The sequence below is a fragment of the Anser anser genome (genome assembly GCF_964211835.1).
Source record: "Anser anser genome assembly, chromosome: 4".
NCBI classification, from domain to species: Eukaryota; Metazoa; Chordata; class Aves; order Anseriformes; family Anatidae; genus Anser; species Anser anser.
Genome location: NC_139724.1, coordinates 25205850 through 25350028, shown reverse-complemented (window position 1 = coordinate 25350028; position 144179 = coordinate 25205850). Strand labels below are relative to the sequence as shown.

At 36.2% G+C, this 144179-nt stretch overlaps 2 long non-coding RNA genes across 6 annotated transcripts; both read left to right on the top strand.

Moving 5' to 3' along the window:
- Positions 1-81257: 81257 nt before the first annotated feature.
- On the top strand, positions 81258-94231 carry LOC310899226. 2 transcript variants are annotated; one of them, XR_014584095.1, is made up of 5 exons: positions 81258-81540; positions 85311-85359; positions 85698-85780; positions 92447-92580; positions 92904-94231. It is a non-coding gene; the product is annotated as an uncharacterized lncRNA (long non-coding RNA). The 2 variants fall into 2 exon arrangements; XR_014584096.1 differs by having other exon boundaries at positions 81258-85359.
- Positions 94232-123326: 29095 nt separating this feature from the next.
- LOC310899221 lies at positions 123327-143215 on the top strand. Of its 4 annotated transcripts, none has more exons than XR_014584088.1 (8): positions 123327-123359; positions 134316-134390; positions 135672-135878; positions 136623-136769; positions 137561-137659; positions 138867-138942; positions 139074-139133; positions 141067-143215. It is a non-coding gene; the product is annotated as an uncharacterized lncRNA (long non-coding RNA). The 4 variants fall into 4 exon arrangements; XR_014584090.1 differs by lacking the exon at positions 141067-143215 and adding an exon at positions 140058-140284; XR_014584087.1 differs by lacking the exon at positions 138867-138942.
- Positions 143216-144179: the final 964 nt, after the last annotated feature.

Genomic DNA, 144179 nt, shown 5'->3' with positions numbered 1-144179 from the left:
GGAACAGGAAGGGAAATGTGCAGATTTCAAGAGAGATTTATTCTTTTTCGTGCAATAAGATATGCAAGAAATAGTAAGTGGGAAATGCACAATTGTTTTTCCAAGTTATCCATACAATCTTTCAAGGGAGACACTCCACACTTGCAGTAAACAATAGTTATAATGAATCAAGTTTATCGTGGATCAAATGTGCAGTTATTAAAGCTGAAAAGTTGAATAAAAATGGATTGCAGTGATGTTGCAATGATAGCTTAAAAGGAGAGGCTGAATGAGCATTTTAAGTTAAAGATGCTCTGAAGTGCTGGAGCTATGGGAGGTGAAGAACTCTATCGTTCACCCACAGTATAAACCAGGATTACAGGAACATTATTATTTTAACCCCTTGGCTGCTCCATAAACATCTGTGTAGAATTCATCCACTGCCTTCTGAACACATCACGCACACTCATGTCTCCACAGATCTGAGTGCAATGCTAACAACATTGATTCATTGTTGTGGTGATTATACTCAATGCAGAAAAAAATTAACCTTGAAAAACAGCAAATTTACTTTCCTTCGAAATTGTACCACATGCAGATGTTAATTATTTCCTATACTATTTCTGTCGGTTAGGTGAAGGATCCATGTGTGCCTTCCATGACCCCAGCTAGGTAGTTAGTTGCAACAGAGAAACAGGACTTCAGAGGGAGTTGCTAACCTTCACTGAATAGCCTGTCAGCCAGAGAATGATACAGAGCACCTTCAAAAGGTCCCCTAAGTAATGAGCACTAAGGAGGGTTATAATGGGCCCATCATTAGCTTCAGCTAATATTTTGACCTAATGCCCACATATACTACAGGTGTCATGCAGGGCCACCATAGGATTAATCTGTAGGATGTTTTGTGGCTATATGATGACAACACATTTCTTCAGCATATTTGCCAACTTGTAAGCCTTTATATGCATTTTATATAATGCACGTACATTACAACTTCTTGCTTATATTTATTTTTTTTTCCTCCTCAGTCACCTATGGTGACCAATGACTCAAGTACATACCCATGCAAAAGAGAAAAATAAGTGGGAAGGCACTAAAAGCTAACAATGATGTAACAAAATACAAATACACCAGGGAAACTGGTCTTTCCTCTCCTTGCTGTGTGTTTTGTCCTTCCACTGATTAAATCTTGGTACTGCTTACAATTGTGAAATGGATCAAGACTTGTGCCCTTCACTTCTGTGTAGGCTTTTATGGATATTCTGTAAGCTCATCCCCTGCCTTCTCTGGCGGTCTTTCTTTTATGATAAATACTTTATTTTGGTCTTTCCATCAGTGTGTCTGTTTTCAACTTTATCAAACTTATTCAGTTATTCACTCAAGATGTTGGGCATTCTTGACTTTGCTCTTGATGGTTAAGGATTCTAACCATTACAGTTGTTAAAGACTCACCTTCTCAGATTTTATATCTTTCCTTGCTTTCTTGCTGGTGTTTCTTTATATCACTTCCTAAAGAACAGCAGTCACTTTGTAAGCTGAACTGAGTGAATGCTAATATTATTCATATTTCTCAACCATATTTAGTAAAAAAAATCATCTGATTCCATTTGTCTGCACTCCTCTCCACATGGTGTAGACAGTTATATTTTATTAACCTATGCAGTCAAGCTGCTGAGCGAATTTCATGTGACTATAATCTGGCAGTCATATTGTAGAATGCATCAATTATAAAAAGACAATTCAAACACCTTTTGCCCAGTAATACCAAATACACATCAGAATTTTATGATCAGCTCATTTAATAACAGGATATTTAATATAAGAAGGAGGCAATATTTAACTGATAAGTATCTGCTTTTAATTCTTTTACACACATACATAACACACCCAAGTAAGATTTTGTATTCTCATATCACTTATATTAAAAACATGCACACCCAAAATGCTGGGTATTTAAACTACTTACCCCCCCCCAACAACAAAAAAAACCACACACACAAAAAACACCAAAGAATATGAGCTCACGTTCCAACATCAGTTTATTGAAGCAAAAACTTATAATAAAACTGTAAAAACATTTTTTTTTTTAACAAATGACACAAACTGGGCTACAATTTCAATTTATCTTTTAAAAGGAAAGCTTACTCTCAAATTATCTACATTCTCATGTAGAATATTTTTCTTTAAATTAAATAACTATAGGTGAACACAAGGTACATTTTGTTTTTCTGCAGGAATTTATCAAGAGACAAGAATGTAATTCATGAGGAAACACTAGATGTCAGTTTAAAGTTAGGATTACCAAAGGTTACTGAATTTTTGAATACCTTTACAATTAACGTTTAAGTTAGCTCCATCTTTGATGCTGGAATACTTGCCAAAAGTGGATTCTGCATAGCTCTGCCAATTTAGATTATTAACTTATTAAAGGCCCTATTATACTGAGGAGTTGGATAATGTTAAACTCTAAAAGACCATTGCAAATAATTTCATTCATTGAGAGATGGCACTTACCAGAGAAGAGAAAAGAAAGTATTTTGGATGACATTTAACTTGACTTCATTTGGGCACAAGACCTTGAAATTCTCATAGCTTACTGAGTACAAATTAATGTTTTGTTAATGTTTTCTTTTTTTTCCTTCTTTTCTTTTCCCCCTTTCTCAATTGAGTTATTTTCAGAGACATTCAAGCACTCTCAGTGCAGTCTTTTTTCTTTAAAAAAAATCAGAAGAATGAAAACTTTTCTTGAGACCAAGCTATTCAGTGCTTAAAATGATAAAATCTGGCCAATCCATGTTTGTTGTTTCTTTCTCTATAGCCACTAAAAATAAATCCTTCAGGAGAACATTTCTTTAGCTCACTTTTTCATTATTTCCAGAGGCAAAAGCTGGCAAGGCAATTTATAATTCAATTTTTGCTAAATCCACAACACCTAATATATATGTCAGGCATTTCAACGGCAAGGTACTTTGGGGATAGGTGATAAATTGTACTGATTATAAGTGCAAGCTGTTCTTCCAAAACATCATATCAAAAAGAAGGCAAGTATTATTAGGAGAATGTAATGTATCTTTAGAATGTCCAGAAACATAAGAGATAATCACTTCATGTAAATATATTCTCCCTTGAGTTTTACAGCTAAATATTAAGGTCTTACCATGTTTTTGATAGCACTCATCTGGAGGGAGGGACCATCATGGGTTGGTAGTCTTTCAGCAGCCACATAGTTCTTAGGCCTGCAATAATTCATTTCTCCCAAAAAGGGCTTACTATGAAACCTGAAACATGGTCATAATAATTTTCTGACTATGTTGGGGTATGTGAAAAGTATAAATATTATTTTATCATATAATCTCCCCTGATCTGTTAAACATCCTTTCAATGTTTCCATGTATTTTCCTGTGAGATACACATGACTAACTGTTTATCGATACCACTGAGCAATAACAAAAAGCTCTTCAAATTCAGCTTGAATGTCAAGCTAATGTGAAACCAGGGAAAAAGACAATGTGTCTTGGGATCTTTCCTCTTTGTTTCTGCTTTTTTAAAAGTAAAACTTCATGGGAAAAGTATGTTAATCTTACAAAGATGAGATTGATATATCAAGTACAAACAGTGAGAACCAAAAAGTAGTTAAATGAAATTGGATAGTTGAGGTTAGCCAGCACAATGCAAACCTTTTCACCTCTATGTTGTTGGTCTGAATTTAGCTTGGCTAGTTTTGACTTGGCTGCTCAGCAGATGCTCCTTGTTTGTCTTGCCAACCATAATCTGTATCCTGCTCAGACTCTCTGAGGAACTGACTGTTTTTGTGTCCATGGTATTGATTTAGGACCTATCCTATTCTATCATCCTGTTTTAGGCATATTTCCTTCTCTTCAGCATCTCAGGAAATTATTTCCTTGTTTTAAGAGTGGGCAACCTTTATTCATTTTTCTAAAAAAGCTAAAATTAATATTAAAGGCAAGAAAAGCAAATAAAAACAAATTATATATCTAATATTAGGTAAAGTCTCAGTAATAAAAGCAATAAGGCTTAAAGTAGGAAAAGATGGTTCAAACAACCCCTGTTTTATCCAACTTCTGTTGGTTACTTTTATTTCTCAGTTTCTTCCAAACTGTGTCCTAAGCCTTCTTAGAAGTTCTCCTGGTAATATCTGAAATACATTCAAGTCAGTGTTCCGGGTGGTAAAAATGCTTCCTGTCAAATGCTTTTCAGTCATATTTTTCTACTAGAATCTTGATTTTGCTTTGCATCCAAAATTTAATCCATTCTTTGTAGAGGAAGGAGAATTTCCACTGTAAAATAAAGTTCCCTCTCAGTTGCTACCAGCTCAGAAAAAAATAATAAAATAAAATAAAATAAAATAAAATAAAATAAAATAAAATAAAATAAAATAAAATAAAATAAAAAGGTTGTTAAATTTCTCAACAGCATGTTTCAGAATTTTGAAAATATCAATCTTCTTTCACATTTTTAATGAAAACTTAGAATACCATTTTGTACACTTTAGTATTACCTGACTCCATCAGCTTGATTTTAAACTGAGCCTTGCATAAAACAATACTGCAGTAAAAATGAGGACTGAAAGTGAATGAAGGAAAAAAACACTACTCTCCTTCCGAAAGAGACTTTCAGACCAGCAGCTTAAGGGAGCTGAGTGCAGAGAAGATATTTTTCCCCCTTTTGCAGCAATAACTGCTCCCCCTCCACCTGCCAACTCTTAGTTTTGTCTCTTTTGTAGCACCTAAACTCATTTAATGAAGAAGATGAACAAAAGTGGAAAACAAATGATTACTCATGAGCCAGACCAGCTTAGTGTGCACACTTGTCTGAAAGACTGATGAGATAATACCTGCAAAAGAATGGTCTGCTCTGACAGGAAAAGGAGAACCAATGTATCCAGAACACCCAATAGCTCATCTGGCAGTAAACGAGGGGTCAAAATGTCAATCTTCCAGTCCTGCCCCTTGTGGTGTTAGAAATCTATTAAAGTCCTAACATCTATTCAATAGCATTATAGGCATTTAAAATTAAAAAAAAAATAAAAATTAAAAATTAAAAAATAGAAAATTAAAAATAGATGGAGGTATGGAAAGCAAACAGGTATTCTTAAAGGAAAAATTAAACAAAGTTGGAGAAAGTTGGAAAAATGCACTAGAAAAAAAGTCAGTGAGAAATATAGAAACTGTAGCATAAGGCAGGGAGAGGTGCTTGAAGATATATGAAGAAATAGCAAAAAAATAAAACGAGGAAGAATCATGAAGGTGTTTACTGTATTATTTTAGTCTTTCCCTTGGAGACTGAAAAACAATTCTTTAAAAAATGTGGTAAGTGTGGCTGAGAATTGCCTGCTTGCGATTGATGATACCAGGCAGGCATGGTTTCTGTTTGGCTACATTTCTTGGGCACAGAAGAACACTGTATTATAATACCCTGCTAGATAAAGACATGCTGAAATTCGTAAGGCTGTTAGTTGAACCTAATCTCACACTGGCAAAAGCTGTTACTACAGCAAGCCAGATTGAATCAGCTATTAATAATGCAAAGATGTCATTGCTTCTCAAAAGAGATTCTTAGCACAGCTTGTAGAAGAGATTAATAATATTCATGTTATTAGAAGCAGACCTAAACAGAGACATTGTCTACTGTGTGAGTAGAAAGGCTTTTCTATTACCTAAATGGCTTTTGAAAGACTAAAGAAAGGATCCAGGCTGCAGGAGTTAAATCACCTCATATTTTCCTCTCAATTTTCCATTAAAATTTAAAATTTGGGTTTTCATTTAGATAAAATTCTTATGGATACATCTTGGCCTTGAACGACATAGTGGAGAAGCAGGTAATTTTTTTTAGAGTGAATGTTTACTTTAGGACATATTTGCTTATGCCCTGATGACACATTAATGGGCTTGTTAGAGACCCTATGACTTTAATGGGACAGGATTGAGGCTGGTGTGTAAATATCCTCAAGCCAGGGTAAAAAGCATAGTTTTCAACCTTCTGAAATAAGAGAAGACTTTTGGTGCAGATATAAAAGTTATGACTTTACATTGTTCCTTCTTATCTTTCTAGATTTTCTTTATTTATTTTTAGGGCTTATTAGTTAACCTGAGGATTTTGGAGACAGTATCTTACACTTTCTAATCTTGTGAGTGAATTTCTGCATGAAAAATTTGAACCACTGTCATAGTGTTTCTAAGTGGAAAGGGTTGAGGAAGATAGGAAGACTGCAGGTTTTTATGAGTGTGAGGGACCTTGAGGCCAGGAAAAGGCCTCAATACCTTGAACTTGGTATTGAGATATAATCAACTATTTTCAAAATAAATGTAAATATAGCTCCTTCTTAATGTGATAATTATTAAGCAGAGTCTTAAAACTGTTGGTAGCCCTTTATGAATGAGATTAAGAAAGGCAATTTCAGTCCTCACACAAGGGCCTTTCACACAGGGCCCAGCCTTGAGGCAGTCTCCTACTTACAAGTGTCCATCTCTGTACATAAGAGTAATTTAAAAAAAGACCCAGTCGTTTTCCCTCCTCTTCATAAAGATGAATAGAACATAGCTGTGACTTTGAAAAGACTTTACAGAAACATCCTGTTGGGCGCATTGTTTCTTGAAGAGGTGCTAATATAACATAAGAAACTGTGGGTGAATAACACGAGAACAGAGCCCTTAGCAGCATCTGAGCCGTATGATGTAAAAGCTGAGGTGCAGCTAAAGCATCCCTTTGGGCTCTAAATGCTTTTCTAATAGAAAAAAATGACTATAGAATCTGGGTCAGACTTATGACTGAATCTGGGCACATCACAACAAGTTTGATTAACAAAATCATATTTTTAATAAATGAAAATTCCTTGAGCAATGTCATAGGCCTGAAAATATACAGTAGGATCAAAAAAGTACAATGAAACATTTTCTTAAATTACTTCACAGTAAACATGATTTGTTTTTTAGTTAGTTCAAAGGCTTCTGTGATAGGTATTCCTCCTGGTTTTCCTCTTGCTATTGGATGTTAAGGAAAAAATAGGCACATGTCCATTTGAATACAGAACAGCAGGTAGTTCCCTATAAGATGCTTCCACTGCTTTGTTACAAAAAGTGTTTATTTAGAGCTGAGTGTTTTGTAAGAAACATTTCAGAGGTGGCTGCCACTGAAGGGGTGCAATCACAAAAAGATAACAGGACTGCAATTAATTTTATGATGCTGAGGGAATTTTAGTGAAGTTAAATAAATAGAGCTCTTGGGCAAATGGAAGTCAAACTTTCAATTATTCTAAAATAGATTCTGGCTCATTCGATCTAGCTGACACTTTGATGTGTTTAAATCTTTGCAGATGCTATGTAAGAACTGAAACAAGGCCAACTACACCCCCTCTGCTCTTGCAAATGTAGAAGCAGAGATATCTAAACAGTAAGAGGACCAGCTCTTTCAAGAAGGAAATTTGTAAAGATAACATGAACAGTGGCTGTCATTAAAAGTCAAATGACTACTTCTAGATGTTGTTGGTGAGGGTTATCAGAAGGCAAATATGGCACATTAGATTATGCAACCTCATTCCAGGGTTTTGCTGTGTTTTCCTGTCTTAAGAAGAGCACCTTGTGCTTCTTGATAAAACAAAGACCTGATTCAGCACAAAAAAATAACGAAGAGAAAAAGGCAACACCCATAGTAATAAAGTAACCTGTATTTGTTTTACTGTATTTCAACAGCAATTCCATAATCAGAGGTAACTTTTAAAGCATAAACATTTCTCATTCCTACAGCTAATATCTTAAAACTGAACATCCATAGCAGTACTTTTACATACAAATCATTTATGCATCATGGTATTTACAAGATACAAAAACAAAAATTGTGCTTTTTCTTTCCTGAACTGGACACAGAAAACCCAGGAAACATGCGGAAACCCAAAGATAGTGTAATTCTAACACTTGGTTTTAATTAAAAACTTTTCTAGACCTTATGCCACATGATACTTTAATATATTATCAGGATAGAGGAACTGAATAGGAATTTCACTACAGCTGGGTAATCCAATATTCAAGGCAGTACAGTGGAGACCAAACAAACAATAAATAGGTGGGCTTTGAAGTTCAAGTGAGATTCCTTCAGTGAAATCAGAATGATGGCAATTCATAGCATAGGATTCCAGAAACTGACATAATGTTCCATAAGGACAATTAACCCTTTATTTTGTTTCATAACAGTATTATTCTGAGTGTATAAAACATCAGGAAGAGCTGCTTGCTACATTTAAAAAGGCATCAACTAATGAAAAATTAAGTCTTTCCTGAAGAAAATGAAATGTTAGCTGTTTGCCAAATGAAGGTACTATATGTATCTTGCATTTTTTTTTCACTTTGCATTTCTGCACAGCCAGTAATGTTCTATGTTATTATCCTAAGCAGAATTTCCTGATTGCAAATAAAGCAATTAAAATAATAATAATAATAATAATAATAAACAATAACAACAACAACAACAACAACAACAATAATAATAATAATAATAATAAAACCGTGATTCACCAAGGGCTGGTGAATAGCATGAAATTCTAACTCATTCTATAAATATACCATTAAATGATAAAGGATTCTAGCCAAATAAAGTGCTGTCTGATGGATTTCTAAGTAGATAGAAAGGTGGATCAGCTAAAGAAGTTGTTATCTGAAAAAGGATTGACTTCCAAGGCTGCCTGTGAAATAGCTTTAGCCATGAAATATGTGCTAGAACAAGAAAGGAAAACCACCAGATGACAAAATGGGATGGATAAAATGCATGAGACAACAAAACAAAAAGCTTTCTTTAAAACTCCATTGTCATAACATATTCCTCCACTGGGTCCGTGAACAAAACACTTCACAGGAAGTGCAATGCAAGAGCAGGAGGTCGGTGAAAGTTATAGATGGGGAAGCAAATGCAGCTGCTGTAGATCGAAAATGAGAGGTTCAGAATGGGGTATACAGCAAAGAGCTGTGCATAGGAGCAGCACTGGACAGTGTGCTGAGCATAGGAGAGGAAAGAGGATGGGAATGAGCAATTTCTGGACTAAGCTGAGCTGGGTATAATTGAATTCTAGGAGACAAACTACTTTAAGAAAAAAATGATGTCACTCTTTTTACATTGCAAAAATGTAGTCTAGCATACCCTGGTGATGGGGAGTACAGATATAACGATAGGGCCAGGAGAGCTATGCTTGAGGTTAACTGAATGCCTAACATGTGTGTCCAAGTGGGAGGAAGCTGTGGTGAGACAAGAAATGAGAGAAATAATTCATTTAGTGTCGGGCATGATGACTGTGAATTTCTTTAAAGATGATTTCTGTATATTGTGTAGGTTTGTGTGCTTTCGTGTCTTCCTTTATTGCTGCTACAAAGAAGTACATCTCTTTGCTAGGACTAAATTATGATCACTTCAGTTTTGTGACTATTAATCAAGGGAAGGCATTTGCAAGCCTTTCCCAGCCACATATCCTTTGAGGGTTTTGAAAGCTATAGAATGCAGTTTGTTATCTGTCATTACAAGGCTGTGCCAAGTTCCATGATGCAGTGAAAGCTCAGTCATACGCTGCAGCTGACACTTTCCCACTGACCTCAGCTTGTTACACTGCATAAACAGAAGCTATTACAAGTCTATATGGTTCTTGGAGCAGTGTTATGCTGAAAGCGGCACAAGAAAGTTTTTCACATTTGTGCAAGGTTCAAAGCGAACAATGTGCTTTTTTGGTCACATAAACAGATGAGACTGTCATATCCTCAGTTCACCTCATAAATAAACACCAGGCGTAGAGGATTGCTGTATAAGGCTGCAGTTCAAAAGGACTGAAATCTGACAGCAGACACTGCTTCTCCTCGACAAGCACACCTTTAACCATGCTTACTGGTTGGTATGTTTTGCTTTGCTATGTGTCCGTCTGCTTGATGAATCAGCACCCAGGCTTGCAGACAAAAGCTCACAAGGGGAAATTACTGAGGTAAAGGATGAAGAAATAATCCTTGTGCACAGCCTGGCAGCAACATGGCAGGTTCTGAGAGAAGATGCAGACCTAGGAGCGGGCAATGGGCATGGAGGCCTGTCACAAACCTTGCCTGGGTTGGTGGCAGCAGTCAGGGAAGGAGATTGAAAGGAAGTGGTTGCAGGCTCCAGGGAGCCACCAGAGATCTGGAGGTGGCAGTGAGCAAGGGGGTTGTTTTGTTTCCCACTCCACCTTGGCAGTAAATGAGAAGGACTGGAGAAATAAAGCTGGGATTTATTGGGAGGGAGCAGATTTACTCGGAACTTGTGGGCAGGGGCACACTAACCTTCTGCTCCTTCTCTGAGCTGATCTGATCTTGGAGTCCATGGCTCCTCTCCTCCCTGCCTGTCTTTCTCTCAGGATCTACAAAATAGACGGTGGGGCCATTGCACCCTTTGCTTTATTTCCTCCTTGCCCCCCTATGATCTGCCAACGTAAACAACTGCTTACTTTTACCTAAACCAAAAACCAGATCTGCCTCTAATCATGTTGGGTGACTGCTGACATGTGTAGAGTTTGATATTTTGATAATATTATATATCCATGATAATACTTCATTGCAGTTATGTCCTTGGCTATAATTCTTTCAACACAGTCACTTTTGTACAGCCCTTTGAGTTACAGGAAAGCCTTGTAATGCCAAGCTTTGCCGTGATGGTCACATTACAATTCAGAAGATTTGGAATTAATCGCTATTTGATATACCTCTGAGAAAGAGCTAGCAATGCATTTATTTCTCTCGCATTTTCTTCTAGAGGAAATTGTGTGCGTGTTTCAGGGAAATAGAGAAGACTTTATTTTATTTATTTATTTATTTATTCCCTGTTCAGCTTTACTTGTAATTTGAAACCATTACTGGTTTGTTGTCTTATATATTCTACTCCATTTTACAGACTTTCAGTTTTATTTTCCTAATCACTTGCCTAGCTAGAGAGGACATCATTAGACATTTACTTGCAGATTACTGTGCCGATCAACAGGCTGTGTTATGAATATGTAGGGTTTATTCTCTTGTGTATGGGAAAATGGATGATAGATTGTGATTTTAGTTTAATTTCTGAAAAATAAACTGTCTTGTGATTTGAACAGCAGGAATTTGTTCTTACTTACTGAATGATCAAAACAGGTATCTAACCATATCTTCTGCAAAATGTAAATGTCTGTATCCTGTCTACAGATTGTGAATTCACAAAAGCTCCAGAGAAGATGCAATACAATATTTTATGATCTTCTAAAATGAAAGTTTAGATCTAGTTTGAAAATGCATTTTGTGAACTACAAAATCTTTAAGAATATTTCCAAGATTTTTGAAGTAACATTTTCCTTTGGATTAATCAAACTATTTTATTTGTTACATGAATTTTCATTGTAATATGATATGCATTGTGATGATGCAGACCGATTTTTAATAATCATATAAAGTAAATTTAGGGTGGCTTTAGAAATTGAGCATTCTGACACTTGAAAATATTTCTAGAATTTTTGAAAGCAGGATATTAATAATATTAGCAAAGTTGCCCAGTATTTTCTAGAAGTTTCTGAGCAAACTCTGCCTTTCTTGTGAATCCTAAACATAGCAAACTACACCATTAAAAAATATTTCTATTCTTCAAAGAAGGTAGGGACTTAGTTTTTTTTTTCTGAAGATCCAAGTTGTAGTCTAGAACACAGTTTCTGTAGATGCATCTAATTTTTAGGAAGAAGAAGAAAAAGATAAAGAAAAAAAAAAGAAGAAGAAAAAAAGAAAAAGAAGAGAAAAAGAAAAAGAAAAAGAAAAAGAAAAAGAAAAAGAAAAAGAAAAAGAAAAAGAAAAAGAAAAAGAAAAAGAAAAAGAAAAGAAAAAGAAAAAGAAAAAGAAGAAGAAAGAAAAAGAAGAAAGAAAGAAAAGAAAAAGAAAAAGAAAAAGAAAAAGAAAAAGAAAAAGAAAAAGAAAAAAGAAAAAGAAAAAGAAAAAGAAAAAGAAAGAAAAAGAAGAAGAAAAAGAAAAAGAAAAAGAAAAGAAAAAGAAAAAGAAAAAGAAAAAGAAAAGAAAGAAAAGAAAGAGAAGAAGAGGAAAAAAGAAAAGAAAAAGAAAAGGGAAAAGAAAAAGAAAAAGAAAAGAAAAAGAAAAAGAAAAAGAAAAAGAAAAGAAAAAGAAAAGAAAAGAAAAAGAAAAAGAAAAAGAAAAGAAAAAGGAAAAGAAGAAGAAGAGGAAAAGAAAAAGAAAAAGAAAAAGAAAAAGAAAAAGAAAAAGAAAAAGAAAAAGAAAAAGAAAAAGAAAAAGAAAAAGAAAAAGAAAAAGGAAGAAAAAGAAGAAGAAGAAGAAGAGGAAAAAGAAAAAAGAAAAAAGAAAAAGAAAAAAAGAAAAAGAAAAAGAAAAAGAAAAAAGAAAAAGAAAAAGAAAGAAAAAGAAAAAGAAAAAGAAAAAGAAAAAGAAAAAGAGAAAGAGAAAGAGAAAGAGAAAGAGAAAGAGAAAGAGAAAGAGAAAGAGAAAGAGAAAGAGAAAGAGAAAGAGAAAGAAAAGAAAAAAGAGAAAGAAAAAGGAAAAAAAAGAAAAAGAAAAAGAAAAAGAAAAAGAAAAAGAGAAAGAAAAGAAAAAGAAAAAGAAAAAGAAAAAGAAAAAGAAAAAGAAAAAGAAAAAGAAAAAGAAAAAGAAAAAGAAAAAGAAAAAGAAAAAAGGAAAGAAAAAGAAAAAAAAATAAAAAGAAAAAGAAAAAGAAAAAAGGAAAAGGAAAAGGAAAAGGAAAAAAAGAAAAAAAGAAAAAGAAGAAAAAAATAGAAGAAAAAAGAAAAGAGGAAGTGCTTGACATATCTCCAGTGTCCAGCATTTTCAAAAGTTGAACATTTTGAGTTTGCTAGGGCATACATCTGATACATATCCTTCTTTGTAATTCTGAGCCTGTAGGGCAATACAGACTTTTTCCTATTGCTTGTAATGGGAGATAGAGGTGAACAAATCTACACAGGTGCAACTGGGATTGTGGTGACTTAATGAGAACTGTAAGAATGTATTTCTTATACAATCTTATCATTAGACCGTCATCAGTAGTCAAGACACCACTATAATCCTTTTAGAGGTAAGCATGATTATGGCCTTTCTTGGTTCATTTAGATTCACTTTACTACTGATGTTTTGTTACCCTCAAGGCAGGGTTATTTTGATGTCTCCAGATGGTACAATATCTGCCTACTAACACCATTATTTCAAAATATTAAGCATGGGTGGTATTTTTCCTGCTGTAAGGCCTGTGTCCTCTCAAAATGCTTTCCAAGGCCTGAATGTTGCAATTGCAGTTAGAGGAGGTAGGTCCTACATGGATGTTATGAAAGCAAACCTGCAGACCATACAGATTCAAGTATCTCCTTGTGTGCAGAGTTCAGCTTAAATCTTCATCATGCAAACATTATGCACAAACATTATGCATAAATATAATAAATTTCATGCCACTATTTGCTGGTACAATGGCTTTCCCCAACCATGTGGAGGTTTGCATCTGAATTCCCATTATAGTTGATAGGGAGATGTTCATCTCAGACCTAAAGCAGGTCTGATGACACATGCCTGAACATTATCTACTGCTTTACAGTATCTCTACAAGAAGGTCACTGTAAACATCTAAAATCAGATGAAGTGAATGGCTCTTCTCTCCACAGCACTTTTCATTTGCACCATCAAAAGCTATGAATGACTACCTGTAGGTTTGAGATTGAGCTGCAGACATCTTTTTTCTCATATTAACCTGACCTAGCTCATCTTATTATTTAAATTTATTGTTTTATGTGGAGTGGGAGAGAGTTTTAAAGACCAATGCTGACTCTGCAGAAGTAGGATCTTGGATGCTAAGTGGAAGACGCAAGGACCGAAAGCTTGAAATGACAACAGCTTCAGTTTTTCCTCTCGCTGGCCCCGTTAGTGTTTAACCTATGACAGGAAGGAACTAGAACTACTGATCTCTGTGTTCCCTGTGAGTACTCAAACCACTGAGCTTTTTCTGAAAGTCTCTCTCCCATTTTGACTTTATCCAGCTCATCAATCTTGGGACATTTTTTTTTTCCCCAGCAGATGTTAAATCAAAACCAACTTTTTCCTTGTAAGAAGTTTGTTTTGATGATTCAGTATAGTCTGAAAAAGAAATGAAAACATTCCCAATCAGCTTAGTTAGATAAGCAAAAGCATAAAGTAGTGTTAGGAGAATATAATTGACATAGTAGTAACCTGGCTGATTAAAAAGTCAGCTGCTGTTTTTTCACTTACTAAATTAAATATTCATGATCTCTTTTTCACTTAGGTGTTCAAACTAGGGATGGATCTTTTCTTTCTCAATGAACCTTTCATCCTTTTACTGACATTTATTCTTCTTTTTATTTAATTAACCCAGAAAGAGAGCTTCTGGCAAGGCAAGTCAGCTGTTGTCTGCCAAAAAGAGACATACAAATCTTGTCACATAGCTTTTATTTTTATGGTCAGGAACCCTCAGGCCTGGTATTAAGGCAACTTAGGCTTGTGTGGAACTTTGCTGTCTCCTGCACACTCTGAAATAAGATTACATGATGGAGAAGATCAATTTACTGAGGACATTTAAACTCAGAATATTAAGCTTTTTGTGCAATCACATCTCCTTTCTAGCTGTGTGGCAGAAAAGCTAGCCACAAAATCCTTGACAAATTAGATATTACCACGTCTAACTGTGTATATTTAAGTTTATCAAACTGAATCGTTGCATTGTAACTGTGCTCTTACGCAGACAAAGACTCCATTTAATAAATGCAGTGCCATTTAATAGTAATTAATCACCCAACTAAAATGTCACATTAAGGTCAAAGAGACCAGAAGACAGAAAGAAGAGAACATTAAATTCAGCTGACAAACATAGGAAAGGAGAATATAGAGCCAAAGAAAGTTCTGGGACATTGGCACTGGTAAAACATTCGATCCAAACTTCTTAACTTTCTGTTCAGTTCAGAAGTAATCACATTCACTTGGTTCAAAGCAAGGTCATTTTTGTAACTTTTAAATGAAATTTCCTCTTTGTGCGTGCAGTGACAGCCCATTGCAAGCTGGAGTTGTTGGTGCATTTTACAGATGTTACATTCTCAGTATCTTCTGTTTCCTTCCTCCCTGCTTCTCTCTTCTTTTTTTTACTCTTATGATGCTCTTCCTTTGGGTAGAATTTTCCTCAACATATTCTGAAATAGAAACATTTTGGAAATACAGCTTTTATGAGGAAGAATGAAATGAGTATGTACAAATGAAGAGAGAATAAAATACCATCTTCAGTCATGGACCTTACTTATTTGAGAAGCAATTGAGAAACAAATTGCCTCCTAACATTTGCAAATTGTGGCAAAGTTCAAAAGCGTGCTGCAGAAGGTTTTGATACAACTGCTGTTGGAACCAGTGGTAATGATGAGAACCTCAGTCTTTTGGACTATATAATACAGAAGTCTGTAAAACTTTAGCATTCAATAGCAAAAAAAGAAATTACTGAGATGAATAAGAGGATTATACACGATAAACTGCTTATGAACAGAAAGTCTAAACAGAGGGTTCGATTTTAGAGTAAGTGCATTTACCACCTGCAGAAGTACAAATTTATGGAGTTCCTTGTGTTCAAAATGGAAGGTTGAAGAAAAGGTAAATATCCACTGTTAATTTCATTTCATAAAAATGATATTTATCAACTTCAGTTTAACAGTGTGAGTAGACTCTGTATATGTATATATACATTTACATTCTTTCTCACTTAGTGTCTTTTTTATTTTCCTTACTTATAAAATGCAGAAGTAAGTAAGCATTACCCATACATATTTTGAAGTGCCGAGGGCTAAATATACTACTTTCTGTGCATGAAGAAATGAGCTAGCAAAACAGAGTCAAGCATGAAAATGTATTATTGTCAGTGGACATTACAGAATTCAGACAAACTGCTTCTAAATAGCATCTATCATTTCTCTTTCTTGTTCCAGAGTTCTCAGTTTCAAGTCCAAGAATTTTTGTATTAATATGGTGAAAAAGCGTAATTCTTCAAAAATTACGTTTGGCAAGATCTATCTTTATAACTTCTGCTTCAATCCAAAGAATTTTGGCCTTTCCAAAGGCTAAATATTATCTTTCAAAATTGTGTAATTCTGGCTTTGTCAGGAAATGTGTCCATTTTCTCAAATAACCTCTTTTTTTTTTTTTTTTAATTGGGAAAAATGTTCTAATCAGCCAAACAATTATGTGATTTGTTCTAATATGAATGCCCAAAATCATTATATTAAATTATTTGGAATTAATTTCTCATACTTACCTACATAATAATTAACTTACTATTGGTTGTGGCTGTGACACATTCAGGCAACTATGCTCATGCATGAAACAGAACCTCATTTTACAGTGCTTGTTACTGTGCATAGATATACATTTCAGTCTTTGATGAAGGTTTTGAAAGAAGATTCTGGAAGATTTGAGAGTTCTGATGTTAAAATCGGAGTGAATCTTATAGGGCAGATGAAAAAAACAAACAAACAGACAAAACATTTCCTTTGGTTTATCTGTACTGATTTGTACAGCACATTTTCCTTCACACAGTTCACTGTAATTTTTCTCAGCTTCTGCGGAAATCCTATAGACAAGAATCTCTCTCTCAGCCCTGACAGTTCTCCAAGAAAAGCTCTCCTTTGCATGTTTGGCAGTATGGATTAAAAGATTATAGTGTTTATTTCATAATTCAGTGATTTCTAAACTGTGGTCTGCATTCCAACCTAGCAGGCCATCTTTAGCAGTCCTTGGCTGACCGTGGTCTGCACCAAACCCTGTGCTCAGGAGGGGCTCTATTAGGGAACATATCCTCCAGCCAGAGTGCACCACCACAGCCTTTTCCAAAATGCGTGACCCATAGTGCCCAGCAAACAACAGGTGCTGCATTAGACCTAGCACATGTAAGAATGAGCAGTCTGGGGAGGGGTGGGGGGTAAGACACCTGCTATTCAGAAGTTGAAATGGAAGTTACCTGGGCTACCTGAGTGCTAGAGATTCTCAGCACTGGAAGGTAACTTCTGAAATGTAATTCCAATTTTTTTGGGGGGGCTTTGTTTATTAGAAACGACCAAAAAACCCCACCCACCCACCCACCCAAACAAACAAAAACACTAACAGACAAAAACAAACAAAACCCAAAAACCCATCAGGCAGGAAAATGTGCAGTGCCAAAATATATTATGGGTAGTTTGTCCTTAAAGCCTAGATTGTCTTTTGTTTTAACAAAAGAACATTTGGCCACATACTAATTGGTAGCTGTAATCATGGGCTATTTGCCTTGTTTAGGCTATTCTGAACAGCTACTGGAAAGTTAGTCATTTTGTAAGTGCATTTCACAGCTTATAGCACAAGAAGTTTGGAAACTTTTGACTGAAGTAGGACATTCACCAACAATTACAACTTTTCTGCTCCTCAGCATCTCTGTAATGACTCTGCCAGTTGCCCTCTTGCTTGCTTCTGGCATGCATACTTTCACGCACCCTGGATCTGGCCCTTCTCTTTTTCTCTGGCTTCATTTGTGGTTTCTGCCAGTCCTTCCCACCCTATTTCCTGCCCTCAATCATCTTTCTAGCCCTATAAACCTGATACATCCCTAAATATTCCTCTCACTTCTCTTGTCTCTGTGAGCCAGTCATTTTCCTCTCCTATGTCTCGGCCTGGAGCAAACTGAAAATGGAAGAGCTTTGCTCTCACCTTTGTCCTTTTTGGAGACCACTCTCTTGCTATCTGTTCCTTCAAGGAAAGCTTTATTCAGCTCCTTGGAGACTGAAATGGAAACATGCTCTTCTGACAGGCTTCTCAGGAAGTAACTAATTCCTGTATGTTCACTCTGAGCATATACAACATAAAGTTTTGTGCTTTGGCTAAATATGGGTGTAAGAATATTCCTGTTGCTTGGGTAACATTGCCAAAGTACACTGCTAAACAAACAAGAACACAAAAAAGAGGAAACCAGAAGGGGATATCTGCCATGAGAAATTTTAGCTTAGTGTTTAGCTATACTATAAGCAAATGTGGTGATGGGACGCTTTTGCCCTTGCTGTATTGGTTTTAGTGATTTTGTCTGTAACATGTTTGTCTACTGGAAAGACAGAGAGCTCTATGCACGTTTGATTTATTATGAATGGGCTTCCTAAGACAGGCAAATCTGAACATATGACAAGGAATAGATTTATTTTCTTTCTTTATATTACGTATATTTGAAGAGATTTAGATTTTTTTTTCTTTATGAAAAAGACTTATTGAGCCAAAATTTCATTATAAAATATTTCATTTTCTTCTGCCGGAAGGTTTGGCTATAGTGAATGTAACATTGTGCTGCATTTTCTTGCATAAAACTAACATGGACTTATAGTGTCTTTACTTTCTGTGTGTGATTTGCCTGTGATCTGCACATCTTTTCCATGGAGCTGTTACCAGAAGCTGGGGCTTTATAAACTCAAAGAGGTACAGAGTAGTTTGCTCACTAAATGAAATTATGCTTGACTTCCATCTTCCTATAACCAATTGTCACTGTGAATGGAAAAAAAAAATATTAGGATGAATTTGTTTAGTTAAACAAACAAACAACCCTTGAGCTCGTATCTCCCTCTTGTATCTCTCCTCCTGCATTCAACACTTTTTGATAGTGACTTAAACTGCTATAGTTACCTCACTTCAAATTCCTGAGAAGTTATCTGCTACAGCAGATCTCAGTGCAGAAATAAACCAAGATCCAAAGACTAACTTCATCTTCACCAAGTGTTTGCAGGGGGTGATGATGTCAGTGCCTACCCATAGCTAGTGAATACTGGAGCACTCCCCTATCTGAACTCCCACCCTCACTATCACCACGGCCTGATTTAATTGGTTTCTATTTTCTGAGCTGAGATTAACGCGCAAATCTACCCATGATGTCATGAATCTGGACAGATGCTTTTAAAATCCCTGCATGTTACACAACCTACTCATAACACGGACTGCTGGCTTGCAATGTGAGACTAACGTGACCTGGATGTGGTCCTCTCTTAAGGCTTTGGTGACACTGGATTCCTTGGAAAATGCGGCCTCATGATTTCTGTGATACGGCTCACATGATACTGGAGGAAATGAGGTGCAGAAGAAAGTTATGGGTGCGCACCCACTGCACACATCAGCCCTTTCCTTTCGAGGGGCTTTTCCAACCTCCCAAGCCCTCCTCATATAATTAGGCCTTTCTGAGGCCTTTCTGCCCTGCCCAGAGAGCGGTGCTTCGTGGCCTGCTTGTGCGGGACTGCGCTGGGTGCTTTTTATTTGTTTTCTTTCCCAGCCGCAGCCGATGCTACCCCTCTTGGGGCAGCGTGTGAGGGAGATGGATCGCACTCAGGTAACCGGCAGTTCAAGGAAGCCCTTCCCAGGGTTGTTTACACCAGCGCCTTTTAGAGCAGCCATTTAGCTCCCACCCCACCCCGCCCCACTGACCAGCTGTAAGTGTAAAGGCCGCCAGTGGGCCCACAGGTCGCTGATAAACGAACCCCCCATTTGGCAGGCAAGGAAGCCAGGACGATAAGGAAGTTGATTTATGTTTTATCTGTCACTACATTTTCAGTAAAGCTGGGCAGCCAGCCTTAACGGAGTGGAGGCTGTTATCACCTCCCCTTAGCTCTTTAAGTGCAGCAGGCTCTTTGGTTTCCCTCACCCAGCCCTGCTCCGTTAATTGCAAAGGTAAACAGGACACGCGGCGCTCAAGCCGCCCTCAGCGCTAAACCAGCAGCTTTGGGCAAGGGGAGGGGGTGGGTGGGCGCGAACCAGCACTCGTAGAAGTGCTCACCATTTCCTAGGCTTGTTTCTATCATGTAAAATATATTACATACTTTGAAGCAAATGTAATGGCTGGCTTAATTGGAGATAACTTCACTGGAGCGGGACGTGGCTGCTGTTTATGTCAGTGGTGAATTTGCCCTTTAGCTCTGCACGCCTCAGGTACAACTAGTCAGTGGAGGAAAAATCTGACAACATTAATTACCAGAGAAATAAATGTTGTGAATTATATGTATGATTATGTACCATTTTCCCCTCATTTTGGAGGTGAGCGTTATTTTTCTGAAAGCATTGTAAGATTTTACACATTATATTTAATGGCAAACACATTTTTCATTCTGAGAAGAAACGCATGCCTTTGGAGGCCAATAGAAGTGCCCACAGAGAAGAGGGTGGAAAGAACTGGGAGAAAAAATGTGAGCATTAAAATACTGAAGTATTCTGACACAAGCTGAATGTGGAAAATCTGAAGAAAAAACCTAAGCAAGTCTTGTTACATCCTATGTAAAATGTTAAAAATACAGTTCTTTCTTTTCCCCCATACCCTTCTGATCTCTTTTTCCTTTATCCCTATTTCTCTCTCCCCAAATATTTCATCTTACCTTTCCAGTCTGTCATTATATATTTTTTTTTTAAACAAAACTAGCAAGAGAAAAAGAAGCTAGTTCCTGCTTGAGGTCAGTGGGAACTTTGCCATTGACTTTAAATAGGTCCAGAAGCAGGCCCAGCAGAGCATTTTATAGCTTCCTTTATTTATCTTAGGTTTTATTTTGAGCAATGTGTCTTTTGTATGACTGCATTATTTCCACAGTGAACACCATAATAATGGCCTCGTATACATTATTATATACACACGTACTGAACAAAGCATTATTGATAGTTATATTCCTTTAAACAAGAGTAAAAGACAGTTATGAAAGTATGACACTAGGGTGCTTGTGTGGTACTGGTTCTGTACAGGATGAGTGTTCCTTAATTCTGTGCGCAGGGTTACTCCATGCCTGTTTTGAAGTACAAACAAGAATATTGTTGATTACTGAGAAATAGGTAATCCGGAAGATGGTAATTAATGGTTTACTCAAGGAGGCCCAGGCTGCAGTTTCTGCAGTATTGTTAGTGATGCCTACATCCAATCTCTTCTTCTGTGTGAATCCATCCATCCAATCTCATTCTTCTTAATGTGGCAGAAAGGGAGGAGTGGGTAACCGCTCTCCAAACTGAAATACGTCAGGAACTATGCCAAAATGTTTGAGCTTAATATAATTAGGTTGGTTGGCCAAGGGGAACAATACAAAGTTTGGCAGAAATTTGGCTGATATCCAGAGATGTCAGCCATGGCGTGTGCTGGTCATTTGTTACACACAATTCACAGGCACAAATGATGTAGGGCCTATTTCTGTTTCTTGCTGATGACAGTTATGAACCTTGCGTTGTTCTGAAAGCTGTGTCCGAGGAATCCCCAAAGAGCCATCTCACACATTGAGATAATTCATCACAATTACAAGTGCATCGTATTAAAATAATGAGTAGAGTAACCAACAGCACAAATAAATGAAAGAGATGAAGGCATTTTTGCAGCACAAGTGGATGCAGCCTTGAGCCCAACAGCCTCTCTGTCAAAAACTAAGGTAGACTGCCAGCTGGAAAAAAGCCTCAGCTCACACAATAAGGTGACACCAGTTCTGGCAATAAAGATGGATCAAAGGCATATTTTTCTCTCCCAGTCCTATGTAAATGTTCTGGATGCTCTGAATCTGTTGTTCTTGGGACACACTGCTCTGAGGGAGCTGCACCTCTTCTTTCAATCCAGTCAGAAGGGCCAGATGGATTCATCTATGTATGGGTACACTGCAGCAGCAAGATAAAGTCACTGTTGTGCCCATTTCCTTCAGCTTAGCTGAAGTTAAAAATTAATTTTCCCAGCTTCAGTTAGTACAGTTACATTACCCTAATTGTAGAGAAGCATTGATACTGCTGGGTTTGTCTTCCACAATAAATTACAGCAGCTGCCTGGAGAACATATAACCCATTTACTTCTGGTTGTCACGGAAAGAAATCCACTGATAGTCAAAACAGAAGTATTTATGGAAAACCATTGGTGAGCAGAGGCCATGGAGCCTGGGGCTTTGAGCAGCTGTAGTCCTGCTCTGAATGGAGGCACACAGACATTATCAGCTGACAAGTCATAACATCCACAGTGAGACTGGTGACACTGCTTGTACCCGCTTATGTTTCTGAGGGTGAAAACAAAATGTAGTCATTAGTTACCATAAAAATATGCTGTGGGCAATGAAATAACACTCTAGAAACCTCCAGGAAGGGAGCAAGTTGAGGGAGCAGCCCTGGCAGCAGCATAATAGCCTAATATATCTGTTAGACTAGAGTTGAGTAAGAAATTTTATGAATATCATTTTTTTAAAATAATTATTGATAAATTTCCCACAAATCACCATGGTTGCTCTCCAGTGTATTTGTTTTCCCAGGTATCTACAAACATATTTCTGGCATTCATAAATAAATTTGTCTAAATGCATGTTTTCCTAGTATTTTTATTTATTTATTTATTTCTGGAGGAACAAATGTGTCCCTTAGAATTTGGATCTTATAATAAACATATAGTCTGGAAATGTCATATATTCTTGCATAGGCTCTATTTTTTTTTTTTTTTTTTTCTGAGCTTTACTACCAGTAAACTGAATATTCATGGAAAGTGGATTGAGTAAGGGTGTCAATAACACTGAAATAAATCCAGCGCTTTATTCAAATGATTATCCAGGAACATTTTTTGAGGCTCTTAGCCAATTTCTATTAAAATAAATAAAAAAGATAAATAAGCTCTCCCATCCATTTATGAGTTAAGACATTTTTTAAGTCACTGTATTCATTACAGTCCCACACCCACTTGTTTGCCCCAAAACAGTTTGCTACTAGCTGGATCCAGAGCAGCCGTCTTGCCCCAGAACAGCTGCTGGTGTTCTATATTTGCAGCTTCCTCTTGCTCTATGATACTCCATAAAACTGTTTATATTCACCGTAAAAGTATTTTCACTCTGTTTGCTTAGTGACCATGCACCACAAATATTCCCTTTACCACTAACAATCATGAAATGAAAACGTTTTCAAAACTTTATTTAGTGCCAGTAGATGCAGAACCTAATAAACTATATAAATGTTCAGAAGTAAATGTGTGCACACTTGCATATGGACAAAGTATTCGCCTAATTTTTCTGTGCAGCAGAAGGGTGGTGATGCACTTTTACTAGGACTACTCTGAGATTGCATGCATTTGGTGTCTGCTGCTTGGTTTTATAACTCTTTGAAGCTTATTTATGGCCTGTGGAAGAACTGACATGTGAACTAGGCAAACTATTTTTGAAGCTTTTTTGAAGCTGTGGCCATATCTATTCAAGATCATGTGTTTATGCCTCATCAAAGTGAACATGTTGTTTCTCCTACCTCAGATCAGGTATTTGGGCGTGTTTGTCCTGCACTGTTTTAACACTAACCATCATAAACAGTTTACACATTTCTCCCTGCATTGTTGTAACCTGACATGTTCTGAAGGTGGAATCGGCTCACAGCTTTTATTATGCTGACACATTTGAAAACATTTGCTTCAATATTTGGAGTGCAAATATTTGCCTTCAAAGGAATCCTGTTCCGTGAAAGGGAATCATAAAGCACATATTAGTTCATTGAGTTAATTTCTACTACCTTGAGTCTGAGATAGACTTGTTTGCTGTTCTGTTTGCAGCTGACTGTTCTTTCTCAGACGATACACAGGATGGCTAGGCAACACTTGTTAGCTTTCATCCATTCCTTTGCTACTTTCATTTAGTATCTCACACACGGTATGCATATCCAATGCCAAATCCTCTTTATCACATGCACAGAAACAGGCTGTGATGTGTTGCCAGCAGGAACAATGTGCAAAGGGGTAAACTGTTGGAAAGGAAAGCTTTGCTGCTGCATAAAAATTATTCAGACCCATTACCAGAGAGATTTGTTAGTCAGCTGATCTGTTCTTGAGGCGGAATGGGATTTGGGCTGGAAAAACTGAGGTACCACATCTCTCTGAACTTTAAGGATTGAGAAGATGATTGTTTTTCCTATTATTTGGGATATTTTTTAAGCATGAAGTTTGGCCTAGAATATTTATTCCTTCTCTTGTGACCCTAAAGCCTATGAATACTATCAACATAGTAGCTGGATTTTTTGGATTTTTTTTTTTATTTTTGTCTAGGCCTTGTTCCCACATTTTGTGCATGTGGCAGAGATACTTCTGTTTGGTGCTTTTCCATATTTTTATAATTTCCAATAATGTAAATGAAATACATTAGGATTTTTATTATTATTATTTTGTCTGTTTAATAATTTATTTACCATGGCTAATGCAGGGTATAGCCCAAGAGCCTTCAGTTGAATCTAGTGCTGCAGTTCCTTCTCATGCTCTCATCAGCTGCAGAAACCAACACAACAAGGAGAGGTGCTGTTCTCATTACAGAATGGGAAGTTTTTGTTTCACAAATACACCTCTGTTTCTTCCTGCATTAGAAGAGTCTCACACTCCAAAAAGTAGAGCCTTTCATCTTGCACAGCAGATAGCTGCTAGTCCTTGGAGAAGAATGATACCTGCTAGCACTGCAAGACTTCCTGTCACTGGCACTGCAAGGCATTCTGCTCTCCTTCCTGGATGTAAGAAAACCAGACCTTAATAAACTGACTCCACTGACAGACAACTTCAGGCTGAGAAAGCTTATAACATGCCAGCACATGATATATATATATAATTATATATATATATATATTTTTTTTCCTGGGATTTCTTTAGCAGAACTGTCCTGGAAGTTGCAAGTTTTATGTCATGACAACTTCTGAAGTTTCATGATGTGTTTGTGTTCTGTGTTGTAATGAGTATAAAATCCTTCAAAATGTCTGTGAAGATTGTCTCCAAATCTCTTTGTTTGCCTGGCCATAAATACCTTGTTTAAAGAAGACAATTTCAGTCTCTCTTGATAGTGGGGAGGTGGTTTTCTTTGAAGCATTGAAGACATTGTGCCTGTTCTTATTCCTCCTTTTACTCTGTACAAATAGGTATGTGTGATACTCCTACCCAGTATTCTTCCACAATATTCACACTGCAGCAGGTACCTCTCTAGTTCAATTAAGAAACCACAGATAAATTGGCTTTTGTGCACTGAGGAGCCGGGCTTACATTCTCTAAGCTTCTCTTTGTCTTTGGGAAAGTAGCCAGAGCTACCTCATGTACCCTAAATTTAGAGGGGCCTCTGTTTTTCTGAAGCAGTTCAGAATATCTGATACTATAAAATATGTGGGAGAGATGTTTTTTATCTCTTAAGCATCCCCATCCATAGCTTCAGGAATAACTAACTTTTCCTTTAAACCTGTAGACTGCATATGTTTTAGATTAGTTTCATTTGTATTTTTGTAGGCTTTATGAGTTTTTTTAAATAATTTTCCTGTTTTCTGAGTAAATTATATGAAACATCTGCCCTAAATTTAATCTATCAACCTCATAAAGGGAAAAGGCAGACGTTTTATGAGTGATATTATAAAATTTAGATAATTATCTTGTTTGTTTTAGCAGTTTCTATTTTGGTCTCTGTACAGTATTCTTCCATTAAAAGACAATTTTTATATGGTGTACTGGTCGAGGGGAACAACCAGTGATCACGTAAAACATACGTATAATAATGCTCATGTTAATCAGTAATACTCAATGTATTTTTAACTGAGCTATATTTACTGAATAACCATAAGCCTAATTTCAAGCCTGTTATATGCTTCTCTGTCAGATGAAAAAGGAAACAAAAGCCTCTGCATACACACCATATAATTCCAGTAATCCTCATTAACAATGGTACTTATGAAAGTGCAAGTATATAAAATTATGCCTAGTGCAAAGAATACAAAGTGTATTATTCATGGCAGTCTTTTCCAATGCCATTTTCATCAATGCACTGAAGTTCTGCCATTTTATATCTACTGTATATAGAAATCTTTTTAATGGAAGATGGAAAAATATTCTGGAAAGACATCATATGCACACTTTATATAGTGTTCTTTGCTAGACATCGGCCACTGTCTGCTGTCAAAGACTTTGTATTGAGCTAGTTTAAACCTTTGGTATGCCCTGATGTGGTTATCCTTGCTCCTTATGTGGTTATTCTTGCCTTTTTTATTGTCAAATGCAGCTCCTTCCATTAACTTTGCTAAATAGAACCAAGTATTGGAGTTAAGATCCCAAACCAATGACAACAGTATTTTATTTTGGAGAAGATACTGATGATTTAGCTTCAAACAGAAAGACCATAGGGTTCTGTTGCCCTAAGGATATCTGTGCAAATAAGCAGGAAACAAACCTTACTAGAGTTGTAAGTCATCTTCTTTCACTTACAGCAGGATCACAAACCTTCAAAGCTTATATGGATTCATAATAATGTTTTGACAGCCTTTGTCTAGTTTTGGATGGCACTTGCTCCAGCCCTTCTTAGGACTTTGTGTTCTTCTAAGTGACATGTCACTTGCTCGCTCTCTGTTAGTTATTCTTCTTTCCTGATTTCTACAATTCTTTTCCCAACCAAATAAATAAATAAATAAATACATAATAAAAAAAATCTCACACTCCTGTTTTGCTGGGACATGTTCTCAGATGGTGCCTTGGGATTCTGTGATGGTCAGGAGGCCCAACGTGCATCTCATTGAAGTAGCTTCTGCACTAGGAAAAACTGAGCATTTCTGGCTTCAAAAGGTTCACACAGTCTTTAAAAATAAGGCCAAAATGTAAGTGAAAAACAAATGCCCAGTAAAAAGACAGCAATTTTTTGTAAGAAATGTGAAATCAGTGCATTTTCCTGAGGGTTATGTATGTTGCAGAGATGAGAGGAAGGTCAGAGAAACATGTTTTTCACTGCAGTCTCCATTCTTTTGTTTTTCTTTTTTCTTATTTTTCTTTTCTTTTTTTTTTTCTTTTTTTCCTTTTTTCCCCAGTATATATCAATGGATAGAGAATTCATTCATTTGGAACTTGCTAACTGGTGCCAGAAGGCAGCAGAAAATAATAGCAATGCAAAAGGCTTGGCTGTATGAATGATATGCAATTTGTGTCCAGAATTTATTATAGTTCATTGGAACTTCGTGGTCTAAGACATAGGTTTTTCAGACTTTTGTGTTAATCTAAAGACTATGCCAGCACAGCTCTAGGGTTATGAACTAGTTAAAATTCTTCTAACTTCGCCTTATGAGTAGAATATGCTGTAGCAGACATTCCTAATTTCTTTTCTCACATTAGCAGTTAGGAATAACTGAAAAACTCTCAGCAGATATCTGAACATTTTTTCTTGCTTTCTGTTTGAGAATTCTTGATTTCCACAGATTCATCCTTTGTACAGATTTACTGAAACATTTTTTGTGTGTTTTTCTGAACACTCAATGCTTTAAAATCAGGGTTTTGTTTGTTAGCTTCTCTTTGTTATCTTTGTCATTATTCCTGCTCTCCAGTTGGATAAACACAATAATTTTTAACCACCTTCCTGATCAGTAAGTTTAAATGAAAGAAGCACTGCAGACCAAGCAGAGAGGTCTGTGACCTTGTCTGGATTTCAGGCTCTCAGTATGAGCTGATACCACAGCTTCATGTTGAATTTAAAACACGCAAACCAGTAATGTCAGTGAGAGATGCAATCCTGCTCTCCCTACTTCTCCAGCATCTCCCGTCCATCACCTTGCAACCCTGGTGGCACAGCACTCTCAAAGCTGTGCAAAACCTGTGCCAGCTTCTCCTGCAACCATACCCACTACCTGCTGTGCCACAGGCAGCAGGGCCAGAGGAGGAACAGCTGGTAGGGACATTGAGATTTTACTTTTCAACAGCAGTGGTAGACTGTTATCTTATGCTGATCATGAGACAGCAGGCTGAGTAACAGCAATAGGAAAATGCAGGTGTCTGCCTCGGAATGTGGCTACTTGCAATTTCTCTCCATTACATTAATCTCTGGTAGTGGGCTTTGATATTTACATTCTATAAGTATGGTCAGTCATTTAGGCTCTGATTTTTAGAGAAGCTGCATTCCTGAGCTGTCAATGCCTACTTCCCAGCAGAGTCAGGATCCCTGAGAAATTGGTGGTCTTTTCAGTATTTCACACTGAGAAAGTCACTCTTGCAATCATATGCTGGGAATAAAAGTGTTAACTGTGCATATTGGAAATAGGAAGGGGAATTTTTACCTCAGAAGACAGGGAAGGAATGGGAGTTTAAATAAAATGCTGGGAGATTCTGGGGCTTCTGTTATGTCACAGTGTGAATGGAGCCAGAGGGCAAATGCCTCCCTCGTCCTCAGCCTCATTATTCTGTTCTCTATGTATCTGACTAGCCCCCTGACATCCCAGTCATGGAAGGGAAAAAACACACTTTCAGGAGAGGTGACTGAGTTTTCCCGTTCTCCAAATGTGTAAATCTGGTATAAGCCAAATCAGAGTGCAAAATTAAAATATTTTATCCTTTATATGCTTTCTATAATGCCATTTCTTCGAGGATTTGAAATGCCAGAAAGGATTGCCAAGCTTTCATCTGGTTAGCTTACACACTAATTGATGAATTTGATAATATGTGTAGTTTAATGATATTTACGCTGTTTGTCCAGCAAGGTATATTAAAAGAATGTTAAGAAAATAGTAGACGTGCTAAAATCCTACGGTAACAGCTCATACATTAGTGGTGTTTCGTTGCGAACAAAGTCATTTTTCAACCGAGTCATAAAGTAGCCTAAAAACAAGTGTGGCACTGTTTGCTTCAAATGAGACTGTTGCCATGTGACCACCATTCATCTGACATCATTACTGACATAGCTTTCGTTAGTATGATATCTGATTAAGGCTCCCAGCCATGGTGGAGCCAGACTAAGTAGTCTGAGCGAGGTGGCTGAGGAAAGTTAATGTGTCAATGTTACTATTGGGTGAGAGTGTCTGCTCAAAGTTTCCTTTGGAGAACTACGATAGAAATCGTTGATGATCTTTCTAATGGGAATCTTCTGAAAATATTTGAAGATCTGGTAGTAATTAAAGATGTGCTGAACTCCAATGGGAGATGTAATCTGTTCAACAAATCATTTCTGTATGAGGAAATGTGCATATGACTAAGAATTCAAAAAACAAAACAAAACAAAACAAAATCTGTGAGCAAGAGAAATGCAATTGATCACACAGTTGCAGAAACTAATTAATTAAATACATCTTGCATGTGAATAAATTCCTGGCTTGTATATATACAATATACAATCATTTTTGTTTAGGTCTAGATTTCTATTTTGTATATAAAAAAAGGCTTGATGAATTCTTTTTACCTTAGAAACAAATAGTTTTCAACAACCATGGTAAGACATGCATGCAGTGTCCATCTGAGGTCAGGTGAGCTTCACTGTTTCTTCATTGGCTTTTAAAATCTGCAAAGATTGGTATTGTATCTAAAAATTTAGAAAATATACTGACTAGCCTGCTAAAGTAAAAAGAAAAAAAAAAACAAAACACAAACAAACCAAACAAAAACCAACCAAACAAAAACCCACAATTTTTTATCTCTATGCAATGGAATGACACAAAATGTATTTTGGTAATTCTATTCTAAAGTCTGATATGAAGCTGTGCTCCAATTTTGTTTGGTTTTGGACAAAGTTTTTCTGCTACTGTCATTAACATTTTCCTTTTAAAACTAGACTATATCAGGTTATTTTTCCATGCAGAGACGCTATAATGCTTGATATATCTATTATGTTTTGAACTGTTCTGGGACTAAGACCTATTCTAGACTATAATGGGACTAAGACCCATAACCCTAGAGCTAGAAGCTTTAAATTCTCATACCTGACACTGTATGACTGCTCAAGTGAATTTGGAACCTACTCCACACTGTCAAAGGTGACATACAAGCATAAAACCCAGTGAGATGTATGATTGCAATTACCTACTTCCTTTTGAAAAAAATAACTAGATGCCAAACACAGTTAAGGATTTGGCATGGGAAAGAAGTGATACTTACCAAAGTATAGTTTACATATTGTTTTAAGAAACATTTTTAGGTCAAAGTAATCTCTAATTCTGACTCTAAATGAGGGTCTGACCTGTAGTGTCTGAACACTTTGTCTAGATGACCAAAAGTCAGCAGTTCAGGGGGTATACTGCATTTGTATGGCACTTTTTCTTAAAATCATGACTGTTGCCATTAAGTGTTGCAGCCTATTACAAATCCAAGAAGGAAAATCCCAGAGAATATGGCTTCAAGCAACATTGTTCAGATGAGTGTTTTGTTTTCCTGAGAATAGATTATATCTCAAAGAAGTACTGAAATCTTCGTGGTATAGATCATTCACTCACGTTCAAAATATTTAGTTGGTTAGACCCAAATTAAGATGGCTTAGGTTAGACTCAAATTAAGATGGCCTAAATTCTGTAATAAATTAGACTGCAACCACTAATGGAAAATACAAAGGTTTTATGTGGCATTGAATTGGTGTGATTTGGATACTACTCCTCTAATAGACCCAGTGTAATGAATGGATAGACTTAAACATTGAGCTACTGTTTATTTCTGCAAGGATCAATAGTAGAGTCTCCCCTTCTATCTTCATATAGCTTATAAAAATTAATAAAGGATATTTGTTTCAGCTCTAAGGACTAATGATAAAGTCACTTTGAAATTGCTAGAAAAAAATGCTGAGTACTAATCTATTACAGCCTTAAAATTATTTTTCATATAAGTTCAATCTTCTTTTCCTTTAATTAGAAAAGGTTGTAAAGTGATGGATTCATTTGACGTTAGACTCAGCAACACATTACTTAGATGAAATCACACTTAAGGGTGCTGTACACTGGATCTGAGTAGCTTAGCTGATAAGGCACTGGTTTGTCATCTACAAGACAACAGTTCAAGACTTCTCTGATTTCTTCAGTCAAATTAATTTAGTTATGTCAGCTATGCTGCCATACGATGATAATCCAAGCCACATGGATGCCAGGCATACTTTTACCTTCTTTGGCTCGATTGAAACTGTCAGAAACATTGGGGCAGCTAGAATTCATTTCAGGTGTGATGAGAAAACTGGAACAACTGAGCTGTATGAATCATAAAAGAAGCGTATATATATATTGACTGGTCTGGGTATTTTTCCTGTAAGATCTGCTAAAACACAGAGTGAAACAGTTCAAGCCTATCTGAAGTCTGATTGAATCTAGGATATATCTGTTTACTTCAAACAAACAAACAAACAAACAAAGCTTGACTGACTTCTTTGTGCAGCATCCTCGCACGCCTTACTATCATGACTTAGAGGAGTTGGTCATTTTGTGTGTTTCTAGGATCAGCCAGCATCTTGCAAACCATTCCTCTGAAGACATACAGTCTCCTCTGCAAAACACTCTCTCCTAGGGTGCCTCTTTCCTCTATGAATTTCCACTGAACTCACTGTGACAGTAAATCTTTTCGGGAGAGATATGAGGATAACAGAGCCTAAATGCTTACAGAGAAAACACAAACATTCTTGTGCAAAAGTGACTCACTCAGTAAGAGATAAAGGGGCTGGAATTTTCCTATGGAAACATCTTATTAACTTATGTTTTCTGTCTGTATCTCTGTCAGAAATGCAGTCATTCCCTTTACTTCCTCAATGACTTTCATTTTAGTCTTTTTTTTTCTTTTTTTTTTCTTTTCTTTCTATATTTTTTTTTATTTTTTATTTTTTTCCGAAGAGAGAAAGGTCTGAGAGATGTAAAATACTTAGTTTTGTCAAAGTAGGTAGCTGGGCAGAGAAATTAAGTATTTTAATTGTCCCACTGATAAAAACAATTTTCAGCATGAGCCACTGATATATCCACTTTCAAAAGAATTCTTATAAAGATTCAAACTACAACACATTTACTGACTGCCTTGCTAGAATTTTGCATAGATTGCCATCCTGAAGTTAGAATGTGCAGTAACTTTGTCTAGGAGAGCATGTTGACAGAAATCAGCGTACAAGGAGAATAAAATAACATTCTGGAATGGACAACCCAGATTTACATAGTGTTACACGGAGATCTGGAAACCCTGGTACCATTCATTAATATTAAACCTGGAAATAATAAAGATAAAATAACATCACTCCCTATTTTAGCGGTAAGAGAAGTTGTTTAAGCCTGTTGCAAAAGATTAAGAAATCAGGGATAGAAAGAGAAAGACAAATAGAACTTTGGAAATTGAGTTGCTTATACAGATTCTGTCAGTTTGGACTATACGTACAACTGAAAACTCAGCTTGAAAGGTAACCAATCTCCTGAAAATGTGCCATTGTCATGTAATTTCCAAGGAGCCTTGACTGCTGTGGAGGCTTGTAATTGAAATTCTCATTCACTACTAAAAATATGTGGAATATCAGTCTTCTCATACATCTTCTGCACTGATATCTCAATTATACGATTTACTTAGCTGGTAGCATCGCTTCAGTTTTTGCAATAGCCTCAGTGGTGATCAAATTTCTTAGGAATGATTGTCCACAATCCATCAGAGCTTGTAAAACTTTTATATTTATCATAGAGCAAATAATCTGGTAAGCAGCCAAGCCTTCATTTTCCACCAAAGAATACTAAAAAGAATCCAGTTCCTGGAATCTGATGAAAATGTGTTTTCCGTGAACTGCTCTGTATCCATGCACAGTTCAGAAGACGACATCAGAGAAGTTATTTAATGAGTAAAATATTGTTGTTTCTCTCCCTCCCTCCACTAGAATTCCACATATCAAGTTTTCCAAGACACATATGCTCTTTTTAATGACTTGAAATACTTTCCTAATGATTAAATTCTTCTTAGCTGTAGTAGGCTCTTCTAGAACTTTTAGAAGCCAAAATAATGTATGCAACCGATGATAGGCTATAAACATTCATTTTAGGCAACTAAAAGGAATACTTGGAAAACTGATTGAGTTGTCCATACCAAGTTTGCTTAACAGCTTGTGTGATCATCATCCTTAAAATTATATATTGTAATTCAGTAAAGCCACTTGGCAGTGCAGCTGTTCATCTACATGAAGACAAAAAGCTTAAACTATCCAGCTGAATTTATGCAATACTTCTGAGTTATGTATTTTTGCCTTGACTTTTAAAAGGCTCTTCAATATTTGATGAGTGGAAAGAGATTATTGTATGCAATGTGAAAGTAGTTCTTTTATGTTGGTAGTGATTTCTGTTTTCTATACTTTTCCATGGATCTGTAACTTCCAGTTTCAAAATTTGGTGTCTTTTTTTAGAGTTCAGCAAAAGATGCTCTCCAACATTTTACATCTCAAATGTTTCAGCAGGTAGCTGTTATGTGCCCAGACAGGTGACTAGGTAAAGGCCAGGATGGCCAAGGACAAGGACTCCTGTGACAACAGCCTGTCTCCTGTGCATCTTCTGTGGCAAAGCAATCAGCCTCATTTTTTAAAGCACACAATTTTTTGTTAACATGCAAAATTGTCATCTCTACCACATGTGGAAATCGGCATGGACTGCTGTCCCAGTTAGCATCTTCTATGCTCTGTGATGACTCAGACACTATTTACTGAGAAGGTGGGCATTGCTGCAAAACTAGGTATCTATCATGTATACACAGGTACTATCTTTCTTAGTCATCTTCCTGCTACTTCTGACAAGGAACAGTAGTTTATATGTAGCAAGGGAGTTTCTTTTTACTCACCCACCATCTTATTAAATAAGTTGAAGCATTTACTATAAAATCACCTTGTTAGTTGCATGCTTTTTTTGTTCCAAGTGTTGTGAGGTAGGGCCAATTATGACATGGAAGAGATGGAGATCTCAGTATGGAGATTAGGCTGTGTGTCACCAAGCATCCCTCCAAAAGCAATTTACCTCCTGTGCATATTTGTTTCTGAAAGGATTAGGAGAACCTATTAGGACTTCACCAGACAGAGTTGGCACAGGAATAGCACATTGATCCTGTAACCTGAGCAACCTAACTTGCCCAGACACCCTTTCATTCCTTTGCGTTCACATCTTAGTGCTCCCTGTGTGCTCTTACCAACTCTTAATTTCAGTAATTCCTTTCATCCTTTAGGTATGCCAAGAATCCTGTAGATCAATCACATCCTGTTTTCCACCTTTGACAAGAGTAGGGACATTCTGGCATACCCCTCTTTTTCCTGGATGGAGAATTTTCTAATTCTTCTTCTGTCTTGACTCTCAATGCCTGCTTTGAAACTTGTAAAATTCTTCCTATTTTTAATGAAGTTTTCCTGCTCTGTACTCTTGAGTTCTTGCCTTTTGCTCATGTTTCCAAGTTCACTTTTTCACTACTTCCTCTTCACTCCACATCTGCCATTGCTCTGGTGCCTGCTGTTTCTGTCTTCCTGCACTGGAGTTTTTGCTTCTTCTCACAGGCCTCTAGAAAGCTCTTTTTTTTTTCTTTTTTTTTTTTTTTTCAGTTGACTGAGCCATTATCTACTCACTTGTAAGATTAATATGCTGCCTTTGAGGTATGCGGGCAGTAGAAGGGAGCAGTATTAGTATTAAACAGTCTGGAGAGCCTGACTGTTCTCTAAGCAAGGTTTTTCTTGTGTTTTATATTGCATGGAAATCAAAACATTTGTGCCTATGGGTTCCTGGAACATTTTGACACTTATCAGCTGAAGCACTCCCAAGTTGCCATCTTATAAAAGAGCAACTGGGCTTGAAGTTCAGTTTTGCTACATCATGCCATCCAGAAGCCAATGGTGTGATATAAAAAAATAGCTTTGATTGCTGTGGAAGTTTTATGAAGGTTGTATTATTCTCTTATATGACCAAAACATTTTTTTTTCAGACTTTTACTGAGTACTGTTTAAGTATTCACTTTATCAAACTCCAAAACAAAATGTCTGATAATCTCTTATCAGTGTTTCAAAGTTGTTTGATTAAATTTGGTACATTGTATGTGCAAAAGAAATAACTATGTTTATTAAGTATTAAAACAAACAACCAAAAAAATCTGGACATGTTGATGTTTTGTTTGCAGTACAACTGTAGTTCTTTGGAAGATCTTGATGTTGGGATGTTTTGCACACATTCCAGAAGGACACCATGAATAAAGAGCTCTGCAGATTATTTCATCTTATATATCCCATTATTCTACTGTGCAAATCCATCTGAAACCTTGAATCTCAAAGAAAGATAGAGAAGATTTGCAAAGTATTCAGTGAGTGGGAACCGTGTTGACTCAAAGCAAGGAAGGAAGGGAAGGAAGGAAGGAAGGAAGGAGGGAAGGAAGGAAGGAAGGAAGGAAAGAGAAAGAAAGAAAGAGAGAGAGAGAGAGAGAAAGAAAGAAAGAAAAAAGAAAGAAAGAAAGAAAAAGAGAAAGAAAAAGGAAAGAAAGAAAGAAAGAAAAGAAAGAAAGAAAGAAAAAGAAAGAAAGAAAGAAAGAAAGAAAGAAAGAAAGAAAGAAAAAGAAAGAAAGAAAAAGAGAGAAAGAAAAGAAATAGGAGAGACAGAACATGAAAGAGTACAATAAAGCCATGACTAGCATGGCGTAGTTAAAAGGACATCAGTTGTTCACTATTTCTCCAAATATTAGAAATAAGAGATGTCAAAGGAAACATAAGAAGAGGTTCTTTGTGCAGTTGCGTAGTTTAGCTGTGGAACTACTTGCCAAAGGTAGTTGCAAATGATAAAAATGTACATGATTTAGAGTAAGGTTTGATGTGTTCATGGAGGAACAAACTATTCAGTAAGACTGTGCATATAGAAATGAATTCTTGATCAGGAAATCCCTTAGCTAAAAATAAACAGATTCAGAAGTACTGATTACAGTAAAGACATCCCATATGGACTACTTTCATTTTTCATAACATTTGTTATGCATTTCAATTTGGAGACTAGGTACTAGACTACATGTATCATAAGTAGTGTGCACAGTGCTGTTGTACTTCATCACTTCATGGAATTATCTGCCAGATGATTTGTGGTGGTTCTAACAATTGTATATCTACCCACAAATTTTTAAAAATGTATTGTATTGCAAATATTGTAATGTGGAGGCTGAAGAGGCAAGAAAAAAAAGGGAACAAAAGTGTTACAGTTTTATGGTTTTATTATTGTGTAGGAAGTGACACTTCAAAAGATCTAGGTTCCAGCTGACTGTCATCTCTTGTCTGTTCCACTTCAATAGTTCAGGGGAAATTTTGTACTTTATAGGCTCTCTTCAATAACAGATATATAACATCCATCATTGAACTTGTGCATTTGAGAACCTTTTGAATAGAGGTAAAAACATGAACATGCCCCAGAATGGCAGAATATTGATTGCGACTAAAAGCTGAAGTTTAGGAATATACAGATACAGCTGCTGGGAGGGTATTTCCTGTTCTAGTTCTCAAGACAAATTTGGCAAGATGCATTAGCGGGACTCTGCTAAGGCAAATAGACTTTTCCTGCAGGCCTTTAATCTTTGCCACTCTCAAAGAACATGATCACTGAGAAAGATTACCTCTGTGTACTTGTTATTTATTTTACTCCTCTGTTCAATTTTGTTTTCATGAGTACTGTTAGATAATATGAAGCCTAGTAGTAATGGTGGGTTCCTCCTGTAGCAACTTTAATTTTCATTTTGATTTTTCACATTTTGCCTACTGTCATCTTAATATTTTCCGTGTGCTCTTTCTTGACAGTTCTGCTTAAGAATGTAAGGAAAGTTCTGCTTAAGAAAATTCAAAAGAAACCTGCTACAAAAAAAAAAAAAAAAAAAAAAGCATCCAAACAAGCAAATAAAACCCAACACCCAGAACATTACATACAAAGGTGTACTGTGAGTGAAGGAAATACTTTTACTAATAAATTATTGCACACACTGATAAGGAAACCAGTTGTACTTATTTTTCTTCTACTAAAAGATCTCTACATGTAGACTTTTAACTGATTGGACATTCTTCTTAATTTATGATTCAATAGCAAGCTAGCGGAACACACAAAATCAAGACAACTGTAGAAATAAGAGTTAGCTTTACTGCTTTATCACTTGTAATACCTCTTAACCCTGGGGAAAGAAAAAAAAAAAAGTCCTTTTCTCAGTTACAACCTATCTTGAATTTGAACCAACATGGATGCAGAATTGGGGTGCCAGCTCAAGTTTTTAGTTAGCTTTAGACCCCATTACTAATCTGCCACGTGTAATTTGGTACATGCCTGAGTTAGGTCTGTGTGTAGATTATGAAAGTGAACCTGGCGGAAATTTAGGTCAAGAGATGGCAAAAAGAATGTGGAATTGTCTCTGGTGCTCACAATTAATTTTCAGAACTATACAGAGGAGAACGTTGCAATGGCAAAGCTAGGCAGGCCCTCACGGGGTGAACAAAGCCTCAAAATGCCTATAAGGTTTGGGAGGTGAAGGTCATAGGAGCAATATTGGGCCATTCCAAGTCTATGTCATAAACTGTCAATAAAGAGCTCTTGTGCAGAGCAGACCTTATGTTTTCTCTGCCTATGTTTTTTTTTCACCAGCACCCCATCAATTCACAGTGCAGGGTTAATAAAAATCCACACAAGTCTCAAGGTGTTTCCTTTAAACTTCTTTGGAGGTTGTGTAGATGGACAATAATACACAGATAACCAAATGCTCGGACCCCTAGTGGTCTGCATTTTATACTGCAGTACATTTTAAGCTAAATTGCAAGTATCAGGTATGATTAAACTGTAAGGCTGCATTTTTAAACTAAGTTTATCTGAACAAAAATTTTGTGCGTAACATAAATCCAGGGAATCTGTCACAAGAGGAAGGCCTGAATCATCTTGACCACACTGCCAGCATATCTAATCCATTTTATCACTGCTTGACAAAGACTAACCCCCAAGTCTGGTTAAAGTGAAGATGAAGTTCTTCTGTCTGATCTTCTTGGCCCTTGATTCATTTTTATTCAACTTTTTAAAAGGATATCTATGACCTTTACTCTCATTTTGTCTTCTTGAACATCTTCTGGCTGTCTTCAGATTCCGTAATGTTTTACAACATTGTGTTTGGATTGAAAATTCATATTAATAGCAAGGTTGAAAGAAGCAAAGAGTAATACCTTGGAATCGCAGCAGCTATTCATCAAGTTTAATTGCCATCAGGTCTACTTAAAAGATAGCTGATTTACCTACACTGATTTAGACAGTAGAGGAATATTTTATGGAAAATACCAGAAGGAGACAATTATTTTAGCAAGTGCACACATATTTATGGTTGAGCTAATTTCTAAGCTAATGAGCTAAGTTCCCATGTTTTGTTTTGTTTTATGTTGTTTTTAATAACATTCTGAAAAAAGATTGAGGTTTTGTTGTGGTTTAACCCGGCTGGCAGCTAAACACCACACAGCCGTTCGCTCACCCTCCCCCCTCCCTCTCTGGGATGGGGGAGAGAAACGGGAAAGTGAAGCCGGTGAGTTGAGATAAAGACAGTTTATTAAGACAGGAATATAATAATAACAATAATAATAATAATAGTGATAATGATAATAGTATTAATAATAATAATGTGTAAGAAACAAGTGATGCACAATGCAATTGCTCACCACCCGCTGACCGATGCCCAGCCTATCCCCGAGCAGTCGGCCCCCCACCCCGGCCAGCCACCCCTATATATTGTTTAGCATGACGTCAGATGGTATGGAATACCCCTTTGGCCAGTTTGGGTCAGCTGTCCTGGGTCTGTCCCCTCCCAGCTCCTGCTGCACCCCCAGCCTGCTCGCTGGCAGGACAGAGCGAGAAGCCAAAAAGTCCTTGGCCTGGTGTAAACACTGCTCTGCAACAATTAAAACATCAGCATGTTATCAGCGCTCTTCTCATCCTAATCCAAAACATAGCACTCTACCAGCTACTATGAGGGAAAATTAACTCTGTCCTAACTGGAACCAGGACAGGTTTCCATAGCTTTTTTGACTTTATATAGGGTAAAACCACAAGGGAAAAAACACTCTTTTATATGTCAGTTAATTTTATCAAGGATTTCTGTGACAATCAGAATATTTCCTCCATAAATAACAGAAAGACAGATTGATGCTATTCAAACTTGACACTTTTTTTTTTTTTTTTTAATCCCAGTACATTAAGATACAGATAGAATAACTGAAATTTATTTGATCAACTGACTGTCAGCTCCATGGGACTTCATGATGCTTTATCTCCAATTCTAGTTACTTAAAAGGTCAAATGATTTTTTAATTTTATTTTTTTTAAATAAAAAACAGCTAAAGCAGAGTGTCAGGAAATGAGATAAGGAAAGCCCTTTTATGTTTGAAAATATAGTCTTATCTTGAAGTTCACTATTCATTTAAAATAAAGGCCAGCTCTGAAAAGAACTGTAAAGTAAGAAAATATGATTGGTGCATTTTTTCAGTATAAGAACACAAACGTTGTTTTCTACAGCTGTCAGTCCATCACCTTTCATAAGAACTGTGTTTATATATATATATACACAAATACTTAATGAATTGCCTTACCTTTGTGACAAAGTGTAGCTACTGAAAGAGAAATTAGACGCGAAGTTTTTGATAAAGCTTTGCTGTGAACAATCCAGTTCATCATTAGATTTGCAATATATCCTGTAGAAGAGGAAGCTTTAATAAATTGGAACTAATAAGATTACAACCAAGAAAATAGCATGAAGTATATGTGATTGGGGGGGTTAGTATGAAGGTTAGTGATGAAGTTGTGCATGAGTTCATTCTGAAGTTCAAAAGTAAAATGCAGTTCTGAAGAGCTCTACATTTTTACAATAATCATCTTTCCAGCTTTAATTTAAACTGGGCTCTGGTTGAAGACAAAAAATTTCTGCAGGCTAGTGCAGGCTGTGAGGAGAACTCATGAATTCATACACATGAAAATATTTTTATATTGAAAGCATACCTTGTTTTTTCCTTTTTATCCTAAGATTCTCACCAAGGAGTTTTTTGTCTCTTAGGAAAATATTTTAAAGCAACTTGGTTAATTTGATAAGCAAATCTCATACAATAATTTTCTAGACAGCAGTGATTTCTTCAAAATATTGCCTGGCTGCAGAGTTGTTTTTAGAGGTTTCTGTTTATTAGTTGCTGAAATATCCTCTTCATCTACTTAAGTTCTGTCTTGCGTAGAGCTTTTGCAAGAAAGAAAGTAACAAATCCTTGCAGAGTGATCATGAGCTCAGAACCACACAGTGCACTAGCTGCTTTTGGAGGTACATCCTCATCTGAAAGCAAAGCAGTTATTGGGATGTTAACTGGTTTTGTTTTGGTCTAGTTTGGTTTGTTTTGTTTTCACAGCCCTTCAGTCTTTTCTGATGTATCTTTATTCAGATTTCATACTTCTTTCAGCATTAATGAACCCAATGCTAAAATACCCAGTGCAGTGTATCAGATGAGAAGGGCTTAGAGAGTACTTGGCCATCCATATACAGTTAATAAGGTAAGTAGAGGTTAATGAATGGTAGTAGTATTGAGGGTTTTGAGAAATAGTGTATCAAAATATAGAACATCCTAACGTCTATTTAGGACCTATTGAAAAGGTATACATAACCAAAAGTACATAGAACTGAGCAATTCGTATTTGCACATTTATATAGTTTCCAGATTGTTCTTCCACTGATGTTTCATGTCCTGTAGAAATCATTGTATTTTTACTCATTCTGATTAAGTTAATGCACTCTATTATGATTCTAGCTGAATTGATTCCATTCTACAAAAATATTCTGCAAATGTTTGCTAGCATTTCACAATAAATAATTTCAGGTATTTGAGACTATTTGTGTGAAATTTTCATATACTTTTGAGAAATAACTCTTCCTGTAGACAAAAATTTATTTATTTACAGGAAAAAAAAAATCACACTACTTGTCTGATTTTAAGATCTTAATGATTATCCATGAAGCAACGACATCAGATGTTACCAACACAGAATCATAAATAATAACTGGAGAGAATTATTTTGAATCATTCCACTGACATAAGAATAATTTTCTACTAACCTTGATAGCAAATTCCATCATCTCTTTCTGTTTCCTCTTGGGGGATATTTTCAGATGAACAACTAAACCATACTTGTTTAATGAATAATCCATTACAAATTATTCCCATAATTCTAGTCATCAGGTCAAACCTTTATTATTGTCTAGCAAAAATCACTTGCAATCTGTCAAGCACTCAAAATGTTTACCACATGAAACAGGAAGGATTATATTTTGTTGTTGTTGTGAAAAAGTAAAAAGAAACAATTCTGCAGAAAACAACATCCAACCTTCCAAATCACCCTTCAAGTGAAAGTTAATAAGACCTATCAAAAACTTAGCCTCTTCTCTGTTTAGTGTTTTATTACAGAAAGGTGAGGTGTTTTATTGAGCTACCCCCAAAATTTAGTATTCTCTCAGAAAAGAATGAAAAGAGGACATTTGTACCTTTGTATTGGCAGCAATGTCCCATTTCTCCTGTTGAAATATATAGGTAAATTAAATCCTTATTTCTATACAGATTTTCTGCTTCTTGCATTAAACATATTTTGTTAGATGCATAAGCCAGACAAGCAAACTTGCTTTTTTATTTAAAAAATAATGAGAGATTAAAATTGGCTACAATATGGTCAAGGTTTTAAACAAGGTTTAGGCAAATGGTTTGGCAAAAATAAAACTGATCTAAAGCTTTATGCAAAATTGAAGTCAAATATGGTGACTTGCTAAAGTCAGATTTAAAATAACCTATAAATTTAATATGTTAACCTTGGGAGAAAAAAAAAAAAATCTTTGTGATACTCACAAGAAAAGTTGGAAGAGAGACTTCGTCCAGGCCTACAGCCTGAACTATTCTGTGCTTGGACTCGATGATCTTTGTAGGTCCCTTCCAACAGAGCAGTTCTATTCTATTTCATAGCCTTATTTTGGGGGGCGGGATTTGGTTCAGATAAGTATTCAGACTTTTAGATGCTTATTTAATAGAACCTCTAAACCTTTTGAGGTTTGCCCATCTCCAATTTAAAATTCCCCTCTGGAGGAAAGTTATCCAGCTGTAAGTTTTACAAAAGCACACCTGGCAAAACAACATCTGCCTGACAATGACTTAGTGGGCCTCAGTAAAGGCTGACATATGTGCACATACAATTGGACCTCATAGCAACAAAGCATTTTACGTATTAGTGTACACCGGGGAGTCCTGACTTCTGACAGAAAAGTATGATGGCTTTTACACTTTAAATTACAATGAAGCTTTATCCACAGATGGTGCAGGTACAACATGTGCTCCCATACAGATGTCAGCTAACAGAGGTCATTTTCATAACTGCCTCTTTCTGATTTCCAGTGTTTGTTTCAATGTGGTTGTTGCAACTTGAGGGCAGCATTTTCAGTGGGAGTTAGTTCCAGCTGTCGATACTGTGCTGGCTTAAAGACCGCAAACTCCGGTACCAATGCAGGTGCTTCTGTTGACACTTCAAGGTTATGAAATATCATTGCCTCTCCTCTATTACTGTGTCTCTTTCAAAAGGTGTGGGGCACAGTTTGTTGTGGTTCAGTCAGCTAGAGGAGACAGACAGACAGTAAGTTAACAGAGTTGCTTTGAGATTACTCAGCTGGAGAGCTCACAGGACCATTACGGTGTGCCAAATGGCCAGGCTTTGAAGATAGGGAAAGTAAATCTTACATGTTCAGGTTCTTGAAAACTAACAAAGAAGCTTTAATTCTGAAGGGAAAAGGACTGATACAAAGACTGTTTTCTTGTGCTGACCTCTGTTTTAAGATTATAACAAAAATTCCAGGAAATATTCATAGTTCGCTACATGCTAGAAGCAGGACAAGGGCCAACTGACCAGCATCTAAGTGAGGGTGGGCTAGAAGGAAATTTACTTCCATTAGGCCAAGTATCAGTGCTATACTGTCTGCTTCGGAGCTGCAGAGCTGCAGGAGCCCTCTGACTAAGGGAGGCTTGCCCTATTTTTTTTTCCTTCCTTCCACCAAGTAGTGTATTCATCTGCATACCCAGCCTCAGTCTTTCTCTTGTTCTCATCCTGCCAGAAAGCTTTATGCTTGTGGGAGGAAGGGAGAGAGTTGTGTATCACAGAGGTCTGCTTAGTTTTAGAGTACCAGTACTGCATTTTAGAAGAGCAGGCAGTATGCAAAATCTGTGCCATCTCCTCCAAAGCATTTCATGTGAGACCTGGTGGTGTGGTAACCAGCTGCCTCTCAGCCCACTTCCATACTCCATGCTATTCCAAAAGCATAGGTGGGTTGGTGGGATGTGTGATGAGGTGTGACCAGGTGTAATTCAAGTTAAACCATTGAGCAACACTGTCTGCAGTGAAGGCTACCACTGCTAATGCTGTGCACTATGCTCTCTCCCCTCTTTTCTATTCAAAGTAAGATTTTTTTTGTTTTGTTTTGTTTTAAAGTCCTAAAATCCGATTTCTTTTCCTGGAAATTGATATAAGTATTGAGAAAATGCAGGCTAAAATCTGCTTCTGGATCTGGAATCAAACAGTCTCTTGGGATCTGACCTCAAACACCAGGGCCAAAACTTTTAATAAGAACTTAGGCAGTGTCTTATAGCAACACAACTGACTTGTTGGGAGGTTTGTATAACACCTACCAAACTGAATTTCCACTGGGTTATGATGTTTACACACTTCAGCAGCGTACCTTTTATTCCATTTAACTGTATTTCATTTAACTCTTTCTCTGCTGACAAATGTTCATTTTCCATTCATATTCAAATCTTTTTTGACCGGGGATTTTTTTTTTTATTATTATTTTAATAGAAATTAAAGTAGAACAAAAGTTCTCTAAATTATCAGAAATCTATAAATATTAGAAATAATGAAATAGCTTCATGTTAATATCCCTGTATTAAAGACTGAGAATAAATTTGACACAAACATAGGGGAAGGACCTAGGCAAAAGTAAAGCTTCTTTGATTCATCAGAAAGCTCTAAAGCTGACAGAATAGCTGGATGGAATATCTCAGAAATAAAAGAATTAGAAATACTGAGCCATTCTTTCAATAATAATGAAGATTTAAATGACTGTCCATGCAACCCTCTGAAGGCTAACAGTTGTTAAATAATCATATAAAATCAGATAATGTAAAAGATACTAGTGAAAGTTAAAGGAAATTAAGGCTAGTGACTTGAGATTGATTCACAGGCTTTATCCTGACTTCGTTCAACCCACAGGAAGGAAAAAGATGTTAGCTTCAGATGTGGACTAGAAACTGAGTTTCTATACTTTGGCTGGACAGTACAAGGTAGCTCAAACAGGCCAAAAAACATCTAGAAGTTGGATGGAGTGGTTATAGAACATACTCTAAAATGGCATTAGAGATCTCAGTAGTAAGTGATTGCCCAGGCATGTGAGCTAATTGTAGGAAGGACTGCATAGTTACAAATGTAGGTGGAAAGTGCTACGAAACCAGCTCTCATGCCTATAACTGTAACAGCACCCTCAGCTGAACAAGACTTGAAGATGTGTCTTCTAACACTGCAAATGTTTGCACCCATGTTACTGAAGCCCAGACAGCTGTTAGCACACGGACTGCACTATTGCTGGTTTTGGTGGCCTAGATATTTTGTCAGAAGGGATCAAAAGAATTTGAAAAGAATTGAGAAGTCTTCTGGTTTTTGTTTGTTTGGTTTTGTTTGGTTTTGTTTTGTTTTTCCCAAGCTTGGAAGAAGACAAATGACAGTATGCTATGATTATTCATGAGGCTGGAGAATGAGAAGTCTGAATGGATTGGACAGGACTAGGACTATACCAATTAAGCATATAGGAATGTATTTGTTATGCTCAAATATGCATTTAAATTTAAATATTGAACATCCGTACAACATTTTAAAGAATGGATACTAGTAAATCTATTGCTCAGAATGTTTTAATTAAAGTTATTTTAAATAGCATTTACAAAGTTTATATTTTTAAAATGTTTCCTGTGTTGACTGTAAGATATTTTTTTCAGATATTTCCTTACAGCAATGTTGAGGTCTAATCCTATGTCTTACTTTTTGAAATACTGTGAAACAACAGAACCCCGAGTTCTGTTTCAGCAAGGAGTTAAGGTGAGGTACAGGAAAAAGAAGACTGTAATAGCTGTGCAGAATATTGCCTCATCACCCCTCAACCATTTCGGTCATACCACAGATATTTCTGAATGCTATCACAGCATCTGTGGAACTGTATTCCAGCTGTTCTCAGACTTTCCCATTTCTGGAAGCCTTAGCTTCAACCGCAAATGTCCACACAATAGAAATCCAGTCTTCCTCTAGGAGATCAGTCCCAGACTACTCAGATATTACACCAGAATGACTCTGTTATTTTCTCATCTACATCTATGGAGTTTAGGAACTACTAAGTCAGGCATGAATTAGCTCAAAGTAACACACCAACACTTTTGTGAACTAGCCCTGACTTCATTTACACAGAACTGTGTGCAAAGGTCTTTACCACAGTTACTAAGGTCGTCAACATAGGTATGCCAGAGCTGCAAATTTAAAGGATGTCAAAACATGCAATAAAACACATTTTATTTAGTCTCAAAAAAGCCCACAAGAATTGAGTGAACATGTTTCCTGGTCTGTCTAAAATTTAGGCAACTTGCTTGATGATAATCAACAGTCCTGTCACTTTCAGGTGTCACCAGCCATCACTTGCTGCTGCATTACTTCAGATTTGAAGTTCCATGTGCCCTTCCTTTGCTCTTTTTTTTTTTTGAACAAACAAAACAACAAAAACAAACAATCAAAAAACAAAACAAAACAAAACAACAACAACCAGTTCCCACTGTCGCATCTAAGGACTTGGGAAAGCTTTCTCAAAATATACAAACACCCAGATACACCAGATTTTGTAAGAAAGAGCAGAAAGGAAAAGAGAAGGGAAAGGGAAAGGGAAAACGGGAAGGGAAGGGAAGGGAAGGGAAGGGAAGGGAAGGGAAGGGAAGGGAAGGGAAGGGAAGGGAAGGGAAGGGAAGGGAAGGGAAGGGAAGGGAAGGGAAGGGAAGGGAAGGGAAGGGAAGGGAAGGGAAGGGAAGGGAAGGGAAGGGAAGGGAAGGGAAGGGAAGGGAAGGGAAGGGAAGGGAAGGGAAGGGAAGGGAAGGGAAGGGAAGGGAAGGGTTAGTCGAAGCGAGGCAAGACGAGGCGAGGAGAGGAGTAACCTTCAGAGTCAGGACATTGTTCATCTGCATTTATCTGATTCTTGATGTCTGTAACTTTAAATCTACTATTCAGAACTCAACTAGATTCTAATTTCTAATATGTTTTAGAAATCTTATTTCTTACGTTGGTTTGGCAACATTCCACATAAAGTTCAGTTTTACACAGCTCATAGGAATGCATACTTTCTTATATATGTATACAAATGTAGTATGCTTATGTGTGCACCCACAAAATTTTTCAAAAAAAATTACTAAAAAATTACTAAAGCCAAATAGCATTTCCATAAATAAATTACTCTAGTCTAATCTACATTTTTTTCCTGAAGAAATCAGGATTTGCTGCAGTATTTGTTGCAGGTTTGTTAACAAGAACATAGAATTTAACTAATGGGTGCAAATTATAAAAACAGAAATATGGGATACTGGAAACATTAATTTGCAACTGATTCTAGGCTTGTCCATCTAAACAACAGGGAGCAGTTAAGCCTGCATATCCCATACTGGACCATATCTTTCAAGATAACTTCTGAACTTTCTTGTGTTCTCAACTTTTCTTATGTTGCAGGTTGTTTTGATTCCTTTTCATATAATTTTCTTGTTAATCTAAAAAGAAAATCTTTCATAACTGGTTAAGCTGACCATTGCATGTTATTGGGATGAAATATAAGAATAGTCAGAAGAGTTTGAAACAAGTTATTATAATTGTTGATCAACATTTCATAAAGGCAAAAATGATGTGGCCCTTCTTATACAAAGCATACAAAGCACAGGAAATCAATCAATTTATCCATTACCATGATACCGAGAAGCATACTAATATAGAAAAGTACACATACTAGGATGTGCTATTGTCATTCTTAGAGCAGAGGCAAGAGTATAACCAAAAGGTGGCACTAATAGGAGGGATTATTTTCCTATGCAATTAACTGTTATACCTTTTTGAAAGATGGCTTACAGGTCCAAGATGGTCCAAGGGCTTACAGGGATTTTTTTCCTTAAGAGAATTTTGGTTATTTAGAACATCCTGCGTAATCAAGACTAAAATAAAAAAGTTTAAGGTGAGTTGCAACTATCTGGCTGCAGACCTTTAGCTGACCTCTAAATAATAACACAGAGAAAACACTTTTGTGTAACTGTTCTTATAGCTATGTTACTCTTTAACAGTCTTTCTACACCATTTTTTCCTCCAGCATATCAGTGTTGACATTTATAAGGAAAGTATTACAAAACTAGCTCATCTAGAGGGGTGATATCCAGCATAGCAAACCGGTTACAATATAATCAATAGCTTTATATAGAAAAAGGAAGACTGTATAAGCAAAGTCTTGGATAAGGAATAGTGTTACTGCAATGATTACTAAAATTATCATGCTATGCAGAGAATTAATTTTTCTGATTTTATGTCAATGAATCATTTTTCAAAGGGTTCAACAAATGAGAGTGGGGGCAAGTAACAGACAAGCAAATTGAGATGATATGCAAGTGATTATGGTTGCTTGCAGAAAAAATTGCTTTGCTTTGATTTAAGGTTTATCTGCTGTGGCAGTGTTTTTCTTTCTTTCCATTACAATAGAAAAGAAAATAGTATATAAAATACTTTCTTCAAAACCTTAGCATTTTTTTTTTTGGCTTTTATTAAATAGGTAACGTCAGAGAGTGGTGGTTACTTTCCATGTCGATAATCCAGGATTAGGATGAGTTTGGGAATACTGACCTATCGTTCATTCATTTAAAAGCAACAAAAACAACAAAAGAACTTTTCTCTACAATTACGTATTTACTTTCCTGAATGAATTGTTTACGTGCGATGGTTAAAACCAACCAAATAAAAGGTTGTTGAGAGAAAAAGCATTTGGCAGTGTTTTAATAATACATGTTTCGATGAGGATGAACACAACTCCAGTCTGAATGGGTGTGGGGGAGGCTGTATACTCATGACTGAATCATGCAATAAGGTTAGAGGAATTAAATACTGCCAAAAGGGAAATGATTCTCTTAATTGGTGTGGGAAACTAGTGCCTAATTTGCAAATTAAAAAAAAAAAAAAAGAAAAAGAAAAAAATATGACTTGCAGCTTATATAACTCGCAACTTGATAGTGAGCTGTGTTAAGAGATCCTCCCCCCCCCCAAGGTATATCCTCCTCATCTTTTTCTCACCTTTATCCCAGGATTTGGTAGCACGTTTCCCAGATCATGGGTTACACTAAAGACTGTAGGCTTTAGAGTAAGAGAAAGTCTTGATTTGTCTCCCAGGTTGGCCCTTATAAAAGGCTGCTCCTGTGAGGTCATAAAATCCTTGGGATGTGGGACTTTAAAATAGTTGCCTAAAGTACAGTCAGTCAAAATAGAGTCTACTCTAAGCCCATTCTTGGAGACTGGGAGAAATTGTCACCCTGCCCTACCTGCTAATGATATTGATAACGATCTCTTTTGAAATAAGATGGCATAGAATGCAGAATTGTTTGTTGCTTTCATAAGTAGTATCCTTTGGCGCATATTTTTCCAAAATCCATTCTTTAGGTAACAGAATATAGTAGAATATATTTAATTTTGGAAACATTCCATATTTACTTGGCATAAGTGCCCTGGGAGACTCATTAATGCTTTAATGCTTCCTATTAAATGGAAACCTCACAGTACTTTCTTTTTAATAAAATAAACTGAAAGGTGAAAATATTTTTTTTTTAATTATGAATGCCAATCTAAAAAAAATTACTCCTAATTTGTTGGATTATTTTAGTTTTATGTCCTTTCACAGGCATGTAAATGAATAATAAAAAAGGTGTAATAAAAGCAAACAACAATTATTCATATTAACCTAAGGCATTTAATGAAGTAGAAGAGAGTCTAAAGAAACAGATTTCCTATAGCACCTCTTTCTTAAGTATACTAAGGTAATTAGCTTTAAGAGGAGATAATTTCAGTTCACTGAGGTTGCTCTTTTAAGTCTTTCTGGGAAATTTGGATTTTCCATTGATAGTAGTTTTAACATGTCACACTGGAGCCAGAGTGAATTAAAGTGAAGAGCTGCACAGTCTAAACAAACAGTTCTTCCCATTATCAGAAGCCTGACAACATAACTGCATAAACTATACCCACAAGTAGTGCAGGAACAATTAAAAAATAATAATAGTAAACCCTCTCTGCAATCCATAAACAATATATGATGGTTTTTATTGAGCTAACATTTTAAGCTGTTTTATTTTCCAATTTAACATGCTACTTTCTTACTGATTTTAACAAAGTAAACAAGAAACATTCCCTCTGTTCTACAATCATATCCTTTCTTCTGATCAAATGGTGACATAACAATCTCTAGCAATTCCCAAAGAAAAACGCTTACCAAATCCTCAAAAATGTCAATAAATTACAGAAAACCTTGACTTCTTCTTCCATTTTAAATGATAGTTAGGATGTTTGTGGTTAGGGATCTTTTAGCAACTTGTTTTATATATTGAAAATTTCTCCTTTAATCTATAATTTACATGTCCACATTACTTTTTGTACAGATTTGTGTTTTCTGTCACCCACTAATTTTTACCTAAAGGCACATCATCCATTCTCTCTCTCTCTCTTTTTTTTTTTTTTTTTTTTTTTTTTTTCTCCCACTACTATCTAGGAAGCACACCTTATTGACTGATGTGCTTATTCTCTTCCCTGCACAGGCAGAGGAACACCTGGCTCCTTTGCCCTGCTCATGCAGAGAAAACTCCAGCTGGGAAGCCATATAACTGTGCATGGCGGTCCAACCCATTTAATACCCAGTGTCCCTCTCTGGATGCATGCAGGATGCAGAATTGGTCACAGGTGGCCATCACCACACAGTGAGCAAGGGGAGGAGGCCATCTCAGCAAAAGGTGATGAGACAGAGGATGACGTGTTTCAGTGTCCAAATGAATCCTATAGCTACTGAACTGTAGTCTGCCCCTGGTTTCCCTGAGGGTAGATGCAATACTTTGTTCCTCACACTCTGCATTGGCTAATCCTCCAGCAGTGCCTTCACCTCAACATCAGTTACAATAGGAGTAACAATAGGAATGGGAAAAAGCCCTGTCACTGTTTTGTTTTGTTGTTTTTTTTTTCCTTTTTTTTTTTCCCAAGTGTGTATTATTGCAGACCATTTGATGTTTAAGATGTATTATTTCCTTGCACATCTAAGTGTAAATTAAATAGTAAAGTTGATGGCACTGCCTCTCATGTAATTGTTCTTTGCACCTACAGACAAGATGCACTTGAGAAAGACAGTGCCTCAATGAGTTCCCTAATAAGATAGTAAACAGAGAGAGTTTTTCCCTACCTGAGTAGTGTTTAAAGATGACTCCGCAGCACACAGAGGAAACATGCTTCTCAACACAAAGTCATCTACCCTGACACTGCAGATAAAAAACAATATTAGATCTCTTCACATAATACCTTGTCATCTCCCAGCCTCAACGTGAAGAATTTAGTCCAAAGGCTGTATAAATATAACTGGCAGCTATGTAGAGAAAGAGAAAAAACTATGGTATGGAGGTACGGATCCTAACAGCATTGTTTTCTTTCTTTTTTTTTTTTTTTTTTTAAAGTACCACCTCTACACAGGCAGAATTTAAAAGTTTTCATCGATCTATTTTTAATCATAATAGTTTTTACTTATAACTGTTAAGGACATATTTTATTGTGTTTCTGATATGCCTTCATTTATTTTTATATTGCATCCAACAAAAACCTACACCTGCAAGAAGGTATTATTTATGTCTTCTGATGAAAAATACCATTTGGAAAGGATAAATGAGAGACCAAGACATTCTTACAATGCATAAGAGAAAGCTCTTCAGTAGTTTCATGTTGTTATCCCTCTCTATAAAAAACATTGTAAGCATATTAAGCTAAAAGTTAGTTGTGTATTGTTATGGTTCCACACTAAACCTGACAGTCATTTTAAAAAGACACAATTAAAATATTAAAAGCCTAAGTAAATTAGGCGCCTACATCCCATTTTAGAATGACCTGAGTATTAGGAGGAAATATTTTGCCCAGACTCCTACAATCAAGACCAGATGCCTTCCTAAATACTGTGCTGTAATTCAACCATATTTTTATTGGATACAGTACAGGAATTACAGGGTGAAATTCCATGGTTTCTGTTATGTAAGAAGTCAGACTACATGATGGTACTTTATGTCACTAAAATCACTGAATAACTGAAGATGTCTTCCCATCTTATTTGCTCAAATTTCACTTCCCTGTTTTCTGTAGTGTCATAATCCCACTCAATCTCCAGCCACTGAAGCTTTTTTCTAGGGAAAACTTTGTAGGCAAGATCTGGATTGTTAATGTAATAAAGAGAAAAACAAACAAACAAACCAATCAACATAAAAACACCTAAAACCTTGGAAAACCTTTTCTGTGGCATCTCTAGCTTGCTTTATATGTTTATTTAACTCCTGGAGCAAGCTGAAGAAAATGCATATCTCTGTTTCTACATTCACTTTAATGCTGTTATCATCAGGCAATACTCTGAGGAATGTATGCGGGGTTCATATCTTAAGCATCAGCTTTATCACCAAAATTGGAATACAGAAAAAAAAAATATCTATTTCTGAAATAGAACTTCCCATAAATTTGCAAATGATAACATCTATTGAAAAACAGAAGCTTTTTTCATATTCTCAAGTTCACATCTCACGGGATTCAAAAATTTTCTCTTGAGCTTTTAAAATCTCTTCTCCTTTTCATTGGTCAGCATTCTAAAAGCATGTTATATGAAAGAGTGCACTTGGTGTTAAAACGCCTGAAGAACTGTAATGCCATTACAATCTTTACTTGTTTGAACCACATGCAACTATAAATAGCTCTTCGAGTTTTAAACATCTTTGCTTTTTTTTTCATTAGGCAAGATCATTTGAATGGAAGAAAATTGGAGATCAGCCCTGCCTAATTTAACACTCAAAAATTGAAAAAAAATAAAAACCAAAACACAACAAAAACAAAATAACCCATAGCAATTAGTGTCAGTGGGAAATGGAACAAAACAATAGGTATACTTCGACCTTATGATTGTTTTCCTTTGGGTTTGTGAAGTCATTAGAAAACTCGAGTACCCTCTGCTGGCCAAGTAATAAATCTGTAGCCCCAGAACAGTGCTGACATTCACACAGATACTTACATGCAAGCAAGCAGCCTGGAAGCAAAAGCAATGTTGACTTGCATACTGTTAAAAGAAAAGTAAAAAGAAAAACCACGACCAACAACAACAAAACAGGCCACGAAACAAAACACAAAGCAGCATATAAGAAAGTGTAAAGCTAGTCAGGGAAAAGTTTCGGGCTGCACAGAGAGTACTATAAAGAGAACATAGCTAATATATTTAATACTATACCTTTTAAAGTTCTTAATATATTTAATATTATACCTTTTAAAGTTCTTTTGTTTGTTTGTTTGTTTGTTTAATATTTAGCCTGTGTGTAAGGATGTCAGCTTTTCCAACTGTATTGTAACAGTGCTGTAAAATGACTGGAAGTGTGCTTGTGCTGTTCCTCTTATAGTTCAGATTGGGACTCACCGCTGCTAAACAGGAGGAGGGTGGAATACCTAGCAAACAATTTTAACATTTTAAAAATGCAGACGTATTTCTTTGCAGTGGAACATTGCCTTCTTGCAGAGATACATGAGATCACATTTAAGCAGAAATCAGTGAAGTTAAAATTTTGTTTTATCCATTTAAAATAATGCGTATTTTGTGCCTTACAGTTCACAAGGTTAAAGAGGTAAATGGTTTCATGTATACCATAGGCCCCTGCTAAAAAGAGGACAATAATGATGAGCCAGCCACTTTTGCAGAGGTGGAAAGTAGCTAGTTAGAATAGTTAATCTTTTGAGACACATCTGTGGCATTAAGTGGATTCTTCTAATTCAGCTGAAGGCACAACAGCTGGATTCTGTCGTCCCTGACTGGGGCGGTCTTGTTAGTGTACGATGACCTCTGGAGCACTAACACAGATAATACTGGCACCTCTCTCCACTCTAATCAACTACCAGTCTGAGCAATTCTACAGGAGATGGGGGCATTAAGGCCATATTATTCTAAACAAAATTCAGTGATGGTAGCAGAGTATTGTGACAGCAAAAGACAGGTTCTACCTTTCCCAACAAAGGTTTTTAATGCTAAATTTAGGGAATGGTCTGTAAAAACAACAGCTCCATATTTTCTCCTTTTCTTAAAGTGATGTTTGCAAAACTAGACTGTTTGTGTCAAGTATGTCTAAGCTAAGACTCTCACAGTTTTACTGCCATATTTAAAGCTGTTCATTGCAACCACACGCAGTTAATGTGGTCTCTCTTCATCTCTTTCCACATAGATTAGAGCTGGCAGGAAAACAAAGATTTCTGAGCATTTAGCTGGAATGTGAAAGACTCAGGTTCAAGTTACTGTTCTGTCCTGCTCTGGAGCAGGGCATTGAACTGGGGTTTCCTGTATCTGAATTGAATAACCCTGTGGCTAGACTAGGTGCTATTTTGATGATAGAAGTCTTGTATTTTGACTGTTTTCAAAGGTGCTTCATCAAAAACAACTGACCAGTTCTCATGATGTACAAGAACTTTCAATGAAAATATTTCCTATTGTAAAATGTTTGGTCATAGTTAATATAACATGCTATAGATTAAAAAAAAAAAAAAAGATAAATAAAAAAAGGCAACAAACCTCAACAAAGCTTTTGGTGGTTATGAAACAGCAATACAAATGTAGACAGCTTTATAAAAAGGGGTGTATGTGCCACAGAAGCATCACTCTACCAAGATGTTCAGAATATCTCACAGGTTTTTGGCGTATCTTTTTCACATATACAGGTGTGCCATTGATAAGAATGCAGTAATGCACTGGTGCAAAACATAGAAAATATAAGATACTAATTTTACAGGTAAAAGCAATGATTGATTAGAAAATAACCAAATAATTGCCAACTAATTTGGGCTTGCAAGCATAAAATGTGCATAGCTTGAATGCTTTGGTGTACTTGGCCTTTTCTAGCTGTTACAAATGATCTCTGGATCCTTGCTACAGTGAAAGACAAGAGAGAGACATTGTCTTCAGCTGTGTTTGAGGGTGTTCACCTCTTAAATTCATCTTCTACTGTTGAAATCAAAACAGCAGTAAATGTCTGCAACTGAGGTAACGGTGTTTACATTTACTTTATTGACAGTGGCTAGAAATAGTGTGCCATTTATCCAACCAAAATATTTACTGTGCAAATGTCTAAAGCTAGATGAGAAATCCCACCTTTGATTTGCCTACCAAATGAGAAAAACACAATAATAATCTATGAAAAACTTAGGGTGTTTAATTGCCTACCGTCTTTTTGTCAAATATGGATATAAACCCCATTTCTCCATAGTAACACTATTTAAATGGAATAAATATTGTGCTCCACTCTCTGCTCATAATTTTAGTATGACAACACCAGCTTGATTTGCTATAGAGCTGTGACTTTCTATTGGGAGGGAAATATATTGTTTGATGTGCAAGACAGGAATACAGAGTGTCCATGCAATTAAGGACTGTGCCATAATGAACACAGCTGTGTAGGTCAGATGCAGTATTTCTTTGACATGGAGAGAATGTTGTAGAAGTGCGGCTGTTGTGCAATTTCTTGAGGTTTTAAGACCATGGAAATTGAAAGCTTGACCCTTAAGAAATTCATCTACACTACCAAACTCCTTTAGTCATGTAGTATTACTAAATCCTTTAGCCCTCAAACTAATGGTAGCAAATAGAAAATAGTTGTCATCCTGTTTGTTAACAGCTAACACAGGCTTTTGAAGCTGTAGTTTTCATAGAGTTAGTTAGAGAGTAAAAGAATTTTGAGGTTCATAAACTCATTTGGTTTTTCAGTGGAGTGTTTGGGAGTGGAGGGGGCGGTTGAAAGAGCATGATCAGAAGAAGACAGTAGTATAATCCTGACAACTGTCAGCAGGTAAGTGTAAACAAATGTTAAAAAAGACCATAAAATATTTTATTTCAAAAACAAAACAAAACCCAAAAACATATCAAAACCAAACTGAAGAAAACAAAAACAAAACAAGAAAAATCTCTTCATCATGGAAATGACCACTAACTTCTTGCTGTTGACAGTTAGTGGGGCCTTCAGCTTCAGTCCCTTATCTGCATGATATAGACCAGGAATGCAATCCTGATCTCCTATATCTCATGTGAGCTACCTTGCTGCAAGGAAATTCTTGTTCTTTCTTTAAGTTCTTTCAAAATAAAAATTTAAAGTGCAAAAGCAAATGAGATAAACTTCAAAACGATGACAACTTTTGCAGCCTTCCCTCTCTGTTGCTTAGGTCGGGTTTCAGTCCCAGGACATGTGGATTAGTGATTGCAGACCTTTTGCCACCATGTTCCCTGATGTCACCATCTCTTTCTACTTGTAATTGCCTTTACTGTTTCTATTACTTTTCCCATGAACACTGTCAAAATGGTTTCTTCTTTCCATTGTTCCCTCAAGACCTTGCAATGCGTTTTCCTGATTGAATGCTGTCAGCAGGGGGAGCGTCAACAGCACAGGATAGTCTACAGGAGTTAGTGGGTCTTCTTGGGAGGAAAAGGGACAGACCTGCTGAATCAGAAAGGCAGAAATTTGGCCAAGTTGTAAGTATGAAAGACAATTTTGTGCTCAAAAGTTTTGATTCACATGTATAAGATAGAGAGCTCTTTATATTTAAATGGAAATGGAAAGACACATCTACCCACATATTAGAATTGTCATAAAAAAGACAGCATAACAAATGTAGCATTGTGCTTGAGGTCTTTGCCTTATATATATATATATTATTTTAGATATTAACTTTTTGTTGCATTCCTTAGTCATTGACTCACTAGAGAGTGAGTTAGTCCATTGCTGGTGAATTTTAAGGCCAATATATTATGTCGAGATTGACAAAATGAATAATAAACCAATTTTCAGTATGCTGGCATTGAAATAAAATATCTTGGGTAATCTGAACTGTCTGGACATTCTGTATTCCTGGATAATTCTTTTGTTCAGTGAGTCATTGGCTTCTGGTAAACGGTGATTACCCCTCTGTCTATGTTTGTGAAAAGTTCAGCTCAGCTAGGTTGTTGCAATTAGTTCAGACATCAATATATTATCAACATATGACTAAAGGAAAAATGTGCACCCTGAATTCTATCTTAAGAATCCAGATGCTCTCATATATAACACAATATATGAATATTTCTATTAAATTATCTTGCAATATGTTAACATACTCAGTGAGGGATGCTAGCAACTTGGAAACATATGCAAGAAAAAAAATGAGGGCAAGTAAAACTCACAGTAAGGTTGTTGCAAGGAGATGTATAGTGAGAGAATGTTTGAACTACCCATATACAACGTGTCCAGGATAAAAAACAAGTTAATGAACAACTCAAATCTGACTATTCAGGAGAAAAACTAAACATTAGATACAAACAAAATTTTAAGAATCTCCTACAAAAGAGGAGCTTAGGAACTCTTAGGTTTTCTGAAGTTATGCTACTTGGGTGCATAATCTTGTGCTTGTTAACATTGACAGAGTTGAGCCTCATGTCTGAAGCAAGTAATTTGTCATTGATTTCATGCCTGTGGCTATTTAGGAGTCACAGACAAAATGTTCCTATCTCTGAATTCTCTGGAGAGCCTGATGCAGTAGGCACCTTCAGAATGAATTTAAGTTACACCAGTTGCACTGCATTCAGCCATGGTCATTATTTTCAGAGGAAAATATTGTGCTGGCATATATGGTGGTGATGGTGGTGCATATTTTTAGTATTGCCTCATGGTTAGGGTTTTTTTCTAGGTTTAATTTCTCCTTCAGCTTGTGGAACTTTCAGTCTACTACCCCCAGAAGAGGACCTGTCCCAGTGAAGGAAATGCAACAATGCACTCTTTCCAGACCAGCAGTGAATGATCAAGACCGAGACCAGGAAGTGATCATTTGGAGTACTCCAAATGTATTTGGAATTGGAGACCTGACATCTTGTCCCTGCTTCTAAAACTGTTTCTGTATTTCATTGTTATGAGAAATGTGTCACCACAAATTCTATTTGCAGGTATGGACCCCAGACAGTATTTGCTAAATGTTTTTACTGAATCCTCCTTTGCCCCTGTTTCGGCAAGGTACTAAAACACATACTTAACATGAAGCACAAATAACAAAGTTGTTACAAGTAGGAACAATCATCTCTGTAAAACTAGAATTGTATTGTTCTCATTTATGTAATGGACCTATATATTTGTGCTATTCCACATTTGTGATTTAAGTCTTGATGTTTAAAGAGTCATTAGTAGAAAGATCCCAGTAGTTTAGCAAAAATGTCATCACTGTTGTGTGTCTGATATCAGGATACATGACACTGAATTTTACATTTTATTTGAATTTAATTTTTATAACTCTTTTCAAGGGTTAGGCAACTCTCTTCAACAAGGATTGACATGCGCAAGAGAATTAATTCAGAAGTTATTTTCTGAATATTATGCATTATTCCAGAAATCTCTCAAGGCTTCCTTAGCAAAGTAGGAAAAACTGATCTTGCCGTATGAAGGAGGGAGATGTTGTGGGTCTTGCCACTCCTGGCTTAGAAAACGTGCAGGGGAGGATAAAGTATGTTGTTGGGACTTCAAGCTGGTGCCAGGCTTGCTACTTCTAAAGAGATTGGAAGGTCCTTCCTCTCCACAGTTGTTTCTGGGTTCCCACAACCAGAACCAGACAAAACTCCCAGAGCTTTGGCATCAGCAACTCAAGCTGTGGGACTGTGATTGTTTCAGTATCAGAAGCTGTTGGCTGATGTAGGTAGAGGTCTTATTTGCCTATGTTTATATCCCTCCCTGTCTAAATACTTCTTATACCACAGAATCAGAGCATGCCGTTAATTATATATATTCATCTATTTCATTTTATAAATATGGATTTATTTTTTTTTCCTACAGAAAATCAAAAGCACAGAAGGACAGATTGGTATAAGACCATATAGAAAGTCTCCTGTAAAGCGGTGCCTTGAATTCATCTTTTCTAAGTCCTAAAGCAGACACCTAGTGAATTTATCTTTAGAGTAAGTACATTTTTTAAACCAGTAAGTCAATTGGTATATACAGTATTACTATGTTTAAAAATGCCTTTGAAGATCTGTGCAAAGCTTACTGAAGCCAATGACATCTTTGTTTATTTTCAGTGGACTAAATATCAGGATGTGGACAAAAAGAGAAGCTTTGGTCCTGCTTTTGCATTGCAAATTAAAGCAGGCACACTTGAAGGTGTAGGATATAATCTGCATGTAGAAGCATGTGGGATCATGAGGACTTCACAAAAGTGGCTGTTTCACACTTTCAGAAGTGTGCACTACTCTCTGAAATGGCATCCATTGAACAAAACTTTCAAAACTTTAACATACAGATGTGTTGTCTGAGATTCCGCCCCCCCCCCCCAAGATTTCCTCTAATATGGATCCAGAAAGATCTGGGAGAAGATGTCTCACCATTTAAAATAGATCTAGGTATATGGTAAAGCAAGTGAAACTAACTGCCTATATTTTGACATACATAACAATGTTTTATTTGGGTCAATGGCTACCATTTGTTTTAAAAAGTTTGTTCTCAAGTTTAACAAAGCTACAGCAAAATTAAAATCCTATTGAGCCAATATAGTCAAAAATGTTCTGAAGTTCCCCAGCAGGTTTGCTAACTGTAGGAACACTGTGTCTTGTTGATTAAACAGAATGACTTATTAAAACTGGAAAATCTTCATGGGTCAAGTAAATTTCTGGACTTATTTTTGAAGAGAAATAGAGAACAAACTGTGCTTTAAAACAATAGTAGCCTGAAAAATCATAATTTGTCAGTGTGTTATTGCTAACGGAGTTGATTGTATTCTTAAAAACAAAACAAAACAAAACAAACAAACAAAAACAAAAAACACTACAGTGATTTTTTTTTTTAATCTGGGAAAATGTGTTGTTTCTGACAAAATATCCTTAAATAAAAACAAAATTTGATGGTCTCCATTTCAACTTGATCACAATATTTTGTTGGTTTTATGTCAAAATATTTTGTCATAAAATTTTATAATATACTGTAAATTACAAGTAATCAGCTTTGACACAAACTCTTTTGATTTGACCTGAAACAGTTTTTCTAGGGATGGGAGGAAAATGTGCACCACTCTGGAGAGTGAATACATGATGGGCAACATAGAAGTATGCTCTTTAAAACCACAAACCTTTCAGCTGCTGGCAGTAGTTCACTCCTGATAAATACAAGATGACTTCATTGCACCGTGAGTGCAATCATGCTGTGAGACTGCAGAGCCAGCTTTGAATTGCAGAACACTTGAATTTGAGTGAGACATTTGCTGATGAGATGTGATCAGACAGAACTGTATTATTTTTCTTGCAAGCCTTCCGTACCATCTGAAATCAGTATTGTTATTGCAAATTTACCTCTGGTTGAACTGCTCTCTACTTTCACTGTAAATTTACGTATGAAGACAACAGAAGTTGTAAGGAAGAGAAAGAAAAGGGATTTCTGGTAAACTACAGACTTCTCTTGAAGCATTTTGTGCTGTCTTCAGAACAAAAGTCCAAACTTCAGCATCTTTCTAGACCATTAAGCCTTTTGAACATCTTTCATATTAATTACCCATCCATCTCAGCAATCAGCCTATTGTTACTGAGGAAATACCCCTTGAGAAGAGTATTAGGAAATCCATTTCAGAGATTATTTTATAAGGAATAATGACCACTTTGTTTCATTAGTGGCTTTCTGGTTCTAATCAGACATTTATTTTTCACATTCACCAAACAAGGATGTGCAGCATATGTTAAGGGAAATGTGTGTGTACCATATGGCTGAGAAGAATAAATTCTGTATAAAATAGAAAGGGTGAATGAGGAAGAGTAAGGTAATATAATAAATAATGAATTCAGCCACATTATATGATTTTATCAGTATGGGGATGCAAAGACTAGAGTACCATGGAGTGCACATGGATTTTAAACCCAGGGGACTGAGTTTTACTTTTAGTATTCTAAGCTGTGCTTTCTTTTCCCACACCCTGATCAGAAGACTCTACAGTCATGAAATGACAAAGACTGTAGGCTTAATTCTTGTACATAGCTTTCCTGGCTAACTCCAACTTCAGCAGAGGTAAAGCCCATTAAGCCTAGACACATAAAACTGGGATCACCCCTGAGAAAGTTCTATGATGTGTCAGTATTGGGGTAGGTTTTCTGTGTTGCAAAACAGCACTTTGATAATTTCTAAGCACTAAAAACACACATTCTGGCTTACATTAAAAAATTTAGGCTCCAAAATCAATTAAAAGATTTCTTTTAGAACTTGGCTTGGCTTCAGAAAATGAATTTTCCCATTGCTCTAATCATCTGCTATTAAGATTTGGAGTCAGGAAGCATCTTGAGCTTAAATCACTAGAATGAATAGCTGAAAAAAAGGTTTTGATTTCCTAACCACCAGTTTTAAGAGGTGTTCTAGAAAAAAATTGCCTGTTGGATGATAATATGAAATATAGATGGGATATTTTCAGCCACAGTTTAACACAAATTGTTACCTGATAGCAGGCCTCTCTTGTTATTCTTTGGAGTTTGACTGATTCTGTTGTCAAAATCCTACATATTACTTTATACTTCAGCCTTGGAATTAGTAGTGAAATTTGCACTTGTCTGGGTAATTGTCTTAATTGCTATGGATAAAAATCTGAAGAAATGCACTGAACCTAATCTGGCACAGAGCTTTCTGTCTTACTCCTCACACAATCACATCTTAATAATGCCACACTTCACAGAAGTGCTAATTCTGGAAGAAAAAGAAACTGAATGATCACACTTTAACCTTTAGCGTATGCATTATACGTTCATGTTCCTACATCGTATACTGGCTATAATCTTGCTTACATAGGTTATAAATTCTGATTGTTAAAACTATCAGTGGCTTAATACTAATATCCAAAAAATAAAATAATGAAATGAAATGAAATGAAATGAAATGAAATGAAATGAATAAAATAAAATAAAATAAATAAAATAAAATAAAATGAAATGAAATGAAATGAAATGAAATGAAATGAAATGAAATGAAATGAAATGAAATGAAATGAAATGAAATAAAATAAAATAATAAAGTAGTGCTCATTAGGATCCTAACCTGTGTCTTTCCCTTGAGGAGCATATTGTCATGGTTGGTAATATCAATAATTTTTAATTAAAGAAACATTTCCCCAACCTATCCCCCAGTTTTACAGTTTAAAGGAAGTTACTGAAAATTTCCTGTTCTTAACACATAAGTTAGGATCAGGTAGAAATAAACAAGACCTCACTAATGGGAAAATAGAGTAGGAGGTGTATAAAACCATACATATATATATATTTTCTTTCAAACATTTGTTTCAAGCATACCTGATAGATTTATTGCTTGACTATGCTTCAGTAGTCTGACTCCCTGTGGTGATTTCCCAAAGACTGCAGGCCAGAATACACCCCTACTGCTGCAAAAGATTATGACATCATGGATGTTAAAACGAGAATGAATGATGTGGTCAGCCATGCATTCAATATATTACTAGAGAGGGGGTTATATGAAAACATGGCCTTTCTGTCAGATAGAATGAATGAGATATATAATTTGTTTTGTCCTTCTCTTAAAAGAACAAGGGAAAGGAGATAATCTGTCTTAATAAGGGCATGCTTAGAGTATCAACCAACTAGAAAGTAATATATTTTTAAACATCCATATGTGATCCCCTTATTAAATTAGGATGTTGAGCTAAATTTAAAGTATCAATATATAAATCAGTCAGTCAGTTAAATTAGCCAATTTTATACTGATAAATGGGAGTTAATAAAGCAATTACTTCTTTCTGAACCATAAAGGCTCTGGTTTCCAAATCAGTTGTATGAGTTATGGATTACTGACATAATTTACAAGTTTTCATTTACATGACTTATATCTTTGATTTCTTAGGAATTAGTCCTTTATTGTGTTAAAGGCACAACAAAACAGCATTTGCGTAACATTAAGGTTGGGGCAAAGCAACAAAATGCACTAGCTTCTCAATTTATGGTGACACAGTGTTCCTAACTCTATCTGCCATTGTTCTTTATGTACAGAGAGTTAAGGACAGAATTGTTGACTTAATATTGAAGGTCATGACTTTTCAATATGTGTGTCATGACCTATGTTCCATACCTGTAGAGCTTTGCCTTTTTTTCTCTCATTTTTGTAAGCACACACCAGTAGCAGGGAGTTCTGCACCTATGTTGGCCATTTGCTATGAAAGAGGTGATATTAAAACTTGTCAGTGTATTGCCACATAACCTTCACATTTTCTGTTTTTATGAGGCTCAGCTTTGTATAGGTTGATGTCTTTGGGGGGTTGGAAATGGTTACAATGTGAACAAGGTCAAGCTTATATAGGGTGTGTTGTAAATAAATTCTCATTTTAATTTTTCACACGCTTTTTTCCTTGTAATGCTTACTGCCTAGTATTTATCTTATTCTGCTCAGCTGAAAATAACCTGCCTCACTTTTCATGGGCCACACAAGTGTTGAGGAGCTGCACAAACTAACAGAAGTTAGGTAGAATTTTGGTAAAGCCCTATTAGTTATTTGCAAGACAGTTCTAAAATCCAAGAATTAAGTAATGGTTTACAGATTAATTTGTTTACTGTATTATCAGGTAGGAGCACAGTAACATCAATAGTAATGGCCATTATGAAATACAGTAAGAAGAACATTTCAGAAAGACTTCATAATACTTACTGATGGCATTAGTGCTGTTCAGTTCATTCAGCTTTTTAAAAAACAACAAAATAACACAAAATCAATAAAATAATATTCTGATTGAAGATATCATGTTTCTTATGAAAAACATATTTGATTAGAAAGTGACAAAAGGCTAGCTGAGAAATCAGAACTGGCTACATAGTGTCTGAGATATTTCCAGTTAAAGTACGGCATGAATAAGTATGTAGACAAAAAAAGCCAGACAGGTATTAGGAAATCAACAGTATGTTCAAGTAGAATTCTTAGGGAAACTGAAGAAAAAACAAAGCCCACACACAACATGACAAGATTTACATGGCCAAGAGTAGGGTTACTCTGGGATCTGGCCCAAATATCGGACTCCATTTCACAGACTGGCAGAGCCAACAAGAGTCTGGCAAAAAAGTAATTTTTTGCTTTGTTATGCTTAATTTGTGAGTAATCCAGAAGCTGGATTTAGTACTTCACATGGGATGAAATTTTTGAAAGATTAGCTTCCATCTTTCCAACTTATCTCCATTCAAATAACAGCTAATAGGCAAGAATTTGTCTTTCCCAATGACAAAACCAATTCTGCCGTGAAATTTGAAGCCACTTAACTTAGCCACTCACTGTAAATAAATGTTTTCATTAAACAAAAGAAATTTTCCTATAACAAGAATTTCAGTTTTTCCCACTGAGATACTCTGAAATACTTACCTTGAAATTTTTATGCACAAGTATATGTACAGTGCATTATATATTTTAAAGCTCACGGAGTCCAGGCTTCAAATACTAATGTGCCAAACAATAACTCATGACAGAGGTATTCAGCTGGTGATCTCCCTGGTATGTATTGGAGAACAAGTATGGTTTTCAGCTGTCAAATTGTATAAATATGACTTTAAGGAAATATCATAATGTGTTTTCTGTAATTTTACCAAAGTTTACCCTCAAGCCATATGTAACTGGATAAAATCTGCTGTGTCAGACAGCTTTGACCATACCAATTTGGCCTGCACTACTAGCATTAATATTATCATAAGACAATCAGTATGTCTGCCAGTTATTGTTGGTGTTACATATCATCTGAACCTCATTCCTGCCTAACAGAAAAGTAACTGGATTTAAGTGAAAGATAAACAAACTAAACATTATTGAATAGGATATAAACCCAATAAAATATTAAAGCCTCTTAATAAACTGAATTAAAAAGGCCAGTATTTGATAGGCCTAATAAGAACTGGGAAAACTGACTAAACTCTTCCCGTGTTGACACAGGAGGAGCCAAACTGCTTACATTTGCACACCATTCTTTTTGGCCCCAACTAAAATGAAATTTATTAATCATTTAAAAGAAATGGGATTTCGACAAAACTTAATTTTCCCCTTCAGTCACCTATAATTTTATAGGACTTTAGATAATAACTTCCCTAATATATTATAACTATAGCAACCTTACAGGATGCTAAAGAAAGGCTATTTGTTTACAGTGTATGGAGTGATGCCAGATTTGACTGGTCTGGAGGAAAGCTTTCCCAAACTTTTGATCCAAAAGCTCTGCTTTCCAGAATGTTAAGACCCATGCTAAAAATGGAAACTGGTGTACAGAGTCTGTTCATCCCATTGTTACAATTATACAACAGAACAAGAAAAAGACTGATAAGGGGTGATTAAAATTATGAAATAGCTACTGTATGAATAGCGACTAAAAGGAGTCCAATTCTTCAGCTTTGAAAAGAAACAACTGAAGGTCTGTATAGAGGAGGGATTACAAAATCAAGAAGTATGTGCAAAAGGTGAATATAAATTATTTACTATTTCTTCACACAAGAACTCAGACCATGAAAATAATGATAACATAAGGCATTTTTTACTCTCAACACATAAGTAAATGGTGGCCATGGAGTGCTACGGTATGGGGCTATTAGCCATAAGATGTTTTGGAAGGAAAAATACAAATGTATTTATATTCAAACAGTAGTAAGCCAATTCTTGAAGGATAGATCTGTCAGTGTCTTTTAACACCAGTAGCGTACATGTACAAAATTGTTCAGTGATTGCTAATAGTTGAAAAATCATACCAGATCCTTTGATTTTTTTTTTTTTTTATATATCCTTGTGTGTCTGCTAGTGACCACTGTTGGCAGTGGGATCCTGGGCTGTGCAGACCTTTGGATTGACTCAGAATGGCTGTTATACTGTCAGAGACATGCACTTAACAGGTTTAATTCTCAGGAAATTCCCATCAGTTATGAGTGATTGTTACCTTGTCCCCCTAAAGTGTCCTCTAGTGGAGGTCTTCCTCTTACTCTGCTGGGGCTTCCTTCCTTTTCCCTATTTCTTCACTCTTGCATACACACTGTTTAGCAAACTTTTTAGGAGGATAGAGCAGAAGGAAGGACCCTAATATTTTCATGTTGGATATTGATGTCTGTGTCTACAGACAGTAATTCTTCCTTTGGCATGACTGTTAAAAGGCAAAATTGAATCAGATGATTGAGTCTTACTCTCTTAAAACTCTAAACCTTTTGCTTGAACACGTGTTCTCTTTTTTTTTACAAGAATGAAGGAGTATCCTGCTAAATTAAAAACAAGAAGGTGAAAGATACATATAATATACTGCTTAATTATTTCCCACTGTATAACCTGAAGCCATCAGCATAATATTTCATACATTCATATGAGAGAATGGATGTAAAACTGTATAGCCTCACATAGTATTTCATTCCATGCTGGGAGTGTGTTATCTGTACAATTACAATAGATCACTGTATTAAACTACTGTTTGTGAGAATATTGAAAATGTTTTTAGGAACTATAAATTGCTATTGTTCAGGCTTGATTTTGAATACAAGCTATATCAGTACAAAACTACATGAGGCTGGTGGTATGTCTAAAGGGAAAAAAAAAAAAAGGAAGAGCTAATTACACTCACTCTGTAATTTTGATCCTGATTTCTAATGTAAAGGCGGAATTCATTCTGGACCTCCAGGTCACAATACCAGTGAGACAGAAACCTCAAATACTTTTTGTTATATGAACTTCTGTGTTCATCACCTCAATCAAATAAAAACAACAGTTTAATAACAAATTGGTTTGCATCAGATTACTTAATTTTATTTACCTCTTTTCTTCTATTTAGCATAGAAGACAATGGTTCTAAATGCCCACGTGACCATGATAGTTAATGTAGGCAAAACCAAAAGAGTTTTGGCTTTGAAAAAAAGGAATCTGGATCAAATTCAGGTTGCATGTGCTTAACATTCTCCAAAATGTTGCAGATGGGTTGAATGGAAGGCTGAGTTTGATAAATGGTTCCAACTCTGAAGCCACAATGCAATACTAGTAAATTCTTTTGAGATGATTAGACTGGTAGTTTAACATCTATCATTTGAGATAGACTAGCATGATAATAGATACAAATAACTCATCACACATCCCTGCTATCACTCTTCCTGTGATATTGCTGATATTCAATTGCTCATCCCAATGAATTTGATGGAATATTTTTTGATTAAAAGAAGGAAGAATTATTTTTCAGATTATTTTTTAATCTAAGGGAGTAAATATTTAATTCTCTTCTACACTTTAAAGGATGATGTGGTTTCTTATTTATTTATTTATTTGTCTGATTATTGTCTTTATTTATGTCTCAGGTTGTACCCTTATATCTCATGCACAAAACTGGAAGACTTGCATAAAAACTTCCTAACCTGTAAAGAAGTAATGGAAAATGACCTTATATATTCGTTCATTTTTTGGCTCAGCATGAGACATTTTGTTGTGGTAAAACCTATGCAAACCATTTTGGATAGTTTCAGTAACTTCCTTCTCCCCAGAGAAGTTTGGCTCTGCTGCCAGCAACATTGCACGGCTGAAGGGATTGCATCCTCACCCTGTGGGGAGCTCATTGGCTGGTGTAAACAGATGCCCTTCCCTTGGAAGCAGCACTTTTAAGCATGGGACTGTACACACCATGCAGGTGCCGGAGATGTGAAGGAGCCCAAACAGGTTTTTGCTTTCCGTGCTGTTAGTGGAACCTCAGGTCCTGTTCTCATCATCTTTGCTGAATCTCCACTCTCAGGGAAAGATTTATATTCTCTTGACAAGGAAGAGTTAACCAAGGGGGAAAAGGACTTTTACACAGCTCTGTAAAAGTCATGTTTTGCTGGCAAACAGCAGCAAACTTGCTAGGCTTTCTTCATTAGAGCCTTGCCATTTAAGCCATCAGCGTCATTTTGTGAGGACATCAAACATGTGTACACCAGATGCCTGCGGTGCAGAGCAGCACTAAGGACCTGACTCAACTTAACAATAATCTGTGGACAGCGGGTGTGAACCTGAGCTGGGCCAACACCTCATCAGACTGCATGGCTAATTGATTTCAAAATTAGAGTTGGTATTTCTGAACAATAATCTTAAAAGGCAGCAATAAAATACATCAGAATCCTTTGAGCTAGCCAAGCTTTCATCCAAATGGCTTATTACAAAGAGCTGGCACACCTGAACTTTGGCATAGACAAATAAATCCCAAAACAGCAAATGGAAACCACATTTGGCACTGGAGGTTTGTCAAGAGAAGTTTGTAGTTATCAGGAAACAAGATTTTGGATTTTTTTTCCTTAGTGGCAGGAAATCATTCACTGAGTGTATTTTACTTCAACTGCTATGATTTACGCAATGAAAATATAGGTAGTGTTGAGGGGAAAGCTTTTTTTTTTTTTTTTTTTTTTTTTTTAACATTTCACAATCTTCAGGATCCCAGAAGCTCTAAAAGCACAGCAAGGGTTACAGTTATCCCAACAGTGATAACTTAATTGCATGTGTCGGTCTCCCTCTTTGAACTTTGAACTGCTGGTTTGTGGCATCATGGTCCAAAAGGATTTAGATCTGACTTTTGTGTGGCTACAATAAATTATACCCAAGTATCTGAGCAATGCCTGGAATCTTATCTTAAAGACAGGATGAGGCATCTCACTTAAGGGATGGTATGAATTTGGAATACAAATCTTTCCAGGAACTAGCATTTAAGACCAGGTAGAAAAGCCTGCCTTTTCCTTCACTGTAAGTAGAGTTAAAAGAAACTCTGGAATATGTAAATAGGTTCATTAATTTACTAGTACAATGTGGTCTGGAAAAATGACCATCTCCAAACTACTTACAGATAGAACTAGTAAAGTAATGAAGTAACTTAAATCCATTTGGACTGTCTTGTTATTTCCATTGCCTGTAGATAGCTTTATACATTTGATTTGATGAATAAAGAAGTATGTAATAGACTAGAATCAAGTGCAGCTTTCATCATCGATAGGTGTAAGTGAAATGTTACCCACTGCTTGATTACTAGCTTTGTGTTTAAAATTAGTGGTAAGTTTTACCATTCTGAAAGTCTCCCAGCCTGATTTTGTGATAACAGATATAGTTCTGTTCATGGTCTTGAATTATTCTGATCTGTACTACTTATATTTGTATTGGTATGGTGTTAAGCTTAGCTCAAAAAGTGCATATTTTTGGTATGTATTATACCTTCACAAACAATCCTAAGACTAGTACGACTACAGTTTTCTGCATTACTTTGTCAATGGATATAAGCAGTCTTTTAGATGCACATCTAACGTGCTAAGCTCAGCTTTAGACATTTCAAAATATTTTTTCTTCCTTCATTTTATGTCTAATTACAATTTTCAGACATGGCCTGATTCTCATCCCAATTACAAAGTGATTTTCCAGATGTATCCCTGGATTTTCACTGGATTATTGGTACGAACAAAATTGGTCTGTGATATGGCAACTTTCCGATTATAAAGGGCTCAATTCAGTTACACAAGTTTAAAGCCAACCTAATTCTATTAACTGCCAATCTGTAGTGCAATGAGAGGATAATCAGACCTTGAAGATTCATCTTGCCCTTTTGAAAAATTTTGCTACTCACAATGTTGCATCTCTTGATCTTGCCAATATATTATTGTGTCTCCAATGGACTAGGCATATGAGAGCTCCTACTCATACCTTGTATTTTAGCCATGATTTTTTTGAGACAGTTTATGTTCTTCAGGCACATAGGTTTGAGGTATGTGGAGAAATTCACATTTTGACTCATTAGCTACAAATGTTGTGCTTCTCAGTATTTCAATCAAGTAGAAGATGCTGAAATAATGGAGTGTTTTCATAAAATTGTGAGCAGCTCTTGCTGCGATAACTTAGGTTTCTAATATATATGCACACCACTTTAACATTTAATTACTTAGGTGTTGATGCTCATCTCCTTGTTTGTCTTTAAAATAAGGTATAAACTAACCTAAAAGTACAGCACATACACACACAAAAACAAACAAAAAGAGAGAACAGATTCTGGTCTCTCTTATATCTGTTCGGCCTGACTGACTTTAGCAGGTTTTTCATAGGCGCATGCGAGGGCAAATTTGCCTCTAGATTGTTTTGCTTTTCATAATGACACTTTCTTTTGCTCATGTAGTAGAAAATCAAGGACTTGTTTTTATAAAATTGAAGAAGAGAATAGTTTGTAACTTAATTACAGCACATGGCTCTTCATGTTTTCTTACTAACTCTACACATATTCATATGCAAAGCAAAAGGATACATCAAAGTGACACAAACAGCATAACAAAAGCTGTCTACAAAGTCCTGCACCAGCTGGTACTCTTACATGTTTTAGATTAGAGTCCAGAGAGTACTGAGACTAGACCACCACAGAAGAAGCAGCTAGGGGACACGGTGAATGTTCCCATGCACAGTATTATGCAAACACCTGTGTCAAATTAATCTAGGCTTATCCACTGTGAAAATTCACAGGGTTTAATGGCTTTTCTTACCTGTGAAGGGGTGGTCTAATATAGGACTTCTGTACAGAGTCTGATGCAGAGGGGCAGGTTTCATATTTTTGTGTGCTAATGTTAAAAGTCAAAATATATGTTAGTAGATAAACAGGTGGGAGTTACCATTCAGCAGTCAGAAAATATACAAAAGGAGCATGAATTCCTCAGTTTTTATTCATTTTTGAGTATCAAAAGGTGACTCAGAAGCCACTAAATCAGTATTCATAATGAAAATTTTTATGGAGTCCTCTCTGAGGAAAAAAAGAAAGTGGATCCCTGCTGTAATCTGCAGAATAATTTTATTCTAGGGAAAGATAATTATATATGTGTGATATGTCTGTATAGTTAGTTTAAAAGCTTTTTCCCTGTATTATGTTTCTCTCAGATTATTCTGTGCAAAGACAATTCACTATCAGAAGGCTATTTACTCAAAGTTTGGTCACTGTATATCTTCCTTTGTTTTTAAAATATTGAACAGCATTATGCTGTACTTATGTTTCTTCAACTAGGAAACAGCAGAAAAGAAAGAGAGGTATCACAGACCCACCCATTTTCAAAAAAAAAGCTTGGCTGTATCAAGTAGTTTTAAGAATACATTCCAAATACATCAATAGTCCCATTAGCTGCCATGCATATAAAGAGATAATCAGTGCATTTCCTAGCTCTAATGCTGTAGTTAAAATACTTTGGATTAGGGTTTGTTTGTTTGTTTTATCCTTGCATTAGTCTTTGATAACAATGCCACAAACAAGACTATGCTTGTCTTCTATATGGAGATGGATGAACTGGCTGCCTCCAAAACAAGTCTAGGAATTCTTAGAGATAACATGAGGGAAATCAGAACGTAACTGGAATTTTTACAGGGCTGCTTCTCCAGTGTTAGCATCTCCAAAGGTTATTGGACTTCTAGCTAGATCAGCACCCCGACTTGATGCTTACATTGTTGAAAGACTACTGGGTCCCTCAGTGTTCTCAGCTAGCTTCCCTAGAAATATAAAGAGCCTTAACATGGCATGTCTCGGACCACAGCAATCTTTGCTGTGGGGCAGTACTGCTTCTTTATCTGTAGTGATAAGGCAAAGGTCTTCCTACAGCAACTAGACTGTTGCCTTATCGTTACATGTAACGCAAAAGTCTTGCCAATAATGTTTAATGCCTATTAAATAGTATACTTTATCTTATATTTTCCTACATATTCTCTGTCAGTATATCTTACAAAACGTTTGATTTTGATTTCCAGTTTTAGTAGGCTAACCAGCAGCCTATCAATACAAAAAACTAGAAATGAAGCAGAGGGACAGTGAAAATGAAGCAGTTACAACAAAACAATTCAAATAAACTGTTGATTACATTAGATGGTAGGCAGAAAAAGCCTAAACAAATGTGTTATATTGCAAAAGAATAAAGATTGGAGTATTGTAAATTATTAAAATTTAATATGATTCAAAAAGCAACTTGTATATTTACACCTGTAATTGCATATGGAATATGCATAACTTGGTACATAATAATTAATGCATAATTGCACAGAAATTGATTTCTAAAGGCAGCACTACAGGACAGGCCCTGCCACCATTGCTGCAGTATAGGAAATTCTGAAGAAAGGAGATTTATATGATTCTCAGGAAGGGAAAAAAAGAGGTCTCAGAGTCCTACACCCTGATGAGCACTGCAGACCAATATGAATTCCTTTCACAGTGGCAGTCAGCTGAGGTGATGTTGTTGCCCTTCAGGGGGAGAATGGAAGACCTCTGGAAATGCGTTGCTAAAAACCTCAGCAAGCTGGACTGTAGGATAATTTCTAGGTGGACTGTAGGATAATTTCTAGGTGCTGGCCCCTACAAAGTTACCTGTAACAAACAAACAAACAAACAAACGGAAAAGAAAAAAGATTAAGGAGACTTGACAACAGTTGTGGAGGATATAATTTGTAATATTCAAAGTAAGATTGGAGGGATATGATGTGTGGTTCTACCACATGAACAAAACATTATATTAGACTGGAGTTCCTTTATTTATTTATTTATTTATACTTTTTTCCATATGTTTCTTTGCTTAATTATATGGGAAGTTTCAGAATACATAATACACAAGGCACAGTCTGTTAAAGGCAATGATGATATAATACTAGCTCTTCTAATGTTGCCCCACTGAGTTTGGTTGGCTCTTCTAGCCTTGACTTAGTGCTGATGGGATTCTAAAAGACATCAAGGAAAGTGACAACTGCATCTCTCTGCATCATCTACTACACATAAGTGTCATATATTAGCGTGGTCTGACCTCTCAAAACAATGTAAGCAGCCTTCTGGTATAAAGAAAAACATACACCATACAGAAAGACACTGTATTAACAACAGTGCTAATGAATTTTACTTGGATCGGAAGGTCCAAATAATCAAACTGGGAAGCAGAATTTAGACACTCAAAAAATAATTATGTTCTACCAAACGTTCCCAGCTATGGTATATAATACATCTCCACTGACTGCAAGGAAGCAGTGCTAATTTATGCCAGCTGAGGATGCTGGTGGCAGTGGTGAAATGTGTCTAAGAAAGATAGTATAGTTTGGAAGTGGAGTAATGCAAAAAGAGAGAATAATAAGGACACCAAGTTAATCTGATGTGCAGTATGAGGACAATAACGTCAAGATTAAACAACATGCTGATTAATCTGCCTAATTCTAAGCATATTATTTTCAGAATTGATTTAAATTTTCTAGTTACCACTTTATCTCTCTTGCTCTGGAAATCAATCTATGCCATTTTTCTCATTTTATGGACTCATTTTTTCTTCTTTGCCCAGCATTATCAAACCATGCCACAAATTCAATTAAGCCGTTGTGATGCCAAAACCTGTGGTCCTGGCAAAATGTATCATGCAGCATATCTAGGTAAGTGAATTAAAAAAGCATCTGAGCAGGTATCTGGTGTGTGTCACAGTTCATTCTTCTATAATAAACTATGTTCTCTTTCTCATTCATTTGTCAATCATAGTAACTAAAGATTATTATTTGCTGTATGTACGTGACACCAGCAATTTGCAAAGTCTGTTGGAAAGAAAATCAGGTTAGAATGACAGAGTGAGAAATTAAGCAGAAGTCTGATGTAATTAGCTACAACAATCAGTGCTCTAATTTCTGATTTATTGTTTCCTGTTTTCCTGCTGCTTTCAGTCCATGCATACTGTATGTGCTTCATATAGGTCAAACAATTGCCTTATCAGTCCTGGCAAACCAAGAGGTCAGAGTTAACAATATTTATTTAAACATGCAGGATGCTTCCCACTGCAATTAGGAAATAACTATTACTAATAGGTCTTTGGTGCTATTTCCTCATTTATACAATTTTGTAAAGAGATAGAGGCGATAGGGAATTCAGATTTCAGAGTTCTTCATAAATATTTCTTGCAGATAGATTTACTTAGCTAGTAGCATTTTGCTTTGTCAAACTGGTCATACTGAATTCCATCAAATGACAATCTGACAAGAAGATATTAATGTGAAATGCTTAAATTTGCTTATATCAGTTTAATAATGACAGGCATGTGGCATATTTTGTATTATTTCATGCCAGATCTTAAAAAGAGACTAGCCAAGTATTAGTCCCTCTGAAATCAATAAGAGTTTTGCTCCTGACTGCGGTGGGATTACAACTTGGCCCTATGAATTTGTTCTAGCTGCCATTTTCACACTGTACAGAGTTCAAGGTCTTTGGATGAGCAATCCTTTTTACTAATCCAGGACTGTACATAATTTACTCTTACACAGTTCTTTCAGTTCCAGTAAGAATTTGCATGACTTCTTGTTTTAATTCGAAATCCATAAAGCAAATTGTACGTTTCAGAAAGGTACTTACTATGTGTATTCAACTATTCAGGTTACAGCCACATTTTCATAAAAAGTGAAGCTAGAAGAGACCCTCAGAGGTCATATAGTCTGGTCTCCAAACTATTTCTATAAATAAACTATATCTAAAACATTCCTGACAGAAGTTGGCCTAGACTAGTCTTTTAAAACTCCAGAAATGGAGATCCCACAACCTGCTCATGTAATCTACCCTTACAGAGGGATAATAGGAATAAAATTCCAAGGTAAATACCCTTACTGCAAATTAACCTTATTACTTATTTTCCTTCCTATTTGTAGGCATGGAAAGTAATTTAATATCATCTTTGCAGTGACATTTTACATCACTACGTCATGTCTCCTTTCTTTTTTTTTTTTTTTTCCTTCTAAAATAATCCAGTATATCTGTTCCTTGAAATTTGCATTTCATTAACTGCTGATCATTTTCTGGATGATGAGCTTTGATCAATCTTGAGAGGGCAATTGCAAAGCTGGGTGCTTTACAAACAACTCTTATGGTTCTACTTCTCATTAAGATATTTGCTTTATTGAAATGTTAGGATAGTTTTGACTCATGTGATACACTATAACATCCAGATACATTTCTGTAGGATTGCTATCTAAACAAGTCATTTCTCATCCAGTATTTGTGAAGCGGATTGTTCCTGCTTAAATGTTTTATTTGTCTTGATTGAATTGCTTTCTATTTATTATAGCCTATTTCTCCCATTATGTCAAGCTTATTTTGAATTCTAACCTTGTCCTCCAAAATGCTTGTACTCCTCCCAGCTTCATATCACATAAGAATTTAATAAACTTACTGCCTGTTGTACCATCCAGGCCATTAATGAAATGACTACACAGTATCAGACTCAAGACAGATCTCAGTAGAACCCTAGCTGATACCCTACACTGATTTCCAGTGTCTTCTGCAGTCTAGTGTTGGGTAGAAAAGATAATTTCCTTTTTTTTTTTTTTTAAAAAAAAAAAAAACCTCTTTCTCCAGTGAGGTTATATGCAAGATGCTATTAAATGTTTTAATGAAGTGAAGACACAGCACATCTACTCCTTCTCTATTCTACTTCTGAGGCTTGTTCCCTGTCACAGAAGGGAATTAGCTTGCTTTTTACTAGGTACCTTATTTTTAGACATTACTTTTCACTGATTAATCTTTTAAGTGCTTAAAAATAGATGTCTTCTTTATTTTTCAGTGGTCTGAAGTCAGGCTAGCTCTTCTAGGGTGGTTCCCTGACTCTCCCTTTCTCCTTTTGGGAGTAATCACCACATCTGTCTTTTTTTTTTCTTTTTTCTTTCTTTTTTTTTTTTGGAGCTCCAGAACCTTGATGTCTGCTGATTCTCTAATTTGTAATAATACCAGGATTACTTTGCCACTTCTGTAAATACCCATTGGATTTTATTCAGGCACAAACTACAAGAAGTCCTTTATAACTCAGTGCAGGTTGAGGTTTTACCCTGTTGTTAATGCTAATCACAGAATCTGTGTGATCTCAGGTAAGTATTTTTCATGAGGCATGAATCAAAAGAGTATTGAACCCTTCTTGGCTTTATCTAGTACTATTACTTTTCATCCCTATTGACTATCAGGCTGATTGTTCGTTTAAGTCTTCTCCTACTAATAATATAGATTTACAGAATAACTTCTTATGTTACATTTTTACACTTCATGGGCCTGGTACTGACTGTGTAATGTCTCCACCTTTCTGACTTTTTTTCCTACATCGTGTTATTTTTGCATATTTATCATAAGAAAGTATAATTACTTTTTGATTTTCAGATCATTGTAAACATCACAGTTGAGGCATACTTCTTCACTGTCAAAGCTCAGAATTAAAATTGAATGAGAGTTGCTTTCTCAAGTTGCAAACTAAGATTCCTTTGCACCTTCACAATCTCAACTGTTTTCTCCCTCTTGGTAAAAAATAAGAATACATCCTCTTATGTCCTTTCTCTATTTTCCCTTTCACAAACTTATCCCCTGACCAAAAATCTGCACTGTGTTTCTCAAAATGTAGTTACTAGGAGGAGATCTACCTGCCTGGAACCACTGGGTAAGTTTCATTTGTGAAGACAAGTTCTGCAGTTAACTGTGCTAGTCCCAGGGCAGTGCTGGAGAGGAGTCAAGTCTACAGCATGACTACAGCATGCAATATTGGTAGATTTAGGATTCAGGTAATATCAAGGAGCTAATATTCTGCAAGCTTAATTTATATCATGCAACATCTGCTGTCCATAGATGTGAGTTCTTTAGCAAAGGGTAGACCAGAATGGAGGAAAAAGTGATAGAAAGGGAACTATAATGGTGGAATATAAATGTTTAATTGGTAACAGCATGAACTGTTAAAATCATTATCTTCAGGAACTATGAAAGGAAGAATATTTCAGTCAAGGAGTATGTCACAAAAATTTTGACTAGTGCACCTTAGAAATTAAAGTTTTGAAACAAATAAGGGTAATCTATGGATAGATGGAAGATACTGAGAGTCTGAATGCAGAGTACTACTGGTTTATTAATGAAGTCATTTTTTAAACAGCCTTTAAATATTTTCTGTTTTCAGCTCCTTAGCAGTTTTTAGTTTGAAGTCCCACCTTTGGGGGTTTATTGCTCTTTTACTTCTATTTAAGGGCTTCTTGGACTGTATGCATTGCTTCTATTACTATTAGTGGGTTAATCCATATTTCTCTGTAAAGAATCCTATGTGGACTGAAGGCTGAACTCTCAGTGTGAAGTCTGTGTCTCTGTAGCTGAAGGAAACTTGCATTCAATTTGGACTTTCTAAGTATAACTTCAACAGTAATTTTTACTTTTTTCTTTTCTTCTAATTTTAATTTTCAAATCATTCACTTTTCTCATTTTTCTCATAATTATTTCTTTCATTGAATTGTACTTCACAGGCTGTGTTACAAGTTTGGAAAGAAAAGTTTCTCAAAAGTTTTTCTCAGTTTTGTGAAATGGATGAATACATGGGCTGAGAGCTTATTTATAAGCTAACATTATTCAAATAGAATTTTTTTTTTTGTCTGGTTAATATTCCCTTAGGGTTTGATCTTGTTGCTTTTGCTATCTATGAGAAATCTTCCATAAAGTTAAAGGTGTGTGGAATCAGGTGTTAAAAAAAATTATATTGAAACATGACATAATTATAAATGCTAGTAAAATTTTCAGAGGTGATCTTTCAATGGCCCTAAGAATTGAGGGCTGATCCATACCAAGATGTGGTTTCTTAAAAAAGGTAATTTACTCAATCCCCACTTGTTCCCCAGCTTTCTGAAAGTTACAAAGAGAAGTGTAGAGCACTCCTCAGGAAACTCATGCATTCAGGATCGATAGCTTTTTATGGAGCATATACAATTGGTTAAACTCCAGCACACATTCAGGAGTTTTCTATGTGTACCTTGAGCCAGCTCAGTCCTAGTGCTGAGGTGGACACTGACAGCGGCCTGCCTTCAGGCTGGATAAAGACCTGAGTATGCACAAGGAAACCTACACCAGCAAAGAGGGAGACATCATATCTTGTCCATTATCATGAAGGAGGCAAGAGTCCAGAGTATAACTGGCAACAGACACAAACATATAACAGAAGGTTAAAGCAGTGTTTTTTTTTTTTTTTTTTAAACCTTTTGTGGATTCTAATATGTGCAGTCTGTTAACATTCCTGGTGGCTTCTGAAATGTGTACTTATTTCTGATAAGAGTTACTATACAGAATGCTTATTATTTCAGGCATTTTTACTTTTTAGGAGTAATTTAGTAGTACTTCTCTTGCATATCAAAGCACTTCATAAATGGGAATAGACTAATTCATCATTATTCACGCATCAAAGTTTGGGTAAAAAGGGACAGCACAACTAGAACTTAGTTGTCAGATGAGTATGTGAAGGTAGTGTAGGAAAATATCACTGTGCTCCTTTACTGGTTATCATTCAAGGATATAGGAAAAAATCTTAAACCTTCCTGGGATGAACCACTGGTATGAACCACTGTAAGAGCCAAAATACAGATAAAGAATTTTATTTTCCCGTAACTGACAGTTCAATCCAAATTAACATCTTGGCCAAATGTTCAGCTAACATCAATCATTATAGCTTCCTCAAAGTCAATTTACACCACCTTATTGTAGATGAAGATAGCTGTAGGATATCATATAGATAAAAGGCACACTGATATGAAAAGTTCTTTCACCATATCAGGCTGGTCAAAACATAAGGAAATGTTTTCTACAAACAGAATAGCTTCTTGACCAATAAACATTGTTAAGAAATTCATTGCCATAAAAAGACATCAGTTATAAAACTTTTTTTTTCTTTTAATTTAAATTACTTCTATAACATTTTTTAAAACCTTTCTTTTGGTTTCGTAATGTTGCAATGAATTGCGGCCATAGGGTTCTTGTGCTCAGCTGTCTTTGTTCCCCTAAACTGAAAACTCTGAAACATTGGTTAAGAGCTCATTAAATAAAGAAATTTAAGAAAACATATTGTTAAATTTAATTTCTATGAGATATTCCTGTGGCATTTGACACTTTAAAAGTATCAGGAGTTATGGAGAACAAAAACTTTAAACCCCTCTAATTGCTTCTGCTGGGTCTGATGGAGTAAGGATTAATTATTTGGACACACACAGTGCAAAACATCTATCCATCCTGAGTAACCAGAAAGTTACAGAAGCATATATTTAACATTAAGAAACAAAACTCAAGTGGGAAAAATATCTCTAATCATAAGCAGCATTAACTACATTGGCAGTGTCATTGTCATCAGATTCTATGATTTCAAAGGGCAAACACACACAAATACTAATATCATTTGCATCTTAACATCTTAACATGTGACTATCCAAAGATGTTCTTTTTTTCTGCCATAGACTATAAGAAGCAAGAATTAGTACTTTGGCTGCCAGTAAAAAAAAAAAAAAAAAAAAAAAGGAACGCTTTATGACTTGTTGACTCCACTGTATTTATGCTCTTACTTAAAGTTGAAGTTAAGCACATGCCTCAATATCTGAAAAATTAGTAATATATTTTTAAAGAAATAAGTATTTATTTCAGCAAAAATAACATTTTCTAAATTTCCATTCGTAGCCAGTTATTTGCTGCAAATGTAAATCTAATGTGACATTTTGAGTATAGTACTTAAATTAAAAGTTTGTGGCCAATAATCATTGCCCAGATTACTAATACTAGATATTAGTTTAATTTTCTACAATTTCAGGAAAATGTCAATCCAGCAGTATTGTGGTCTGCAACCATCCTAATATTTATGCGCTCCCCAATTTTTAGCAGACTATTATTTTTTCCCCCCAAAAAGTGAGTTAATCTTGCTTATTTGCTTCAAAATATTAATGCTAATTTTCTTTGCCAGTTAATTTGGAGGTAGAAAACCTAACTTGGGCTCAGTCTCCCTTGTTTTATAATTTAATACCAATATTACTTACGTTATTAGTTTTACTGGTAAATCAAGGAGCAAGTTGCCAGAATCCAGCTGTGACCCCAGGGCAGGAACTTTCTGCCGGCTGTCACCTTCTGACAGTTCGGGCTGTTAATTACCTCCAACAGTTGGAGCACAAGCACCTCTCTGTCTGCCAGCTGGCAGACTCAGCCTCAAACTGGCAGCCTGAGAAGATTTAAAACTTGTAACAAAAGGCTGCTATGTAAACAGTTTATTGTATAATACACAATGGCAGCAGTAGACCCACATCAGGAATCAAAGGTAGCCTCTGCACTCATGAGTAGTTGAGACTGGAAATGATGCAAGCCCTTGTTTGCCTCTTTCCATCAGCCAGTGGACAAAACCTGAAGCCCAAAGTGAAACTCAGGACCAGCCAAAGCTTTGCAAACTCCGACTACTTGAATCTAGAGATCTGAATTGTGGAGGTACCATTGAACTACACTGATTACTTCACCACATGAAAATACTAAAGCAACACTTTTATTGCCTGATGACATATCAGTCACCAGTCAAGAGAAATTACAAAAATCATTATTGTTTTTTCCTTTTTGGAAAAAAAAATGCGGACTCCGTGAGTGTGTTTTCAGGACCCTGCAACTCCTTAAAGCAGCACAAATGTCCTCTGGAGCTTTAGCTGACATACACCAAGGAAAGAGCTCATGATTATACCATGACTATACATGGGCATTTCCAAGAAGTGGCTTGTATTTGAGCTTCTGGACCTTTATTTCAGGTCTTTGTTTGACAACCACTGACGTCTGGAAAACAGAACCACCAATTTCTCCTAAGGACAGGTCAGAAAAGGTACCCAAAACATTTTGTAAGCTGCAGCTGATTGTTTAGGGCACTTGCTGAGAGGAAGAGCTGGACTACTGTCTACCCCAGCCTTAAGAATTTTCAAGTCCCCATCTCTCCTTTGTTTGGAGAATGGCCTGATAATCTCCAGGTGAGCATGGGCTGCTGGAGACCTAGAATTGCAAAACTGATGAAATCCAACAGGGAGGTATTCTGGATTTGATCCTTATTCTCTGGAATGCTTATGTATTTTATGTGTTTGCTGTTAGCTGTAATAAGCACAGGGTTTCTATATCAGAAATTTACAGAATTTTACAGTTCTGAGGTAGAACTGATGGTAAAACCATGAATTATTCCACAATTTCCAATTATGTATATATACATTTGAAGCAAATGCAAATATGTAAGGTATATACTCTGCTATTAGGTCTGTATATCCAACTGGGGAGTGTTCAGACATCTGCTATATGTTTATCATATGTAGGTAAAGGATGTTAACACTGGGGATAAGCAAGATCTTCCTGAGGCCTTTAAATGATATCATTAGAACAGCTGAAATAATTCTTTAAGTGTAAGAAGTAAATGAAGTAGTAAACTGCGTTTTGTGATAGGAAGTTGAAAAAGATGTTTGTAACAAAATGATTGCTGTGGAAATATTTTTGAGTGATCATTATAAGACATCCCTTGTCTCTGTCTCACTAAGTTTTCACTCAGAGTCTAAGTAATCCATTCATACCTTGGTATAAATATTATTTCTTACATGGAAATGATTTTTTTTGTCAGTGATATGTATTCCATAGATGTCAAAATGTTGTTTATTAAATTTATTCTAAGAAGTATGGCAGTTTATCTCCTTTGAAATTACTTTTAGAGAAAATTAACAAATCTCATTTTATAGAAAAAAAGTTACTATTGAACCAGCAAGACCTAGGGATTTCTATAGTGGAAGTCAGCCTGAGTTCCCTGACAGTTACAGTCCCCACTGCTTTCAATCATCTTTTAGATAAACTTCAGTTAAAGTACAATTTGCTTTTGAACATTTTTCAGATCAGGCATGGGAAGAGCTCTACGTCCTCCATCCCTTGCAGAAAAGGGGAAGCCAGAATAAACATTTCAGGAAAAGTGGATGTGCTGCAAAAATTAGCAATAGTAGCCCAGGAACAACCTGAGTGGTCTGCTGACTTCCAAATGAGTCTGTGCCTTCTAGGCCAGAGACGTCCAAAACATTTTTGTAAATGAAACATTTGCAAGTGTCTTTTGTATCACTCTGGAACATGCAATTTCGTACCTATACTTGCAATTTCTATGTTCCTAACTGTCATTTCAAAGCTACAAGGTTAATGATGATTAATCTCACAATATCTATTTAGACCAAATGGCTCCTGAGGTAGGATGTACCAAATTCTGGTGTTGACTGCAATGGAGCTTCCCAGGATCCACTGGTACAGACCTGAGCAAAGTTTGGTCCTGTGGCTTAAATTCATAATTTTGAAGGATTTTTAAAATGTATGTACATTCTGAAGTTTGAAATTACATGTATAAGCAAGACAAAAACAACTTTAAGTCACTGTTCTCTGTGATTTATATGTATTAACTACTACCTATAAATTATTTGCACATTAGCATTGCAGGATGTTTTTCGAATGACGCCCTGAAATATAGTCACTTACTGATATAAAGAAAGCTTGTCTTTCCCACCAGCTGAGCTAAAGCAAGGGCCATTTCTTGCCACTCCCCTCGCTAAAACTGGGGCAAACCTTCTGACAGTTCCCACTGCTGCAGACAGTCCCCTCTCTCATAGTTAACTGCTTCGCTGCTGGCCCAGCAGCCGCAGCTGCCCCGCGTTGCCACATCACACTGATGCGTCCTTGAAGCTGAGGAAATGTCAGCAGGACATACCTGGTATGTATCAACAGCAGCCAAGCTATCAGATAACTGACTGGAGCAAAGGCATTTCAAAGCAATTTTATAGAAATTTCTACTTTTTTTTTTTTTTCCACAGATCAGAAGCACCCTAATAGTATTACTCTTTTTCTCTCATTTGAGTAAACCTCAGTTTTACTTGGCATTCATAATAGCAAACACAGAGATATGTCAGAGTGGGTCTTTTTACCAATTTGTTTTCTAGAAAGGAGATTTTTTTTAGCAAATCTATTATTTTCTAGACAATTTTCCTGCAATAATTATTAAAACAATATCTTTTGTTTGAAGATTTTTTTTTAATTCCCTCCTTCTTCCCAAAAATGTATTTAATTTGATTTTCTAGTAGAATATTTGCATTTTTAGAGTCACTTGGCCTGTTTCATTATTTCATTGGAAAGCTGAGATTAATTTATTCATTACATTTTTTTACGTATACTTTAAAAAAAAATAATGAAAGAGACCAGATATCATAATTTATTTCATTAAAACAGGGCTAGGTTTTTAATTGGTTGTGGTATTTGAAGCCTTTATAGTTGCTTAAAATTTCAATTTTTCACATTTTCATTCCCAGAATTTATTTTATGTTTACTTATTTATTTATTATTGCTTTATTAATGGCAACCTTCATCTCCATCTTTTGGCCCTCTGCTCCTATAGACTGTATATTTGCACAAAAAAAAAATGATAATACTCTTTCACTCTGATAGCAGAGACAGTGTGGCTAATTTTATGTGCCACAAGTAGTCCCTCTGAACTCAATTGCTTCCCTGAAATTAATCACAGCAATCCTAGCTCCACTAAGTTGTCGGTACAGTGTGTGTGTCCTTGCGCTCACTGTCTGAAGCTCATCACAGCTTGCTGCGTGGCAGCCCCACTATGCAAGACTTGCACCCTGACGGGCTGGTCTGATGAAGACATAAAATTCTGCACTGGGGATTGGAGGAGATGTGGCCTATGGGAGAGGGATGCCTTTGTTTCCCTTCATTTTGTGATTTCTAGCACCATAGAGAAGAGGGAAGTGGAAGAGAGGGAGGTTCAGGAGGAAGAAGCATTACTCAGACTTTCTTTGATCTAATCCAGGTGAAGCTTCTCTGACCCAGGCAGAGCAGATCAAAGCAAGAAGCCAGAATGCAGAGCACTTGAGTATTTCACGACTAGAAAATACTGCCACAAAAGTGCCCCTTTTTTATTTTGAAAATGTGCTTACTTTACATATAACCTGTCATGGCACTTATTACTAATACCAGATGATCATAAACTATTGATTATTTTATACACCTCCTTCACGAAGGCATTAGCTCTATAGTATCTCAGAATTCAAAACAAAACAAAAACAAAACAACAACAACAAAAAACTGTGAGTGGTACATATAGAGTGCAATAAAGCCAGCAGAAAATAAATGATAATTAATTACACATCTATTTTATTTCTAAGATTATTTTTGTTTAAAGAGAGACTAATTTTAAATCTGCAGTAAACCAGTGATGAGTGGAAGACTTCCTTTGATTGTTAGTAAGCCCCAACATTGTCATAATAATTCAGCCCTTTTTTAAAGGTTGTTAGCTCTTGTAATCAGCAAATCAGAAGCTGCAAACAAGCTGATGTATTGCCATCTTCTTAAATTTGCAGCACTGAGTACTCTTTAGAAAACAGAACAGTATAACTGAATAAGGCCTGAATCCTAAACAGTGTATATAGGTTATACTAAGCCATGTACTGAATGTTTTATAGCCATAATTAGATTACTTTTTGCCCCAAAGGGACCTCTAGTAAGGGCTTATCCTTGTGGCTACCTTGCTGTCCTGTGAGTGGTCCCACTGATCTTTGTGGAGCTGATGGGGTTTTCTCACAGTGCTTGCACATCTCACATGGGACATGCCCGCCCTCAGGGGTAGTTTCAGCCCTTGCTGAAAAGTCGTGGTAGTCTTGGCTGTGTAGCTTGCTGATTATTTCTGTTGTGCCTCAGGTACCTGCAGCAGGCTGAAGGCTGGCTCCTCTGTCAGAGAGAAGGGTGCCATCTACTGAGGCAGTGATATGCTTCTTGCCGTGCACATGCTGCTCCTGGAAACCTCTCAGTTCTGCACCAATCTGGAAAGAGACTAAATAAGACTAGATATAAGACTAATAAGACTAAAATAAATCCAGCAATTTAATGAAACTCATAAAAAAGAGCATTTGAGGCAGAGCTGCTTTTGTTCAAATTAATATCTTACTCCATTTGCTGTGCACTAAGTAAAAACAAGTAGCTTTATCATGAACAGCAATCTGATGCAAAAGATGTTTTTGGCACATATGTTTTAAAATAGCAAATTTCGTGATAAAAACCTACCATCTACACTCCTACAGGATGGGTTGAATTAAACTGTTATCCTACAGGCTTCTCAGTTGTTAGCCCTGAGTTTATTCTGCGTTGTTTTATGGAAACTGAAGTTTCTGAAGCCTTTGTTAAAATACAGTTCATGCTGATGGTTATACAGTGAATTATCATTTTATGCCATGCTTGAAACCTCAAATCCATATCCTGAAAACAGATTAAAGAACTATTTCTGCTAATACTTTTATCCAATACTACAAAATCCATCATTGTGGCATTTTGTATAATGAGGGCCACAAATAATCTTTGTAATCACAGCACATTTTCCTCTTGTAAGAACATTCTTGAAAGTTGTCTTCTGAGTACTTTGGTCAGTATGTTTGCTTCAAAAGCCAGATCTGTATTTTGCAGAACAGACTCATTTCATTATCTGTTGGTATCTGTCTTCTTTAATGAGAAAAGGGCACTAAAGACACTGGAGAGACAGAGCAAATACCTTTATATGAGACTGTGAGTAAATCACAGCCTGTGTGTAAGCCCAACACATGCTTTCTGTTCATAAACCACAGGGGAGTGTACTAATCATGCATTTTTACTGCAGCTCTATGTATCCAAACATTTGACCAGGTAAAATTATTAGAGATGTCAGGGAAAAAGATATATTTGCTGTTCTTACTTTCACCTCATCTTAGAACATAAAACCCTGTAAATAAAAGCTAATCTTGGCAAATCATGCTGAAAAAGTCAAAATGAAGTTGTCAAAGTAATAAACAGTCCAATACAGCTGACAGATTTCTTTGTTACAAAATAATATACACATATGTCAGCTGTAAAAAAAAAATAGGCTAAGACCTTAATGTACTGTTTTTGAAACAACAGGTTTGGAAAGTTCTTTTTCTTGGGATCTTATACTACTGAGCTATGGTAAAGTTGAAAGGAAATTGTTGATGTCTTTTTTCTTAAACATTTTTCATCAGTCTACCCTGATCTAGCTATTTATTGAAGTCTAATAGATACCAAAAGCAGAGGGGAACATTAGCCAGTAGTTTCACTGGCTTTGGGGGATTTATTTACTTTTTTTTTTCATTTACCAGTGATTTACAATTGTGATTGGAAACTATTCAAGCTTATGCTGTTTGCGTCTTTGTCATTCTCACCACCAGATTATGAAATAAGTGTAGATTTTCAAATGCAGATGTAAATGCCATGACTGTGTTTGTTATCAAGAAGTATTTATGGCAGAACAAATTGTTCTCTGATGTTTTTTGGACAGATTTTACAATCAACAGGTTAGGCTAACAGGAGTTGTGAATTATATCTAAAAGGCATTTATAAACAAGAGCCAAATTTATGCATGCAAGAGAATACTGAGAAGTTTGAATAACACTGTCAACATGTCTGATGCCAATACAATTCTGTCTTCTTCTCTTTTAGTAACTCACTAGCAGGATTCTGTTTTCAAGATAGTTTATTTCCTAACCAGGTATGTGTATATTGATTTAAGTTTCCAAATAAAACAAATCTGCATAGTTGTTATTCCAGAGGTCACTTGCTTGTAAAAGATTATTTTGTTCTGATCTTCCTAGGGTATTGTCACTTCTTCGATGCAGCAATAAAATATTCAAAATATTTCAAGCTAGCTCATGTTTCTGAATAAGTGCCTGGAGATTACCAATTTAATTTAGAAGCAGTATGGCTTAAGTGTTTCTTGGTGTTTGATATCATCACCTATGATTTTGCATTAGGTGACTGAAAGAGTTAAGAAAGCTAAAATTAAGTGTATTTTTTGTCTTTTCCATGCTTATTTTATTATTATGGTAGTTTACAGAGTTTCTGAGCTCACCAAGACCCTATTGTGAGTGGCGCTAGACAGCAATGCAACACTGGCTGTACTTATTCAAAAGGTACTGTGTCATCATTTGTGTTCTTTTAACACAGCCTGCACTGAAATTATGAAGGGTCATCACAGATTTAACGCAGTCTGTCTGGGCTGCCTCTAGTGAAAGACATCAAGAAGTCATAGGCATGCTATTACCAAATGATATTTTTAATGAATCGCAATAAAGTTGTCAATAAGCAGGAACTAATCAAGATAACACTGCCCTCACTTTTCCTAGTTAAATGTGAACAATATACATTGTGAACTTTGTGGCCTATTGCATGTATAGAGGGCTATGAATCATGAACTCTGGTATTTTAACTCTGGTTTTTATATTCAGTCATTGTTTGGCTTTGGGCACAGAACTGAGGCACTCCATACTTTACTTTTTGTATATTTAAGAAAAGGGAGAGATGGCAACAGCATACTTACCCACCTCCCCTTTTAAGGGATGATCAGTTAATGCCGCTACAACACTTTGAAGATAGGCTTTCCAGAACTTAAATGTGATTAGACGTTTATACAGATAATAAAACATCCATACTTACCTAGGATAAGATACAGGGGATTTAAAATATTCAAGCCTCCTGGCATAACTAACTGCTTGAGATTAGGAGGGAAACTTCTCCTGTAGGCAGATTATTACTCAGAGTATTACATTTGGTGGTTATAGGGTAGCGTGCGTATTCCTTTGAAGCAGCACACACTGGCTGGAGCAGGATCTGAGGTTAAACAAACTGCTAGTCTCAGTGAGAATGGCAGGTCTTCATTTTCAGCCTAGATCCTGCCTGTCTGGTGGAGATGAGCCCTCTTGCTTCTCCATGCATCAGTAAGTCTCATAACATACCTCGTTATAGCTACAACAACATACCTCGCTATAGCTACACTAGGCTAGGACATGTCCCGCCCTGCCCAGCCCTTAGGCATTTCTGTATTTCATATTTGTTATATGAAATTTTCAAGCTTGTGGTTCTGGTTTGGTTCAGTGGACATCATTCAAATAAGAAGATCCTTACTAATTAAAAACTATTAAAGAACTCCAGGTGCCTCTGACTGTGCTTGGTTAGAGGGCAATTAAATCAGTAATTGTGCTGATGGATTTGAGGTTGGGTTGTTTCCACTGACAGCGCCAGAGCTGAGTATCCTCCTGATACAGCCAAACTACCTCCCAACCTTTGTCCTCCCATTGCAGGGGCTGGGGTGGGGGAAGCATGTTGGCAGAGAAGATGCTGGGTGACCCTGAGTCACTCCATGCAATGCCTGTGAGCGGGTCTCTTGCCATACTGGTGCTGGAGTAGGCATTGGAGAATCTGTTTCAAAGTATTCAGAGTATTCAAAGTGCTGAGATGTACTGAAAGAGTAGAACTGCTGCCAGAATAAAGTCCTCTGTTGGAATATTTCTAGCAAAAGCAAAAATAAAGCATTAGATATGGACTTACAACTTATAAATAAGAATATTCTTCCTGGAGAAAATGAAGTTTGCACCTTTGCCCTTGTTTGAACCTTTGCCACAAAACAACATGCAGTATGTGTGTGGTATTTGTGCATGTGTTTGTGTAACAACTAGCTTAAATTCAGGCCTGATTATTTTTTTAAACTTGCTTATCAGACAGTATGTCTCATTTAATTGCTATTCAGCCCATAGTTTGTATTTTACTGTCTTATTATATTTTTCAAGTTCAATGGATATTTCTCTTTCTTCACCATTTTTTTCCTTTCTTTGTATACTTTTTTATATATAGATACATTCATGCACACGGAGAGAGAAAAATAATTGCTTATGAGAAATCTTGAAACCCTTTCACTTCTCTAAACAGCAGGAGATTTACATGTATAAGTAGGGAACCAGCGGCAGGGAGGAAGAACTCTAGCACACGACAGCAGTGAAGTTATAAAGATTAATTTTTTGGTTCTTTTATCTAGTAAACATCCTAATGATCAACATCAAAGGCTGGAGAAGAGAAGACGTTCTTCTCTCTTGTACCAGACTGAAAAAGAGTGGGCTCTTTTACATCTCATATGGGAGATATGAGGAGCCTTTGAATGGATCATTGCTTTTTATGAGTAGTAATGAGGTGAGAAGTATTCTAGTGTGTGGCACAGGCCTTCATTAAAAGCGTGAAACAGAATGGCTTATGGTTAAAAGGAGTAATTTGTTCTAACATACTTGCTAAATTGTGCTGTAACCATGCCAGGTCACTGGACTACATTTTCCATAGGATTCCCGAATGCATTTGTGTGTAATTATTCTGCCTGTGCAGAGTTCAGGGATTTTTTCCAATGGCTTGTGCTAACTAGTTGACAACACTCATTCCTCTACTGGAAACTTGTCTAAATGCTGTATTTTAAGAGTTGTGGAAGAGCCCAGATTCTGTTACTTGAGCCTATATTTCCTCACAAGAATACAAGAATAAGCAAAACAACATGAAATCAGTGTAACTGATCTGAAGGTCTTCCTAACATGACAAAAAAAAAAAAAAAAAAAAGGCAGAAAAACATTCCAACAGTCTCCTTCCCAGGTCTACCAGGTTTTTGGCTTCATGCAAACCAAAGGCAACTGAGTTGCTGTACCTTGCTCTCAATTACAGCAGTGCTATGTTTGAGCATCCTGACTCCCTAAAGTGCTGTTCAGCTGCTGCTTTCATTGCTGTCAATGTTAAACAGTGATGGTCGTCACTTTAGAATATCAGCCACTTGTACCCTGGTGCTGCTGAGAAACAATATAATAATTAAGCAGCAGTAAAGATAACACCATGCACAAATGCTTCTCCAAGTTCTCATTCCTGCCATGCTTTACGAGAGGACACTTAAGTTATATGTGCAGCATAAAATTCTGCCTGGGTAACTTTTTTTTGGAACAGGGAAAGAGGTATGGCCCCTGGAAACCACACTCGTGAACTGTGAGAGACTGGAATAAATTATACTGGCAAAGGAATAGTTTTTCCAGTGCAGGTTATATGCACAATAGGAATCCTTTTGTCAGCAAAACACTCCGAGCATCTAGATCTGACCTTTAGGCATTAAAAACACGCAATCTGCTCAGGATTATACGTCCAGCCAGTGGCAGAATAAGGAAGAGAATGCAGACTACAGACTTTTCCCTGCTCCAGTCACCGCACCACAGGGCCTTCCAGCTCTGTAAACATGTTTCTGTTCCCAGCACTAAAAGAGAAATTGACTTTAATCCCTTCCATGCAAAGAAATAGCAGGTCTGAGTCTTAAATCTGATCCAAGTAGAAGTAACAGCTGATCGGGAGATTTTCATTGGAGCTTCTGTAACAGGAAGTGCTAATTCATCTAAATGAAAAAATGCAGAAATGTTCAGCTGCAGTTTATGTCTTTCAAAACCAAAAGAAGTGAAACAAAATCAAAATGGACAATATATCCAATATATCACTATCACTTTTTTGTCCTCTTTTTAGGTCTCTTGTACAGAAGAAACATTGACAAATCACAATACCTAAAAGGAATTAGAACAAAACAAAACAAAACACAAAACAAATCTTACCAAAATGTTTTAATTAAGCCAAGCTTTTGTTTGGAATGCACATAGATGAAAATTTATGAGATTCCAACTTTTTGCCCTGAGTCAGATCAGGAAAATGTTTGAAATCTCAGAGCCATTTCATTCTAGCTTTGAACTAAGGGAAGGAAGATTGTGTGTGCGTGCGTGTATGTGTGTGTGTGTGTGTTTGGCAGCAATTAAAATATGAGAGTTGTGCTTAGAGCCATATGCTTCCTCAGAAACTGATAAAAGTAGCATGTGTATAACTGCTGGAGAATTTGCCCCATAATTTTAAGACAGCTGAGTTAAGCACAGTTGTTTCTTTAAACCAGCTTACTATCTCTTCCTTTACAAATCATGACAGACTAGTCTGCTTTAACCCATTTAGATGAATGAAAAAAAAATGAGAATTTTTGTGAAGAACATATGAAACCTAGTCTGGTTGCCATTCATCTTCTGAGTGTTAATCACTTAGAAAACTGAGAAGTAGAAAGAATTAATTTCTTACTATATTTTTCCAGCTGGATTGTGAAATATAGAAAATTTCAATGTTTTATGTTCATCAGTAATTGCTCAGCTCATTCCTCAGAACTGTATTAACAAAGATTTATTTTAAAATGCTAATAACAGTGATTTGACTTACATATTTCAATGCTGTAAAAAAAAAAGTATAATTAAGCAGAGCACAGCCTGCTTTACTTAGTTAGCCACTCCCCCCAAAATGTATGTATATATATGTGCATATATTTATTTATAGAGTATGTCTACTACTACATGTACAAAACCTACACAGTTTGAACAAGCAACAAACTACAATGTCCTTCTCCTATACATTAGGTAATTTTTCTAGTTTTTCAAGCAGAGAGGCTGTGACAGGACAAAGACTGGGTAGTATGTTAATAGACATCTGGAAATTGTAAGGGAATTGAATATATTCTCTTCGTAAGTACAAAGGAGGAAACTCATGCAAAGTTATCTGTGCTTTTACAAACAACTGGGTGAACTCAGGTTGTTGTGTAGGTTTCAAAGGCTGCCTCTGACAAATACATGCTACTTGTTTATTGAGAAGATCTGACTGTCCTGGCATTGAAAGATCTGCATGGGATGCATAACAAGATAAATACGCCTTCACACCAGATTAATTAGAAAGCTTATATTCATACACTAAAGTTATGGTATTAATAGAAATTGTCACTTGTCATGTGTTATGAATCAGAACTTTTAAAATATATATTGACACTGATGCATTCTCTGTGGTTATAAATCATGTTTAAAATAAGATTTTTAATTTTTATTGATGCTGCAGAATTTAGGTCTGCGAAGCCAGCTTTTCTTTTAATCTGACCACCTTGCAAACTACATAGTTTGTGTGACAATTAAAGTGCATCGTAAACTAAAACTGATGAATATAACGTTACTAAGTTGCCAGCATTGCCTGTCCTTCCCCTTTCTCCTGCTTTGAAACAAGTTGTTTAAATAGTTTATTCTGTGGGTAATTATTTAATTGCTAATTGTTTAAAAAGAGAAGAAAATAAAGCTGAGTAAATCAAAACTTGAGGCTGCTTGGGAAACAAGCAAATACTATACTCCATACTGGCTACCAGCAGACTACCACATATCTACTCCATAGATATGGCTACCACAGTTTGCAGCTATGGAGCTAAGTTTATCCATGGAAGATATCAAGATCTAGCTAATGGTGGTCACAATCCTCCCCAGATCTTCCAGACAATGTTCCAATACATTTTTGTTTTACAGATACTAAGGTTTTAAAGTTTGCAAAGGACTCTCAGATACTGATAAAAGGACTGAAAATGTTGGTATTAATGCCCTCTAAATAATAAAATTAATTTAAAAAGCAGGAATACAAGCATTATAAAAAGTGTCAGTCATGCCCTTTGCCTCAGTTTCTCTTTGCAATGTGTGCAGTTCTCAGCAGTTTTCTGTATCCAAGTTTCACAGTTCAAATGACTTGACAGTAGTCAAATCCCTTATTAACAGGCAATCTGAAAAAGTATCGTTGCCTTTATGTGGCTGCTTCATCCAATAATGTTCTAAACAACTCCAAACATCTCTTGATTAATCTTGAGCTAAATTATCTTCAAAGTTTTGTCCACGTATTTTTTGCCTCATGGGACATAATAGGGATAATAATAATAATAAAAAAGCAGTATGAGAAGGGAAACAAGTTTACAGTGAGTCTAGGCTTCTTGCTATGTCAAGGTCTCTTTATCCACATATATTTGTAGAGCATCACACAGTCAAAGAACATATATGTCCACTACATTTTTTTTTCAGACATTTCCTTTTTATAACCCAAATCCTGCTGCTTTTTTCATGTCATGAGTCCTGTGTGTCAGCCAGCAACAATCCAGCATTCATGAAGAAATTATACAAGGCAGAGATATAAATCCCATTCATCCCTCTAATTTTGTACAGGACTGGATTTCTAACTCATGTAACTTTTTGCCCTGTTCAGATTTCTGATGAAGACAATGCCATTCTTTAAGGTGCCTGATCACATACTTCTGCTGAAAGTTTTATTTGCCTTCTTCCCGTACCTCTTGCCTTCAGACCCTGAGAAAATCTTCAGCTGGCAGACCAGGCTCCAGTCAGGCCTTCCAGGGCTGCCTTTTGGGCCTCAGTGCTGTGTCATGACTCCTGTATGGAGCCACAGTCTTGCTTTGCGTTAATGTCCACACATTGGCAGAATCTTTGATTTACTCACTCAAAGTTTCCCTGCCTTCTGAAAGTCCTGAGTATGTGATGAAATGTCCAGTTTACCAGAACAGCTCTCTGCAGATATAACCAAATTTGCATATTCATATTGGATGAAAAGTTTTATATCTTGCTCTTGTCCTTCAAGGTGTGTGTAGCAAATCTCATCCAAGCTAAGAGTCATGCAAGTGTGGCACTATATGCAGTTCAGCAATCCCCTATGATTAGCTGTTGTGCCTTTACGAACCTTAATGACCTGCTGAGACAGCAGGAGGAAAGGATAAGGGGACACAGTAAGAATTAGCACACTGTGGTTTCAACCATAAATAGGTTATCGCTATCCTGTACTAAACTTTTCTTTTCGGACCTTATAAATCTTGTTTGGAATAAAGAAATTCCTTCCATCACTTCTGGAAAAGCTGAAAGTCTATCCTGTGGAATAATAGCATGTTTCTCTATTAAATGTAGGATTAAGCCTAAGCCTGTTGCTGAGTACTCAGAGGTGCCAGAGGCTAGGTTTGGGTAGACAACGGAAAGCAGCAGTCTCTTTGTCCAACCTACCCAGTGGGAGAGACCTCAGCTGTCCAGAATGGAAGCTGCAGGTCAGTACATCTGCTTGTCTTCTGTACTTAGAAATACAGTTAAAGGAAACAAAACTCCGTGACTTCACCTTTGGATTAGTACTGAAATTTTGCCTGTGTGTTATTCCCCTAATTACAATTCCCAAATTGTGGAGTGCAATGAGAAAAATAAGTTATGCTGCTAACTACAAGTGTGAAATGGAAATGTAGCTACAAGAAATTGAATTATTTCCAGAAAGAATAATTTTCCAAAGCTATTGTTCATTTAACAAATACAAGAAAAATGTGACAGTCAATGAAAGGGAAAATTACTGCTGATCTTTTTTTTTTTTTTTTTTTTCCAGGTCTTTTGTAATGTTTTATACCACTTTGCTGATCTGACCTAGAGCACAGCCATATAAAGAGTTGCATTGGCACAACTGAGCAGAAAATAAATTGGGGATGAGGTTGAGAGAGTCAGTGGATGAAATCAAGAAAAAATAGGAGCATCTTTTTCTCATTTTGCTGCCAAATAAATCATAATCTGGGACCAAACATTTGCTTTGTGTAGGTTTAGCTTTTTGTCCCAGGTTTACACACATTTCAAAATACCATGCAGGCAGAACCTGAGAAGAAAAGCAAGGCAGATTTCCTGGTAGTGATGGTATTGGACTAATTGTACCTGGTAGCAGCAGGGGAAAGTGGGTGTACAGGGCAGAATACTGAAATGTATGAAATACCACATAAAGTTTTGACCTACTGAAAGTGAAATGCATGGTCTGCTGCTTAAATTGTTATTTCCCATAAAAGCTGCACTATTCTGCTGTTTGCTACCATTTTCTTTTTAAATGTCTAGAAAAAAAAAAAATTATAAAAAAACAGTTAAGCCTGACCCTTCATCCTTAAGCTCCTACTTGTGTCTTTGAGATCCAGCACATATGGTACAGTATGTTACAACCAGCTGCTAATTGGGCTCCCTGTAAACAAGGCTATTAAGGTCAACTGAATCAAATGAGGACAGCTCAGTCTTTAAATTCAAGGGATGCATCCCTTTCAGTTGATTACACACATCTCCTTTTGCTGTTAATAAGAGTAAAATGGATTTACCCAGAAAGAATAGGCTCCTAGACAGATTTGTTATCGTTAATAACACTTCTAATATTACTACCACTTATACATTCATTTGAAACAGTATATCAGAAAGTGCAAAGCCCATTCCCCAAGTACTTAGGAACAAAAGTGTACCAACTTTGGATTATATAACGCCTGATTTAATCTTTTAGTTCCTGTCTTGGACTTTTTTTTCCAGCATATTTAGATAAAAATTAGAAAGCTAGAAATTATATTTTAGAATGTATAAGAATATTAGAAATCTTAGCCCTTGTGAGAATGAACATATTTCAAACTTTACTGTTTTAATCTTGTTGACTCTGAGATATAGTAACAGAGTAATACTTTTAGCACAAGTTTAGTGGATGTGAAACAAATCTTAGTAGAATCCATCAGCACTGTCTAATAACAAAAGTCTGTTAATCTACATGCAATCTTGACAGTGGCCATATAGTGCATTTGTTTTTCAGGCTGTTGTTTTGTGAACATCCTGCCAACAGAGAGCGAACCTCTCATACATCTTGAGAGTGACTGTCAAAGTCAACAGAAAATCTCCCATTGTTCCCAAATGTCTATATTAATAAACTGTGTAAACAAAACTTTTGTGGATACCTCACTTGGTCTGAAGCCTTATGGAACTGTTGCTGATTAAGGAGTCTCTTTACTTAGCATTTGTCTTTCACATTTATTTTTCAAAGTATTTCCGTAACAGGCCAATGTGACTGAAGTTTCCTGACCCTCTGCCAATCACAATATAACCTTCAAAGGGAAGAGATAACCTCCCACTGAAGTAAGCAACAAAGAAATGTTCTTTAGAAGAAAATCCAGTAAAATTCAAATAGGGAGTGCAAAACTGGAACTGTTTTTGAGAGCCAAATACTGAGATTAATTTAACTCTTTATCTGGTTAGTCCTGTAGTGAAGGGGCTGATTTAAATCAGAGTTCCACCTACCAAACCATGCTTCAGGGAGCAAAACCAGGGCGAGATAAGGCCTTCTGAGGCAGACTCTTTGAAAGGCAGTAAGAAGCAAAGATCTTTCACTCAGGACTGCTTGATGTTTATCAAATAGGAAGAGCTGAGATAAGCAGATCCTGGATTCCTGTTTTCATTAGATTTGAGTGAACAGTGAAATTCTGGTCCCTAGAGGTATTCTGATATACTGATATTTATTTTCATCCCAAATCACAATGAAATTTGAAATGTCACATTTTGTGGATTTTTTCATGATTTTTCATGATGGATCATTTTGACTGCATGTGCTTATAATTCTACATTGCCTCATAAGCATGGTGACCCAGATCCCTTGTGCCCAAACTCTTTTCATGGACAAGTTTTCTGGCTGAATGACATTTCTTGTCAGGCACTTGATGAATTGTATTTCAACCAAAGAAGTAATTCCAGAGAACAGGAAGTGCTACAGGAAGCACATCTCCTACAGGACCTGTGTCAGTGACATGTCCCCATTCATAACTTATAAGAAAAAAAAAAAAGAAGATAAAGTCCCACTGATATACTGATATAAGCAACCAAAACAGTGTTCTGCAGACGAAAATTCAGTTGATGGAAAATGAAAATACGTCAGATTTTTTTTTTGTTTGTGTTTCACAGAGAGAGTAATTTCTACTGAACATGGCCTCTTACCTGTGTCTTATGCCTAGATGACTAACAAAGGGATTCTGTCTAGCTGGTAAAAACTTAGATTATTTCAAGTGCTGTAGCCAAAAGTACTACCAAACAATCACTGCGTGGTTTGTCTGTTTTTAGCATTTATTTTTACTTTTTTTTTTTTTTTTTTTTTTTTTTTGGGAATGGCTTTCATGTCACTTCTTAGAAAGCCCATATTTTGGGCTGAAAGTAGAAAGCAGAAGTAGTCTTTGTTCCATGGTGGTCAAAACTCTTTTTTGTTGTTGTTATTGTTTAAATTCTGAAGGGAGACAACTCAGAATCAGGCTGTGGTTGGTATTTGCATAAAAGAGAGACAAGGGCAACTTTTCTGCATTTGAGTAACCTACAGGAGCATGTGTCTTCGTGTGAAATATGTGTCTGCAAACATTACTCATCCCCTCACTATCTTCTCTGAATGAAGGAGAATTAATTAGTCGTGCCTGTGAAATGCCACAAAAACACACCATTTTTAACCAGTGCCATCCCTGATCTACCAATATGAAACCAAAGATCCAGACACAACAGAACCAGCACTGTTGTCCTTCTTGCCTAATATTTGGTCTAGGTTTCTAAACAAGACACTGTGTTCCATTTTGAGAAGCAAGTGATATTTTATCTGTGTGGGTCCAGTGCTTTCTGAAGTCTGGAGGAGGAAGAATGGGGACAGACTAGGCAATAACAGTAGTTTAGAAGTTAGCCCATTGTGATCGTAGAATCATTATCATATGGATATTTTTTTTCAGTGGAAGTTAGTTGCCTTCATTTTGCACTTTAGAATTGGCAGTTAACTCAGTTTGTTTAAAAAAAAAAAGTTTATCTACAAATGAATTTATTTACATTTACCAACTTTGGAGTGGGAAGGTTGTCTCATCCTCTAACAGACATTAACAAAGCAGATTTAACCTGAGGCAACAAATACAATGTTATGACAAGTGCTTAAAATTTAACATTGTCCTTCATTTTTTTCTTTGCCCAGCTTTCACCAAGGCCACTTAAAGTTCTGTTTTGGTACGAAAAGCAAGGAATATGGAAGGGGAAAAGGAGAATAAATCCCAGCTTGTATCTTTAAAGCTCTGGAATGGTGTAAATTATTACAGTGGTTTCACATTTTCATGGGATCAAGGCAACAACAGTAAGCTCATAAAACAGATACCACTAATTATGCAGAGGAGAAGTCATAAAGTCACTGGTGGAAGCATGTTTTATATTCATGAACACATCATTAAAATTTTAAGACGCACTATCAAATTCTACATTTTAATACTATACCCAACAGCATTAAACCCTCCCAACAAGAAAATCAGATTGTTTAATGATCATGTTTGTCACACAGGTTTTATATGTCTGCTCTTGAAGCAGATGTGGACTTTTCTGTTGCTGGACAGCTTTTATCACTGGATAATTAAAAATAATTTTATCCAAACTGCTTTATAGAAAAATAAATACCACAAAAAGAGAAGAAAATCACCAAAAATTTAGGAATGTTTACTTGCAGAAATATTTAAATTTATCCAATAACATAAATTTTTTTTATAGTGTTGTCAATTTGTTTTTATTTGTCTTGTATTTTCTTTTTAATTAAAAAGTCATTTTAAAGTAAAAGGATAGGGATTCAGGCAGGCTACAACCCAGCATGCAAATGTTAGTTATTATAAAGGAATCTTTAAATTAAAAGTGGTTTTAACCTAGCCATTTAGATCAGAGAAAATCTAATAGGAGATATTTCAAGCTCAGCTGCTCAGCTGAATCTCTTGGAAGACCTAAAAGTGTCCTGAGTGACTTTCATTACAGTCATGAAGTGACTGAGACCACTGTGAAAAGGCGCATATGAATTTTAGGGAGCCAAACGATTTTATATAAGAAGAGGTGCAGCAGATGATAGATAGATGGATTCTTATCAAGATACAGACAGCAGAGGCAACCCTTTCAAAGTTAATTCTTGTAACAGCAAAGACTCCTCTTTGTGGGTTTGGACTAACAGATGCAAATAGCTGTGCAGTTGCAGATTTGCACATTATGTCCCTCCCATATCACCTGTGTGGACAACTCCATCTTACTGCTCTGTTCCCCTTCCCTTCAGAGAAAACTGTATTGCTTCTAAGGTTTGGGACAACAAATGAAGTCATTCTTATTTACCATTGTCAGTAGCTAAAGTCTCCAATTATTAATGCTGCACTTCAAATACATATTTTTACCATATATCAACTGATTTTTGTGAAAACTTTATGAAAAGAATTAAAGTGGTCTATCTCAAAGAAATTATTATATGATGCCCATGTATCAGCTAAAACCATAGTTAAATATCTACCTGAAAAAAGTCAAGTGAGAGTTTCAAATTTTAACATACATAATTGTTGCCGTGAATTCCTTTAGGACTCAGTGAAGACTTCTGCCTAAAAATATAATAATAATAAAATATAATAATAATAAAAAAAATCAATGGCTAAGTATGGCCTGATATTAGTTCTTTGCTAAACCTTTCTTTCTCCAGAGCCAATATTTGGCCTACACTATCTGCCAGCATCTTTTTAATGAGAAGCACACATCTAAAACCTCTCACAGCTCTCAAAATTTAGGAGTAAATATTTTTAAATTAAAACCGTATGCTAAGCAGTGCAGATTTGCTGGTGCAGATGTTATTTTTGGCTCATTTTCTTTAACTGATTCGTAACCAATATACTTTAGTTTACATTTCCACATTTATTATTACTCTGAATTCCACAGATACAGCCAAAGATGTTAATAGCACTAATATCTCAAGTTGTTTTAGGCAGTTTTCTACTTAGCAGCAAAATCAGCAATAAAATTCTATGAATAAGATGTATCCCCAGGACACTATAAATGGTGAAAATGAGGGGAAAAAAAAAAAGGGAAATAAAGATAACTTAAATAAACAGGACAAGATAGGTCACTTTTTGTCAAATTCTAAGCCCCACTTCCTTCAGGAGGCACATTCAGTACTTTGGCAATTAATTCCTGATCACACTATATAGTTCTACATGCACAGTACAGTCATCCCCACCCCCCAACCCCCCCATTTTTTTTTTTCATTCATAGTGCTTCACATTCATTCCAATTCTTTGGGAGTCATAGCAATGTCTATTTTGACTGTTTAATGTGCGTCTGTTGTTCTGTTGTTGATGGTATCAGTCTCCTCTAGAAGAAACTGAAGTCTCTGATGAAAGTCACAGTTTTCCACACTTAATTCTCAATTAATTTTTAGGCAGAATTAATTCTCTGGTTATGGTGGCCCCTGTTGTCAGCATTATTATGTTGGCCAATAGTTTAGTAAAGAATGTGTCATGCATTTTTTCCATAAATTGATCTAATTAGCCTTCTTCCTTCAAATGCTGGTTATCCTTGGGATCATGCAACCCCATTCTCTTTGAAGAACACAGCTGTCCTAGCTGTCCTTTTTGGTCATAAATGTAAAAGTGCTAACACAATTTTGGGATTTCAAAAATTAGGATCAACTCAGGTTCTGAGTAGACAGTATGGTGATATAAAGTGTAAAGCACAGAAATGCTGTCAAAGTCATTTTGAATGGTCTATTAAGACATTTTCTTTAAACACCAAAATTGCTATTTCTTCCTTAGTTTTAATGTGAACAAATTTTCTAAGTATTTCAGCCCAAAATTTAGTTAGACAATTGTAAGACTAAACAATTGTGACATTGGGCAAAAAGAATTTTTTTTTTTTTTAAGCAAGGAAAAAATGTGAAATTTGAGAATAAAAAGTCCCACAGACATGAAGAAAAAATAATAAACTAAAATCAATTAATGACAGATGAGTTTATACAGGGAGTGTAAACATAGGTATAAAAAGCTTCTGGATCAAGTCCATTAAACATCTACTGATTTGGTCTAAATCTTATGATAGTAGGCCGACAACTGCTAGAGAAATGATCAAGAGTGCAAACAAATTCACCTTTTGCAGCATCAGGTCATTTGGCAGCACTGCATAAGGATTGCAGAACTCCCAGTCTTATTTTGTGAAATGTTTTTGTTTGAATTCAGCAATTACGTTTTAGACCTATATAAGGTACTTTTCTATTCTTAATGCTGCAAGTGGCACTTTGTAACTTTTCAAAATTAGTTTTTTTACTAGCAAGCTATAAAGTAGAAAAACTAAGCTGTCTGGGCTTCTTGTATTTTTTGTTGAAAAGTTGTTTTTTTGTTTTTTTTTTCTTTTCCCCCAAATTGTGGATGTTTTGCAGAGTGTCACTTTTTTTTTTTTTTTTTTTGAAAAGAAACAAACCTGAAATCTGCAGGTTATTCATTTTTATTACCCTCTGGAACAAAACAGAAATATGCAAGTGATAGAAAATGTCAAAACCAACATTTTCACTGAATTGTTAAAGAAGTCCTGATATTTTAGTGAGAAAAGATTCAGAAAAAATAATAATAATAAAAAATCTTTGGAATGACATGTTCACAGACTGTCATGCCACAGCCAGAGGGTAGATATTTAAAACATATAAAATAATTCCCTTTACCAAATCTAATATTGTTTTCCTGTTATGAAGACTGGCTAATCAGTCAGCAATTAAATTTAGGCATAATTTATCAGATGAACTTCATTAAATATTTTTTTGATTTTATATCACACAAAGCCAAACTCCATGATCGGGATTAATTGCTACCTTCATCAGTTTCAGCACAGGTCAAGGATTAAGTGGGTTTGGAGTGTGATCTGACCCTTCATTGCAATCCTGCTCCCACTGAAATCTTTAGCTGTCAAATTCACAGTTACAGGTTTCACAGAAGATTACCACAAATTATGTTTTGATGCTATTATCCATGCATCATTTTACCTAGCCATGAAAAAGAGCTTAACAAAATAGCTGTTTTGAAAAGAAATGTGAGAGTCATATTAGTAGGCAAATGTTTCCATGTTTTGATGTCTTTTTGTTACAGAGTGGGAACTAAGGCTGAAAAATCAACCAAAAAAAAAAAAAAAAGATGGAGCAAGATTAATTTTATGTTTAAAGGGAGAAAAGTCTTGAAGTTAATATGGATAGCTGAAAATTTCATATAAAAACTCTTTTTCTGTGGAAAAATGGTTTATGATTTCAACTTTTCATGAAAATGCCCCTGAACAAAACATTTTCAGCCAAAAACTTGTCTGGTTTTGGTTATTGGGGAGGGAGGAGGTTGAGGAAGAATTAAAATTTTACAATACGGTTCTAGAAGGCCTCTTCTGCACTTGGTTATGTATATTTAAGACATATCTCCCTCCTGGCATGATTTGCAACATAATAATGGAGCAATGTTGAGAAACCCATGCTATTTCTCTCTACTTAAATTCCCAGAATTGTCAATCTGGCATCTCTCACAGTACAACATTTACATAATTTTTAAATTACAGACAATTATGCAAAAGCCTTCTCCATCAAAGGACCAATTTTCTTCCCCACCCTTCCCCTGAAGTCAACAGCAAAGTGTCTTTTCTCAGCAGTGGAAACAAAGTCAAAGTGTCTGGTGATTATACTTATGGAAGAGCACTGTATGCTTAATACTGTTGTATATTTGCTTATGCCCAATACTATTGTAGTTGAGAAAGTATGTCAGTAATGACAATGATATGAACAGTAGCTATGAAATCCTTGATGGTAAGCACTGTTCAGGGAGAGTGTGTATGGTGACTATTAAGAAAGAAGTAAGCTAAGAAATAAGTAGGCAATACTGGATTTTTGAGTTTGTAAAACTGAAATACACAGTGAACTGAGATGATAAAGACATTTACTGGGAAAATTACCTTTGGGTTTTTATATATATATATATTATTTACCTTAGGCTGATTTTATCTTACACTATACGTATAGTGTAAGTATATATACATACACACACTACATATATAGTGTAAGTATATATATACATACACATTATATGTATAGTGTGTAAACACTGTATGTGTATATTGTTTTCCTAAATTAGTGTAAATTATAATTGTCAGCCAAGGAAACATAATTTCCCTAGTGCCTCCTTTCTATTGCCATCAACCCTTCAGCTATATGAGAATTACATTCTTTACAACTGTTAGCGTGAAACAACACAGGATTCCTCTTATCTGTCACTGGTACTGTGAATTTTTTAACTAAATCGTAGACAGATGGATACACAGATGCAAATATGAATGACTTACTGCTCATTTTGTTGTAGACGGCAATGTAAGCATGTGCATGTATGTGTATATAATACATAATGTTTATATGTAGGTTCACATACACACACATGTATTGTGACTGGTGTTTGGCATGTAACTATGAGACAAACAACTGAGAGAGAGGACTTGATTGCTTTTTCTATATTTCATATAATGATTCACAAAAGTGTTTAGTTATAAAAAGCTGACTCCAAATGGTTTTTCTTATACTAAAGCAGCTGTTCATATGAAAAAGAAAAACAAACAATCCCAACAACTTTTCTTTGATTTTACTGCAGGATACATGCTCAGTTGCTCTTCTTGTGATGAAAAAATAATGCCCACAGTGCAGCGTAGCAGTGGACCTTGCTCCTTTTTGTAGTTAACCAGTGAAAAAGGCTGCATCTGCTTATTCTCAGACATTAATGCAGCTAAAGGAATAAGACATCAGAGGCCTGCGAATGAGAAGGTCTTTTTAAATTTACAAAGCGTTTGCTCCTGAATCCACCTCAGCCAGTTTGGGGAAAGCGCTTTTGGCACCAAGTCACCCTTCAGGGAAAGACTGATAATGATCACTAAAGACATACTACGGGCTCCTGCCTCACTCACTTCAAAGGCCTTCTCTCTTAATCAACATTAAATCATCATTTTGCCTTGGATATAGGGACAGCTGTACACAATCTATTTGTTTTAAAACAGATTAGGAATGGTTTTTCTGCCAGAGTATAAGCTGCACGATAAATGTACTTTAAAGACACAACTAGGAAAAACATTGCTCCTTTGGTTAGCTAGATCCCGATACTAGCTGAGAACATACAGCATCTTACCAGGATTGGATCCTTATTCAGTTGTTCAGCAACCCCCAAGAGCATTCAGGAAATACAGCCATTAAAAAAAAAAATTAAAAAAAAAATCAAAAAAAAAAATCAAGTATCTGTTGATCTCAGCTATGCATTCCGGTAAGTTGCCCATGAACAGCAATAGTAATGGTAATAGTAAGTAACATAAGATCTTCCAGATCTTCCACTTTCTGGTTCTTTTTATTTTATTTTACCCTTACTATTATTGTTAATCTTAGAATTACCTTATTTCATCTACTGACATTCTCACAACTGCTAGGGTGACAACAAAGGCCTTTTATTACCCAATTAAAAGCTGATAGATAGTTGTTAAATAATTAAGTAAAGGCCCCTAAATACTAGGTAACACACCGCCTCTAGACCCACACTAGAGATTTTTATACAGCTGCTAAATGTCTCTCTAAAGGCTGGTTTTCTTATGCAATGTGAATGTACTGACATGCACAATTTAAAAGACTACTCTAGAAACAAGATGCATTTCCAGAACAGGACAGAATGTTTTGGAAAGCAGTGGCTCCAGGAAAAGATTTGGGAGTCAAAACAAGTACCCAAATCAACGTCATTCTTGTAAAACTTTTTGGTGAAACAAGTTACTCAGTTTTTCCATTTGTAGTCAGAATATTGATAATGGAATACTGTAACAAGTCCTGTTGTTTATTTTTAGAGAGCTATTGAAAAATGAAAATGGGCAAATAAATATACTACAAAGAAAATATCTTACAAAGAGAAACAGAATATTTTATCTGTTATTCTTCAAAAAGCAAAATAAAAAGAAGATTGACAGGTAACCTGTTTATATGTATGAGAGAAAACTGTTTACAATCCTTCACATATTAGAGAAATGCAATTCCAGTTCTAGAAAATGGAAGCTAAAATGAGATAAATACGAATAAAAAACAAGTTCCAACTTCTAATAACAAGAGAAAACACCAGAAAAATCTATAAAATGAATTGGTCCCTTCTGCTCTTGCTGCCTCCCTTCCCATTTTTTAGCCTAAACCAGCCATCCATCTGGTGGACATATATCAACCAACTGCTAGCTGCTTTAATTCAAATGGAAGTCCATCATTCACAAGGAGCTGGCTGAAATGCTGTGCTTTCTGAAATAAGAGTGGTCTAATTAGTGTGATGATCCAAGAGTCCATCCTGAGCTCAAGTTTTCCTATCACATTCTTGGTTGAAATACTAGTGTCACTGCATGCCTAACATCTTCATGCAGCTACCTTAACTGTGAGCATAAGTCACAGATGTGTAAATTAGTTGACATGCTTATTGGTATGACCAGTGACATCTGCAGTATACACAAAGGGATTGTATGTCTACAGAGAGTGAACATCATACCCATCTAGTAAGACGGTATCTTCTTTCCTAAAAGGAAAACAAGAACAAAACTACTATTGTTAGGACCCTTTTCCAAATCCAATAAAATAAATTACTAACAATGAAAATTCAATGTTTTATGCTTTTATGATAAATCTCTGTTTTGCCTTAACCACCTCATCTCTCTGTAAATATTCATTTCAAAATGAAGAATGTTACCTGATGCCCTTATGAAAAAAATCAAACTATTCAACTCTAAAATAACTCTAAATTATTAATATTTCTCTCTGTTATAGACTTGACATTGCTGTTTTATGATAAAGATAATACAAGATGGGCCAGACTGCAAGAAAGGTGGAACCTAGTATAAAAAGGCAAATACTAGCACTGAATTTGGTTTTCATGGTGTGTTTACGTTCATGGTAGTAAATGAGAAAAGTAACTTAAATTCTTTATATAGGCATTATCATAAAGAATATTAGACTTCCAAGAAGCTAATGTTAGGTATGGGAATAAAGGGAAAAGAAAGGATGAATAGATTAGATTTTAGCTAGCAAACAGGACAGAGAAACAGCTAAGCAAAGGGAGGTGAGGATAGAAATGGAATGAAAACCGGATAGATTTTGACAAAAAAAAAAAAAGATTTTAAATTGAGATGAGAAAATTCTGGTACCACCAAAAAGAAGAACTACACCACATTTGGAAAAACTATCCTAGCTAGAAAAAGGCTCCACTTGGTCAACCAGCGCAGAGGTAGTATTTGGAGTAAAGGGTGGCTATTTCCTTGTCCTCCCAGAGAATCTATTTCTTGGTGGTTGAGAATGCACCAGATGATCTAGCTAGGAAGCAGGATGCAAGGAAGGAAAAGGCATATAAAATGAATCGTATGTGTTTGAAAAACAACAGAATGCAAATCAAGGCAACATAAATTAAAGAGAGGGAGAGAAAGTTACTCCAGGGGCTTTATTCCCCTCCCCCCACAGGATACAAGCTATTTCCTTTGACTTTTGCAATAGTAATTTCAGAATTCTACTTCTGGCACAGTCTGAACTGCATGTATTTTCAGCACTTGGCAAGAAGACATTTAGAAGATAGAGGTTGTTCTTTTACTTGAGACAGGCAATTCAACTTCTTGTGCTGTGACAGTAAAAAACGCATTTCTCCACTGAGGTCATCACTGCACAGACAACAGTAAATTTGGCATTTCCTAATTTATTTATTTATTTATTTATTTTGCTGTTTGACTTTGCAACCTAAATAACTTTCTTCTCTTCACTGAGTAATGTCCACATGGAGTCCATTTTTATTGTGCGCGTGCTCATGGCTAGCTTCAGGCACAAGGAGCACATACAGTCCAAGAATGGACTACATGTGGATAACACATTTCAAAGACATACGGATTCTGAGAGGTAAGTCCTTACTAATGTACATTTTGCTGTGCAGTATTTAGTAACTGAAGATGGAGTTCTCTGACCATTGCCAATGCAAATTGTTGATCTGTCATAATGTGCAGTGGATAGACCTGGTTCTGACTTCTCTTAAAATTTTCATTACTGAGTAATTCTACAAAGTCCTTTGTAGATAAATTAATAATTCAATATGACTGAAGTATGTCTTCCCTTTATAAAGAATGTCAAGCAGACTAAGGAGTGAAAAAATAATTAAGAATAATGGACATCAACATATTATATTTTTTAAACAACTATATGCAATGTTATATAAAAGTGCTAAACAACGTGACCAGGAGTAATAGCAAAGGGAAAGGCTATAGCTTTAATTTATGAAAGCAGTTATAGGATATAGGAATAGCCATACTGGCTTAGATCAAAGCCCCAGTCTGTAAGAGTGACCATTAGCAGATGTTACAGGAATATAAGAAAGAGATGGTGAGCCCTCCTTTTTTATGCAGTCAGACACTATAAGTTTGTACAGCCAGACTTTCCTGAGGAGGGCCAGATATGCAATAAGGTAACAAGTGGCTGATATCTTTACCTGTTTCTTAACAGAATTCTTCATTTTCCAGAGTCCTGTTTCATGCTGTGAAAGATTGTATTCTCTTGACAGAAGATGAGGTTTTATATATTGCTAATATTCACTGAGCAAGAAGTATCATCCTCTTCAGAGTATCATCCTCTTCAGAGAAACTACATCACACTGGATGCCAGGATCAAGCAAAAAACTCAAAGTGTAAACCTGAGTTCATTCCTATTGTATACAACTAAACCACTGAGATTGCTGAGTGTCTGCCATCTTTCAGTGTCAGTATATAAAACTCACAGACCCAGTCAGATAACTGACCTTTATTGAATTGACAAATTGTAACTTTGATTTTTAGCTTTATCTAGTATTAAAGGTAGAAGTAAAGTGCAATTTAAGAAAAATAAAATACTTAAAATGTGCATTTTAAATCACTGAATGGTGTCATTTCTTCTTTGCAAGAGAGGATGCTTGTGATAGTTATACTGTTACATAAGAAATATGTTTCCAGTAGTTTATTTATTTCAGGGCTTGCTCTGTGAGTAACTATAATTTAAAAAATATTGGTAACTTTAAGAACTTCAGACTGTAGTTCCCCTTTTAAGTACTGGTCAATGGCTGCCAACATGCATCATTACAGAGCTTTGGAAATCAGATATATGGCAGTCAGACACAAAGAAGGAAAAGGGAAGAATTGAAATCAAACCTAAACTGTACCTAGTCTGGATCTTTCTTTACGAACCTGATGAAGATAATCTAAGCCCACTTTTTTTTTCTTTTTTTTTTCTTCATATCTTATTAAAGCCAAAGTAAGTAGAGTTAAGCAGAGGAATAAAAAAAAAAAAAAGAAAAAAGAAAAAGAAAAAAAAAAGGTGTTACCTGTTTCTAAAATACTTCCTCATACCTGTTAAAAATGTTTTGATTAAAAGCTCTTGTTTTAAGGTTATTTTTTCCTTCATTATTAAGTTGAGTTGGAGTGAATCCAATGATCTTCCTGTTTGTCTACAGTATGCATACAATAAAACAAAACACATTAGTTTTGCCTTAGCCGGACATTAAGGAAAGAAAAGGGAATTACAGCTTTTTTCTTTCAATTTTATGAGCAAGGTGTGGAACTTCCCACCTTTGAAACTTGCAAGGAAATAAGGCAAAGAAACTAAAGTGTTTTATTCACTCTGTATTGGAAAACTGGATAAGCTCAAACAAAACGTAGCTAACAGCAAGCTCAAGGCAGGATTCATATTCCAGTAACTTTAGAAATCAAGACCCACCTTTGCATTAATCCAGTCTTATGCCACCGTGTTTCCATTGAAAATTGCAACGTTATGCTGAAGTAAAGTTAGGGAAGAGTTTAGTACTTAGCTTGGAGGTGATCATGGAACCAGAGGTAGAACTACATCTCCCAGATCTCTGTCTGCTTCCTCTTTTTTTTACCCTCTGGTGTGCAGAATACTCATGTTTTCTGAAGCACTGTATCTGCTCTTTTTCTTTTGAGACCATAGTATCTCCTGGCTGTGATCCCTTGAACCACAATGAATCACAGATACCCTAACATCCTATACATAGTGGTCTCTTCTATTTTCTGCTTGCCAAGAAAAACTTAAGATCTTTTTGATGGTCAAATCCACAGAACAGTGGCAGGTCACACTGATGGGATGTGTGTTACTGCCTTTGGCACAGACCAGAATGCTATGAGAACAGATTAGACATGCTGCAGTCTGAAAATTGTCCCAGAGCAGAGAACCAGATATAGAAAAGTGTTCTCAGTATAATATTTTTTTCTTCTAGGAGTTTAATGCTGAATGATGTTTGCCAATCAAACTATGAATAAGAGCTTGGATTTATCCCCAAAAATATGAAGAGGAGAAATATGAGAAGGAATATTCTAATTTTCTTTACACTTCAAAGAGAAAAACAAATATTCATTTACTCAAGAGCACAAAATGCTATATTGAAAGCCATAATGGAAAGTCAGAACTTCGAACAATACTGGGGGTGCTCGACTTCATTAGAATGTCTGAATACTAGCTTGGAGGGAAAATCACGTCTTGTGTGGAAGGAGTATGGCAAAGTGAGTTAATGTTCAATTCTTTCTGCTTCCACACCTCCCCAGATGAGAAAGGGTTAAGCATGAGTTAGAGATGCATGCGAAAATATATGGATGAAGTAGGAAAAAAAATCTCTTCTAGTTTGAGCTACTCCATCTGTTCCCTTAATTCAGTGGCAGACCTTGACTGGACCCTGGGATCTGCTAGTCCCACACTTCACACAACTTCTCTCTGTAAATTAAGTTGTTGGCCTGTGTTGCTGAGGGTTTAGGAAGGTGAGTGATGACCTTGGTTTGAGTATGTTTGTATAGAAACATGTCACTGCAGGATGATGTCTTTCCTCCTGGGACATAGGGCCCAATACTAACCATTTGTTAAGAAAATACCAAAGCTAAACATATCCAGTGTATGAAAGGATCCAACACCCTTGCCAAGTGTAACTTTCACTCATCTTTGAAACATCAATGTACACTGTATTTTAAAGGTTATTTTTAGCACTTGTCTTTTAAACTGTTTCCCATCTGATGTTAACATCTTGCAACTTTAAAACTAATATGAGTTACTTTTATTATTAAAATGGGAAATCGCTTTAATGTATTGTAGTATGGCAATATGTTTAATATATGTTTTAAAAAGGAGACCTAAAATAGTATTTATGCTCAGGAATGAGGGCACGTAATACCAAAGAAGCCACATAATGCTTTCAAGGTCTATATTTCTTTATATAGCAAAGATTAAAAATAAAATTTTAAGGAGGATATAGTTAGGATTTTTCCCCTATTTTCCTTGCAGTATTTTCCATGCATTCATCTGTGTTCCTGAGTTCTAATATATGTGTACTGAAGTTTGAAGAATTCTTTGTTCTTTTTTGATTTTCTGAGAAATATTGTTTTTTTAATTTGCAGAAGTTGTCTTGCAGCATTAATTTTGAAACTGGATGAAGTCTTCTTGTTATCCCATGCAGGTTTGGTCAGATCAGTAGTATGCCTTAACTCATGATGTCCACAAGAAAACAATGAAAGATAAATTTGCTTTAGAAATATATATTTTTTCAGACCAGGTAGTCTTAAAACTGAATTCCTAAGTGTGGCTTTAGATACCTAATTTTAGGCGTCTGAGTCTGAAAATGTTGACCTTGCTTTATATTCCTATTTAGGATTGATTAATGTACAGTCAGGATGTTTTTCCATACAGCCAGCCTATAAATGTTACCTTTCTAAAGTTCAGCCCATACTTATTTGGTATATCTTTAAATAATTTATCTTCCTTCCTTACACTCTTTAAATATTTCATCCTATTTTAGGTTATGAAACGATTGTGAAAACACTGATTTGGCTCTAGAGCTTCTCCGAATTATGAGGCGTAGCTGGCGTGGGGGACAGCCCTTTGTTTAAACAGGAAAGAATGAAATCTTAGCACCATTAGAGTCAATGGGAGCTCTGCCACTGACTTCCACGTGGCCTGGATTTTACCCAGTGAGCCACCTTTGCTCTTAAGTGATGTAAATCAAGCAGGACTGCACCAAAGTCTGTGAAAGTACAAAACAAGAAACCAGTATGTGAAAGGAAATCAGACAAAACTGGCAGAAGAACTGTTAAAAGCTGGTCAAAATAAAGTACCTGTATTAAAGGAGAGTGCACTGTAACATCTTTTGCCCTGCAAATTTTTCTCTAAAACTGTATTTCAGGAAAGACGGTCTACTGCCATGTGGAACCATTCTCAATGGATACACTGTAGAAAGTAAATAAGAATGCCTTCTGTGGTGTTTTTTTTTTGTTTTGTTTTGTTTTGTTTTGTATCTCCTGTAATGAAGGAGTAAATAAGGTATCTAAAACTGATCAAAAAGCATTTCAAAATGTCTCTTTTCCTCCACATGTAAATCATCTTTTTTTGTCATACCTGAACTTTTAAAAATATTAAAATCCTGCTCACTCCAACATAAACAGAAAAACAGCAACATGTTTTGGTTGTTCCTCTCATGCAACTGTGTCCTTAAATTTCTTCTGTTCAAAGAACTGTATTAGGAATGACTTAATGTAAAGAATGCACTCAAGCTCTTTAGCTATAAATGGACTTTATTTACAACCAGTTTTGTATATTTTTGGGGAAGCTATGATTCCATTACTTTTCACATAAATCAAGGCAGAAAAAAAAAAAAGAGGAAGAAAGAAAGAAAGAAAGAAAGAAAGAAAGAAAGAAAGAAAGAAAGAAAGAAAGAAAGAAAGAAAAGAAAGAAAGAGAAAGAGAGAGAGAGAAAGAAAAGGAAGGAAGGAAGGAAGGAAGGAAGGAAGGAAGGAAGGAAGGAAGGAAGGAAGGAAGGAAGGAAGGAAGGAAGGAAGGAAGGAAGGAAGGAAGGAAGGAAAGGAAGGAAGGAAGGAAGGAAGGAAGGAAGGAAGGAAGGAAGGAAGAGAGAAGTACTTGAGTAGAAAAGCGGGAAATAAAGGTCATTTCACTCAAGAGAAATCATGTTTTAGTCAGGCTAGTCCTGGAGAACAGAAATAAAGGATTGGACAGTTATCTGGAGAAATGCTCAAAATGTTTTCTGTGTGAGAAAACACTTTCAAATTAGTAAATTAATAAACTGTTAAGTAAACAGAATAAAATGTTAAGTGCATTTTGTTTTATACTGAGCATAAAGAAGAGAATAACAAGCTCTTTTAACTGCAGCCAGGATAGCATTCCCAAAATAATTTCAAGAGATGCAGAAGTCTGTGTGGTAAACGGGCCACAGCTAGATGTCCTTCTGTGTAGGTTAAATGCTCTGTGGGAATTGGGTGCAAACATTGTATTTCAATGGATAGAACCCAAAACCTTTTAAACCCTCTTATAACACTGGTGCTCTGCTGTTCCATCAGTGAGCAGAGCTCTTCATCCTCTATTGAGTTGGCCAGAGCTCAGACTTCCCACTCTACCCTACTATTGGCTGTTTTTCTTTAGTAAAAAGTTTTGTTAGTCTTATTCTTCACAGAGGAGAGATAGACAGAAGTCTTCCATGGATTATAAAGTTCCTCTCTTTTTGGGCTAGTAGCAAATGCCATAACCTGGTTAAGAAACGAGAACAGCAGCTATTGAATACGTGACAGATCTGTGAACATTTCAGACTTTTTCTGTGACAAAAACCCCTTATTTAGGTGGAAATCTCCATCTACTTGCTCACCATCCCTACCCATAGAGTGAAGGTGGTTCCCCATTTTAAATCAGTCCAATTGCTACACAGGTGGAGCATTTTTCCATGGTAGCTGGAGAACAGCTGCTCCTTCTGCTTCTCTATTTCTTGCTCTGTTTCTTGCCACTGCCTCTTGCTGCCAGGTCTGAGGAAGAGTGAGATCCTCCTGGGCAATGCTTAAATATAAGACATGAAGAACTACTTGAATTTATTTCCTTTTACTCCTTACTCCTGTTTGTTCCAGAATTCTGATACAGAACAGCAAATGAAGCAAATAGAGCAATAGAGTCTTCAAAGAAGTACTTTGAGAAGAGATGATAGTACTAAGGGTTAGGAATATCTTGCTCCTCTTCTTTCTCCCTCTGAGTTGTATGAAGATATTCTGGCTTGTGTGGACCTGGCACAATTGTACCAGGTTTTTAACAGTACATTAGCTTACCTCAATTTAAGCACTCACAAGCAATGCTTCCTTTCCTTAGGGCCTGGTATAGTATCCTCCCAGATAGAGAAAAGACGCATGGACTAAACAAAATCTGTTTGTACTTGACACTTTAGGTCAATTTACAAGCCTGCTTGAAGAGTTAAATGAGCTCTTGTCTTGAAGAGCTCCCTGTGTGGTGTGTTGTCTGCTTGTCAAATACGTATATTTTAAAAATGACTGATTCAAAGCTGAGAAAATGCTGTTTTCTTCTTCATCTTTTTCTCTTCAGTAACCTTTCTCCAGATAAACTAGCAGCAAACAACATCTCTTAAATTGAATTTATTTCTTATTATATTTATCACTGGTATAGTAGCCTTGTTGAATCATTTTTAGCCATGCTTAGTAGCAGTATCTGTAGATGCTGTATATTTCCATAGCCATAGGGCCTGAGCAACCATAGGGACTAAACAAAAGAGCAACAGCAGAGAACAGTATCTTAAATGTCTTCTCTCTGTATGTTTATTAATGCTGCTGTAGAGAAATAATAGGGAAACTAGGTAAACCCTGAACACTTCAGATTTTATCTAAACATTTGGGATTAAAATGATATGCCTGTGTTTTCTGTGTCCTTTTACAGTTTTCTGTTATTTAAGTAAAGACAAGTGTTTTGTTTTCAATCAGTAGATTTGCAGTTTATGCAATTATATTACCTCAGGATCCTCCCTAGAATTAATTGTTCTGGTAAAGTATGAAAAGTGTGACTCTATACCACATGCAGACATGAAAATAATGGCTTGACATTTTAAACCAGATTTTCTCCAAATATATATTTTAGTCACATTTTAGAGGGGAAGACTGCAGATGTCAGTCAGTGTTCATGTGCATGCCTGTGACTATATTTCTATTTTATTAAGAGTTTAATATTGCTTCTCAGTATTTCAAAGCTATAGGAAAAAATGTTAATGAAAAAGATATATTTCTATGGCAAGTACATGACATCGTAAACAGAAAACAGGTCTAGTATTCAAAATCCAGATTTGGATGCCACTTTTTTCAGAAGTTGATAATTTACACTCCTATGCTCCCTTTTTGAGATGAACTTAAAGTGTGAAATTTTGGCACAACTGGTGTCTGCATTTGTCACGCTGTTTTCCCAAACTGGGATGTTTGGATTTGTATCCTGATGGACATGTTCTGTAACAAATTATGAGGGTGTCTCTTGGCAGGCTGTCTGAGATTTTCCACTGTACATTTAATTTTTGGTGATGTTCTTCTGTCTTTGCTAAGATTTATATCACCAAAAATAAGAAATAAGAAAACCACCCACCAGTAGAGTATCTAGAGAACATATCAATGTTTAGGACTTGAACCCCAGTGGTAATGGCCAGGAGGAGTTCATCACAGGCATTTTTGGTGTTCAAACAAAAACAAACCCTGGAAATCATATACAAAGCCAATGTTAAGGAGATGCTGAAGTTGAAAAATCTGGTGTTTGAAAATGGGAACAACAAATTTATATGCTCCTATATTTATGCAATCTTAACTCTACAGTATTAACTCTTTATAATGTGCATGCTCATTAGGTTATGATTTTTGTATTTGCTAGCTCAAAAGTTGTGAAAACAAGCTGTGAAAAATTTATAGCAAAGTGGTGTCTTGCACATATACAGACAAGGAATTTTCTAATATGTAAGCACTTGATCTAAATTTGAAATAATGATCCCTTAATTCAAGGTATTTTGGGTATGTTAAGATCAAATTGAAGAGTAATTTTCTTCTTAAGTCTCCTACAAGAGTTCTTTAGATTTTAGAATTGAGAATTGTATGTAACGCAATCAGAAACTAAGTTAATAACTGTATAAAATCTTTTAATCTTTTTAAAAATAAGAAATGTAATAATTTCAACCACCTGACTTAAGCAGTGGTGGTAGACTGCTAAATGTATTAAGCACAACAGAAATTATCACAATACTTTCCGATAGTGATGGAATAATAATTTAAAATAATTTCTCTACCATGTGGCATGTTAAATAACGATCTCAGGAGAAAAAAAGTAAGAGAAATTAATTTAATACAATGCTACAAAAGTTCTTCACTATTAACCTTACAGAACATTGTACAGAAAATTTCATTTCTTAGTGACCTATAACAAATTTTGTTTGCTTCCTTTTGAGTTAACACTTTCTTAGATTAGATTGATAAATATTGCATAAACGGTGTGTAATAGTTTATTTTAGGGGTTTCTATTGCCACCTAGTGGTTACCCTCCTTCCTGTGCACTAACAGGAGTTTTCAAAAGATTTTCAGTTGTGTGGAGCAAATTATTTTACTGACAAGTGAGAGAGTGACGCAAGTGATTTAATTCTTTATACTTATATAAAGTACAAAGTCATGAATTTAAGTTTCCTTATTATACAGACTTCAAGAAAATTCCTAGAGCAACGAAGATATACTCCATCTCATATAAATTAAGACTCATACAATAACTTAGTAATGAACGCTAAGAAAAGGAAGACCTCTACCAACGTGCATTTCTTTTTGTTTGAAACAGATGATAAGAGTTTGATGTGGTTCTGTCTTGGGTGAGTTTTTCTCTCCTGTAGCATGCTCTGTTTTCCCCAGAATTGATCTGTTTTTACCACTGGAGCAAAAAACGTTTCTACTTTTCTAAAAAGACTGAGAAGTTCATGTTGCTCTTGAAAAGGTATGTTGAGAAGATTCATAAGAAATATCATGTCTTCAGTTCTAGTTAATTTTTCTTGATAACAGCAAATATAAAACAAATTTTCTGAGCTTTTGCACTTGCACACTCACAGTTGAGAGTTAAAATAGAAATGAATATAGTGATCCAAAATGAGAGTCTCAGTCACCTCTAATTTATGCCAATATAAAGTCTGAGCAAGCACTGAAGTCAGTGCAGATACTCATACCTGTGGAGGTAAGATTTGCTGTACATAGAATTAGAAACAGTCTCACAAACTTGAATAAAGTCCAGAAGTTTTCCTTTGTATCTGGTCTCACGTGTATAATGTGGTACTCTAACATGGATTATACACACGTACGTAACACCTATACTTAAGAGCTCCTTGTATCAGGGTTTTATTTGCCCACAAAACAGTTCTTTACAATATCCTTCCTTTTGAATCAAAAACTTTCCTTCAAATAAATTGCCATTATTTTCAGTACAGGCAAAAAAAAAAAAAAAGAGAGATTTTATTTCTTTAAAGTTCTATTTTAATGATAAGTAAAAATTGTAAGCATTAATTTTGCCTCCACTAGTTAAACAGAAATGGTGTGTTCTGAGTAATAACCACTCCTCCTTTTAAAATAAACCACACAGTTTTGTCTTGGCAGACATTCAGCTCTAGAAGACTTATCTGCTTGTAAAGTTTTCCTTTGCATACACGGTCACTCAGTTTAAAGACGTTTTTAAAGTATGGAGCAAGCTGTAGAATGGAAAATAAAAAGTGTGAAAGCATTGATATATATTCTATCTTTACTGCATGTGTATAGAATTAACTCTCTCTTTTCCTGGTGAATGACTCCCCTAGATTTGTAACGCCTTTTCAGAGCCACAAGAATGGCCCATCTGAAATGCAGACTTCCTGCAGTTGGAGGCTTTCCTGGACGTTTTTAATACCAAGACTGACTGGGAGAAGAGGGAGTACTAGGAGATTGGCATGGGACTCAGGGACATGCATTAATTTTCCCATTTGGTCAAAGTCTTCCTGTGTAACCTTGAGCAGTTCACTTAGGCTCAGATTTTCAGTTATTAAACTACTCTAAGAGGTACTTTTTAAATACTCAGCTTTAAAGCTTTAAAATAACATTCTCCACAGTAGCGGTTCTTTTCCATGTCTTGTGCTAATTTATGGATATTTTTTAGGAAGAGTAAAACAATTACCTGGCTTTTGTCTCTGTAAATCCTCCTGAAAGAATGCAAATTCTTGGAAGTTCAGTCTGTCCTTTCACACAAGGATCTACCTCAGTTAGGATGAGGAGGCCTCACACTGGGCTTAGACCTTGAGTCAATGACACATTTTAAGTGCTAAAATAAAACAGGAAACCTGTGTGGAAGGCCATTCCTCAAACAGTATGGACTATTCACACTAAAACTTCTGATTGCAGAATGAGAAATTGTAATGAATGTACCCTGAAAAATGAATACAGCTGGTGGAGGAGACAGTATGCTACAGCAAGTGTTCAGGGGCTATCTGTCAATCCTGCAGTGATGCTTGCTTGGTGGCTCCAGGACAGGAGCTAGGCTGAAAGGCCTGGGAATAGTTATGTCTGTAGTGATTACTGATAGCAAGAGAGCCAGCAAGCACTAGCTGTGGCCTGCAATTCTAGTTTTCTGATTCAAATTCCATCTATCAATTTACACACGTGTGTATGTATATAGACATTGAATCAGAGAGTTTGAATCAAAAAAATGTTAAATTCCCAGTTCATAGAGAAAATAGTGTCCTTTTCCATTATTTCTTGAAGTGTTTCAAAGTTCATCCTTCCTATAGGCTTTGGTAGGTCAATCAATTTAAAATTAGATTTCTCACTATTTTTATTCTCCCAAGAAGTATTTTTCAGTTGAAAGCCCCATTTTTGCTAATGCAGTAATAACCATCTTCGAAGCACACTGAAAACGGTTTATCTATGCCTATTCTAGATCACTTATTGCATTTTTGGCTGAGTGTATTTGTGTGTGTGTGTGTGTTGGCTTTTTTTGAAAACACAGCTTCCAAATACACATTATTTTCTCAAATAACATTAGAAAATAAAAACCCTATCAGATTATACGTTTAAATTTGTCTGTTGTGTTTCAGTGTGATGAAGAGTACAAATACGTGAATTTTAGGAGTGCTAGTAGCCAACTGGATAATTTTACTTGGTTCAAGACAGGACTTAATGGAAATTTGAGGTCACATTTGCAGCTCAGTAACATGTTAAGTTTCTGGAGTGCTCTGTGCTGCCAGGTTAAGATGTGGTTACAGGGCTAAGGCACTTGTGCTAGGTAGCCAGCATACTGCTTTCACCAGCAGTCACACACCAGCCAAATATAAACTTTCCCAGTGGGAGCATCAGAGCAACGGTGTTTAAGCTACAGAAGGAAGCCTAAGAAAGATTTCTGTAAGAACATAACATGGAAAAACTCAGCAGCTAATTGATAGGGTGAGAAGGTCACAGGGAAATGCTGGTCACTTGGATGCCTGAGATTGTAAATATCTTTCTGAAATGTTATGGCATTTGTGTGGCTGCCATGAGTGAGCAAAAAAAAAGAGAATGAGGCATGTGGGAAAAGACTGAAATGGTCGAGGCACAGAGAAGTAAGTGCTTCTAGTTGCTCTCCAGCAGGGTCAGTGATTAATGATGGGCTTTTCTGAGCCTCTGGGTTGCCCAGGATATAGAAGCTCCGCAGCAGCCCTCTGGGATGAACAGAGGAGAGGTCAGGAACTCTGCTTCCCTGCACAGCAAGACGTCTGGGTCCTGTTCTAGTCCTCACCAGAAACTCTCTGATACCTCAACCCATACTATATTGTGTGCAGCAAAGATTTTCTTTAACAAGTTAGGATGTTCTGGGCAATGGGAAAGACGATTTTTTTTTTTTTAAAGAAAACTTGATGTGATGTTGAAATTTTGCTACTTTGCTGTTTTCTGGAGGTATGAAGGCAGTGCTGCAGCAGCTTCTGAGAAGTCTGTGATACTAGCCGGCAGTGTGCAATTTATCTCCAAGATAGCCACGGGCAGCACACTCTTTCATTTGGGTTCTGTACATTTGTGAGTGCCCATGGGTACCTCCCTGGTCTGGATGCGTCTGCTCTGTGTGGATTATCCCCTACCTGAGTGACATGTCAAAAGGAAGACGAGGATTGTTTGCCTGCCCACCATCTTTTCCATTACCAGGAGACAGAGCAAAAAGGTATCAAGCTTCAGGCTTCCCCTTTCCGTGTTCTCTCAGTACCAATGCAGTAGCATGTCGATTCTTTGATTTGGCAAAGTGCATAATTTAAGTGACTATGGCACACCCGTAATCATTTTCCCCTCCAGTGAGGCACAGCATGTGTTTAAATCCTATTAAAACCTGTTGGACTTAAACACATACTTAAAGTTTGGTGGATTTGAAAGGCAGACATGGAAAATGAAATTGAAGAAATGCAATTCTGCCTGCTAGTTTAACAAGGGGCTAACTACACACTCGGTGACTGTGGATTGCAGCAACAGGATTTTATTGACCTTTATGTTCATATGAAGACATTTTTGTAGGATCTATTAGTGAGGATCACCCAAGCTTCACAGGTAGATTAAGATTCAGTGAGATCCTAATTGTCTTTCTTCCCCAGAAGTTTTGACAAAGTTGCATCCTGGGCACAAGTGTGTGTTTTTTCTCCCACTAATTTTGGGCCCAGTAAAAGTATTTGCAGAGAGAGAGATGTCAGCCTCCTCTGAAGAGAGTTTGAATTTTGAATGGATGTCCTCTGGAAAATTGTTCTTGTAAAATAACTTTCTTAAAAATAATTCTTGATCTTTGAGTTTGAGAATGAAAATGAAGCCTGATCCCAGTCTCAAGGAAAATACTTTTTTTCATCAGTATCTTTATTTAAAACAAACAGACAAACACACAAAAACATGTATTTTCTACTAGTTGATGATTCTGAAACCCCTTCTGGGAACAGCAAGTCATGTGGCTGAACTGGGGGGAAAATGCACTCAGACCCCTTGAGTATTGTACTGCTTTGCTCTCTGATGGCACACAGTTCACTTCCTGGCCTCTGCAGAGATGGCAGAAGAAAAAAAAAATAATAAAAAAAAAAAAGAAAACAACCCTTAATGCTAAGGAACGAATGTGGAGTTCAACTTGAAATACAGGGAAGACAGTCTTTCAAAAGTTGTAGCTGTATTTAGCATCAGAGTTCATGAGATCCACATGTCCCATCTTCTTTTTCTACAAATCCCAGAGGGGAAAAAAAACATTTATTATGATAGCCTGAAAGGAAAAAAAAAAATGTCTGTTCATCAATTTCCCCCTTCTTTTAAGAGATAACCACTGACTCTACCCGTATGTTATCTTTATCCTGAGGCAGCAAATTTATCATAATTTATTCTGGTATATTCTAAATTTACCATGTTGATTACCACTGTATAAACAACGTCTGGCATTTGCCTCAGCCAAAGAATTGAGGCTGGCGCTGATATGGAGTAGAGATCTGTGGAAGAGCTTCAATTTACTGAAGTGGCTGTAATATCAGTACAAACACCAGAGATAGATAGCAAAGGGTATGATGGTTTTAAAGGGAAAAAGAAATAAGGATTCTTCTCCTGTGTAATGCTAATGAGCCACTTACTGAAATGTATCTGTTTGGAGAGGGAAGTCCAAATGACACAAGGTTAAAAAACATTAGAAAGTGGTCTGCAAGTACAGTGGACTGGACTCTTTCATGGAAAAGCTGCTTTTAAGGCTTCTTAGGGATCAGTGGGTAAGGGTTAAGAAAATCGGGTTAAGAAAATCTTTTTGTAATTACTGCCTACAAATATAAGCACTAACATGAAAGCATTCTCATAAGGTTGGACTGAAACCAGTCCTAATCTTAGGGACTAGAAAGGATTTAAACCAAAAAAGAGAGGGGGTTGCCTTAACTGGAGATAAATTTCTATTTACAGGAAAAAGCAAACTATTTGATGAATTGGCCCAAACTGTAAATTTACTGAAATATAATTGAAACTCCACACAAGCAAATGGGTGAAGTGAATCCTGTGTCTGGCCCCTCATACAACCTCAAGGTTACTCTTTTCTTCACAGCTCAACAGTAATTCTAATTTGCATGGCAAATTCTGAAATGAGAGTCTAAATTTATGAACAAAGCTTAGAAATAATATAATGAGCTCTTTTATAGAATAAGCATATTCAGGATTTCATTCGTTACTCTCTTTCCTGATATTCTGTTTCTCTGTTGTTTTGTGCAGTGTATTTATCTGAGAACCACATCTTCTCCATTGGGACTGGGGGTGAGTTGCAACTGGATTTAATGAGGCTACAAATGTCTAAATGACTTCCCTGGCCAGGATTCCCATCTGCATTTTTTTTTTCTTTTTTCCTTGTATGGGACATTCCCTGACAAGGTACAAAGTGTGTATATTAAATTTATTGACCTAAAGTTGAAAAGAACTAAATAGATTACTCAATAGTTTATTATATGTTCCTGGTTCAGAGATGTGGTTTCCATTGTAAAATAATAATAATAATAATAATAACAATAATAAAATTTAAAAAATGATACCAACTTGCCAGATCAGAGCTATAGCTTGTGTGTTTGCTGATTAAAATGAAAAATTAGCTCCTGTTATGTGTAGAGTGCACGCTGTCATTTTCTGTGTGAACATGAGAGCTTTTGGGCAAGAACTGTGTACAAGCTTAGCGAATGCACCTCTGGAAGCATCTTTGAAAATCTGTCTCTAATATTCCGTGGTTTTGATTGGAATTTTTTTATCTTCGCTTAAGAGTGTTAAGAAAATCCAGACATGAACTAAGTTTCTGATTTTCTGAGTTAAGCTAGACAGATAAATTCAAATTGTTTTCCTCCAGCTTGGCACTTTCTACTGATTCCATTGTACTCTGCTTTTCTTCCTGTACAGACAATACTTAAATTTAATATCAAAATATGATTCATTACTAAACAGCAGTGAAGGAAATGGACAAGGATATTTTAGAGTGACATCAATAAATGTACTTTCATCTGTTTTCAAAGACACAGTGCATACTAATGGAAGTGAGGGTGTTAAATGTAACTTGTATATAGGAGTTACGGTGTCAAGAAAATTCTAAGTATTTGTCATAAAGCCATAATTTCCCTGAAGCTCATGCTTAACTTTGATTACTCAAATTGTATGAGTATCTTCTTAAACTCATAACATTGGTTGCTTTATTTATCAAACAGGAATGAACAAAACCTTTCAGAATTAAGTATTGGAATGTATTTTTCATGTATCAGTACTCAGATCTGTCATTTTAGCCTCCATTCAGCATCTTTGAGGCATTATAAAATATATAATATATATTGAGGCATTATATAATATATATATATATAATTATAGTTAACGCAATAAGAAGCACGATATGTCTTCCAAATAAGAAAAGGAAAACACGGGGAACTTAGATAACAATACATAAATAAGTAAATATATAATAATACATCAGAACCATTCCAATGTGTGTTTGTGGATGTTGCCATGTGAATAGCAAGATCAAATCTCATCCATTCAGCCTATATCTAGTTAAGTGCAGCAGCATGCATTAACCTTTGCACTCACCACCTCACCTCTAACATTACATGCTTGAAGGTGAGCACTTGCCTTCTGTGCTTGGCTAGCGTGGAATGTGTGAAGCACAGCGGTTTTCTTCTGAAATCCAAAGTTAGTAATTATGGTGTTTGCTCTTTATAGGTTTGTATTCTGTTATAGAGAAGCTTTTATACTACAGTAGTATGATATCTGATTTGTGTGGCTTATTTTCTAGTTCCTGTCAACTAGGAAATGAGGTATTATGAGAAGAGCTGAAATTGTATATTTTTCTGACTGAGTCATTTGCTGGTGGGCTCAGAGGAAGCTATAAACCCCTGTAATTATGGGCAAAATCAGCCTCCCACCTCTCTGCATGGGTGAGGTAAGAAAGAAAAGAGGACATCAGGACTCAGCTCCAGCAGTGAGTGGCTCCTGGATCCCTGCAGCACATTTTAAGCATCCTGGTGAGCAGGGCTACAAAAGGCATTTAGGACAGCCAAAAGCAGCTGTGGGAGAAGTTCATTAATCAGCTTTGGCGGACCTCAGTGGCAACTTTTCCAAAGTCTATGGAGCAACAGTGCTGACTGCTTCAGTTTCGTTCCTCTGCATTCTTTTTCCTGAGCATTTGGGCAGTTTTCTTTGGCACACGTGTTTTTCCTATGTTTTTCTAATAAATAAATAAATGTATAACCACAGTGTTGCTCCTGGTGCATACATGTGCAACTCCACAGTATATAAGAGATGTGTATGTGTTTAGATCATGAACTGGTCTTTTGCCTGTGGGTTTGAAGCACAAATTAAAACAAGTGCAAATCTCTGCAAAGAGAGTTTATCTATCAAGCAAAAGAAAAGCAATAAAAGGATTTACTCTTAAAGTGACAATACCCTGCATTCAGCAGATCTTGTAATATCTCGCATCTGATAAGCCATATGCTGTGATTCTTTTCCCCTCCTTCTCCATTCCTGAATCTTAAACAAGGGTTGCTGTAAAGCCAAGGGTTTCTGTGAAGAATCCTTCTATGAGTTCATTTCTGTGTTGTATTATAAGTGGTTTCTTCATAAAATCTCTAATATCAGCTTCTTTGAATGCTAAGTACGTGTTTATAGGAATTGATTTTGACGGAGCAATTTAAAATGCTAAATTTCTCTTAATGCCATGACAGTCTTCTGTGACTTGAAGACAGAGACGTGTTCCTATTTGATAGTTTCTGAATAATCCTTGCAATGAATATTGTATTTGGGATAGCTAAGAAAAGATACAATAACCCCTTCTGAACAGTTTGGAGGGCTTTCTAGCTGGAAGACAGAGACCGAGTCTTTGCTAATGTTTCCTTTAAAGACCAACACTGTGAAATGTAATATTTAATTGGAGAGTTCATAACAAATATGCTTTGCCAGAAAAATAAAGCTGTGCTAATCTGTTTTGTGGTGTAGCAGTTTCTTCTGTGGCTTCAGCAGCTAAGCTGTATATCCATACCCCAATTTGGGAAGCAGTTTGAGATCATTTAGAACAGCATGGTTAAGAATAATATGATAAAAAAAAAATCAGGTATTTTCGTTCACACATTTCATGTACTGCCATGTCTCTAGTAAAGTCATGAAGAAAAGATTGAAGTTCTTTCACAAAATATAGTTTATCCTTAAAATACATGTAACATTGTCTTGTAATTTAGTAATTACTACCAAAATAAGCTAACCTTCATCCAAAAGAAGGGTGTCTCTTTCCCTTAACAAGCCTGCAAGTTGGGAGACAGGCCAACAAAATAGATATAAAGGGTGCGCCATTGAATTTTAGAAGTAAAATAGTGTTAGACCTCCCGTTTTTGAAATGGCTAGCTAATAAGTTGTTAGAGGCATAGAGACTACATGACAGACTTTGCTGGCCACAGACCCATACCGTTCTGGGTATGATGGAGGGGGTGATTGCTGCAGGGCAGAGAGGGGTTTTTATTGTCTCGGAGATCAGATGAACTCCTCATACATGCTCATGGCCACCTTTGGGGGTGGCACAGCCATCTCCGAGGAATGCACTGGCCAAAATCTCAGCCATGCACTACAGTATGACAGTGACTGAGGGAAAAGGGCACTAACACTGTGAGGTGACTGTGGGTTTCTCTTGGCATTGTGTTGGGTTTTATTCTGGGGAGGAAAGGAAGAGTGAGAAGCTGGATGGAGCAGCTTCCTGAGAATAAATGAAACCACAGGAAAAAGTACTGAGCAATGTTGCCCTGGGTCCTTCAGCCTACCTGAATATACATTGAACAAAACACTCTGCAGAACATGCTGTTACATGAAAAACTCCTGAATATTGTTTAGCCTGGGGGAGCCGGGTGGAAAGGGGAAAGTGCCTGTTCAAGGAATAGATTGCTTCCTGCCTACACAGTTCAAACCACCATGCTCTGATGCACTGTAGGGAAAGTGGTGGAGGTGGCAATATTAGCATTTGGGGGGTGAAATTGCTACCATAAGCAGCAGACAGGTCTCCATTTGCAACTGATTTATGAGATTAAGGACTGAGACACATCACAGCTGTCTTCTGGAAGACCCCTTTATAAAATTCTAAAAAACATGGTGTTGATTTCAACATCCAAATACTTCTCTGGGTACCTCTAGCACAAATGTGGTGGGGGAAAAAACTGAAGATGCCATAAATAGACCTGGCAGTCAAACAGCCTATATTTCCTGTGAAAATTGCTCTTTACATGAACGCTGAAGTTCCACACACCTGCTTTGCATTGTTGACTTACTTTCCTGGAAGTTTTTCTTTAAATTCAGACACTGAAGTTTAAGCAGCTGAACTTCTCAGCTGGCTTGCCAGGACAGACACAGGATCTTGAAGGTAAAAGTTAGGCTTCCCAGAATAAGATCACTGTATCTGTTTAGTTTTATCCATATATTGCAAGCTGTTTCTACTACGATGAGTCTAAACATAAAAAAAAAAATTATCTCAGTCTGTTTATATTTTCATCCTTTAATTTAAACAAGATATTATGATGTCTTTGTATCTAAAGTAAACACTTGCTGCTTTGACACTGCAAAATGTGATGCTGTAAACTAACTGGATCTTTTCCAGCTCTACCTTGTGTGCCTTGGCTGGCCTAGGACCAGGTTTTAATGTTACTATTGGGACTACATTTTCAAAGTAATAAACAATTAAACAGTAGCTATGTGGTGGTGAGGAATTTTTTTTTTTTTTTTTTTTACTGTAAGACTTCAGCTGGCTCAGGTTTCTGTTTCCAATGATTTTACAAGCAAACACTAAATTCCTTCTTTTATTCTTTCCTCAGATGACTTACCATCAAAACAGGGCAGGCAAAGTTCAATATCAAAATTTCATACAAGAAATTAATTTTTATTAACAAATTAAATCTGTGAAATAATCAATCGCACAGAACCAGACTTTTTAAATCAAAAGTCTCTCCACTACTATCATACTTTCTATTGATGACAATGTAACACTGAGACTACATACTTCACATAATTTCACTAAACAGTAAGTTGCTTTAGTTTGATTCCAGGCAATGTGACTATGGCTATTTCACTGATGAAGATGAGATCAATGAGGTATTATGGGCCACAGCTGATTTTTTATTGAGTTTTTGCTTTGATTTTTTAAAGGTAAAATGGCTATAGAAAGAATTAAGAAGGGAAAAATGCAACAAAGTAGCTTGTATTTTACTGGAAAGGATTGTACATTATAATGATAGCTCTGTTTCCCTCATGTTTTGTGCAACCTGTTGTGATCAGGAGCGTTGTATGCACTAAAAGCAAAAGACATTGTTTTCTGAAGAAGTCTAAAAAGCATACTACAAGATAAAATAAATAAAAAGTGTGTTAAAGATGATCTGTTGGTGGCTGGACATGAAGACAAAAATTCCTCAGCATGAGGATTCCAGTCATGGAGGAAATGATGTAAGAATGAAGGGGAAAATAGCTTTGAGAGACACTTTGCAGAGTATTCAGTACTGAATTTTACACTGTCATAGACATAGAATACAGAAGCATGTATAAAAAGCTGTTCCCATTCTGTCATTTCATACATTCTTGGGCACATATTCAAGAGTGTTGTACCCTTTCAACTCATTTATTTTCCCTTCTGGCTCTCCAATTGGAAGCTGCATGCTCTCTAGTACATTTAAATGCCTAAGGGTGTGTCCCATGGAAATGTCATACAGTGCCAGTGCTCCAGAGGTGATATTTAGACTGTGGTCCTCTGGTGTGCTGAATTTAATGATAGCACAGCACTCATTATACAGCTGGAATAATGTATGAACTTGTTAGTGGTGGTAATCCTTTAATTCCAAAGGAACAAAGGATAAATATAAGAGCAAAAAGAAAAACAAATGTCATTTTAGAGCGAGGGAAAGGTTTACTGACTTTAAGGTCTCATCCTACATTTTGGATGCATTTTTTAGTGTTAGTAGAAGTACTAAGTAATAAAGAAAATAATGCTGGAAATCCTGAGAATAAGTGGCTTTCATTTGTACTACTGATTTCATTGCTCAGCAGGGCTGTCAGCAGCATGTCATGCCCAGCCATGATCCCAGAGCTGCAGCAGGTGAGTCGCTGGCCTGACCAAACAAATGAGCAGAGGCCGAGGACACAGCTGCTCTCAGGTGTCCTTTCCCAGTTACCTGTCCCTGTAAGAACTATCCAAGCCATTTTATTTCCTTCTCTAGCCCTTCCTTACACTCGATACAGTGCCGCAAAACTCTAACAAGCTTCATTTTTGCATGGAGGTGAAAAAGCAATGCTTGTCCTTGTCAGCTGAGAACAAGACTGTCCCACAGGTAAAAATTGTACAAGATAATCCAGGAAGCCCTTTCCCTCCACTTCTAGGTAGACTTTTTTGTGCTGCTTTCCCAGACAATTTTCTAAAGCATCCAACTGTAATATCACAACTTAATCCTAGTGAAGCTGATATTCTTTCCACTGACTTTTAAGAGCTTTGGATCAGGCCCTGAGTAAATAATGAGAATTCCACCTCAATTTATGTTTAATTTCCAAACTAAGCAGTTATGTCTTCCATCTTTATTCTTTATATTTTTTCGTGACTCTGCTTGTTATTTTAAGGAAGCAGTAATATATACAGCATCTATATACACACGGTTCAATATATATACTCCCTGAAGTCCAGCGGATTTTCTTGGTGAAGGGATGAATATATGATTGCAAGAAACTCTTTAGAGTTCATCCAGAATACATTGTTGCTCATTACTATGTAGGCTGGATTCAGTCGAAGGTGTATTTAATGGTAATTTAAGTTTTTCTTTTATACTAATACAAACCATGATAAATGGTTCAGCAAAGATTCTCAGGGAAAAAGAAAGCCCTCTGTTAGTATCTAGCTTGCTGCTTAAGCCTGCAAAAGTCAGGAAATGTTAATATATGTTCAATAACAAGTTAAAGAATAAAGCCAATTATCTCATCTACTGACCAATGCAAAGTTGTTCCCAACTGCACATTCCCTAGTGTTCAGTTCCAGAACTAAGTGCTTTTGATTTCAGTCTGGTGCATGTGTGCATTTATGCATGGGCCTTTCAGTACAAAATCACATAACACTAGAGATATTGGCTTCTCCTTTCCAGTTTCCAAATTAACTGTTGTCTATGAATGATATCATCACTGGCATGCTGTCTGCAAGCTGTTTTTGCCATGACATGAAGTAGTCTGCATCATACTGTACATTCTGTCACACACTAGCTTTCATTTTCATTTCTGAGTGGAAGGAGAAATATTACCTTTGGAAAGGGTGGCAGTGGAGGAAGGAGAGCACCACTTGGCAGAGTTGGTTGTGGCTGTTGTGCCATAATGAAACCTGCTCTAGATATTGGCGTAGATGCACCACACCTCTCTGCAGGGGTGGAAATTAAGTCCCTTAGATAAAAAGAAACTTAACTGAGATTGTGTTACCTTAGTTTTGCCAAATTTGAGATTCACAATCAATGGCATCTCCAGGGGGGAACTGGGTTGCTAGATGCCTCTCTCCACTAATGGTAGAAGGGGTCTACCTGCCTAATGTAGATACCCCAGTGTCTGTGGTTAGGTGGACATTTGGCAGGGTGGGACTTAGTAGAATCTTCTGATACTCAGAGAACAATAATGAAGATTGCAGGGAAAACTTTCCTTACATAACCATCACCTATGTAAATGGTTTTTGCCAAGGCATACTCAGGGAAAAGAAAAGAGGATTAGACCACATGTACCGCATAAGGTGGTACATAAAACCTTAAGTATATAAACCTATTGGCTGTAACTTAAAGTTTTTTTTGTTTGGTTGTTGTTTTTTTTTTATATCTGTACAAATCACACTTCTGGCATAATTTAGAACAATTTGCTAGCTTTTCCCTTTCTTTAAATGACATAATAAATTGACATATGAAGCTCTTTTTCAGAATGCTTTGTTCACTTAATATACATAAATATAAAATTAATATTTTACTAAGAACTGCCAACTATGTGTTTTATTAGTCCTAGCAAAGCAAGGAAGAATAAAGATGGGAAAAGCTGTGGGCTGGAAGACGTGGAGAAATGACCATGGGAATATGCCCGTTGCACTTCAAATTGGGTTTTTGGGATAGGAAGAGCAGGGAAGGCACCGCCTCCCTGAAAGTGGGAAGTACCACAGCAAGGACCATAACATGAAATGTCTTGTAGCTCCAGCAAATGTAAGAAACAGAGGGAAGGGAGGTGGAAGGATCATTCTTTCTCTTTATTTTAACTTTTAACATGAGCTGTGTAATGTCTGTTCATATATCTTCTTCACACAGATCCTAATTCAAATTAAGTCACTAGAGGCTTATTATAGAAAGAAATAATGAGAAAACAACAACAACAAACACAGAACAAACAAACAAAAACCTCCCCAGCTGTGATGAAAGTGTTTAATTTTGAACAGAATATAATGCATGATTCAAAAGAAAGCGGAGGAGGGTGGGGAGGAAACCTGAACAAAAACCCCACCTTTCTATTCTGAACAAGCATACACAGCAGTCTTTCCCCAGATGTGTCCTTTTGCACAACAAGCCTGGGAACATACTCCATTGTGACAGTCTTTGTTCAGCCCCACAGCTGCACTTTGATTTCATAATTAAACCAAATTAACCAAGAGCTCTGTGCAAGTGCCCAGCTTGTCATTTAAATGTTTCTTTTTGGATGTCACTGTGTCCCTTTTATGGATGTGCTTCAGATTTTACATGCATTTAAAGATGAAAACAAGTTCATAGTTCTAGATTATGTATTAATTGGCTGGGAAATGCTGTTGTTTATGCAACAGCTACCTGTTTTTATGACCCTGCTAAAATATAGTCTTATTTATAAGCAGCCCTTGCTGAAGGCCAGAAGTGTAAATTTGAGATACTTCTTGCCCTGTGTAATGTCTTAAATGAGTTGTGATGTTTTAATGAGAGCACTCGATTATCTGATATAAGTGATCATGTCAAGAGAACATGTTGTTTGCTTCATGCTGTGATATCCTGGCTAGCTGTAACTATAAGAACAATTGCTTGTAGAAAGTAATTAAAACTGGACCTGGACAGTGACTATAGTATCTTAGTGAGAAAAGTCAGGTATCACGTTTGAACAGCAGAATTTAATTGATATCTTTGAATGTAAAATATTTATTATCCTATTTTTGTTTTTCGTATTATAAACGAAGAAGATGGAGCTGCCTTAAGCTTTGCTATGTGTATATCCATTGCTGATTAGTTGGTGAAAATAGCTGCAGACACTGAAGATAAATTATTTTACCTGAGATATATCTATATGAGCTCATAGCCTGTAACTTACAGTTATAGTCAATAGAGAGAGAGACATTTGAAATCATACCCTACGTTGACCATTTATTTCATTAATTATAAAAGATAATCTAGACGACAACTTTTGCTGTGGATGTAATTGTGAGCACGCAAGTTTTTAAATCTGATCAGATGATTCCCATCCATGTAAGTACTGTCATGAATACAAGACTCAAATCTTTGCTGTTGGAACAAGGAGTCTGAAAGGGGTTTTCTGTGTCATGAAATATTTTAAAACTGAAGAAATGCAGATACATTGAGGTAATGAACTCCAGTTAGAAATTATCTTAAGTCTGCAAGACAGCAAAATAGCAAAAGCTATTTTGTTCTGCCCCAGAAAAAGGCATCATTGGTTTTCTGGAACATACAGTAGTTACACAAACATTCTGGAACATTTTGTAGTTATACAAAATGAACTTGGCCAATGGGTAGGGCCATTACTGAAATGTCTCCTGTACTCTTATTTGAACTGTTACTAGAGGTGCAGGCAATTGCAGGTAACTCAGGTTGACACCAGTGAACAAGAGTTACTAATTATTTTTAACTCTGTTTTGTGTACAAATTTATTTGCCCAAAATAACCTCTGAGGTATGTGCAGAGTTAAGCAACCAGGGAGAGAAGAATGATGGCAGTAAGCCCACTGTTACCTCACGTAAAACCTCATAAGGCAGATCTATATCTGCAATAGAGCCTTTCTGCACATTGTACCTAAGAAAAAAAAATCATGTAGCTATATTATTGTGAGGGACAATTTTTTAAGGTAAAACCCCAGCCATGACAAAGCTTGGCAGAAATCTGTATCTATTTCCAAATATGAAACTTGTGCTCATGCCTTTGTCCTAAAGCATATAAGATTATTCCAATTAATTGCAGTATCCTCAGAGCTAGTTTGATCAAGCCCAGAGACTGGGCATTTAGCTTTGTTTCTCTAAAGATAAACTAAAGATAAAACACATTTTTGTGTGTGTGTGTGTGTTTGTTTTTAAAGGGGGAGGGGATAGAAAGGATATGTTCCTTACCTTTTTCTTTAGATGTACTACAAAAGAATAGAAACTGGGAGAGGGGAGGCAATGATAACTGAAGCCAGAAAGCCAGTTCTGTGCAGTTCTGTGCTGTGCATCAGTACAATGCTCTGAGTTGCACAAGGCTTTTGTAGCTAAGGTGTTGGCTGTTTCTAGGAATTTTTCATTATCACATAGACAAGAAAGAGATGAAACAACAGAACACAGGAAAACAAACAAACAAACAAAAAATAGCTCATTGAGAATGCTGCTTCTAGTGGCCTATTTTTTTGTTGGTGGTGGTTAGTTGGTTTCTACTCCTGTAGATGAGAGGTAAAGCAAAGTACTACTTATACTATTTGCTTTGTATTCATAATTTCTTATGTTAACTAATTTGAAACACCTGTGGACAGCTTTCCATGGGTACTGAGCCTTTGTGATTACTGCTGAAATCATTCAGTGCTGTTTTTCAGATTCTGTGTATTTAAAGTCTAATTTCTCACAGAACTATGTACGTTAAGATGGTCTCACAAACTTATGAGTGCTCCTGATTTGATGTTTTGGTTTCTGTATGAGGATGAAAATGAAAATGTCAATAACCTCATGGGTCTTAATAATAAGGTACTATAGAAATAAATCTGCAAAGCACTCCATTAAACTTGTTGTGAGGCAGAAACATGGAAGTGGGTATAAAAACATGAAGTTCATGGATTTTGTGTTCAAGGCAGGGCTTGGATGATATGCTTCTGTGTAATACTTAAGCATACAAGGAAAGCAGATGACATAATAAAGGCAGTGTTATGATTACACCAAATAAAACAGGAATCCTGTTGAAAATCTAAAGTGGGATCATACAATTAAAGCTGGATAAATGTGCATTTGCACAAAGAGGTGACCGCTGTGGGTAGCTTGCATGGATTCAAGCAACACCTTTCTTGCAGTTTCCAATATAATCCATTGGCCTTAATCTTTATTTTCTATAATAATCTCTATTCTTTAGAAATAAAGAAAGAATCTTCAGCCTCTCTTTATGATCTAGTATTCTCTAGAGGGATGCAAGTTATACAGTGTTTTGCCATTTTGTTAAAAGTTTTGTGAAAACTTATCTTTGCTTGTAAGTAAGATAGTTTTCAGGAAACCAGAGGTGTTTTCCAACAAAAGCTGGCGTATGTAATAAGAACCCCATAATTCCTTGACAACCTTTGTGGTTATAGGGAATCATTTTGCAGTCTTCTCTGACACCTTAGTGCATCAAATTATTGTCAATATTGAAATGGATTATGCAGTTTTTGACATTTGCAGAACAAATCTATAAACCTGTAAGATATTTTACTATCTGTGTCTTATAATAGGTCAAAAATTCAGAGCACACTGCTTGGATTTTATCCACCTCAGATTTCACATTTTCAGAGAGTACGTGCTGAATCTGAGAGATTTGATACCAATAAGGAGTAAAGAGCAAAGTCTAAATCAGGAGACCTGAGTTTCTCTGAAAGTTTCTCTTGAGTTTTCTTCTGGAGTCACTCCAGCCACATCCTAACTCTGTATGAAAAAAAGATTCTCCCAACCCCTCCTCCTTTCATGTCTTCTTTCCTATGGGGAGAAAATCTGTATGCGGATTCCAGATGAGAGACACATCATCTTCCTTACACTCTTTCTCTTGGGATGAACAGGAGCACCTGACATTTCTCACCCATGCACTAGGTTTGACATAACCCGTGTACACATTTTGTGTGGCTCTTGCCAAGTAGATTAGGGAAATTGTTTGTTTGTCTCCTGTTCTCCAGAATGAGTGACCAGTATTCAGTGGGGACAAGGGTGGTGCGCTGCTCTTTATTTGTATTCCTGTAGTGCCTTTAAATTCCAATTATTTGCCATGACCTAAAGGTGCTTACTGATCTATATGCACCATAAAAAAAAGGACACTACATAAAAATATAGCTCTTGAGCAATAAATATACTATAGTCTTGGAAATGATGCGGGTTCTTTTAGGTTGCACATCTGAGGATGTTGCCTGAGCTCTTCACTGCAGAAATTTTGGCAATTTCTTTTGTCATTTTAGAAATACCATATCTTTATAGAGAAAAGATTGAATTACTCTGAAACGTGCATAAAATGCTTTCCTGGCTGTGGTTTTGGCACATGATAGAGGAAGTAAGTATAATGATACAGTGTTCCTGATCCTGTGTCCTAGTGAAGTCAATATAAAGCTTTTATTGATTCCAGTGCCTCGGGATCTGGATCTGAGTTTTCAAAAATTTAGCTTCAGAAAATTAAACATGTACTTTTACAAGTAAAGCTTAGAGAACTGTGGGCAGTAGCATCTGTATAAATACAGACCGTATTTCATCTCTTTCAGACTCATTTCTACACATTGCATATATAATATATTCCCTGGTAGTTGTAAACCTAAAGGCCTTTAATTTGTTGATGTCACTTCACTTTCTCATAAACACGAGTTTCCTTGTGAAAGCAATTAATGAAACTGAGATCATATTTCAGAATCTTAGCTGGTGAAGAGATAACAAGAAGGCTGCAATATATATATGTTAATATAATTCCCAAAGCAGAATGAAAATCTCAACTTTAACAAAGTCAACAAAAACATGTTTCTTTTCAGATTTAATTTCCATGAGAAACTATGTTAAATTAAAACCTTCCAGTGCAGTGTCCTTCAATTTTTTGCATTTTTACTACCTAGAGATCAAACAGTTTGACGCAGCAAAAATTCTAGTGAGTTAGGAAGAAATGCTGATTGGTTTGTTGGCTGGTGGCCGGGGGAATGTTATGACCGAGTAATTATGTGTTCTGGACAGATGTATTAACCAGGCTTCGAGCTGGAGCCACTGGATATTATTTTAGTCATAAGACTAGAGGAACTGAATCATTTTCAAAGAGCTGGCTGGCTGACACTGCTTTAGTGATGCCTGTTCCAATGATTCTTTGGCAACAACTTCCAACGCTGCACTTATGACACAGTAAACAAAAACTACATTAAAGGTTTGTTTTTTAATCATAAAGAAGTTGAACATTTCCACTGAGCTTTTTTGCTATTTATCAAGAAGCACTGAAGGCTATTGTAAAGCTTCCATCCTTGTTTCTCTCAGCAAAGAACTGGAGCTGTTTAGCAAAACTGTTTGAGATCTGGTGATAATAAGAATAGTTCAGAATTCAAGGTTTTTATCAAGTCGTTGACTTCTTATCACTAAACCTGCTGTGTCATATTTATTTATTCACCCACTCTGTGAGGTGAGCAAGAATGTTTTGGTTTGGTTTGGTTTCATTTGGTTTTTGACTGACAAGTAGAATGAGGGAGGTTTTCATTATCAGCTTCAAGTTAAGAGGGGGTGAGATTTCTCCTGTTCTGGTAAGTAATAAAATTGTTTTGCAAGATCCTGGAATATTATACTGATAGGCATAGAAAGTAGTTGGAAGGGGAAAGAAATTTGTATTAAAGGCAGTCTTTACTGAAAAAAATGTTTCTTTTACTTGCAAAAGGGGATAACATCTGCATATATTAGTATTAAATCTGTTCTAAAAGTGATCCTTGAGATATTTCAGCAGGATTTGTGACCTCATTATCAGGCATTAAAAAGGCCTTTGAGCTTCAAAGAAATGTTATTTGGTTCACTTTAAGTCACTCGATTCTTGCAACTAATTTACAAATGCCTGTTGCCAGCATTGGGTGTTTGGAGTTTTTCATAGTTTGAATCTGCACACATCCCCAATCCTTTCTCAAGGACTCTGCATGGAACAATAGCATGTCAGTACGGAATGGGAAAGCTTCTGTTGTTTTGATTTCTCTCTACAATGATGGATTATGAATGTAAACTGTTATGCAAGGTCATTTTGAACATTGCCCTGGAGGCAGTATGTCAAGTGAAGCACAGCAAACAAGTCAAAGTTTCTCTTTCTTGGAATCAAAATGAATTTGAATAAGGAAGGTGTTTTTCTGCACTCAATTTCTGAGGACACAGTATGTGGCTGGAAAAATATGGATATGTACCTAGGGTCTTGGCAGCTAGTTATAGGAGACTTGAGAAGCAGTTTTATTTTTAGGTTTCTACTCGTTTGACTGTGGTAAATGGGGGGTCCCTCCGTGCACCAAGTTCACCATTTGTAAAACAGAGGTGATAAACTGTTGGGGCTGACAACAGCTACTATAGGGCTAAATGCCTGGGGGTTGTGTTTTGTTTGGTTTGTGGGTGGTATGAATGAATGAATACTAAAAGCCAATGTGAGAACCAATGGCAAAATGCTTAACAGGAGAAATCATGCAATAGACTGAGATCAAAACTCTTCTTTTAGAATTGTGCAGGGGCAAATTCTTCTGGTCCCTGGTGACCCAGTGTCTTTTGACAGTTCTGTGCATGTTACAGTGCCTTGTAATTTGTAGACCCTGACCAATTAGGAAGGAGCAATTTGGCCTGCATGTTTGTCTTGCACTCTACTGCTGTGAGCAAAAGCATGGTTTTGTCTGAAAACTTCCCCTCCACATACTGATGTATAAAACTCTGAAGTCAGAGCTTGTAAAGCAGTGACGAATGAAAAAGTTAGACGCTGATTATGTGTTTGTTTTCTTTCATTATCAAGGTAGCACAGTGTTTCAGGAAAATGCTAAGATTCTCTCAGAGAGAGAAAAACAGGAAAGAGTTTAATTGGGCTCCTGTATAAGTACTTATTTTTTTTTCTTTTTTCTTTTCTTAATATTTTTAATAAACATCAACTTGTTGCCAGTGCTCCATGAACATTAAAGGTTGCAAAATTCTATGTATTTCACAGTTTGATAGAAACTTAGCAAACAGCAGCCAAACAGATACTTTTCTAGTAAGGAACAGTTGAAGGAAGAGTCAAGAGATACCTGTATGCTTCTGTTTCTTTGTCAGTTCAGTAATGAATGGGATCAAAGCTCTGTTTTAGGTCTTCCAATAGTTTTTCTTATCCTGAGAAGGCTTGAGTGTTTTTTTTTTTTTTTTTCTTCTTTTATCATGGCATAGGCATACACTTAATTTCCTAAAGAAGACTTTGTGGTCTACGTCTTTGTGTGCATCCATGCATATACATCTGTCTGGGTAAGTGCATAAATGATGCAGATTATTATCTGCAAGCCATTCATTGGAAGACTAACAGACAAAAATTAAAGCCCCAAGTGGCACTTCTAAATTTGATCCGAACTCCCAATGAGTCTGGCCAAGACAAGGTCTGAAAATGACTTCAAGAACTGCTTTCTTCAGTGGGCCAAACCCAAAGCAGCCCAAGTCAATGGGAAACTCTCCATTTGCATTCATCCAATGTGGAATGGGCCCAATGGATCCACCAGGATGATGTGATGAGACTGTAAGTGATCGCATATGCATAAATGAGATCCTGCTGTCATACATGCCTGAACTGTGTTCATTTAAATCCCCAGGACACATATTGAGTTCTCAACAGCCATTAATTCCTTATCTGTCATAATGAGCTTAAACTGTGAGCTGAGGTCCCTGGAAGTTTTATGCAAGTTTCTTCTTTTACTTAAGTGGAACAAGTCAGGCTTAAAAAAAAAAAAATCACGCAAAACCAAAACCAAAAATCAACAATAGTACTAATAACAAAAATTTATCCTTCTGGTTTAGTTGTAATTTCTCTTCTGGTACTTACATCTGAGATGTTAACACTATGGCCCAGACACTGAACTCTCTTGAGGCAAATATGTTAAAGCTTTATAGATTACAGTAATTATTATCCCATTTACTCTGGGAACATGTGAAGAGATACAGAAATGAACAACATGATGAATAAATCTACTGTAACCTGAAGTAAGAGTTTTTAAAGATAAAAAGTGGAAGGGCATGGGACTTCAGGGCTTGCACTTCTTTAATAAAGCATGCTGACAATAGTGTCAAGCAACTATAAACCTTATACTAAAACTATATATTATCCTACAAATTGCTGTAAATGGAAATAAACAGCGGTGCTCGGGGCAGCTGGCTTTAGTTCATACAGAGCAAAACAACTGAGAGTACGAATGAAGACCGTAACTTTTCTTCCTTTAGTTAATACCACTAGAACTAAGAAATGAACATTAGAAATGCATTCTGTATGGGATATATGAGTGTGCATGCAGAAATGGGGTGGATAAACGCCTTCAAGCACAGAGATCAGCCTTACATGGTTGTAGTGTTACTTGGTAAATGGTCCACTGGCATAATTCTCAGAGCTGAAAGCCAACAGCATATTTAGAGGGCAATCACTGAGAAGTGACATGTCGTTGCTTCTTTGGTATTTGGAAATCAGCAGGAGGTAGGAGCTGCTACCTTGAAAGAAATGAAATCCTGCTGACCTGCAGATTAATGCCATCTTTCCTCTTTCAGCCGCAGGAACTCTTGGATCCTGGATATCTTATAATTTTAGGGAAGGAAAACAAAAAAAAACAAACAAAAAAAACCATACACACACAAAGAAACGACATTCAGTACCATCTTTAAAAGGCAGATTGTTTTCCTCTCTTGCATCATATGTCACTGAAGCAAAGTGCCACCTCTGCTTTCCGCATTGCCTACTCCAGCTGTGACATACAGGTTAGTTTGAACCTTGGCTGGTGGGTTGCTTTTGAGTGATTAGATTACGTGGGCGATTTAGACACTGATTTACTTTGCCTTGTTGTTTTGCTATTGGGTTTGGGGGATTTTATAATTTTTGGATTTTTTTTATAATTATTATTTTCAGCACAAGAACAATTTGGAAGATTTTGCAGCTTTTAAACACATACACAATGGAGGCAAAATCTGATTTACAACTTACGGGAGTATATGCTGAGAATAAATCCATTACCAGTATTGTGTTACCTGAGCACTAAATTTGTGTTTATACGGCCACCACATGAGCATTTCTATTTTCTTACAAACTAAATCCCTTTTATACTGGCAAAATTATTGACACAAATATAGTATGGATACAAAGAAAAGCAGGCTACAGATGAAGATATTTTGTTTTGTTTTCAAAACCAAGAAAAAAATTGAAATTCTGGTGCTAGTGGGTTAGGGTTGGGGATGTTTACATGAAAATTTGAGTCAGGACTAAAACAAAAAGAACATTTTCATCCTTTCTGATTAGTAGATGTTTGTACAGCACTCTGAAGATGAGAGGCAAGTTAAGTGTTATTAATTAATATTCTTTCAAGATATTTATAGGATATGTATAATATTTATGCATTTATGACAACAAAAATGTTTCAATATAAAAGTGAATTATCCCAGAAAAAATGCCAAGCTTTTGATCTGCTTGTACATCACATCACTGCAAACCTTTTCCTTTCAACCTAGAGTTACATTCGAAAGCAGAAAGATATACAGCTGACGTTTCAAACTGAACGACACTACGATAAACTAGGGTTTCTCCAGAAGATAAAATACATCATAAATCGGTGTAACGCTTACCTCATTTTAAATATTACTGTCTCCTTTTATCAGGTAACACTATATAACCTCCCTTTACCTCCTTTCTTCCCATATTTTATTTGGTATATTAATTCTGAACAATGATCACAACCAGAATTTTTTTTAATTAAAATCAAATATATGGCTTTAGAGGCTTAGGTTATCTGATAAAAATATTTTAATTAAAATAAGATACCAACTCTTTTAATTCCTTGATGAATTGATAATAATTGGAATGTACAGTGTTAATTTTAATCTTCAGCCAGTTTAAAGAAATAATTCTTACCCTTCCTCAAAGTCAAAAAATAAATAAGTAAAAAGAAATCCCTCAAGGAGAGAAGGAATCTCTGGCCCAATTGGCTTTTTTACTGCAAATTGTCACAAAATCACCATTTAAAAAACAAAACAAAAACTGAATATATTTACTTATAAAGATATTTAACTTTTGACTTGTTTCTCTTTTCATAGCACTCTACCTATACAGAAAAACTCTAGCTCTTACAAATGTACTTGCTCTACAAAATGCTGGCTCCATCATAATCAATTGTGAAACAGATTTCACTGCCGTGAGGATTTCCCCTGGGTCTTGCCCTAAGGAAAATGCATGTAACCCAGACAAATTTCAAACCCAGAAAATTATTTGTATGATGGCTGTCACGGAGCAGCTCTGCAAAGACCCGTTAGAGGAATGCTGAGAGTAGGAAATAAAATGCAAATGTTTCAAAAACATACAAAAACAGGAATAAGAAACTAAATGCAGATTTTATTATTACTGTCACTGCTATTAATATTGTAAACCACTATGAGAATAAATTCTTTTTCAGGTATTTTTAAGAACTTGAAATTCACACTTACCATCAATGAAGTTTAAAATACAGTTATAAAACTCCAGGTCAAATTTCTATTTGGAAACTGATTTAAGGGTAAGTTTTTAAAAATAGATCAAATTTTTAGGAGTGGTTAATTATCTTATATGGGCATTCAGGTTAACATGAATTTGATAACCGGGACTGAAACAAAATTATAGAACTTGTTTGGCAGGTATTGCAAGAGTTTGTGTAGAATTTAAGAAAACTTGGAAATATCAGATACATGTGCGTGAGTTACTGAAGAAATGTTTTTCCCCCTTTGAGTTTGTTATACTTAATTAGATATTAACTCCAGGTGGGATGTCACCTGGAATTCTTTCATTTGGAATGATTGATTTTTAAGATCTAATCCGTTTTGATAAATCGCTCTGTGAGCATGGCTCGGTTCAGAACAGTGATTTAATTCTACTGTGACTATTCTGACCTTAAATATTAAGCAAGCATGAGATACTCAGAGAAAACTGTTATGGACTACTCTTCTGAACAGAAACATTTATATTTAGTTCTTTACAGAAATTTGAGATCTTTATATTTTTCATATCATTAATCAAAATTAATTTACCACAAATAAATTCTGACTGGTTCTTTTCATAATAAATTAATCTACATACATACTCTGTTTAAGCCACTGAGAAAATAAAAAGCTGAGAAATGGAGAGCAACTGTGTGTGCCATTTAATACTCTGTAAAAGTAAAAACTGCTACTATTTATTATGCTACCCACATAAAAAATTGCACCACCTATGCATGTTAGCAGACCAAGTATGCTAAAAGCATGGATGCAGATGTCAGGTTATGGAAAGTTATTCTCTTCCTTTAATATGCCTCCAGCCTAAGCAAACACCTTACGTGGGCAGCTAGATAAGTACTGCAAGTTGTGGAAGAGCATAACACCAGTGTTAGTGGGAATTGCTGGCCAGGGTTCATTCAGCAGCTAAATGAGACCCTGAGATTCCAACTGTCAGAATTTAATTCCTTTGTTCAGCAGCCTTAACATGTACACTTTCTTAACATATGTATAGTTGATTACTCACACTTCTTCCAGATCTTGCAAATATTCCTGGACTGAAGTTCATTCTTGTGGGTTTTACGGGTTGTTTCTAAATTTGTTCTCGTCACATCTTTTTGCCTTGATCCTGTAGGAGAGGAAGGGCTGAGGATTTATTTATGCGTGCTATTTATTATTTTAACTGTTATTTCTGCAAAAGTCTCATAAGTTCTAATATGATTTGCCATTTTGAATATTTCCTGAACTTTTAAGTGCATTTAGGATATGAGGGAGAACAAAACTTGATTTGGTATATCAATAAAGTCATGGACTTGAATTTTAAAAGCAGGTAAGTAACTCTTTAATTCTTTGACATGAAATTAAAAAATGTTGTGCCTGAATTGAGGCAGCTATTTACTCATAATTTAATGTTATGACTTGACACATTTGCTTTCCTAATATCTATTTAATAACCATTAGGTAACCAACAGAATTAAAGAGGCATTCAGTATGGATGTTTCAAATCAACACCAATTCTTGGTAAGCAGCATTCTATCTTTAGGGTAAAATGCATTTGTTACCAGCTCCCAAAAAATATATTACGTTGGTGCTTTTTAGTCTCTTATTTCTGTCTTTTTAGGTCTGTGGCAGGAAAAAATAAACGAACATCAGCATACAAAATTACTCTTACACTAGGTCAATGGTGTGTTTTAGAAACAGGTTTGCAGGAAACAGACATCCAATAGCTTTTACTTGTCTTTCATCTCATGTCTATACTGTTTGCCTTCATAAGACAACAGTAACAGACAATATGAAGAAATTCATGTTGCTTAGAAGTTATGTCAGTCTGTGCTTTTCTTGAGCATAACTCTCAAAACAACATATTTCTTATCTCCTCTGTTTTTTCTTTTTAATGAATCGTTCTTTTATTATCTCCCTTCACAGAAGGGCAACATTTGTTTCTTTATTTTGTATATGATGTTACTACAATAGATAACAGGATATTGCAGTCTTTGTGATGATTTAGAACCAAGGGGGGCTTCTTTCTTTTTCTCTTTTTTTTTTTTTTTATGTGCCATTTCTTTACCTCATTTGCTTTTGGTTTTGCTCATGCTGGATTGACCTGCACATATGCTGTAGACAGTCTTCTGGCTTGCATGCACACACACACGTGTGGTGCATATACCAACGGGATCCACGGCCACATTCTGCATGCATTCCTGCAAACAAAATTCCTCTTTCTTTTGAAAATTTGGCTTATTGATGTGTCTTTTTACAAGGAAAAAAACAAAACAAAACAAAATAAAAACAACTAAACCAAACAAATCCAAACAAGAAAACACAACAAACAAAAAACAAACACTCAAATTCAGCATATCCTGAGAAAGGAATGCTCAAAAGTGCTCAGCAAACCTGAGAGGGGTTTGGATTCAGGACTGCTTTTCACTTCCTTTTTTTTCACAGAAGAAATCCTAGTACTGGGGGAAGAGTCTTCCAGCTCTGAAAAATATACACTCCTGTTGCAGTGGCTGCACCCGGAGCACACGATTAATACAGATTTTGTTGATTAATCAGTACATGTTGTTAAGAGTACTTTTTGTTTTTCTGGTGATAAATAAGTAGAAATAATCATACAGATCATAGAAAAATAATATTTCTAAAATTAGACATTTTTTGCCAGTTAAAATATGAGTGGAATAATTTGCTAAATAAGCACAATACTTAATTTTATATTCAGTTTTTATAAAAAATTTTATCATTTTGAAAGAAAATGTTCACAAAATTCCTTCAGAAATACATACATTTTACTGGGTATATGTACAACAAAACAGTAAATTCATGAGATTGTCGGTTTAAACATTTTGTTCAGAAATGAGTTATATTAATGAAATAGTCTCTTTTTAAACAGAAATAAAGGAAAGAATGTTTAAATATCACGAACATCACCACCACATTTTGCATTTTATGAGTCTCTGTCATTCTTTAAATGACTTTATTCCCCAGTCAGAGAATAAAGATCCAATTTCTAACTGTGCTTCACTGCTCAAGGTATGAAAATTTCTTAAAAAGGAAGTATAGGATCAATTTACTGTTAAATGTATTACAGAAGTGAAATGTTAAAACGCTGCAATGGTATGTTGGAAGCATTTAATTTTGATAGGCATGATGTATAGCTAGGGAAGTAAGTGTACTCAAATAATTATGCTGTCTTTGAAAGACTAGGCAATTTAAAAGTAGATTATCCAATGAGACTGAAGTAGTAGTTGTCAAATTTTCAGGAAGTAATTAAACAAGCAGAGGTTCTCTCTTTTTTTACTGGCCGTTTCTGGGTTGCATAGGGATTATGAAGAGAGACAAGAAAAATGACAGAGCAGGCTAAACAACACATCAAACTCCCCTTGAACAAAACTTTTTTTTTTTCCTTTCAAAATTACACACAAGCAAAGTAACATTTGTAATATTTTTCTTACAGGTATCAGAGAAAATGTTGCTCTTTGGAAAAACAACAGACAATAGATTTTATATTATTTTTTGAATACCTCACAATGAAATCCGTGTTGCCCCAGAAGACTAGTTCCCCTCTTTAGATTTGGGCTTTTTTTTTTTTTTCCAGGACTTTTGTTTAGAACCAGGCCCTTCTGGTTGGCTGCCATCTGGCACTTGGCCTTTCCTTTCAGAAAGTAGGGCTGCAATTGTTTCTCCAGCTGCTGTCAGTGCTCCACACCACTCACAGGCTGCCTCCATCCTCTGGCGTATGCAGCCCAGCTTTGTCACACTCTGCTTTTTTCAACGCAATAGCTGCCTCTGGTTTTCTCAGTGAGATAATGCCTCATAATGAGCAGCTCTTTGCCTGAGCCTTGGTTCAGCTGAGAACGGCTGCTGCCTGCCCTTTGGACTCAGAGTGATGATGTATATCAGCATCCCACGCTTGTGGTCCAGCACAGGTATGCAGTTAGGTGACAAAATAACATCCAATGGCCAGCAGAAACATAGAAGGCAGGGGCACACCTTTAGCCCCACTTCACTTTAGTTCCCTTTTCACTTGACTTGCTTAGGGATGGACAGAATTGCCCAATTTTTTATGATCTTCAAGACAAAATACTCCATGGAATATTCTAATATACATGTAAATGCAACTCTATGCATCTTTTGACTTGATTTCTTAAATTTCTTTCAAACAGTAAATGTGGTTCCCCCTCCTCCCCAAACAAACAAGCAAACAAAAAATAACATAATAATAAATTTATAGTTTATTTATTTATAATAATATATTTATTTATAATAATAAAATGTGTGACTGAGCCCCTACAGATTTTAAATAACAGTGAGTCTCAGCCTCCCATTTCCTTGGCATCAGGATAAGCTGAGCAACCACAACACAACTGTGCCACTATTTTCATTTAAAGTAGATATGATGGCTGTTGGTAAGGAACCTGATCCGGTGATCACCAGAAGGTATTTTTAGGGGTCATCCATTCGATGAGGAACTTCAGGAGATTTCTGCAGAGAAATTTATACTTTCTAAACTCATGGTTTAATTATGATTCTGCAGAGACAAGTTCACGATACACAGGAAACTTTGAAATTAAAAGTACACAGGCATGGAGTTGAAGTAGTATGGACAGAAATTGGAAGTACAATTAGATGACTAAGTCCAAAACAGTGACTCATAAATCCTAAAGCTGTTATTGTGTTTAATCCATAGTGGTGGCTTTTAGTTTTTGTCCCAAGGACAGGTTTCAGCACCCCTAAACAAGTCACACAATATTTAGTGGGTCTGAAAATTCTTATCTAACTATCCTCATAACCAACCCCTGAGTATCTAGGCACTAAGTGTTGTATCAAACCAATGTTTTCTGACTTTAGGAAGATGAGAAAAGTGATTTACCCACTGCATGTGTTCTGGAGCATCTCTAACAACATAACCCACTCTCATACTTCACTGTAGGAGGAGAAAAGTTCTGTAGTTTTTCTTTCTTGTCCTCACTTCCATGCCAGTGCCTTATAGTAGTTAGGGTCAAATGCTATCTATCCCAGGGAAAAGAATAGCCAAATTTAGGTTTGCTAAAATGGTTGAATACTTTGAACTATGGCTGAGTTTTGGATTCTGTAGCAGGATAGAAAGCCCTTAACAGCAAGTCTAATTCAAGGTTGAGATTTGACACATAGACCATTTTTTGAGAGTGCTTATGTATCTTACATAATTTGTTTTTAAGGCAAATAGAACTGAAACATGATGCTCTTTCAAATACAGCATGCCTTTAATATTGTTTATGAATTTGTAGCAGTAAAGTATCTAGTTCTTGGCAGTAAGATGGAATTCATGGTGCTTTCTTAAAAAATAAAAATAAAAAATATATATATAACGTGAAAAAAAAAAAAAAGAAACTATGTTCTTTAAAGTGACTCCATTTCAGCTGTGCCCTGTTTTGTCCAAATGCCATCTCATCACCAAAGATATGTTCCTTAATTTGTATACACTGAGTTTCTCTTCAGGAAGGAAAATAAATAAATTAAAGTTCAACATACAACTGTGCAATTTTGTGTGTTTGTTACTGCTTTTCATTCTGTTCTTGACAGGCACATAGTGACTCCCAAAAACAGTCTAGCCAAAATTTGCAAGACAGCCAAACCAATAAGCACTGCCAGAATATTAAGATGTACTACTTCCACTACAGTGCTCACGAGCTGTTTGGCAGGATGGATAGCTCAGGTGAATGGAGATGCACTGCTTGCTTCTAGAGCTATACTGGTGGTACAAGCCAGCTCACATCATGGCACCATCCCTCGTGGTCTAGTACCAGGACTGCTCTTCATGAGCCCAGGCTACCTATTTTCTGCTTTTGGTACCAGCTCACCAACCATCTCATGTCAGCACCCTCCGAACATATTCCGTAATCTGTAAAAGCAGGAATGCTGGAATCTGGTACATGAACGTCCAGCCAAGAAAGTGGCTTTCACGCTTATTCTAAAATTTCCACCCATCTCTCTCTGTGTGTTCCAGTAGAGCAGACTCCAGAGGACACATCCGACCCTAGGTGAGGGAGCAGATCAGATCATTGCAGCAGCTTCCTCTGACAAATGCCTCAGGAGAGGCAGTAAAAAGCACCCCTGTCCTTGTAGGATCCTGTGCCCAGGATCCCCATTGCCCTGCACAAGGCAGTAAGTGACACCAGAGACCACTTGGGGGGATTCTAGGTCCGTGGGACTGGCCTCTAAGAAAACAGGAAAGGAAACTAAGTATGTCGGATAGACAGACCAACTCTTTAATTGCCTACAAGTAGTCCTTTCTGTCTTGACTTATTCCAGAGGCATTACATTTCTCCTGCCAGCAAATTGCTGACCCTGCCACTTTCAGTTGCCTAAAGAACTAGCTCTCCTCCCCTCCAGCCAGGGCTTTGGCCACTCTCTCACTTGGTGCTAGGATGAGTGTGGAAACTACCCATGATGTAGGCAGAGCCAGAAAAGGCTCTCTTCACCTTTCTTACCCTCTCATACGACAGAATAATGCAGGATTTCTCGCTAAGACATCCGGATTTATAGATGTTTACCTCACCCTTTAAACTCCAAACTGCAGGATGTAGA